General features: G+C 26.6%; 29 protein-coding genes across 29 annotated transcripts; 18 read left to right on the top strand and 11 right to left on the bottom strand.

Annotated features, from left to right (window-relative positions):
• Positions 1–3,267: 3,267 nt before the first annotated feature.
• On the top strand, positions 3,268–4,371 carry OCT59_020992 (uncharacterized protein; the record flags this gene model as incomplete). Its single annotated transcript, XM_066149546.1, has 3 exons — positions 3,268–3,871; positions 4,036–4,211; positions 4,339–4,371. The coding sequence occupies 3 exons, from the start codon at positions 3,268–3,270 to the stop codon at positions 4,369–4,371; spliced, it is 813 nt and encodes a 270-aa protein (XP_065990440.1).
• Positions 4,372–14,536: 10,165 nt separating this feature from the next.
• Positions 14,537–16,109, top strand: OCT59_020991 (uncharacterized protein; the record flags this gene model as incomplete). The annotated part of the gene is made up of 2 exons (XM_066149545.1): positions 14,537–14,790; positions 14,867–16,109. 2 exons carry the CDS (start codon positions 14,537–14,539, stop codon positions 16,107–16,109), a joined length of 1,497 nt encoding a protein of 498 aa, XP_065990439.1.
• Positions 16,110–23,666: 7,557 nt separating this feature from the next.
• Positions 23,667–24,889, bottom strand: OCT59_020990 (uncharacterized protein; the record flags this gene model as incomplete). The annotated part of the gene is made up of 2 exons (XM_025323075.2): positions 23,667–24,499; positions 24,574–24,889. 2 exons carry the CDS (start codon positions 24,887–24,889, stop codon positions 23,667–23,669), a joined length of 1,149 nt encoding a protein of 382 aa, XP_025164566.2.
• Positions 24,890–31,419: 6,530 nt separating this feature from the next.
• OCT59_020989 (uncharacterized protein) lies at positions 31,420–32,463 on the bottom strand (the record flags this gene model as incomplete). The annotated part of the gene is made up of 3 exons (XM_066149544.1): positions 31,420–31,774; positions 32,070–32,093; positions 32,189–32,463. The coding sequence occupies 3 exons, from the start codon at positions 32,461–32,463 to the stop codon at positions 31,420–31,422; spliced, it is 654 nt and encodes a 217-aa protein (XP_065990438.1).
• Positions 32,464–32,684: 221 nt separating this feature from the next.
• Positions 32,685–33,471, bottom strand: OCT59_020988 (uncharacterized protein; the record flags this gene model as incomplete). Its single annotated transcript, XM_066149543.1, has 2 exons — positions 32,685–33,132; positions 33,380–33,471. 2 exons carry the CDS (start codon positions 33,469–33,471, stop codon positions 32,685–32,687), a joined length of 540 nt encoding a protein of 179 aa, XP_065990437.1.
• Positions 33,472–36,122: 2,651 nt separating this feature from the next.
• OCT59_020987 (uncharacterized protein) lies at positions 36,123–38,159 on the bottom strand (the record flags this gene model as incomplete). The annotated part of the gene is made up of 5 exons (XM_066149541.1): positions 36,123–36,504; positions 36,581–36,895; positions 36,970–37,127; positions 37,201–37,944; positions 38,019–38,159. The coding sequence occupies 5 exons, from the start codon at positions 38,157–38,159 to the stop codon at positions 36,123–36,125; spliced, it is 1,740 nt and encodes a 579-aa protein (XP_065990436.1).
• Positions 38,160–46,750: 8,591 nt separating this feature from the next.
• Positions 46,751–47,627, bottom strand: OCT59_020986 (uncharacterized protein; the record flags this gene model as incomplete). Its single annotated transcript, XM_066149540.1, has 3 exons — positions 46,751–46,987; positions 47,060–47,323; positions 47,388–47,627. The coding sequence occupies 3 exons, from the start codon at positions 47,625–47,627 to the stop codon at positions 46,751–46,753; spliced, it is 741 nt and encodes a 246-aa protein (XP_065990435.1).
• A 57-nt stretch (positions 47,628–47,684) lies between these two features.
• OCT59_020985 (uncharacterized protein) lies at positions 47,685–48,401 on the bottom strand (the record flags this gene model as incomplete). Its single annotated transcript, XM_066149539.1, has 1 exon — positions 47,685–48,401. One exon carries the CDS (start codon positions 48,399–48,401, stop codon positions 47,685–47,687), a length of 717 nt encoding a protein of 238 aa, XP_065990434.1.
• A 2,137-nt stretch (positions 48,402–50,538) lies between these two features.
• OCT59_020984 (uncharacterized protein) lies at positions 50,539–52,109 on the top strand (the record flags this gene model as incomplete). The annotated part of the gene is made up of 2 exons (XM_025310645.2): positions 50,539–50,795; positions 50,903–52,109. The coding sequence occupies 2 exons, from the start codon at positions 50,539–50,541 to the stop codon at positions 52,107–52,109; spliced, it is 1,464 nt and encodes a 487-aa protein (XP_025180270.2).
• Positions 52,110–55,615: 3,506 nt separating this feature from the next.
• On the bottom strand, positions 55,616–56,113 carry OCT59_020983 (uncharacterized protein; the record flags this gene model as incomplete). Its single annotated transcript, XM_025310646.1, has 1 exon — positions 55,616–56,113. One exon carries the CDS (start codon positions 56,111–56,113, stop codon positions 55,616–55,618), a length of 498 nt encoding a protein of 165 aa, XP_025180271.1.
• A 158-nt stretch (positions 56,114–56,271) lies between these two features.
• OCT59_020982 (uncharacterized protein) lies at positions 56,272–56,814 on the bottom strand (the record flags this gene model as incomplete). Its single annotated transcript, XM_025309244.2, has 1 exon — positions 56,272–56,814. One exon carries the CDS (start codon positions 56,812–56,814, stop codon positions 56,272–56,274), a length of 543 nt encoding a protein of 180 aa, XP_025180272.2.
• A 2,095-nt stretch (positions 56,815–58,909) lies between these two features.
• On the bottom strand, positions 58,910–60,780 carry OCT59_020981 (uncharacterized protein; the record flags this gene model as incomplete). The annotated part of the gene is made up of 8 exons (XM_066149538.1): positions 58,910–58,953; positions 59,027–59,089; positions 59,163–59,196; positions 59,361–59,405; positions 59,472–59,513; positions 59,596–59,618; positions 60,088–60,403; positions 60,475–60,780. The coding sequence occupies 8 exons, from the start codon at positions 60,778–60,780 to the stop codon at positions 58,910–58,912; spliced, it is 873 nt and encodes a 290-aa protein (XP_065990433.1).
• A 2,476-nt stretch (positions 60,781–63,256) lies between these two features.
• On the top strand, positions 63,257–65,197 carry OCT59_020980 (uncharacterized protein; the record flags this gene model as incomplete). Its single annotated transcript, XM_025325617.2, has 2 exons — positions 63,257–63,516; positions 63,626–65,197. 2 exons carry the CDS (start codon positions 63,257–63,259, stop codon positions 64,914–64,916), a joined length of 1,551 nt encoding a protein of 516 aa, XP_025180273.1. The 3' UTR covers positions 64,917–65,197.
• A 1,085-nt stretch (positions 65,198–66,282) lies between these two features.
• On the bottom strand, positions 66,283–67,982 carry OCT59_020979 (uncharacterized protein; the record flags this gene model as incomplete). The annotated part of the gene is made up of 3 exons (XM_066149537.1): positions 66,283–66,494; positions 66,568–67,588; positions 67,779–67,982. The coding sequence occupies 3 exons, from the start codon at positions 67,980–67,982 to the stop codon at positions 66,283–66,285; spliced, it is 1,437 nt and encodes a 478-aa protein (XP_065990432.1).
• A 1,755-nt stretch (positions 67,983–69,737) lies between these two features.
• OCT59_020978 (uncharacterized protein) lies at positions 69,738–70,274 on the top strand (the record flags this gene model as incomplete). Its single annotated transcript, XM_025309745.2, has 1 exon — positions 69,738–70,274. One exon carries the CDS (start codon positions 69,738–69,740, stop codon positions 70,272–70,274), a length of 537 nt encoding a protein of 178 aa, XP_025189947.2.
• Positions 70,275–78,426: 8,152 nt separating this feature from the next.
• On the top strand, positions 78,427–79,989 carry OCT59_020977 (uncharacterized protein; the record flags this gene model as incomplete). Its single annotated transcript, XM_066149535.1, has 6 exons — positions 78,427–78,652; positions 78,725–79,063; positions 79,138–79,242; positions 79,319–79,425; positions 79,523–79,592; positions 79,661–79,989. 6 exons carry the CDS (start codon positions 78,427–78,429, stop codon positions 79,987–79,989), a joined length of 1,176 nt encoding a protein of 391 aa, XP_065990431.1.
• A 5,994-nt stretch (positions 79,990–85,983) lies between these two features.
• OCT59_020976 (uncharacterized protein) lies at positions 85,984–88,044 on the top strand (the record flags this gene model as incomplete). Its single annotated transcript, XM_066149534.1, has 7 exons — positions 85,984–86,469; positions 86,538–87,369; positions 87,442–87,483; positions 87,549–87,596; positions 87,716–87,760; positions 87,846–87,908; positions 87,986–88,044. The coding sequence occupies 7 exons, from the start codon at positions 85,984–85,986 to the stop codon at positions 88,042–88,044; spliced, it is 1,575 nt and encodes a 524-aa protein (XP_065990430.1).
• Positions 88,045–91,763: 3,719 nt separating this feature from the next.
• OCT59_020975 (uncharacterized protein) lies at positions 91,764–94,050 on the top strand (the record flags this gene model as incomplete). Its single annotated transcript, XM_066149533.1, has 2 exons — positions 91,764–93,642; positions 94,034–94,050. The coding sequence occupies 2 exons, from the start codon at positions 91,764–91,766 to the stop codon at positions 94,048–94,050; spliced, it is 1,896 nt and encodes a 631-aa protein (XP_065990429.1).
• Positions 94,051–101,702: 7,652 nt separating this feature from the next.
• On the top strand, positions 101,703–102,481 carry OCT59_020974 (uncharacterized protein; the record flags this gene model as incomplete). Its single annotated transcript, XM_066149532.1, has 7 exons — positions 101,703–101,734; positions 101,818–101,849; positions 101,910–101,978; positions 102,038–102,094; positions 102,181–102,237; positions 102,317–102,385; positions 102,471–102,481. The coding sequence occupies 7 exons, from the start codon at positions 101,703–101,705 to the stop codon at positions 102,479–102,481; spliced, it is 327 nt and encodes a 108-aa protein (XP_065990428.1).
• Positions 102,482–103,946: 1,465 nt separating this feature from the next.
• OCT59_020973 (uncharacterized protein) lies at positions 103,947–105,558 on the top strand (the record flags this gene model as incomplete). The annotated part of the gene is made up of 2 exons (XM_025331913.2): positions 103,947–104,203; positions 104,283–105,558. 2 exons carry the CDS (start codon positions 103,947–103,949, stop codon positions 105,556–105,558), a joined length of 1,533 nt encoding a protein of 510 aa, XP_025180280.1.
• Positions 105,559–112,243: 6,685 nt separating this feature from the next.
• OCT59_020972 (uncharacterized protein) lies at positions 112,244–113,914 on the top strand. Its single transcript, XM_066149531.1, has 2 exons — positions 112,244–112,554; positions 112,622–113,914. The coding sequence occupies exons 1-2, from the start codon at positions 112,298–112,300 to the stop codon at positions 113,772–113,774; spliced, it is 1,410 nt and encodes a 469-aa protein (XP_065990427.1). The 5' UTR covers positions 112,244–112,297; the 3' UTR covers positions 113,775–113,914.
• A 577-nt stretch (positions 113,915–114,491) lies between these two features.
• Positions 114,492–115,695, top strand: OCT59_020971 (uncharacterized protein; the record flags this gene model as incomplete). The annotated part of the gene is made up of 2 exons (XM_025323177.2): positions 114,492–114,748; positions 114,819–115,695. 2 exons carry the CDS (start codon positions 114,492–114,494, stop codon positions 115,693–115,695), a joined length of 1,134 nt encoding a protein of 377 aa, XP_025164243.2.
• A 2,304-nt stretch (positions 115,696–117,999) lies between these two features.
• On the top strand, positions 118,000–119,501 carry OCT59_020970 (uncharacterized protein; the record flags this gene model as incomplete). The annotated part of the gene is made up of 2 exons (XM_066149530.1): positions 118,000–118,256; positions 118,328–119,501. 2 exons carry the CDS (start codon positions 118,000–118,002, stop codon positions 119,499–119,501), a joined length of 1,431 nt encoding a protein of 476 aa, XP_065990426.1.
• Positions 119,502–120,260: 759 nt separating this feature from the next.
• On the top strand, positions 120,261–121,894 carry OCT59_020969 (uncharacterized protein). The gene is made up of 2 exons (XM_025312207.2): positions 120,261–120,547; positions 120,616–121,894. The coding sequence occupies exons 1-2, from the start codon at positions 120,291–120,293 to the stop codon at positions 121,787–121,789; spliced, it is 1,431 nt and encodes a 476-aa protein (XP_025164130.2). The 5' UTR covers positions 120,261–120,290; the 3' UTR covers positions 121,790–121,894.
• Positions 121,895–122,215: 321 nt separating this feature from the next.
• OCT59_020968 (uncharacterized protein) lies at positions 122,216–123,695 on the top strand (the record flags this gene model as incomplete). Its single annotated transcript, XM_025316524.2, has 2 exons — positions 122,216–122,472; positions 122,546–123,695. 2 exons carry the CDS (start codon positions 122,216–122,218, stop codon positions 123,693–123,695), a joined length of 1,407 nt encoding a protein of 468 aa, XP_025180283.2.
• Positions 123,696–124,668: 973 nt separating this feature from the next.
• On the bottom strand, positions 124,669–125,492 carry OCT59_020967 (uncharacterized protein; the record flags this gene model as incomplete). Its single annotated transcript, XM_066149529.1, has 3 exons — positions 124,669–125,046; positions 125,279–125,345; positions 125,440–125,492. 3 exons carry the CDS (start codon positions 125,490–125,492, stop codon positions 124,669–124,671), a joined length of 498 nt encoding a protein of 165 aa, XP_065990425.1.
• Positions 125,493–132,308: 6,816 nt separating this feature from the next.
• On the top strand, positions 132,309–133,791 carry OCT59_020966 (uncharacterized protein; the record flags this gene model as incomplete). Its single annotated transcript, XM_025316525.2, has 2 exons — positions 132,309–132,565; positions 132,645–133,791. 2 exons carry the CDS (start codon positions 132,309–132,311, stop codon positions 133,789–133,791), a joined length of 1,404 nt encoding a protein of 467 aa, XP_025180284.2.
• Positions 133,792–135,141: 1,350 nt separating this feature from the next.
• Positions 135,142–136,621, top strand: OCT59_020965 (uncharacterized protein; the record flags this gene model as incomplete). The annotated part of the gene is made up of 2 exons (XM_025316526.2): positions 135,142–135,398; positions 135,469–136,621. 2 exons carry the CDS (start codon positions 135,142–135,144, stop codon positions 136,619–136,621), a joined length of 1,410 nt encoding a protein of 469 aa, XP_025180285.2.
• Positions 136,622–138,224: 1,603 nt separating this feature from the next.
• On the top strand, positions 138,225–139,572 carry OCT59_020964 (uncharacterized protein; the record flags this gene model as incomplete). Its single annotated transcript, XM_025316527.2, has 3 exons — positions 138,225–138,355; positions 138,425–138,802; positions 138,894–139,572. 3 exons carry the CDS (start codon positions 138,225–138,227, stop codon positions 139,570–139,572), a joined length of 1,188 nt encoding a protein of 395 aa, XP_025180286.2.
• Between the last annotated feature and the right edge of the window lie 4,607 nt (positions 139,573–144,179).

The raw sequence follows: 144,179 nt of genomic DNA, 5'->3' as shown, positions 1-144,179 counted from the left end.
AATCTATTGCTACTAAAAAAAAAATCACCAAAAATTTTATCATATCTATTGTTATTTAAATAAATCCCAGAAAATTTTATATATTGTACTATACTAATTTGTCATAAAAAAATTCCAGAAACTGATCTATTATATTAATAAAAAATCTAAAAAATTTTTTATATCTCTCCATTATAATATAGTACTGATCTGTTGTTATCAAAAAAATTTTTTATATTGATTTATTGACTCTATTGTTAAAAAAAAATTCAGAAAATATATTTATATCAATCTATTATTAAAAAAAAAGTTAAAATTTTTTTATATCTATTCATTGTACTATACCAATCTATTGTTATTAAAAAAAGTCTCAGTAAATTTTTTGTATTGATCTATTGTTATTAAAAAAAATCTCCCAAAATTTTTTTTATATGTCATTAAATATAATCTATTTATAAAAAATCTTTTATTAACTCATTAAACTAACTATTAATACCTATTAGTAGTAGTATTACTGGAAAAAATCTTTAAAAAACAATTATTAATTGAACAAATTAATAATCAGTTGTCTATTACCAATCTATTGTTATTAAAAAAAATCACAAAAAAATTTATTAAATTAGTCCATTGTACTATACCTATCTATTGTTATTAAAATAATCCCAGAAAATTTTATATCTAGTAACTATTGTACTATACCAATCTAGTATTGTTATTAAAAAAAAAATCCTTAAAATTTTTTATTTCTATCCATTATACCATACTGATCTATTGTTATTAAAAAAAATCCAGAAAATTTTATACTGATATAATGACTTATTGCTAAAAAAAAATCACAGAAAATATATTCATATCAATCTATTATTAAAAAAAAGAATTCAGAAATATTTTTTTATATCTATACATTGTATTATACCAATCTGTTATTATTAAAATAGATCCCAGAAAATTTTATTATATCTATCTATTGTACTATACCATTCTATTATATCTCAAAAAATTTTTTTATTAACCTTATTAAATGTAATTAAAATCTTTTATTATCATTACTTATTAGTAATATTAGTGTTACTATGTTGAAGATAGGGCCGTCTGGCTAAGATAACGCATTACAAATGTTGTCTACCTACTGAGTCTAACGATCACTCGACAGTGCACACGTGGGGTACTATACGTATGACAAGTGGTTTGTAGTTTAATTATATTAGAGTAGCTTTTAGAATCATACTATGTATACATATTCTTTATTTTTCTACTTTAATAAAACTGCAAATGCGCTGCGATTAAAAAAAAAAAGTAATATTAGTGTTACTGTGAACTGTAAAAAAATTATTAACTTCCGTTAATAAGTTACCAATCTATTGTAATTAAAAAATAAATCACAGAAAATTTTTATTATATCTATCTATTGTGCTATACCAATATATTATTATTAAGGAAGAATTCCAAAAAAAATTTATTATATCATCTATTATATGATACCAATTTACTGTTATTAAAAAAAAATTCCAAAAAATTTATTACATCTATTTATTGTATAGTTAACCCTATTGTACTATTACTACTATGCTGATATATCGTTATTAAAAAAAAATTCTAGAAAATTTTTTATACAAAGCTATTCTTATTAAAAAAAATTTCATAAAATTTTTTCATAAATCTCACTAAACACAATCTATTGTTATAAAAACATCTTTTATTAATTTATTAGTAGTATTAGTATGCTTTTAAAATAAACTCACCCATTATATCCAAAAGTACACTAATATAATTAAAAAAAAATCATTTTTTTTTTAATTTTTAATAACAAAAACGTCAAGTCTGACGTTTTTAATTAAAAAAATATTTTTTTTTGATTTTTAATAACAAAAAACGTCAAGTCTGACGTTTTTAATTAAAAAAATATTTTTTTTGATTTTTAATAACAAAAAACGTCAAGTCTGACGTTTTTAATTAAAAAAATCACTTTTTTTTGATTTTTAATAACAAAAAACGTCAAGTCTGACGTTTTTAATTAAAAAAAATATTTTTTTTGATTTTTAATAACAAAAACCGTCAAGTCTGACGTTTTTAATTAAAAAAAATATTTTTTTTTGATTTTTAATAACAAAAAACGTCAAGTCTGACGTTTTTAATAAAAAAATCACTTTTTTTTGATTTTTAATAACAAAAAACGTCAAGTCTGACGTTTTTAATTAAAAAAATCACTTTTTTTTGATTTTTAATAACAAAAAACGTCAAGTCTGACGTTTTTAATTAAAAAAAATATTTTTTTTTGATTTTTAATAACAAAAAACGTCAAGTCTGACGTTTATAATTAAAAAAAATATTTTTTTTTGATTTTTAATAACAAAAAACGTCAAGTCTGACGTTTATAATTAAAAAAAATATTTTTTTTTGATTTTTAATAACAAAAAACGTCAAGTCTGACGTTTTTAATTAAAAAATATATTTTTTTTTTTGATTTTTAATAACAAAAAACGTCAAGTCTGACGTTTTTAATTAAAAAAAAATCATTTTTTTTGATTTTTAATAACAAAAAACGTCAAGTCTGACGTTTTTAATTAAAAAAAATATTTTTTTTTGATTTTTAATAACAAAAAACGTCAAGTCTGACGTTTTTAATTAAAAAAAAATCATTTTTTTTGATTTTAATAACAAAAAACGTCAAGTCTGACATTTTTGATTAATAAAATCATTTTTTTTTTGATTTTTAATAACAAAAAACGTCAAGTCTGACTTTTTTAATTAAAAAATTTAATTTTTTTTTGTTTTTTAATCAAGTTTTTGACATTTTTAATTAAAAAAAAAAAATTTTCACATTTTAATAAAAAATGATCAACATACTATTTCATGATCTGTCAAGTTAACATTCTTTTTGAGCAGCACAGTTAAACTCAGCGCAAAAAGTTTCCATAGTGAATGTTCACTTTCTCTGTACATGTACATGTACATGTTCATGTTCTTGCTCTTGTACTTGTACATGTACATGTACAGTACTGTACTAATATTTAAGATTAAACTGAGAGTTTTTTACGAAAAAGGCAATTTTTTTTGTATCCATGGCAACTATGCATGTGGATGATTTTCAAAAACGGAATAGAAAATTTTGGTGAAAATCTGACTGAAATGAAATGATCAACCAAAATTTTTGCCTTTTAAAGTAAAAAATCGCCTTAAAATCCTACTTGGGTGTTAACTTGGGTGTTAATTAAGAAAAAAAACTCTTTCTTACAAATTGTTAAAATCGCTTAAAATCCGCAGTAAATATCTAACAATTTATAGAAAATGTCTGGAAACGCTAAACGAGGTGGTAGAGGTGGTAGACAAACACGTAGCTCAAGCCGCAATTCCCAAGCAGGTGGAAGTAGGCCGACTAGTCCTGAAAACCAGTTCACCTTCAGTGCACCGAAGGAAACTGCTTCTCATCATGAGAGTATTTGGAATACCTATCGGAAAAAGCCGCAGCCAACTTCTGACAAAAAACTGACAGAAACCATGGAAGCTGAACGTGCTATGGACATGGAAAAAGAAATTGTTCAGGATACTTATGGTCCAAACTCCAAATCTTCTTCTGCTAACGACAAAGGGAAAGCTACTGAAAAGTCCAAGGTGGTCACGAAAGAACTGTCACGTGACCCTCCCTTACCTCCGCAGAATATTGTAAACAACGTGAATGGAACCAATAAGGTTCCAACTCTTAACAAAGAAATTATTTCAACTCCTCATAAGGATCAACAACAATCTGTTGTTTTGCCTAATCAGGATAAGATTAATCTGCAAGCCGATCAAGGGTCCCAGCCCATGGATGTTGATCCTAGTAATTCTAACAAAGACCCGTCGATCATTACTATAGAAAAAATAAAAGAATACATTGCACTTGTTCCATATGGTGAGCTTATTGGAGGAAAAAGTCTAAAAACTACCAAAATTAAAAAGGCGCTACAAACCTATAATATCCAGTATAACAAACAACTTCCAGTTACCCCGTTGGGAAAGCAAGGGCGAAGGTATCCTTTTTGGACAAAGAAAAATTTGACCAATTTCTTAAAATAGAACTTGTTATTCAGGAGCAAAAAGAAGGTGATTCGGGTGAAGTGTTTAATGTGAAACTTCAACCTACCCCATTAAAGCCTGAAAAGGTGGCTACTACAAATGACAAGGATAGTGATACGTCACAAAATTCCAATAATCGTACAATTCAAGTGATTGATATTCCTGCGTTTAGACAGGTACGCGAAATTCGTGAATCCTTTGAAGATCTTGGCGAAATTGAGAAGATTTATACGAGAGGTGCTGGTCTTTACCAAGTTGCTTTTATTACGTATAAGGATGCTACTTCTATTGATTACTTTAAAGAGCAATGGAGTTATCATATTAACAAAGACATAGTTAGAGTTTTACCATTGTTATTGAGCAAAGAGGAACGCGAGAAAAGGAAACAATTCTCGTTAAGATTATCTGGGTTACATTATCAAACTAGTGGTTATGATCTCAAGGAAGTTATGACACAATGTAAAGGGAAAACTTGTTTTATCCCAGCTGTTATGATTCGTGGTAAATATCAAAGATGTCGCTATGCTTACATTCATTTTTCTTCGCGAGATGATTTGGTGGCAGCCAGACAAATGAATATTGAATTCAAAAAGGGCAACGCTGGTACTCGACAATTATACTGGAGTAAAGAGGAAGATCGCATTTGTAATATTTGCGGTAATCCCACTCATATGGCCAAAGACTGTACTAACAAAGATATTAACAAATCTCATTCTAAACGGTTTGTTAGTGGCGCTGATAATTGGAAAAATCTAAAAAAGTCGTATGCAGATGCGGCTAAATCTAAACAAAAGCCCAGAAATAATTCTAAATCTAATAATAATATTCCCTCTGGATCACGTGATCAAGGAAGACCTCGCAGTAATCATGATAATAATGATGACGATAGTGATGACTTTAATAACCATCCGATGTTTTTAAAATTCAAGGAACAAATTATTAATACTATAAGGAAGGTTGAAGATAAATTGCTCAATATGGAGTCGCTTATTAGCGATACTGGCAAGCAAATTGGTGAAGTTGTTACAGCTCAACAAGCGCTTAAATGTGATAAAGCGCATCCAGTTCCAATTAGTAAGAAAAAGAAAAATCAACAATCTGATAATAATACAGAAGTTAAAGCGAAAAGACGCTGTAAAAGTGATTCTGAATCGAGTGAAGATGAAGATGAACTTGCGAATAAGTCCAATATTCAATCACAACAATTCCAAAAATCCGATCAAAACATTCAAAATATTGTTGCTCAACAGAAGCAAATACAACAAAATCACCAGGAAACTAAATCCTTACTTTCATCTCTTTACAACATGTTAGCTGGTGGCCCTTCAGCTTCATCATTATTGGGGGATAATGATGAAGTTTTTGACGATTCTGCCGTATAATTATTTTTATGATGAACAATAATATAATTTCTTCTTCTAGTTCGAACATTCAACAACATAAAAATTTCCCCCAAATAGAAAATAACAATCCAATTATTACAAAAGAATCTTTAAAACATTCTTCAATAACGAAAATAGCTACTACGAATATTCGTACCCTTAGTAAAGATAAATTAATTTTCACGTTAGACGTGATGAAAAACAATGATATTGACATATATGGATTAGCCGAGACTAATCTTTCTTATAGACAATCAAAAATTTGGCAACAACAATTTGGTTTCCATGGTTATTTTGATTATTCACAACAAGGGGGTAAAGGTCAAGGCGTAGGAATTATCGTTAGCGATAAATATGATATATTTGTTCATAAAGCGGTTGGTCATAAAGGCCGCGTTTTATATTTAGACTTAAATTTTAGTCAAAAGAAAAATGTTAGGTTAATTCAGGTGTACATTAACGCTAACAAAAAAGAAAGAACACAAATTGAGGAACTATATCAATATATCGAAAATGTTATCGATGATGCGAAAAATAAAAATATGGAAATAATCATTATGGGTGATTTCAACATTAATTATAGAAAATACTTGATGTCATTTGTTAATAATAGATGGTATTTCAAATTGTTCAAAATGCTAGAAAACAGACACCTTTTAGATACAATTCCGATATTTAACGAAGATGATGAAAATATATATACTTATATTCCGCCTAATGATTCTAACGAAAAATCAAGAATAGATTATATTTGGGCTTCATTACCAATACTTGGCCAAAGTTTGAATAGTACTGTAATAGAAAATGATCATTTTACAACTGATCATAATACTGTCACTTTATCGCTTGATACACAATTATTTATAGGAAAAACATTACCTAAGATTAACAAAAGTAAAAAGAAAATAACTCGTACTGTGTTTTTATATGATGAAATGGATCAGGAAGATGATGAATTTACATGGGATAATTTCCGTGCTGGTTTGGATCATGAAATCGAAAGAATCAAACTCAAGGATCGTTCGATCACAAAAAGAAAACATGTTGATCATGTGTGGGATTCTCTTAGACAACTTATCATGAAATCTGCTAATGAAAATATAAAAAACAAAAAAGTTATAAAACAGAAAATCAAATGTGCTCCTGAGAAAAAGTTGTCAGTTTACTTTGATTTAAGATATATCATTAACCGTATTCAAGAAATCCGCTCATGTATCACAGGATTAAGAAACCATCCAAATCAGGAAATGATCGACAAATGGATTAATTATCAAAACGCGATAATTAAGTTAAAAGACAAGTATGAGTTAGTTACTTCTGACAATAATTTTAATTTTTTAAATAATGATCAGTTCCATAGTTATCTTGAAGAACTTAATGAAATTAGAAAACAATTGAGAATTGTTTTTAAACTTGAACTTAACATTATGGAACAAGAACAAATTATCTCTAACATCAAAAAGCGATGTGATAATTATAAAGATGATCAAGGGAGAATGATTCAATCTATTACAGAAAAAGAAATGGTTTCTATTTCAATTGAAAAAATTTATAAGAAAGATCATAATGGTAATGAAGTTTTAATTACAGATGAGAATCAGGTGTTGGAAGAAACAAATCGTCATTTTCAAACAGTGGCGGGCTCTGTTAATAGAAAGAAACCAATACAAGGCAGATGGAAAGAACAATATAAACCACAGCCTCATATTAACGAAAATATATATTCTAGTATTATGGACGCTCCATCTTATGATGAATGGTTAGATATTATTCGACAACTATCTAATGGAAAAGCGACAGGACCTTCAGGCGTGTCAAATGAAATGTTGAAACATCTAAGTGATGATTGTAATCATATTTTATATTATTTAATTTGTAAAATTATAGAATTAGGATATTTACCAAAACAATGGAAAGATGCGACGGTCTTTCCTATTGCTAAACCTAAACCCTTTAATTGTGAATTATCAAACTCTCGCCCTATTACTCTTTTAGAAACCACTCGAAAAGCACTTATTTCCTTGCTAAATCGTCGTTTAGCAATCATTTTGAAAGATAATAATGTATTAAAGGCAAATCAATTCGCTGGTTTGCCTAAACAATCAACATTTGAACCGATAAGGATTATGAACGAAGTTATTCAAGATTCAATCGATAATAATAATGAATTATGGATACTCTCTCAGGATATGGGAAAGGCTTATGATCGTGTGAACATCTTCCAACTCAAAAAAGCGATGGATAGAATTAAAATTCCTAACGATTTTTCGTCTCTCATTTTAGAACTTTTTAAAGATAGAAAAAATCAAGTAATCACTGCTTATGGAAAAACTGCACCTTATGATGTTCTTACAGGAATCGATCAAGGAGAAGTTATTTCACCGTTACTTTGGTGTATTTATTACGATCCTCTTTTAGCAGAAATTGATAAACAACAATTGGGATATAATATTTCTTGTATATCAAAATCAGTTGTTCAAGAAGAAGGTGTACTCAATCAACAAAATGTTTCCATTATGGCGTATATGGATGATACTCAATGGATTACTGATGAAAAATCGAAATTGGAAAAGATGTTATATATTGCTGATACATTTTATCGTCTTAATGATATTCAAATCAACAAAGAAAAGTCTGAGCTTATGATGAGGACTACAACTGAGAAGCGTAAATATTCTCATAATTACAATGACAAAATTTCAATCAAGTTTGGTCGTGAAGAAATTAATATTAAAGCCAAACATCCACACGAACCTATGCGTATCCTGGGAGTGTATTTTAATATTGAACATGATGGAAATTATCTAATGTTCAAAATCAAGAATGAAATAGACCATTTAGTTAATCTTATGTATAAAAAGAAGATTACTGATAAACATATTTTATATATATTTAATAGAATTATCGTTCCTCGAGTTGAATACTGGTCACAAGTTATGGCTTTATCGAAAACACAAACAGAATCTTTAATTATTCCTTTTAGAAGGATGTTTAAAAACAAATTAAAATTCGCTCGTTCAGCGCCTAACGCTATACTTGATAATCCTTATATATATGGATATAGAGATTTTTACGACAATCAACTTCAAGCCAAAATTACTGATTTTTGTATTCAACTTAATGATAATGGTCTATTAGGAAAAGTTACTGAAATTCGTTTAAAATCCTTACAGGATCAATTATGGACATCACGCCCATTGATAGAAAAACTTCCTTATAATCGTGTTCCGCATACACGAAAAAATAATTATATTCTTAATATGCTTTTATTATGCTATGATAATAATATTTCGTTAGAAAATTTAGATGATAATACTTTTCCATCAATTAAAGGAGGTAAAATTCCTTTGGAAGACGTAGTAGATAATGCATATTATTCTAAACATAGGAAGAGACTTCGTGAAAAGAATATCTTATTTTTAGATCAAATTATTTCAGGTGATAAATCTCGTTTATTGTTATGGAAAGAAATACTTATTAAGGCTTATATTCCTGTTTTTTCACAACGGAAAGAAACTAAATGGTATTCAGATATTAGAAACTTAATTACTTCAGATGGTGTTCATCTGACTCTTAATATAACACAATTATTTGGCGCTCGTGTTGACAATGTGGAAGAGGCTCGATCATATGATATTGCTAAAAAAAATAGATCTTTAATAGCCGTTTATAATTCACAATTTAACTCCGTAGTTATTGGTAAAATTCAAGGAATAGATGATACACAACGACCTGTTATTAAACATTTTCATATTGATATGTCTAGATGTACCAATACACATACTTATATATATCAATGTATGGAATATGGATGTGCTGCTAATGCATCATTATCATTACGATCACCTTGTACGTTTTCTGCTGACTGGGAATGTTTAGTACCATTATTAACAGATTCTCAATTTGCACCTAGTCAACTTACAAACTTAATAGAATTTAATATTTTTGACATTTTTGATTTTGCAAAAAAGAAGTATGATATTATACATCAAGCGTTAACGCAAAATCACGTGATTTTATCACAAGTGCAAGATAATATAATTTTGGATTTATTAGATTCTTCAACTTCAAGAAATGATTTGTTAACTATACAACGCACATTAGCTCCTTTTGACAACAACAATTATTATATTTTTGAGTTTTACACCGATGGATCATTAATAGAATTAGGTACTGAACAATGTAGTATTAGTTGCGCTTTCGCTCAGATTAGTGATTTATTTGATATACCTCATGTAGAATTTTATTCTACTATTGATAAATGGCCTTCTGCATATAGAGGAGAATTATTAGCAGTCCTTTTAGCATTAAGCGTTGTTCCAAAAAATAGCAAAGTTAGAATTAATACAGATTCGCTTAACGTAATTACACAATTTGAAAAATTAAAGAACTCAAGATTTTCTCAAACTTCACGAGAATACTTTAAGGCTAATAATAATTTCTTATGGGCTATTTTATGTAGAATTATATTAACATTGAACTTGCATGTGGAAATGTTTAAAGTTGTTGCTCATGGTGATGATATGGGTAATAATTATGTAGATAATTTGGCGAAAATTGCACATACTGATCAGGATCGCTATATAGTTTTTCAACGGGATGCTTGTATGATGAAAGTTCTTCCTTGTTGGAATGGGATTATTATTGAAAATAAACTGCGTTCATTTTTGAAAAATATATGCAACTACAAAGGATTGGAAAAATTTATTAATTTAAACAGAAATTCTAAATATCGCACGTTAGAAGTTGACTGGACATCCACATTTAGTTGTTTAAATTGTGATATAAATAACAATGAAACTTCTGTTTCTTCTTCTAAAACGAAAGCTCAAAAAGTTCACTTGTTAATTGAAGAAATTCCTACAATTGAACAGATGAAGAAATCATTGCTTGACTTATATGATGGTTGGATGTGCCCTATATGTGGACTACAAGACGAAACTTTTAATCATGTCTGGACGTGTAGTGGTCATTATGATATTATTCACAACATTAGAGATAAGACTATTAATCATCTCTTGACCTGGATTTTGGAATATAACGATAATATACACGATTTTAATGCTCTTATGGCGCTTGATATATGGGATATATCTTATGATCCTAACGTATTTACTTTCATCGATCTTATTAAAGGATTTATACCTATGTCTCTTTCAGATTTGTTGAGTTCTTGGACTACAAAGAAAAACGTTGCTGATGTTTTAATTCAAATGAGGCAGTTTATTTTTAATGAGATATTTGAAGAGGTTTGGATTCCAAGGTGTTCGCATTTGAAGGAATTTGAACGTTCTTTAGGGTTGACTAAAAAGAAAAAATTAGAGTTTAAAAGCGTTCGTTCATTACCTAATAATAATAATAGTAATAATAATATTATTCATTATGATTCTTTAGATAGTGTTAGAAATTACATTTATTTTGGCAAAAATATAATAGAATTTTATACTAATCTTACTTCGTAGCGCCATCGTAGATTTTAGTAGTTGATTTATATAATTTTATAGGGTCAATTTTACTTTCTTCTGCAGGGCGGGCTTCAACTTACCAAGTTTCGGCTAGTGTATGGGAGGTAGTGGGTTAATTAAAGAAATGGTTTTTAGGTGTAGTTGGTTATATCTTTAATAGTTTCATGTTTAATTGCCCCACCGTCGAAGTAGATTCTTCTGATAGTTTAGTTCATTTTTTTATTTTACTTTTTCATTTTTGATATGTTTATAAAAATTGTATCCGCTAACTATTACTGTTAAATAAAAATAAAAATAAAAACTTGGGTGTTAATTTGCATTATAACATGTATGTCAACATATAAATATATATTATAAACCTTTTACAATATATTACATTAAACATAGTACGATTACATTTAACATCTAAACGTCACCCTAATTTGATTTTGTACCCAGCATCTCACTTGATGTATATATTTGTAAATTCAAAGAGATTGATATCCTCACAAATAAAAATGAGAGAAAATAAATGTTAAAAAATGAGGTTTTAACATCCCAATTAAACCCTAATAAGCCACTATATACCAGTTCATAAAGTCCACTTTTATCAAATTTTAAGAAACTGGCATTCCTAGCTATAAACAAAAAAAAAGTAAAGTAATACGAAAAACACTATCTGCTACATACTTATTAATTCACCATCCAGTTTTGTTAAATTTCAAAAACCAGCATTCCTACAATAGAAGTAAAGAAGAAATGGTTTATTAAAAATTTTTTAAGTAATAATTAAAAAATATATACTAAATGTTCATAGTAATCCATATTGTAACGTTCAAGAATGACGATGATACATCAGGTCGGTGTTGTAAAAATCAGTAGCGTCTTGTTGTTGGGAGTTTCTGTGCTGTTGTTTTCTCTTTTTTGTGTTTTAGGATAGATGATCTAAAGTACTAAGTGAGGCTGGAGTGGGATTAATCTGATAGCAAAAAGAATAATAAGCAATAAATTTTTTTACAATTTTTTCTTCGAGCTGATTTCTACAATGTTTATGGTAAAAGTCTCAGTTTTCAGCAATATTTACAGCAGTAACATCATCTTTAGAATACAATATACGTTTATTATTCATTTAAAATGTAAAATAATAATTCCGACGCGTCATGATATTTGTAAATTTAATAATGAACAAAGTTTAGGGAGTGAGTGTTTCATAACAACTTGAAAACAGATAGAACTTTGATTAAATTCTTTTAATCATAAATAATAAAAAATAGTCCATAATTTAATCATATCTGGCAATTGTACCTAAATCAATAAGTAAAATAACGTGCGTATAAATTTTTATTTACTTAAAAAAAAATTTAGAATTTTTTGATTTATTGATATACTATGAGCTTAGAAATATAATTTATTGGAAAGTTAATATGTAGCAAGTCAAAAAAAATCAGATCGAGAAGTACGTCAAGTGATCGACTAATGAAAAAACTTTTATAATAATATTGTATTACGTAATACTATTTGTTGCCTTGTAAAAGAAGTCGATCCGTTTTTTATATTCCATCTTTTTCCGTAAAAAGCTCATATTTCCGGAATTAATAACCTTATATTGCAGAATTATCGAATTATTTACATTTTCCGTGAATGGATCCGTGAAAGGCTCATTTTTAAGTTTTTACAGAAATAACGGATAAAATTTTTTATAGGGTTGTAAAAATATTTAATAAAACAAATTGCACGAACGACTGAAAATTTTTAAGTTGTGACTTTTCATAAATTTTTGTCCCGGAATAAAAAGTATTGGACATAAAATAAAAATATAAAATTGCATAATTTCAAACTTTAAATTCGAATATGCAAGAAATGCAAACTGCATAATCATACATAAAAGTTTTTTTTTTCTCTATTTGATTAAATTTATTTTTATTTGTAACTTAATGACTTTTACGTAAATAAAATCATTTGACTGTTAATATAGTCTTTCTTTATTTCTTATATTAGAAATAATATAAAAGTTTCATCGTTAAGTTGGACCTTAATTCTGGGAATTCATTAGTATTCCATCGCTCATATCATTCATTTCTTTAATTTTTTTCACGAGTCTAAAAGTATTTCTTATACATTCATAATTTGTGACGTAAAATTAGCTTTACAATGTTTCTTATTATTTATTGATTGTTCTATTATTTCTATTATTATTTCATATCAAAAAAAAAAAACTTATTCGCTTGCATCGTTCAAGAAATCTTTCTAATATATATTCGCTTGTAATAAAATTTAAGAAATAAGGAATTTTTATTATGAAGAAATCTAAAATTTATTCCTTGCAGAAGATCTTATTATAAGATACGGTAAATGTTTTCTTCAGAAGTTCATCTCGGAAGATTTTGAATGAAAATGAATTCATGGCGCAATTAAATCAATAATTCAGTTTTTTTGCTTTGTTAAAAACAGTTATTAGTGCCTATGCGACAACTCGTTCTTTTAATGAACTTTAATATTAGTCTCATTAATCACAAAATTATTTCCGGAATAGCTACTTTACTGTGTCGATTATTGGATCTAGGTATCAAAAATTTTTCCTTATGTTATTTTTCACACCTAAATAAGCAAATAGAATTTCTCATCTATTCAATCCAGCATCCTACATAATAAAATTTTCATTATTGTATTTAAAAAAAAAATGGTAGTCACGTGGATATTTACGTTGAAAATAACGTTTTTGCCTCGGAACTTATAATGGCTAGTTTTAATAATATACGCACGTATAATTGGAGTTTGTAAAATTATAATCAAATAATAAATAATTTATATAATCTTTGGTGTAAAATTAACAAATTTAATTTAGGAAATTATAAATTTATTATTATGAAAATTATTTTTTTGTATTATGTCGTGTTCGTAAGGTTATATTATTATTCTCCTCACTTTTGAAGAAATTTTGTCAACAAAATAAATAGGAAAATGATGAACTTGAGTATGTATTAAATTATCAAATATTTTACATAATAATAAGATTATTATTATATTATTTTAGATAATACATAATAATTATTTTTTTTAGATACTGTAAATTTATATACTGTAAATAGATTTAATTAAGAATTATTTAACTTTTCACACAATCTTTGATTGAAAATAATGAAAACCAGACGAAAAATTTTTAATTTCGATACATCAAACAATTTTCGAAATATTTTTTAAAAATATTAAATGCTACGGACAAGTTAACTGTTAACATTTTCTTATAATTTATATTATTATATTAATGCGTTATGGAGCCTGTGCTTACCAAATCTCAATTTGTATTCAATCAACCTTTTATTACAACAATTATTAAATTATTAAAGTGAAAGGAAGTGACAAAATTCTTGGAGATGATTTTGTAACATTACTATTTTAACCACTACAATATAAAATAATGTGCAACCTCGGTCTCATCATTTGAAAAAAAATATTTACAACCATAATACTATAATAGTATAACATTTCTTAAAAAAATGGAAAATTTATTAACCGTATTTAGTACAATCTGATATCCGTGATCCGCAGTTACATGTGCTAATTGTACTATTTACGCTTTCACGTCGCACAAAGATAAAATATAAATTCGACCAACAAATTAAATCATTTTCCCCTTTTTTCTTTTTCTTTAAAAAAAAAAAAATCAAGATAATAATGGATGATAATAAATTTTTACCAAAATTGTCACAAAATTTACTTGAACTTTTAAATGATGATGAATTTTATGACATTACAATTGAAGTTGGTAGTGATCCATACGTAAAAATATTTCGTGCTCATATGAATATATTAAATTATCGTTCTCCTTATTTTCGTAAAATTTTATCTGATAAAAATAAAAGTGATGGAACTTTGACACATATTAAATTACCAGATATTTCACATGAAATTTTTCAAATAATTTTAAGGTAATAATATTTAAAATAATAAAATTTAAATATTTAAAATTATAACAATTACTAAAAAAAAAAAATATTTTTTTAGGTATATTTATGGTGGAAAACTTTTTCCTGAACGATATGATTGTTCAGATTTCTTTAAAATCTTGGTTGCTGCTAGCGAATTTGATCTTCAAGAATTAGTAAATCATTTACAATCTTTTTTGATTCAAAAACATACATCCTGGATAATAAAAAATTTTAGCTTGATATATCAAACAAGTTTAGAAAATAATTCTTTATTAGAACTTCAAGATTATTGTAACGATCTTATATCAAATACACCAGATAAGATATTCCGTTCACCTAATCTTTCTTCAATTCCGGAAAATATTTTGATTTCTCTTATTCAGAATGATTATCTTAAAATTAATGAAATTCAAATTTGGAAACGTGTTCTTAAATGGGGGCTCGATCAAAATCCAGGACTTCCTTCTGATCCTGAGAGCTTTTCTGGTGATGATTTTAACGCGTTAAAAAATACTCTACAACAATGTATTCCTTTAATTAAATTCGATAGCTTTAGTTCAAAAGAATTTTTAGATAATGTGCTTCCTTATAGAGAAATACTACCCAAGAAATTATTTAATGATTTAATAAAACTTTTTTTGGATCACGATCATAAACCAACTGATCAACCAGAACCGAAGGAGACTAAAGAAATTGAACCCGAAGCTCAGACATTTGAAAAGATTGAAACTCAGTCGACAAGTACAAGTAATATTCCGAATATTAAACCACAGATATTTAGGTCAGCCAATATTACAAATATTAATTCAAGAATTATTACATTAGAACATGCTAGATTAATCTCAAAATGGATTAATGGATTAGACGTTAATGCTTCATATGAATTTAAATTAATTTTTCGTGGATCTCGTAATGGATTTACATCTAAAAAATTTCATAGTATCTGTGATAATAAATCTCATACTGTAACTATTATTAAAGTGAGGGACAGTAGCGAAATTCTTGGAGGGTATAATCCGATTGATTGGAAATCTGGTGGTTACTATACCGCCACTAACGATAGTTTTATATTCTCTTTTGATGAAAATCAAGATATAAACAATCATATTTTGAGTCGTGTAATGGATAGTGATGTTGCCATATCTAATCACACTCAACGCGGTCCATCATTTGGAGAGAAGGATCTTATTTTGCGTGGAGCTTCTTTGGATAATTGTGTTTGTAGTAAAACTTTTTATGATAAAGCGATCAGAAATAGTAGCAGTAAATTTTCTTTAGAAGATTATGAAATATTTCAAATTACGAAGAAAATTTTTTGATTATTTTTATAAATAATCAGTTTTATATTACCTTTATGAAATCAAGTAAACAATTGATTTTTTTTTTTTTGCGAATTTCAAATAAAATAAAAATAAAAAATAAAATTGTAAGGTAGAAAAGAAAAACAAGAATAAAGGTATATTACAATGTGTATAAGTTTTATGTATGAATTTTTCTACCGTGATCTTTTACATTTATTTTTAGGTATTGAAATTTATTTTTACTTTATCAGTAACATGATTATTGTTACGTAAAACTTTAAAAAGTCCGTAGTTTTAAATTTTTTGAATAAAAATAAATTCACACTTTTTTACAAGCAAAAAATAAATTAGTAATAAAAAAATAGCTAAACTTACGTAGCTGATGGTAATCATTTGTTAACTCCAAAAATGTTAACTATCATTTCTGAATAAAACTGACAGTACCAAAACCGATATAGAGGAAAAAAAAATAATCTAAATAAGTAATTTATAATATTTTTAATATTTTGTAACTTCCCAAATTCCAATAATTGATAGTTAATTGATATTTTTCGCTTATATAATCCTGTCACCACTATAAAGGTATATAAAAAATTTAAATTTGATCCCAATTTCCTATTGTAATTTTCCATTAAAGCATGAAGTATAAATATTCATTTGCATTAAATATTCTAAATTAAATATTAATACATAAAAATTTATTCATGGCTTGTTATTCCGATTATTGTTTTTGGGTCCAAAAATCTGACATGAACACTCTCAGTACTAGTTAATTTAACAAAATAGGGTATAAAGAATATTTATTATTTAATAATGAGTTTATCGCGTTTGATAGTTATATTATTTTTATATTCATTATTTTATTTTTATAATCTATTAATAAATAATTTATTTAGGAATAAAAATTCCCATTCTATAGCTATTTTGATTATGTGAAATATATTTAATTCTTGAGAAATTTTAGTAAAATAAAGAAGTTCTATGAAATATATCCACAGTAACTATATATATATATTTGTATTGAGTAATTTATATTGGTAATACGCTAGTATGATCTCTGCATACTCTCAGCATCCAAAAATCGAAAATTCTAGGTTATGGTAAATTTTTAAGAATCCAATAAGCGGTTTATTTTAAGGTATCTGTCAAAGCCTGCTTGCCCAATTTTAATTAAATATTCACTGATTAACTCAATGGGAAAGTGATTGTTAATCTTCAAAAGTGGGATCAACTCTTCCCACAAATTTTATTGTATCTCCATAAAGTAGGTATAGTAACTTCTTCTTCGGTTTTATTAATCATCTCTCTAACAATTTCATCCAAATAATAATTAGAATATTCTTTAACAATTTCCTGTAAAATCAAAAAATAAAACAGCGAGATTGAACGTTAAAATTCGTTATAAAATAATGACCAACCTTCATATCAGATCCACTACAATTTTTCCCTTTTCTACACGTTGCAATGGATTAGTTGCGAATTGCATCTTTGATATAAATACTTAGTAGTTGTGAAATTTTTTGTAAATTACAGAATAGTCGTATAAAATAAATGCACTGTTCTTCATTTTATATCCTCACTTGTAATACGTCTTATCCCTTGAAGAATAACTTTAATTAAGCTACTTAAAATGTGATACTTTAGTGATTTGCAAGTTTATATTGCAGAGTTAATAAAAGAAAGCGTGATTTAAAGTGAGATTTTGAAGGTAAAACTATAATTATAGATTCACTTATTTTATAATAAAGAATTAGTGAAACTCGACAATATTATTCTAAATACATTATTTTAGTCTCCTGAGTCCTGAATGTAAACGGTTAAACGATATTGATTACGAAAATCTATACAGTATAGTTTTTTCTATACAGTATAATTTTTATTTATACAGTATAGTTTTTATACAACATCAGAGGTATATATCATACTCAATAACTATATTATCGAATGTAAAAAAAAAATTTTATAATTTCCTGATGATCGACAGATGATCGATGATAATTTTGTAGTTAGGACTAGTGCCTCGACCCGTATCCGGATCAATCCGGATTGATCCGGATTTTTTTTTTTTCGGATATCCGGATTTTCACGGTTTTCATCCGGATTATAAACCGGATGAAAAATATCCGGTTTGACCCGGAATCCGGATGAAATTATTATTATTTTTTTTTATTAATAATAATTTTGCTGATCCATAAAGATCTATATCTAAATGATATTATGGCTAGTGCTTCGACCCGGATGAAAACCGTCATCCGGATTACACAAAAAAAAAATCCGGATTATATCTGGATTGACCCGGATTTTGAATCCGGATCAGATAATCCGGATAGAAACCGGAAACCGGATTGGATTTACAAATGATCGGCAATAATTCTGGCCAGAATTCATAACGCCGGCCAGAATTACAAATTGTGTAACATTAAATTTTCATGCCAGCCGATAAAAAATTTTTTGCCCGGTGGCTAAACTATTTTTCCGGTGTCACGTGATGTTAATTTCGGCCAGAATTACAAATTTGGCCAAAATTATCCAAGACCACGAAATTTACATAATTCCAATTTCATTAAATACTTTTATTTAAAACAATTTCATATTATTTCAGCATTGTCTCAGACTATTGTTTAACATTTCTTTGTAAATTAACTAATTATGAAATTTTAAACAAGATATTTTTATATACAGCTAAAGATTACTATAAATAGATGTGTTGGATTAGTAAGGCAATTTTTTAAGGATTTGTTTCTTCTTTCAAAAATTAAAGAATCATTTGAATCAAATTATATAACACTAGTTTTAATTTTTAAAAAAAGTTGTTATAATTATATAAATTTATAATATTGAACAATTTTTCATTTAAAACAATAATTATTATTTTGTTGTAACAAAAATAATATAAAGTTTTTTTTCTTTTGAATGTTTGAATGTGAAATCTAAAATTATTTGTTATTTGTTAATGTATAAATTTAAATAAACAAATCTGATACAAACTTCAATAAATAAATTATAACTGAAAAATCTTCTTAAACTTACTGTATTAAAAAGTTTAATATAACAAATATAAATTTAATAAATTTTAATAAAAAAATTGGTATTAGGCGCAAAAATAATTAGCCATAATATCATTTAGATATAGATCTTTATGGATCAGCAAAATTATTATTAATAAAAAAAAATAATAATAATTTCATCCGGATTCCGGGTCAAACCGGATATTTTTCATCCGGTTTATAATCCGGATGAAAACCGTGAAAATCCGGATATCCGAAAAAAAAAAAAATCCGGATCAATCCGGATTGATCCGGATACGGGTCGAGGCACTAATTATGGCTAATTATTTTTGCGCCTAATACCAATTTTTTTATTAAAATTTATTAAATTTATATTTGTTATATTAAACTTTTTAATACAGTAAGTTTAAGAAGATTTTTCAGTTATAATTTATTTATTGAAGTTTGTATCAGATTTGTTTATTTAAATTTATACATTAACAAATAACAAATAATTTTAGATTTCACATTCAAACATTCAAAAGAAAAAAAACTTTATATTATTTTTGTTACAATAAAATAATAATTATTGTTTTAAATGAAAAATTGTTCAATATTATAAATTTATATAATTATAACAACTTTTTTTAAAAATTAAAACTAGTGTTATATAATTTGATTCAAATGATTCTTTAATTTTTGAAAGAAGAAACAAATCCTTAAAAAATTGCCTTACTAATCCAACACATCTATTTATAGTAATCTTTAGCTGTATATAAAAATATCTTGTTTAAAATTTCATAATTAGTTAATTTACAAAGAAATGTTAAACAATAGTCTGAGACAATGCTGAAATAATATGAAATTGTTTTAAATAAAAGTATTTAATGAAATTGGAATTATGTAAATTTCGTGGTCTTGGATAATTTTGGCCAAATTTGTAATTCTGGCCGAAATTAACATCACGTGACACCGGAAAAATAGTTTAGCCACCGGGCAAAAAATTTTTTATCGGCTGGCATGAAAATTTAATGTTACACAATTTGTAATTCTGGCCGGCGTTATGAATTCTGGCCAGAATTATTGCCGATCATTTGTAAATCCAATCCGGTTTCCGGTTTCTATCCGGATTATCTGATCCGGATTCAAAATCCGGGTCAATCCGGATATAATCCGGATTTTTTTTTTGTGTAATCCGGATGACGGTTTTCATCCGGGTCGAAGCACTAGTTAGGACCACTAAACCAGTTTTAGTATTTCGAAACAAACGAAACAAACAGTGAATCATTTTGTCGATCTGTATTACACTTATGTTGTGCATGCATAAATTGAAAAAAATCCTTTTCACCGCAACATTTAGCTCTTATTTATCTACTGAGCTATGGATTATATATGTAAAGAATGTGAAAAAGAAAATGAATATGGATGGTGTAAAGCATGTAATGGAAAAAATTTTCAGCAAAATTTTAAAAATTGGACTAGTGGTAATAACGATATTGACAAATTTATTCAAGACACTCAATTATCGGCAACTAATTATCAGAAAGTTTTAGAGTGGATACCTTACAATAAATTATATGATATTGAATATATTGCAAAAGGCGGTTTTGGAAAAGTGTATAGAGCAAAATGGTTTGATGGATATATTAAAAGTTGGGATAATATAAATAAAAATTGGGAACGAAGTTTGTCCAATAAGTATGTAGCACTGAAAAGTTTAAATAATTCAGAAAATGTTACATCAGAATTTATCAATGAGGTATTACCTAATTTCTTAATTTAATGAAATTTTTAAATTGCGATTTTTACTTATGGATTTATAAAATGTATATCTAGATAACAATGCATTTTAAGACTAGAAAATACAAAACGATTTCTGTTATTAGAGTTTATGGAATTACACAAGACCCAGAAACAAAAAATTACATGATGGTTTTGCGATATGCGGAGAATGGAAGTTTAAGAGCTTATTTGGATAAAAATTATCATGAATTATCTTGGAATACTAAGCTAGAATATTTATGGAATATTACACTCGGTCTTCAAAGTATTCATGAAAAAGAACTAATTCATCGAGATTTACATATTGGTAATATACTTAGTTTTGGATCTCAAGTTACGGTAACTGATATGGGATTATGCAAACCTGCAGATTATAATGCATCGGAAAACCCAAAAATCAGTATATATGGTGTTTTACCTTATATTGCTCCTGAAGTTTTAAGAGGACAAAATTATAATAAAGCTGCTGATATTTATAGTTTTGGTATAATTATGTATGAGGTAATTTCTGGACTACCTCCATACCATGATGTAAGCCATGACAAAAATTTAGCAATAAAAATTTGTCAAGGACTTAGACCAAGATTTAGTAATATTAAAGTGCCCCAATTGATTGTGAATTTAGTCAAAAGATGCTTGGATGCAAATCCAATAAATCGACCGGAAGCAGTAGAAATTGAAAATATTTTATATAAATGGTGTTATGGAGATAAAGAAGAATTACAAAAACAAATTATAGAAGCAGAAAAAATCAATAATAGTCTACCAACTAGTAGCATGCCTTTGACAAGTTCATCATACGAAACACATTCCGAAGCTATTTATACAAGTAGATTACTTAGTTTTAATAATCTTCCGGAACCAAAAAATTCTGATGATTATTACAATGAACAAAATGATAACATAATTAGTGAAAAATTTTCAGGTAAATAATGTAATAATTTTGTAAATATGTAAATTATAAAAAATATTAATATATTTTATTAAATAGAATCTTTACAAATTGATATTTCTCGATTGAAAATTAATGAAATTTAATAAAGATGGCAAATTTAAACATACGTATATTAATTAAACCCTGATTTTTATTCTCTATTTTTAGGTTAAAATAGTAAATCTAACGGTTAAAAAATATATTTTGAGAGGTGATTTTCGATCAGACTATTTAGTTTGAAAGTAATATTTTGCGTGTTATTGTTATTGTGAGCAAATTTCATCGACTTTTTTTTCGTTTTAACAATTTTTTACAAATTACTATCTATTTATTATTATATTAAATTTTTTATTAAATAAAATTTCGATCATATATAATCATGTTATTAATTTAAAATGATTTAATATCAAGTAACGATATATAAAAATATTTACAATAATTCTTGATAATTTACTGATTTGGGTTTATTTAGAATAAATGACTGTTATTTTCAAACTATAAAATAATCTAAATTATAATGAATCATATACAACTTTTTTATTAATTTATAGAGAATGACAACGGATTATATCAGATATGCGATTACAGGGTCTTTTCCACTTGTAAATTTGAACATAATATTTTATATTTGTTTGAGACTTTAGAGTTACAATAATTATTGATATTGAATTCAATTACAATTTTATAAAAAGGAATAGCAAATAGGTTAAAGATAATTGCAATGTAATAAAACTTAAAAAAGATACTTTAATGTACATATGAAATCTATTGGATCAAAGATTTTATAAGGTAATATTATAATAGATGAAAATACATTTGGACGATATCAAAGTAGCCTGTGACCTGGATGGGCAGATACTACTGTACAGGATTTTACCTTTTTTATAGTAACTTTAATTGCTAATCAATTTTATTTGAAATTTTTATTTTTGTCTTTTAAACTCTGTCGCATGAAAAAACTGGAACTCACTGTTATGTCTAAGATTTCATGTATTTTATATCTCAAGAATTTATAATTATTAGCTCAATACAATTTAAAAGGTATATAAACAAATATTTTGGTAATTTTAAAATTAAACGTCATATTTAATTCGATAGTTTACTCTTATTTTAAATATTTACGATATAAAATAATCCGTCGACGTAATGTTGGAAAAAATTTTATTTTTTTATAAAAAATAAGGAAATTTTATTAATTAAGTACAAACTTTTCATAAATAATCTGACGGCATATCATTCAGTAGGTAATTACCGATTGTACGGTGCTACATCCTGCAATAATATTATTTCCCAGTATCGAGTTTAAGTTACAAATTTTACAAATACTCGCTGCTAATTTTGGACAAAATTTATATTTGAAAAAAGCACATATAATTTATTGAAATTAACAACATTTAATGAAAAATGTAACTTAAGTGTCAACATTTTTTAACCAAGGAAAACAAAGTTATATTTTGATTATACAATTTGATTTTTGAAAAGAAAAAACAGTTTTAGAAAAATATATCAAGATTCAAAAATTATTTATTTGGATAAGAAAAAAATTTTAATAATGTGAAAAGATCAGTTATATTTGCAAGAACCAATATACAGGAGGCATGCAAAAATTCCAATGAATAAAAATGTAGTTAGAATAGAAAGATAATTGCCACTTCAGTTTATAATATAAAAAATTAAAGAAAAAAAAAAGTTATGACATATATAAATGTTTAGATTTATTTATTTTAAAATGTCTCTTTATTCTTGATAATCCTAATAATAATAAATATAGTATTTGTTCTATCTATATATTTTATATAATTTATATGTACTTATATATCATGTATATGCATATGATTCTAAAATTCTAAAAATAATAATATTAATAGTTTTTTAATTCTTGAAAATTAAGTTATCTGCAAAACTATAAAAGTTTATCATAACGTTTATAACCTTTAAAATGTTGTCTCTAATAATAACGCCAAAAGGTCCAAGTGGTGTGGAAGTCATAAACGTGACATTTCTAGATTTTAATACATCAGCAGATGTTCGTTTTAACATTTCTTTTTCATATTCTTCAATAAAAGAAATATTATCATCACTATATTTAAGTAATGCTTGAGAAAGTTTGTCAGCATCTTGAATAGCATTATTTGCTCCTAATCCTAATATAGGACTCATAGAATGAGCAGCATCTCCTAATAATACAACTCGACTACTTGACCATGATTTGATAGACATTGGATCAATATCTCGCATCATTCTTCGTTGTATAGGATTATAAGTTTTAAATGGAAACTTTATTGGATCATTTGGAATTGTTTTAGGTGCCAAGTCCCATAATTCTAACAATAAATTAGTTAAAGTACAATCTGGTCTTAATGTTCGAATTAATCGTTTAACATGTTCGATGACTGATGAAGGATCATTATCATCAACTTTAACTTTTTCAGATTCAACATTATCCAATTCGGAGGGATAAGAATAAACTAATGTTGCTCTATAATGAGGTTCATTTTTTTCATCATTTTGTTCTTGTTTGATTGGTATTAAGCGTGTCATCATAAATGTTGAATCTCCTTTTGTTCCAAGAGTTTTACGGGCCAAAACATTTCCATGAATTTTATTTGCCTTATCCATAAGATGCTTAGGTATAGAAATATCTGCACCAACATGAGTTATTCCATAATTAACAATTTGTAATTCGGGTAATTTTTGTTTTCGTACTAATAAAAGAAAAAAAAAATGTTAGTAGATATTTTTATGTAATGTCCATAATTTTTTCAATTAAATGACAAACTTACTTGGAGAATTAATCCATCTGCACAAACTAAAATATTACAAAATTCTTGTGTACCATCTTCAAAAAATACCCAAATACCTTCTTGAGTTTCCACATATTTAATACATTTTTTATTCCATTTTACTGGTACACCTTCTAATAAAACATCTCGAAGTCTATCACGATAAGTGATCATTGATGATAGACCACGAGATATTTTTGCAAGTTCGTAAACATTTTTAAATGGTTTAGTTGGAGGAGCAAGTAGAACATTTCCTACCTGATCAGTGATAATTATTCCATGAGTTTCTACATCAGGAACTAGATTTGGCATTGCTTTTGGAAGGTTTGCAGCGATTGAGGATGGAATACAATTTAAAAGAGATTGAGCTCCATAATTGGATAATCCTATATGATATCCTTGCCATCAATCTAACACGTGAAGGTACGAATTAGTTAACGTTATTAACGTTAAAAAATTAGAAATTTAAAAAAATTATTATGATGTTTAAAAATTGTTTGAATAATTTTCTAATATATTTTAATGTTATCTTAAATTTGTTCTGAAAAAATCAAGAAACATTTTTCTAATGGATTTATTTATAAGAAAAAAAAATCATAGCCAAGAAAACAAACGAAACGTAAACTTTATGACTGAGTTAGATGGTGTTTTCGTAATTCGAGTAATTCGAATGGTCGATCAAGCATAATTTAACCATTGCCGATATTTATCCGATATTCTTCACGAACGGAATTCCGGGATACTTTAGGTACAAGGATGTAACGATTGCAACGTTCATTCATTCAACGTGTAACATAATTATTTTTCTAGAAATATTTTGAGTGCATTTAACTAAACATATTCGTTGAATTTTACCGAAAACTTTTATAATTTCGTCGGAAATTACTTACCGAAAAATTTTACCAAGAATTATTTGTTTTTTTACAAGAAATGTTATGTAACTTAATGTGATAATCATATGACAAACCGAAAATTTCTTGTACTTTATCATTGTAAATAATATGAACTTTATTATTATTTAATTTATTAATGTTCTTTACAATAAATAAATATTAGACATTTCTTCATACCGTTACTAGTTTTTATTCGTTATTAATTATATCTATATATAATTTTATTTATACTATATTTACAATTTCATGACCACAATAATATAAATTTACTAAACTGGTTAGAAAAAAATTTAAATCAAGGACTCTTAAACTTAAATTGACCAATCATTAATAATTTAAAGATATAGCGATATAATCATTAATGACAATATTAATAAACAACGAGACGTTATAACTAAAACTAATCGTAATGAAATTTTTCGGAAAACATCGAAATTTAAAAAGTTGTTTCATCTCATGTAAATATTTCGCTAATAATAATTTATTAAATTAACAATAAATATACAATATAAAGTTTTGAAATAATTAACCGTAACTATTATATTGAAGTTGTAGCCTTCTCTTTTGTATTATATTAATAAGATGGTCAATAAATGAATGAAATATGATTGAAGGAGACGAACTTTACATGTGAATAATACTTTGATTTAAATTTTTAAGAGAATTATACAATGGGATTTTAAAGAAAATTTTGAGGAATAAATTATTATATATAAAATTCTTCTTTTTGGTACTGATAGTAATATATTATTATTAGTCATAGTAAATAAAAATACCTTAAATTATTTGGGTGCGGACAAACATACCTTGCATGAAGAGATTGAAGAGAGTCCAACCGTAAATGTCCTCAGCTAAAGCTTCGGACAAATTATAATTGGTAGATTTAATTATTACTCAAAAAAATTTAAAATTTAAAGAATTTTATTATAGTTCAATGAGAGATGTATTTCCTTTTCTAATGACGAAACTTTCAAATACTTTAAATAAATTAAATATTCGTCGATATAATAGTATTCCATTATCATCTATCATAAAATTTTCAAATTTACAAGAACTTGAATTATCTTTGTATTATAAGAATAAATTTATAAAATTTTTCAATATTACAAATTTTAAAAGTTAGGTGTATTTCCAAAATGAGAAATTAATAAATTTCTTGAAACAAAGGAAAGAATTTATAACGAATTGGAAATATTTAAAATATTTCTTAATAATTGACTGTCAATATTTAGAAAGTATTAATAATTAAGCGAACTAATATTGTATCGTCTAATTTGTGCACGATCAAAATTACATAAATTATATCCAGATGAATTGGAGTACATTCTTACAATTTTGACAAATCGTGTACCAAAAAGCCACTCTCTTTGGTAACTTATAATGCAAAGGATGAAAATATAATGAAAATAATTAGTTTAAGGGTTATGAAGGAATTTAAAATTGTCAAATTATGATATAATATCAAATTATGATATAAACTAATTAACTAATCAACTATCGAAAATCCTGAAATAATCCTAAAAAAATAGTACTATAAAGAATTGACATGTGAAAATTTTAAATTTGATTTATAATAACAAATAAGCTGATGTTTATAAATTATTTAATGTATTGAGGGTATTAGTGCGGTAAGGTAAACAGTGACAACTCTAACTATTGCTATTATGGCTACTTCAGAGTACGTGTATTAAAGAAAATTGTATAATGTTTTTATACATAAATAGTGCATATAATATCTGAAGAATATTTATGACTAGACATACTTTCTCATCATTTATAATTTTATTTCGACTTACAGTTTACTTCCATACTGTAACTTAATACAATTTTAATCTAAATGATTTTTAGTTGAACTAGGAAAGAATCATTGAGATTAGAAGTTAATCACTAGTACTCAAAAGAATTCCGGAATTACTAACTATACTAACTACCTCGTAATCCGCAGTGCCGATCATTTTATAATGTTGCCACGATTTGTTCATGTAACATTGTAACAATGTAACATTCATTTGGGTTACACAAAATAAATAATTTATATAAGGATTTCGGAGTCGATAACCGACACCGACTCAGCCCTTTTGTTTCAAAATTCATATTTTTAAAAGAATTTTAAAGCTTTATAACATATTTTATTATGTCATTAGGTAAAAATAAATTAATTAATAATGCAATTAATAGAGCATATGCATTATTAGATTACAATGATCATAATGATATGCACAAACGACATGAATTTCAAAAACAAACACTTCTTGATGATGAATCACTTACAGAAAATGAAAAATCTGAAGCAATAAGAATAATAACTAAACTTTATGATGAAGAAAAGATTGTTTATAATGAAGGAACAAAAAGAATTTGTAAAAATTGTAACCAAAAATGTTTAGCTACAACATATTGTGAACTTTGTGTTCGAAATTATTTAAAAGCAAAATTTTCAAATTGGACATCTGGAAATGATATGATCAATAATTTAATACAAGAATGTCAAATGAAAACACTTGCACCACATCTAATACCAGAATGGATTCCATATAATAATTTTAAAAATATTAAATACCTAGCAAAAGGTGGATTTTCAGAAATTTATACAGGAAATTGGATTAATGGACATTTTATTGAATGGGATTCTAAAGAACAACAATTAAAAAGATATGGAGAACAAATAGTAGTACTTAAAAAATTAGAAAATGTTGAAAATGCAAGTCAAAATTGGTTTGAAGAGGTTTGAATTTAAAATATTTTAAATTTCATTAATAATATTTTAAATTTTAATTATATTTTTACTTATAGGCCAGATCACATTTAAAAATAAGCAATATATGGAATGAAATTGTTCAATGTTATGGATTAACACAAGATCCATCAAATGGAAATTATATGCTTGTAATGAATAAACTGGATACAGATTTAAGAAAGTATTTACAACAAAATCATAATCAACTTACATGGAAAGAAAGAATTCAAATTATTACTGATATAACACATTCACTTGGAAGAATTCATTTTGAAAATGCAATTCATAGAGATTTGCATTCTGGAAATATATTATTTATGAAGGATAACTTTGAAATAAGTGATCTTGGATTTTGTGGGCCTGCAGATAAACCATTAAAAAGTATATATGGAAATCTTCCTTATATAGCACCCGAGGTTATTATTGGAAAAGAACAGACTTTTAAATCTGATATTTATAGTATTGCAATACTTATGTGGGAAATTTCATCTGGACAACCACCATTTAATAATTATGAACATGATTATGATCTTGCAATGAATATTGTTAATGGCATAAGACCAAAAATTTTACCAGGAACTCCTTTAGAATATAAAAATTTAATGAAACAATGTTGGGATGCTGATCCATCAAAAAGACCTGACATTTTTACACTTGCGAATAAAATGAGAGAAATTAATTTATTTTATCAAAGTAAATCAAATGAATCATTAACTCGACCAGAAGAAAATAATAATTTTAAAATGGAAAATTATACAAGCAGTAGTAAACTATTTACAAGTAAACTTCATCAATTTGATAATCTTCCTAAACCAAAAAATGCAACAGAAGGTATTATATTAATCATTATTAATTGTTTAAAAAGACTATTAATTAATTATATTAAATTAATAATATATTATTTTTTTAATTTAAATAATAATAGAAGAACAAGCAGGTATAAATTAAGCAATTTCTTATATAATTGTAATCCATAAAAATTAATGATAATATTTATTTTTTTTTTAGAATTTCATAGTAACAAATCATATAATTTTCATATTCCTAATAATAGTAAGTGAAGTTACATTTGAATATTATATAACGAAGCATTATTTATTGATTTATTTGGCTTTTTTTAGTTAATGATCTTAATAAATCAAGTAGTAAGAAAATTAGTACTTCAGAAATAAATAGCATATTTAAAGGTAATTGTATTACATTTTATTTTAACATAAATCAAATGAATGAATAACTTATATTTAAGGTTTTTTAGTTAGCAGCAAAATGTTATCCAATATAATTAAAAGAAACTCAAAAAATGGCAAGTAAAATAATTTATACTATGTTGGAATTTTATTATAATTTTATTAATATTAGACATGATTTAATTTATTTAGGTATTCAAAATGATTTTAAGATTGAAACAATGCAACAGCAAATAAAGAAACTTCATATCAATGATGATGGTATGGTAAAACAATTATTTAAATTCTTAAAATTATTCTACAGTATTTTTTGATTTTTAATTTTAATTTATATCTGCTGATAGACGAAGATAAAGTTCATAACAATCCTAACCTTCATTCAGATGAACAAGACGAATTGGAACTTCCTGACAGTAAGAATTATTTTAAAATGTTTAAAGTTTACCATAAATTACTAAATTTAATGTAATATTTTTTTTTTCTTTTAGATATTTAGATACGGATGATTTATAGTATAAATTAGATAACATTATTACACCTGATTTTTTTTTCTTATAGTAAATTATTTAAACACTATGACTTGATGAGATTTTCTTCAAGATTTCTTAGTTTGTAATTTGAATAATTTATTTTTTTTATTTTTATTTTTTTATTTCTCATTACATTATTATATTAATAACGTAAACTGAACGCGTTTTTATTAAATAAATTTTAAAGTATATTTTTAAATTTAAACTAGCTGTCACCCGTTGCTTCGCACCGGGACCAATGAGTTTTTTTAAATAGAAAGATTTAGTATTATAATGTAATACTAAGTAAATTAAAGAAGTTTTTTGTTTATAATTAGGAATTTAATATGGTAATAATTACCGACTAACGTGGCTTTTGTAATCCGGTAGGGTGATATTACCTAGGGGATAGATAAATACGGAAACAACCACAAAGATAAGGTATAATTGCTGACGTAACAAAAAATATGTATTAAATTATATTTATAATATTAGAATGATATAAATAATAAATAATTTTTAGAATAATGTAGCGGATTAATTAGGAATTGTAATTTTTTAGAAGTGTTTTTGAAAAAACTTTAATATTATGAAAATACTACAAATATTTTATTAATTAATTAATTATTTCTTATTATTTTATATTACGTCAATTTTAAACTTATAATCAACTTAGGAAAAAAGAAATCTGTTTATTCCATTTATTATTATTCTTTTGATACTAATTTTATTCAATAAATTATTAATTTAACTAAACTTTTTGAATTAAAATTATTATTCAAAAATCTGGTGATTATTTAGAGAATTTCGGATATGGATTTGGTTATAATAATCTATTATTAAATCAACAATTTCTTTAATCAATTAATTATAAAATATTGTAAAAATATCAATTTTTTTGATTTTTATGAAAATCAAACTATTTATCCAGCGTTCAATTTAATTGAAAATCTTAATCATCTTTCTACATGTTATTATTGAAAAAATTGAAAGAAAAAAAAAAGGATAAAGAAAGAAATCGGTTAAATCTAAATGGTAAAAGAATGAGAAAAAACAAATTTTTCGGTTTGAAAAAAAAACTAAACCGAAAGAAGAAAGGAGAAAAAATTTTTTTTCAGTTTGAAAAAAAATGAATTAATAATCAAAAAAAAAAAAATTCCGATTAAGGATTATATTAGTTGATTGGAATGTACACGGATAAATAGATATAATTTTTTTTTTAAATAATTACTTTATAATAAAATATTCGCCACTCCGTCTCTTGTTAAATTTATAAATAATCTTTTTTTTTTCTTATTTTTTTAAGGGTTTAATGAATAAAAATAAGTACAATGCGACCAAATGCGTGATAAATGTTTATATCGTAATATATAATGTTTATATGAACTTTTTTTTTAATACAAAAAAAAAATGGAAAGAAATTAAAAAAAATATCTGCAACTAGAAAATAAAAATAAATAAATAAAATGTAAATAAAAACAAATGAAAAAATAATAAATTAGTTTGGTTATGATTATCATGTACTTCCTTCACTACTACTATTACTACTATTACTACTTCCAACACTACTATTTTCACTTGATTGTTCTTTTTTTTCTGACCATTTTTTTAATACTTTTTCCAACATTTTTAAACTAACAGGTTTGGTTAAAAATCCATCAACTTCACTTTCAAAAGCTAGATCTTTATCTTCTTCACTAGCTAATCCAGTTAAAGAATGAGAACGTTTAGTAATAGTATTGATAGTATTATTTTCAATAATAGGAAAACTTGGTGATGAAGGTATTGGTGATGGGATGGTAAAAAGGTGATGTTTTGAATTTTGTTGTTGATTTAGGTATTTTATCGATATTTTAGGTTTTAATAATAAACTTGTGATTGAAAATGAATTGTTTTGAGAATTGATCGATACTCTTCTTTGTAAAATTCTATTCTTTTGAGTAAATGGCTTTAAATGATTATTTGATTCTTAAGCTGGTAATGAAGGAGTCTCAGTTTTGTTAAATCATGATGAAGGAGGAAATTCAAAATTTATAATTGTAGGTGATGCAGCTGGATATTTAGTGAGTGTTGTATTTGTTGTGGTTATTGCTGTCGATGGTAATGAAAATTTCGGATTGTTGAATTCTTCTTCAATTTTAAGTATTTCTGCTGTTGCTACATTACCATTCATTACAGGCAATTGTATGTCTACAAATAAAAAAAAATTATTTAATATATATATATATATATTTTAATTAAATACACGTATACATAGATTTACTAAAAAAAGTATAAAAATTTACTTGCACATTAATACGATATCAAATCCTTTTCGATTAGGATATTCTCCATAATCATCTAATGCTTTTTTAAATTTTTCAACTCTAATAGCTCCATTTTCAGCTTCATCTAACCTAATCCCACGTTTTTTCAAAAATGTAACTAAAATCATTCTATTAACTGCATTATCTTCAACCACTAAAACTTTAGGTCCTAAATTACAACTCAATGAATTCGCTGATTTGGATTTTTTCAATTCATTTAAAGATGGAGGGTTAATATTTAGTGATTCTGACATACTGTATTTGGTAACGAAGTTGACATTGCGGTAGGCGTGCATAAGGTGAAGTGGAAGGGATAAGTAAAAAAGTTGATTTCGGAATAGGTAAAAATTTTGGTTCTTTATTTTCAGATGGTAAATGAAGATTTGGAAGTGTGGTGGAACGGTTAAAACAGGGTCGTAAGGGTAGTGCAACGGAAAGTAATGATGAATCACAATCAGATTTATTTGAAGGATCGTTAATTGTTAGATGATTTTTCTGAAGAATTATAACTAATATAAAGTTTTGAATTATCATCTTCTGAAATTGGTGGTGTCATAATTAATTTTGGAAAATATGAATTTTCCTCTTCTAATAATTTTTCATCATCTTGTTGACTTGAAAGTACAGAAACAATAGCTTTCTCTAATTTACGAGGTCCACATAGACGTGTAAGGATAACAACTTTTCTTCTTTTTCTTTGTGTAAGTTGAGTATCTTCAATTTCTTTCTGTAATTTTTCCACAAAATCTGCTATTTTACCATGTTTTGCTAAAGTAGTAGTAAATACTATAGGAGCTTGTTTAGTATCAACTTTAGAAATGATTTTTTTAAGTTGATCAATATTATCAACAATAAATATAATATCACAATCTAAATTACTATCAGTAACCTTTTCTTTATATTCACAAATAAGTTCTTTAACTCTAAGTCATCCTTTAAAATATCTTTCAAAAACTTCTTTTAATTTACCATCAACACATTTAACTACAATTCTTTTTTGTTTGACTTTTTAAAGAATAATTTTTCGTTATTTTTCTTCAAATCTTTAATTAAATTATCATTTTCATTATTAAACGAATCTAAAGAATTACTAAAATCTCCTAAATCATCATTTTTATTATCTGTTTTAATTTCATTAAATTTTGTATTCACTTTCAACATCTAATTTACCTCACATTTTTTCTACTAATAATTTTTACGATAGATAATCCTAATCCTGTACCAACTTGTAAAGAATTTTCTTGAGAAAATAGTTGAAACATATTTGTTGATAAAAATGATGGTGATATACTACATCCTTATCAGTTATTGTTATTAACGCGTGAATATTATTTGATGATGATGTATCCGTTGTTGTTGTATCTTGTACTCCAGCATGTTTCTTATATTGATCACTTAATAATGAATACGATAATGATGCTAATGAAATTAAGACATATCCTTTCTTCGTAAATTTCATGGAATTCCTATTTAAAAATATATATATATATATGAATAACTTTAAATTAAGACCGTTCCAATTTAACTATTTGCTTAGCGTCTCATTTTTTTTTCAAAAAAAAAAAAATTGGGAGATGATGTTACGCTCGCGCAAACAAGTGAAAAGGGAATAACTGATAAGTTAAAAGGGAATAAGTTAAAAGGGATAGACATTAAACAAACAACCAAGTTGGAACGGGATTGTCAATCTGTTATATCTGTTATTGTTACACTTACTTCGATATGTGCGCTCTAATAATCTAATTTTCGTGTAATTCGGGTAAAATCCAGAATTATACTTCGGCACAAACTTATCCTCATATTATTATAAGGTAAATAATAACTGATAAACTAAGGTTTTGACACAAATTTAAATAAAAATTAATAAATTTACCCGATAATCTAAATAATCAAATTATAAATTAGTTTAACAAGATTTTTTTTTCTTTTTTAAAAAGTAATGTTATATTTTTATAACTTACATTCATTAATAATTGTTTTAATGCATTATCTTCAATTTCTTGGATCAACATCATAAGTAAAACATAATCAGCTTGTTGATGATGAGATTGATTAGGATGTAATAAATCATATACACGTTTTTTCCTTGCTTGTGTTATATGATAGCAGTATTATTATTATTCTCCATTAATAAATTTTCTTCGTCATTGTTTTTATTCATAGAATTGGCTATTTTATTATTTTCATTATATATACCATCTGTTGACCTACGAAACAAGCTTCATCAGATACTTCCTCTAATAATTTAACGTTCCTTCTGTTCTTCTTCTTTTTATTATTTTTATTCACTATTTTATTATCATTTTCTTTTCATTTAATTTCTTTTGGCTAACTGGATCTTTGAAGAGGATTTCTTAGTTCATGAGATATTGAAGAAATGAATGCACCTTTTGCTCTATCAGCAATGATAACTCTTCTTTTTAATACTTCATTAACAATATTTACACCAAAATTACTCAAATAATCACGTTCTTCATCTTCAAATTGTCTTTGTGGATCTTTGTCATAGCGATTAAGAAATAAAAAGCATTCTGTGTATCATCATAAATCGGTACAACAATACCGGAATGTACATCATCAGGAAAGAGGGTCGATAATGGGTAAAGAATTTTGATAAATACACCCTTGTGAATGAGCTTGCATTAATAAGTAAAATAAGAAGTAATCATAGAAGCTTTTAAAACTTCAGGAGATAATTCAATTTCACCAGCAGAAGCTAGAGATCTTAAATAACTTGATGGTACATCGGGAGGATGAGCGTTTAAAATGAAATTATTTGAATCACGAGAAGTTATAGATAAAGGACGAGAGCCATCTCTAATAAATAAACTGAATCTACATTTAAAGTGTCTCTCATTAATTTAACAGCCCTATTAAAATATTGTTTCATAATAGGATCACCAATAGTAGATTTTACTATCTTATTTTCATCATTATTACTAGAATTATTAGCCAATTGAATTTCCAAACAAATTTACTAAAATCAACTATACTCTCTTGTATCTTATTTCTTACACGTAAATGTGAAGTATCGGTCCATAATTCTAATTCTCTCGTGAAAACTTTAGCAATTTCCTTTAAACTTTAACGACCATTTTTGAAAAACTATCCCTAGATTCACACATATAGTACTAATATTATGACCATCATCGGTTCGTAAAGGGGTATTAGTATAAAATCTTATAAAGGAGGCCAGTAACTAAAGGATTATTACGAAATCTCCAATCCTCAGTAGCAATAAATTTCTACAAATAGTTCATCATTTTCTTATAATACTACAAAAACTTATCCTACTAATAGTTTCACTACATCTCATACCATCTTCAGCTTTAAATCATTGATGAGTAGTATTGAGAAGTGATATCATTGATATTGATGTCTTCAAATGATGTTAATTTTACTCGTATTGTAGCATTATCAAAAGAACATTTAATGTATTAAGTATTTAAAATCTCCATAACGCTCTTCTACGTTCAACTTCATTAGGAGGTATGGGAGGGGGAAGGTAATGATTATCATCATCATCTTCTTCTCAGCAATTATTTTCGTAATTGCCGTCTACTTAATTTTCTTAGATAAACATTTATTTTTGTTTATAATCATCTTCAAGCTCAATTTTTAAGCTATTAATTGCCGATCCGTATATAATGGGTAGAAATTAACATAGTGAAACGTGGGGCTATTAATGTAGATCACCACTAATTTCATCATTTTGCACTAACCAAAAAATTTGACACATTCGTTACTAAAAGTAGTTATTAAATTACATCATTTATCACATGTCCGAAAAGCCACAAAAATAATAAAAAGTTTTTTTTTCGTTTTATTTTAAAAAGTTTTATATAAGGGAACGGCAGATTTCATAGTACTTTTCAACATATAATGAGATTCAAAAAATTCAAAATATTTAAATTTAGCCTCTTTTTTGCCGCTTGCTGGCTCTATTGTGAGTAGTATTCGTAATTAAACTACTTTCTTCAAGTGCACATTGCTCCAATGCTTTTTCGGACATTTCTTTTTTAGAGGAGGCACTATACCTTCCTATCCATCCCTTTATTGTTTTTACTTCCGGAATATCTTCAACGCTAAGTTCATTTTCATGTGCTAACTCTTTCAAACTTTCATGCATTTTTTCAGCAGTGTATCGGTCTTTTGGATTGAGATTACCTGCATGAAAATAAGCCTGCAAGTATTGTATAACTTTCTTGCTTATGCGTTTACCTCCTCCTTTATTACCCATTTTTTGATTTTCTTTTAATGCCCAGCCAGGTTTCAGTGGAAATTCTGTATCAACCCTATCAATATTTGAATTGTTAGTATTTTTATTTTTATTTATTTATTTTTTTATAAAATATAGAAATTCAAACTTACCCCATTTGATTTGATATTGGAGTTGGTGAATTTTGCGTTTCGTCACGTTCAAGTGATTTTTGCATACCTTTTTTCATTGACAATGATGTTAACCATGGTGTTTTTGGCTTTGTTGGTGTTGTATATTCAGGATTAGGACGATTTATTTCACCACAAAATGTATTTATGTCAGCGGGTGAAAATTCTGTCCATTTTCCAATATTTGGAAGCGATTTTGCTCTAACATATCCTGCAGCCTCCTCAGTTATTGGCCAATCCCACACAAACCATTTGGAGATGCCAGGTATGGTTTTAGTTTTTTTATAATTAGTGTTGCTATATTTGAGAAATAAAGAATAATGACGTGATTGTAAGGAATTCCAACAAATTTAGTAATATAATATTCATACCATGATTTTTCTAAAACCATATTTTCATTATTTTTATTCCGATTAGGTTCAATTTGAGCAACTGAAGTTCCACTCAATTCTTCTATTGCTCTTTCAATATCTTGACCTGATGTAAGTTCACAACCAATTCGAACATATCGTTTTATTGCATGAGCAATCTTTTTTATTTACAAAAATAAATATTTTGAATAAAAAAAAAAAATATGAAAAACCAAACAACAGCTAACATACCGTTGCATGGTGTGAATCTACAGTGGTTTTGGCTTCACCAGGTTCCAAAAATATCCACCCACGTACCTCAACTCCATACCAATCATACCAATGACTTACAATAGCCATGAGCTCAGAATTATGATAATGGCCACCATTATCAGAAATGATTTTAATCCAACGTGGACGAGGACTTATGGTATTAAATACAGCTTCAAAACAAGATGCCGTAAACCAGGCATCTTGTTTCGTATCACAAGACCAATGGTCATATGCTTGGACATCCATTTTTTCATTGTTTTTTTTTTGAAAAATAAGAGTTGTGTGAAGTGTCCAGCCTCTTTTGCCGAAAAATTCGCTTTTTGTTTCTCTTGCTGTTGCTGGAAGAATACACATTTTGTAATCAACTACTATGATAGCTCCATGATTATCTAATTCATCTAACACTGCATTGAACTGTGCACTCAAATATTTTTTTCGTGTTTGATGAGCCAGGTAGCAGGTGAGTTTTTCCTGATATTCTGAAAGTAATGTATTATATGAATGTCCTAATAAATGCGACAAAGTTGCAAAAACTTCAAAAAGTTTGTCACATGCTGCACAACGTGAAAAGTGTTGCTCTACACATTCGCCAAATGCATGCAGTAAACAGTGATTTATACAATCCACGTGTTTTGTTGTGCCATTATCGTGTACTAATAATTCGTTTTCATAATTTTTTTTTAAGTGACGGCGAAGCATTTCCAATTGAGTTATCAATTCATTCTAACAATAATACTGTTTATAATTAGAATTTTTATGAAACAAGTATAATATAAGGTAATTCAATGTTTTTTTACCTTCGTTTTCGTATTTGTAATATTATTTGATACTAATTTGATCAAATCTTCAAATGGTTGATAAGCATAATCATTACAAATAAGACAAAGTCCTCCCAAGCCATCACGATATTTGAATCTTCCATTTTGCAAACGAGCCATAAAGGAAGTTCGTTTCATTCCATCAGGATATATAGCTGAGAATCTTTCCCATAATGCACTTTTTTGATCTTTAAGATAGAGAACGGTGATAACGAAGATCATGGCGCAGTAAAAATCACGTGACTTAAAAATCAGATGATTAATTAGTAGATCAATCATTATGTAATCTAATAATTTTGTAGATCTGATTAACGTTACAATTATTATTTTTGTTATTTATATTATTTATGTTATTTTTATTATTTTTATTATTTCTTTTATTTATTATATTTATTTTATTTATTTTAGTTATATTATTCTCTTTATATTTTATTTTTGTATAAATATCTTTTGATTTTTCTTGAGTTAAGAGTGTGAGTGTGTCAGTGTGTCAAATAGATAGAAAATAGATAGTATAAGTTAGGGATTAACTTGTATTAACTATTTAATAAACTCTTATATTAAAAACGAACTGTGATTGTGTTATATTTTGCGTATTGTGTTTTTGCGTGTCTTGCTGATATAAACTACGTTATAGCTATTGACTCCCTAACGTTTAGTTATAGTTGACAGAGTCTGAGACGGACCTGTTAACAAAGTGGTGATTCCTGCCAGGTCATAAGAGATTTATGACCATACAAGATCATTTCGAACAACAATTACAATTAACTATTCGCCATACTGCTCAACATCTTTCAAATATAAATCCACCTACTACTGTAGATCATTCTTGTCGTATCTGTTATCCTCCACCTCTTGTTTTACCACCTGCCTTTCAAAATTTCTGGAATTGGATTAGTAACTACTTCTTTGCAGTTAGTTATACCTCCTACACTATAAGGGCTTTACCTATCTTCTGTCAAGCATTTCAATTAGATAACAATAGAATCAAAGGACTCCAAGTTTTAATCCTATCTAGTAAACTACTTTTTAGTATTAGATACCAGCAAAGACCTGATCCTATCAGAAATCTAGTATTTTTCTTCTTCAATCTTACTTATAGAACAAACTGTTTTAATAATCCTGTTACACCTCAATTAGTTGCTCAACTTAATACTGACATCCAAACTGAAAGAAATAATAACCCTAATAATTTTATAGATAACCCTTCTGTTTATAATCAAAATATGGCTGACGAAGCTGCTATCACCAATGCTTTGCAAACTGTTTTTGGTAATAATGCTGCCAATCTTTTGAGTAGAGGAAGTAATATTGCGAAAATTGAACCCTTCTCTGGAAAAGAAGATGAAGATCCTATCGAATGGTTAGCAATTTTTGAAAAGGCTGCTGCTACTAATGGTTGGACTACTCCTGAAAGAAAACTAGCAGTTGCAGCTTCTTATCTAAGAGGTGCTGCATCTGATTGGTATGATAATAGTTCTGCTACAATGGGTAACAACTGGGCAACTGGACAAAATACTGGCAATAACTTTACAGATCTTTTTACAGGATATTTTGCAAATGATACTCGCAAAAATAAATGGTATCAGGAATTACTCACCTTAAGACAAGGTAGTAATGAAACAGTAGATGATTATGCCACTAAATTCCAAAGGTTATTAAAGAGAGTTGATACTACCAATGCTATTCCTGATGCTCAGAAAATTAGAATGTTTCTTTTTGGATTAACTCCTACTATCACTCCTATGGTACATTTACAAAATGCTGATACTTTAGCCGCTGTCATTAGTAATGCAAGAAAAGTTGAAACTGGATTAAATTACGCACATTTAGGACCAAGTGTTACTGGAATTGCTACTAAAGTAGCTACTGTATCAACCACACCTGCAAAAACTGAAAGTCCTCAAATGGAAGCAATTGAAGCATTAACTCAACAAATGCAGAAACTTTCACTTAACTATGCAAATTTATCTAGTGCTTTATTAGCTCAAACTCAACCCATTCAACCACAACCTGTTAGAAGAATCCAACCTGCGAGATATACTCAACCAAATAATTTAACCCAAACTTTCAGACCTAATAGACCCAGAACTGATATAAGAGATATCGAATGTTACAGATGTGGAGAAAAAGGACATTACGCTAGAGATTGTATGTCAGAAAGAAATGCAAGAAGACCTCAAAGAAGAGATGCTCATTATTTGGAAACATATGAAGAAACTTATGATTCTTATGATAATTATTATGAAGATGAATATTATCAAGATTATTACGATGACAATTATGAGGAAGCTGAAGCCTATGTCACTACTCGTTCTAGATCTCAACCAACCACTAACTATAGGCCAAAACCTAAACAACCAAGAGCTGTAGAAAATATTATTTCATCTGAATCACAACAAGAACAGAGATTGAGAAGACCCCAACCAAGACAAAATATCAATATTCCAATGGATGAAGTTATTGAAACAACTGCTACTCCTGCTGTCCCACCAAAAAGAACTGTTAAAAGAACCCCAAGAATGCCCTCAATTATTGAACAGATGCCTCCTTATCGCATTTCAGATGACATATTAAATATGCCATCTTCAGCAAAGATTGGACAACTTTTGAAATATAACGACCAAAAGAAAGATTTTGCCAGAATTTTGAGAAGACCACCTAAGACTCAAGAAACTAACTATGTAGATAGAATCTCTGATTCAGAAGAAAGTGATACTAGAGACACCACTGCTGTGAAATGTGCAGTGAGAATTAAAGGAGATCCTGTTTATGCAATTTTAGATTCAGGAGCTGCTGTTTGTGTTATCACCAAATCTCTTGCTCGAAAGTTGAGATTGGAAATCACTAAACCCTCCAACACTATTGTAGTCACTGCGGATGGGACAAGAAACAGAGCCTTAGGACAAATAGAAAAAGTACCTATAGTAATTCAAACTCTCCTTATCCCTACCACTTTCCATGTTATTGACTCAAAGGATGAAACCCTACTCTTAGGAACTGACTGGTTTAGGCGTACCAGAGCTGTACTTGATTTCAATAATAAATCAGTTCAATTGACTTTCCTAGCTAAAACTATTCTTGCACCTATTTCAATTCATATTGGAGAAGTTCCCAGATATGTATCTTTCCAAGAAGAAGAAATTGACAATGAAATAGACGAAATTTTTGATGAATATGAGTATGAGGATGACCTAATTGAAAAAGAGATTCACCTTCTTAATAGTGAATCAAGTGAAGATGAAGAAATATGGGAACAATGGTATCAACAACCACTAAACTATAACCCTTGGGATGAAAAGGAGGAAAGTCCTGACCAATATAATTTATTAGAAGATATTTTAAATGATTACCTAACTGAAGATGATGAAGATAAAACTGATAATCCTGCACTATTCTTAGCTCAAGCAGAAAAAGGAAATGAGTGGAATATCCAAAAAGACCTACATGTCGGACCGCTTACAGATCATCAACAGACACAATTCCAACAAGTATTGAACAACAATGAAGATATTTGTGCAAAGAGCCAGACTGATATTGGGAGAACTGGATTAATTAAACATCAAATCCACACTGGAGACGCTGCACCTCAAGCAAGAAGTCCCTACAGAACTAACCCTAAGAAGAAAGAATTCCTTAGAGAAGAAATAAAGAAGTTGGAACAACAAGGAATGATAAAGAAATCCATGAGCCCATGGGCTGCACCAGTAGTAATAGTAGACAAGAAAGGAGGAGACCTGCGAATGTGTGTTGATTATAGACCGCTCAATAAAGTTACAAAACCTGACGCATATCCCTTACCTCGTATCGATGATTTGCTTGAATCCTTCAGAACTGCTAATTGGTTCTCTACATTAGACCTTGCTAGTGGCTTTTGGCAAGTGGAAATGGATCCTAAAGACAAGGAAAAAACAGCTTTTATAACAGATTTTGGATTATATGAATTCAACGTCATGCCTTTTGGATTGAGGAATGCTCCAGGAACCTTCCAAAGGTTAATGAACTATATATTACAAGAGTTTTTGGGAAAATTCGTGGCTGTTTATTTAGATGACATAATTATTTACTCAAAGACCTTTGAACAACATCTGGATAATATTACTCAAGTTTTCCAAGCGCTCAGAAATGCTAATTTAAAAATTAAGCTGAAGAAATGTTATTTTTGCCTTCCTAGTATTGCTTTCCTTGGACATATCGTAGGAAGAGATGGTATAAGAGTTGATCCTTCAAAAATAGAGAAGATTAGAAATTTTCCTGCACCCACCTCTGTTACTGAAATTAGATCGGCTTTAGGATTATTCTCCTATTACAGAAAATTTATCAAGGATTTTTCTAAAATTGCGAAGCCTATCTCTAAGTTATTACAAAAAGAAACTCCATTTCAATGGACAGAGAAGCAACAGAAAGCATTTGAACACCTGAAAGAAAGATTAATCTCAGCACCTATTTTGAGGTATCCCGACTTTGAACAACCTTTTATTTTATATACTGATGCTTCTGGAACAGGATTAGGAGCTGTACTCTCTCAAAAAGATAAAGAAGGAAAAGAATATGTAGTTGCTTATGCAAGTAGAAGTTTAAATAAACATGAACAAAACTATGCTGTAACAGACCTAGAATGTTTGGCTATTGTATGGGCAATTAATTATTTTCAGCATTATTTAGGATTATTACCTTTCTCAGTAGTTACTGACCATTCTGCCCTCAAATGGTTACAAACTTCAAAAATTCCAACTGGAAGGAGAGCGAGATGGATTATGCAACTACAGCAATATGATTTTACTATTCAGCATAGAGCTGGAAAAGCCAATGCCAATGCAGATGCTCTCTCAAGAATTAATCCAACAGAAGAACCTATTAATTCAGCTGAATGTTTTCTAGCAATTATTGGCGAAGAAAAGAATATTTATGAAGTACAAAATGATGGATATAGTAGACCACAAAGAATTCCTAAGAAATTCAACATTATTCAACCTGAATTTAAACCTGAATATTTAATTAATGAACCATTTTGGGAACACTCTCAAAGGAAATATCGATTTAATTTCTTTTCCCATCTTTATTAAATTTTCTTTTTTTTTTATTTTATTATTTATTATTATTATTTATTTATTATCTATACAATTATCCAATTCAATTATTAACCAATTAAAACAACAAAACCTTTAATAATAATCAATCAAAACAATATGGAACTACAACAATACCAAAACCTTTATCAATATTTACAATCACAACAACTACCACCAAATTTAACAACACAACAAAAGCGCAAATTTATTAATTTTTCTAAAAATTTTATCATCAAAAATAACTTTATCTACAAAATAGACAAAAGACAACAAAACAATTTACTCAGAGTAATCAGAAACTATGAAGCAGAACCTGTTCTTTTTATGATGCATAATGATCCAACAGCTAGACATTTTGCTACAGATATAATGTTTGAGAAAATACGTTCCAGGTATTACTGGCCTCAAATGTATGAAAATATAAGAGCGTATGTTCAAGCATGTGATCAATGTCAAAGAAGGGGAAAGTATAAAAGAACAGAACCATTACACCCAATACCTGCCTTTGAACCTTTTTATCAAATTGGAATAGATATAGTAGGACCTTTACCATGCTCTAAAAAAGGTAATAGATATATTGTAGTCGCAATAGATTATTTAACAAAATGGCCTGAAGCGAAAGCCTTATCAGAAGCTACAGCAGAAAATGTTGCTACCTTTATTTATGAAAATATTATTTGTCAACATGGATGTCCTTCAAGAATTTTATCAGATAGAGGATCTCATTTCAATAATAAAATGATCGACAGTCTTACCCAGCGATTTCAAATTAAACATCATTTTTCTACTCCTTATCATCCACAAACAAATGGATTAGTGGAACGATTTAATAGAACACTATGCGAAGCTTTAGCAAAAACTGCAACAGATACTGATGAATGGGATTTATTTATCGCACCAATTTTATTTGCATATAGAACCAGTAAAAATTCTTCAACAAAAATAGAACCTTTCTTTTTAGTATATGGACGATCAGCAAAATTACCAATAGATAATGATGATAATTTGTGTAATAATTCTGATACTTTATTAAAACGTGTCAAACATTTAATTGATGATGTACCACAAATCAGAGAAGAGGTACGTGTGCAGATCAATAAATCACAGCAGAAACAAAAGGATCGACATGACGCAAAATTAAAGAAAAATATTTCTTACCAAATAGGAGACAAAGTTCTTTATTTTAATGCAGCTAAAGAAAAACAATGGTCTGGAAAATTAGACCCTAAATGGAAAGGACCATTTTACATCCATCAAGTTTTATTAAATGGATCATACAAATTAAGAACTTTGGAAGGACGAGTTTTAATAACTCCAGTTAATGGAACGTTACTTAAATTATATCATGATCGACAAAATTGGCAACCTATGGTTGTTATAAATAATATAAAAAGACTAGACGTTCAGTAAATAAGAAATAATTTTCAAAATGACTCCAGTAGATATTTTCAACGATTTAATGGAAATTGAACCAATAGAAATAATTTTTCCTGTAGATCCTGTAAATGGCGAATCATCATCAGACCAAAAATTTATCCAATACTATCAATTATTACAAAGATATTCACGACTAAAAAGGAGACAATACACTTTATTTTATGCTTATAAACTTGGACAATTATTAGAAAATCAAATATTATCACGTGCTCAGAAAACTTTATTTAGATCTAGAATGACGACACACTTTTATCAAGGATGTATTAGAACCTATCATATTTTTCTTAATATAGGAGTAGAACAAATATTCAGAACAAAATCAGTAACTTTTATGATGTTGAAAAAGTTAAAGTCACAAGAATTTCGATTATTATGTGGAGCTGAATTTAGTTAATGATAATCCTTAAAATCGATAAATTAATCGTGAATGATTGACAAAATTAGAAATCAATGACGATCGACAAATCAAATTAGTTTTTATGTTGAACAAACTGATCAAAAATGATCAGCATGAATATGCGACTCAATGCCCCAGAAAATTTACAAAATTTTATAAAAAAAAAAAAAAAAAAAAATTTTTTTTATCATATATATATTATATTTATTATATAACAAAATAATAAAAGATGATTACATAATAGAAAAGAAAATTATATGGAAGAAGGAGGATTACGAGAATTATCTCTATTTCTAAGCAAAACTATCATCCCTTCAGCCCTATGGTGTGCAGCATTTCTTTCCCGACGCAACCTATTGCAATTTTCCTTCAAAGCTGAAATTTGCCGACGAAAAGCAAGATGTTCATTTACTCTCTCATTTTTAAGCCGTTGAATGAAATCGTCACGTTCCTGGATATCATTCAACATAATTTCATTCTCAGCGACCAGTTGATACTGTTCGGAATTAGTAAGAGGAAGAGAAGCTTGTTGTTGTTCAACTAATTCGTCACGTGACGAAGCTTCTTGGAGTTGCTCCTGGAGTGACGATAATTGTTGTTGCAGTTGTTGAACTTGTTGTTGAAGTTCTTGTCGCACCTGAGATTCTTGAGAAGATTTTATAATCGAAAAATCTTCCCGGACTTGTACTTCCTCCTGAAGTTCTTGAACTTCTTGACGTAGTTGAATTATTTCTTCACGAAGTTCCCTGTTTTGAAGAAAAAATTCAGAAGCCACTCGAACTGCCCTTTGTGATAATTTTTGCGTTTCCTTTCCTTCTTCCTTTTCTTTCTTAGACTTGCGAACAAAAAAATGCTTATTATGGTTTTTTTGAGAGACACATTTATTCTTCTTTTTAGTTAGTTTGATACGTTCTCTTGGTGTAGATTTCTGGTTATTGTATTTCTTGTATACCATGATGACGAGAAAAGAAAGGAGACGAGAAAAATCTTAATTAGGTCACCAGATTTTCAATATTTATAGAAAAGACTTACAACAATTTTCCGATGATTTACCAGCCCATCCCGATCCCATAATTCATGATTTTCTTTTAAATTGATGATGAATTTCTTCCCAGGATCGATGTCACCCGTGTCCTGATCATTTGATGGCCACATTTGAGAAGGCTAATACCTTAGCTTTACATGGACTTCGGTTCGTGTCCCTTTTAAGGGCTACTGTTTTGGTATTACATGGATGACCGGTTTTTTCATTTACTAGCGGGTTGGGAGTGAAGTGAAGTGAAACGAAAAAAAAAAAAAAAAAAATTTTGACTTTAATTATTTTTCGTGGGAACTCAAAATTTAGTGAGGGAGATTTGATAACGAAGATCATGGCGCAGTAAAAATCACGTGACTTAAAAATCAGATGATTAATTAGTAGATCAATCATTATGTAATCTAATAATTTTGTAGATCTGATTAACGTTACAATTATTATTTTTGTTATTTATATTATTTATGTTATTTTTATTATTTTTATTATTTCTTTTATTTATTATATTTATTTTATTTATTTTAGTTATATTATTCTCTTTATATTTTATTTTTGTATAAATATCTTTTGATTTTTCTTGAGTTAAGAGTGTGAGTGTGTCAGTGTGTCAAATAGATAGAAAATAGATAGTATAAGTTAGGGATTAACTTGTATTAACTATTTAATAAACTCTTATATTAAAAACGAACTGTGATTGTGTTATATTTTGCGTATTGTGTTTTTGCGTGTCTTGCTGATATAAACTACGTTATAGCTATTGACTCCCTAACGTTTAGTTATAGTTGACAGAGTCTGAGACGGACCTGTTAACAACGGGTAATTGTGTTTTTTTGTCAATATGATATGAACTCATATTCACGTTTGCTTTATCAGCAAAAAATAATTCAAATTCTCTTTCTTTAACTTCAGCCATTCGTTTACGAACAATAATAGGTTTATCAAGAGCCTTACAACCTGGACCATTTTTATGATGATGTTCACGAGCAGCGTGAACTGTTTTTGGCGAAACCTAAGTGAGATTTTGTATTTAGTCATATTTTTTATTTAGTATGTATTATTATACAATTATAATTTATCATACCTGTAAATTTTTCATCAATTCTTCATAAGTGAAATTCTCCGCAACTATTGATAAAATTCGAATTTTTCCACTTGAACCATTAGGATTGGCATCAAGACTTTCACATAATGAATACCAAAAAACATTTGCAGTGTCTTTACAATTTTCAAATTCGTCATTTCTAATTGTTGAATTTAGCGTAGTATTCAAAAATCCATTTGAAAACAAATTGGATATTGTTTCAATATCACCTTTAGGATCCTTAGCACGACTCCAAAATTCCATCTATAGGATATTTTGTAATTAGATAATAAATAAATAATGTAATATTTCTTATAATAATACTTACATCAGATACGTCCCTTTCAAATGGAGTAATATTTTTACATCCAATTGCTTCAAGCATTACTCTCCATGCCCGAAGCTCACGCATGTTAATTTCATGATTATCATTATAAAAATCATGAATAAAGCTTTTTATTTCAATAATAGTACTTTTTTGATTATACCAACGATTTAAAATACGATACCAAAGTTCATCATCTCCGGGTACATGTTTTTTTAGATATAATTTGAACATGTATTGCATAATTCTTTTATTATTCCAATCATCAAGAGTGCAAGTCTTAGAAAATAGTCTTTCATATCATTCTTTAAATTTAAACTGCACGAGTGGATGATTAATTCCAAAAAGATCGATCCCATCACAATTTCGTAATAATTGGGTTTGATTCCAAACTGAAGAAGCTGTTATGTCTTGAAATTGTTTTACCATTTCACCATTTTGAAAAATACTAATTGAAAATAATCCTCCCTCAATTTTCTGCCATATCACACTTTGTTTTTGTTTATATTTATACATAAAACTAGCTGCAAACCCTTCGTAATTATTATTATCTGGAATAGATGCTATAAAAATTGTAATATTATATAAACAAATTGTAAAAAAACGAAAATCCACATCATTGAGCATTTGTTGAATCATATAAGAATCATGAAAACCTAACATTGTTGCTCCTGGATATTTTGTTTTATTTTTATTACCAAATACGCGTCCATAAATGGTGTTTATAGCAGCAGAAGAACTAAAACAAACTCCACTATTAATTCCTTCTCCTTCACAAATAAAACCTGGTGTATTTGGATTTTCTAAGTTGTGAACTATTCTAATAATGAAGTGTTTTTGATTGAGTTTTAAAGCAACTTGAAAGCCGAGTCTTATTGGAATAGCATAGGTATTAGAATCTTGAATTTGGGAGTCAGAATAATACCACCAATCTCGTGAAAAAGGGCCATAATGAAGTTCTGGCACCAGGTTACCAATAGCAACAAGTTTTCCAGGAGTAAAGTGTCCTTTTGACATTTTTGAAAATGGGGAACGCGAGATTCAGAACGTATTCGTTTTTAATTATAAATCATAGCCCGCAATAGTTACACAAAATTTCTACCCATCACATGAGGATCAGCAATTAAACTAGGAAAACGGAAACCGTTGAAAGTCTGTAACAACTGAGACTAAGTTTATTTTATCTTTGGTTATGTTCATCCACGCCATGGTTAGATACACCTTGGCTTTGTTATGAAGAGATTCATTATTATTTTAGTATTGAATTTCAATGTATTAATGTTATGATTATTATGTATTATGATGCGTTATATTTACTAATAAAATAATTTAAAAATACGTTTAACAAAAAAAAAAAAAAAAAACAACTGAGACTAAGTTTGACTGAAAATTTTCAAATTTTAATTAAAAAAAATATTAAAATTTTTTTTAAAAAAAAAAATGAAAAAATAAAAAAATGATTATTATTCGTATTATTCGTTACAAAGACAAGGAAAGGACACGATTGTCAAAAAAGGAAACAGTGGTGATTTTTGTGGAATGACGTTTTGCCAACCAAATTATTAACCAGGGGATAACCAAAATTTACAATTTCATCTCCAGAGAAAGTCCTTCGCTTTGCTTCGATTCGATATAAAAAAGGAATTACTTACATTTTCCTCCTTCTAAGTATCAAAACATCATATTACATAATATTACTTCATATTTTTTCTGTAGGATTATGGTAAAATTATTTATTAAGTTCCATTACGAAAAAAATAGTAACATAATATTGAATTTCGTAATAGAATGAAAAAAAAAGAATGTAAAAAAGAATATAACTAAAATAATTTGTGTAACATGGAAACACATGATATTTCTGCGCCTGATCTATTGATCTATTGTAGATTTTCATAGTTCCATTATAAACGTTTATTAAGCCAAACGGGAATTTTTTCTTTTTTCAAATACTTTTTTCGGTTCTTATCAAACCGATAACTATATTTAAATAAAATTATTAATCGGATGAATAATTTCGGCTGATCGATTTTAAGAGATAGAAAAATGGCTTTTTCTAAAACTAAAAAAATATAATTTTTCTTTTGATAAAAAATTTCTTAGACAAATTTTTTTAAATCACACATAAAAAATTTAATAATCAATAAAACTTTTTTTAAAAAAAATATTTAAATAAATAGAATTAAAAAAATTGAAAAAATTGAAAAAATAAAATGATCAGTAGATAATTTAACGAATGATCTGACCGATAGTTTTAAGAGATGAAAAATGCATGTAAATTTCCCTTTTAAAAAATTTTTTTAATAAATCATGCATAAAAAATTATTTTATTATAATAATATTTGTATATATTAAGTCAAATAAATAATGTGATGCATTCTTCCTAAAGTTTGGATTAAAAAATTTTTTTCTGGATGACCTACAGTATATGATGTTAATTAAATCTTATATGTGCTGTATCATCAGTTTTATTAAAAATACTTTCATTTAAATTATTCTTTCATAGAATCAAATATTACTACGGTAGGACCCTGAAATATATATAAAATGGTCAGGTTTGAGTTTGCGTATTTTTGAACTAAAAAAATCATGAAAATCTCTCCTTTTTTAGATAATTTTTGATAATGCCAGTCAAAATTTAATTTCCTATTATAGTAACCGACTGACATTATCATAATTCCGGCCCTGAAAAAATGCGTACAGCTCATAGTAAAAAAATTTTTTGACCCCTATATATATATTTCTGGGTCCTACGGTAGTATATCCGTTGTTCACTTGTTCTACTGTAATTATTAATAAAAGTTTTTAATTACGAAAGAAGTTTTTTTTTAAAAAAAATTTTTTTTTTGTTTTTTGCATCTTTCAAACTTTCAGTTAAAATGCAATTTTACATGTTAAAGAAGATTCAACTCTAATATCTGAATAGAAACAAATCACGATCAAACCTAAACATATTTATAATTTGTATTATGAAATGGTTCTTTTTTCACCGTAATATAAAATCATTTGTCAAAATTTCTTGTCTTCAAAACTAAATCATTAAATTTTGATCTGCCACGAATGCCACGTCACTCAAAATAAATATAAATACGATTAATCAGTAAAAGTTTATTTTTCTTTTATTTTTCTTTTTTTTTAAAAAAAAAAGGTTATAATAATGGATGATGATAAATTTTTACCAAAGTTATCACAAAATTTACTTGAAATTTTAGATGATGATGAATTTTATGACATTACAATTGAAGTTGGTATTGACCCTTACGTAAAAATATTCCGCGCACATATGAATATATTAAATTATCGATCTCCTTATTTACGAAAAATTATATCAACTAATAAAAAAAAAAGTGACGGAACTTTAGCACATATTAAATTACAAAGTATTTTACCTGAAATTTTTCAGATAATATTAAGGTAAGAATTTTAATAAATTTAATTAATTTTACAAATTTATTATTTTAATTTTTTACTTATTTTTTTTTTAAAAAAAAAATATTATTCTTTTTTTATTTTTATTTTAGATATATTTATGGAGGAAGGGTATCTTTTGAAGGACATGATGAAGCAGATGTTATCAAAACTTTAGTTGCAGCTAGCGAACTTGATCTTCAAGAATTAGTTAATCATTTACAATCTTTTTTGATTGAAAAGCACTCAACTTGGATGGAACAAAATTTTAATATGATATATCAAACAAGTTTTGAAAATGATTCTTTATTGGAACTTCAAAATTATTGTAATGATCTTATATCAAAGAATCCAGATAAAATATTCAATTCACTTAATTTTTCTTCAATTCCGGAAAAAATTTTAATCTCACTTATTCAAAATGATAACCTTAAAATGAATGAAGTTCAAGTTTGGAAATATGTTCTTAAATGGGGACTCGATCAAAATCCGGGACTTCCTTCTGATCATAAAAGTTTTTCTGGAGATGATTTTAGTGTATTAAAAAATACCTTACAACAATATATTTCTTTAATTAAGTTTGATAATTTTAGTTCAAAAGAATTTTTAGATCATGTATTTCCTTATAGAGAAATTCTACCTGAGAAATTATTTATAGATTTGTTAATACTTTTTTTGGATTACGATAATAAGCCAACTGATCAATCCGAACCAGCTCAGACATTTGAAAAGATTGAAACTCAGTCGACAAGTACAAGTAATATTCCAAATATTGAACCACAGATATTTGAGTCAACCAATATTACAAATATTAATTCAAAAATTATTACATTAGAACATGCTAGATTAATCTCAGGATGGATTAATAGATCAAATGTTAATACTTCATATGAATTTAAGTTAATTTTTCGTGGTTCTATTAATGGATTTGCAGGTAAAATTTTTCGTAAAGACTGCGATAATCAAGCTCGCACCGTAGCTATTATTAAAGTGAAGGATAGTGACGAAATTCTTGGAGGGTATAATCCAGTCGAATGGAATACTGATAATAAATATGTCACTACCAACGATAGTTTTATATTTTCTTTTGATAAAAATCAAGGTATCGAGAATCATATTTTGAGTCGTGTACTGGATAAAAATTTTGCCATATCTAATCATGATAATCGCGGTCCATCATTTGGAGATGGTGATCTTATTTTGCGCGGAGGTTTGGGTTTAAATAATTGTTTGTGTAAAAAGGCTTCCTATGAAAAACCGATCAGAGAAAGTTGTGACAAATTTTCTGTAGAAGAATATGAATTATTTCAAATTGTATAAATTGTACAATAATTTAATTTTTAATTCCATGCAATGTATGCTTATTCGCTTGTAGCGCTCGGGAAATCTTAAAATGCAAAAATAAAAAAAGTTCCTGCATATATTTTATTGCAATGAAATTTAAAGAATAAGAATTTTTTTCCTTCAAGTGAAATTCTATAAATTCATTCTTTAAAGAAGCTCTTATAGTAAGATGCGGTAGATGATTTTTCAGAAGTCCATCTTGAAAGATTTTGAATGAATATTTTATCAAGGAATAAAAGGATTTTATTAAATGCGATGATCAACTTTTATATTCTTCTTTCGATAAGAATAAAAGTATCGATAATCATATTTTGAGTCGTGTAGGGAATACAAATTTTGACATATCTAATCGTCCATCATTTAGGGAGAGTGATCTTATTTTGTATATCTTTGATAATTGTTATTTATTGAAATTACTTCTATATAATAAACCGATCAGAAATAATAGTAATAAATTTTCTGTAGAAGAATACGAAATATTTCAAATTACGAAGAAACATTTTTAATCATTTTCTCATCGTTTACATTGTGAAATAAGGCGGGTTTCTGATTTCTGAATATGAACGGATTCTTTTAATTAAACGTATAATTATACTTTATGTTGATTTAAATTAAGAATTATAATTATCATTAAAAATGCTCTTAGATTTATTGAATAATGTCTAATTTGTTGTTAATATTTGTGTGAAGAATTCTTGTAAATTAAAAAAAAATTCGTGAAAGTTACCTACTTGTGCTTGTATGTTTGTATGTTCAACTTGACATACACATCTGTCTAAGTTTTGATCATTTATCTCCGATTTTAAGGCTAAAAAAAAAATTGTTTTTTTTTTCACTGATCCAAGACGGCACTGTCGTATTAAAAATCGGGGTGAAATTTCGGTCATTTAGACCTTACCTTTTTAATGCACCTGAAATAATTAGACAAATGATTGCAAAATTTTATTTATATTTCGTAAATAACATGTCATATGTAAATTAAAAAATACCTAAGAAAAAAGATAAACTAATAAAATTGCATGCTCACTATTGTAAAAAAGGAGTTTACATTGTACGCACTTCAGATGTGACCTTACTTTGCGTTTTTTGCATGGTTGGTAAGTGTTATGCAGTAAATTATAAGAAATTAAGCAAAAAAGTTGAGTTTACATTGTAATCATCATATTTCGCTATAGTGCTGGTTTTAAACGGATTACACGTATAATACACGCTTTTATCAGTTTGACCATTATTACAAAATAATAAACTTAAACTGTAGATTTTTTATAAATTCTACAATCTATAATCTATAATACTTTATATATATAATACTTTATACTTTTTTGAACTTTATATTTTTTTGAAATTAATAAACTAATTATAAGTACAACTGAAAATTAATTCATCTTACCACAAATTTTTGAAACATAACCAAAATACTATTATTGTTTCATTAGCTCATTAATATTACTTACTTTTTGCATAATGCAAAAGAATTATTTGATTCAACTGAATTAAAAAAAGGTATGTGTTTTTATATTTATTTTGCAAAGGTAGGTATCTCCCTAATACCCATCATGATAAATTACTGGTCTTACTCACCTGGTAACCACTCCAGGCTCTACCTTTTTTACTACTAAATAAAAAATTTAGCATACCATTAACAATCTGCTTTCATATAATAGGTAATAAAAAGATTTGCAAATATATTGGCAAGAAGTTATTAAAGAATATGAAAAAAGTCAGAAAATTACTACTGCTACATCTCTTTCAAAAGCTAATTAAACTTTCTAAAATAATCAAAAGTAAATACTTTTATTCCGTCACTTATAGTACTACCAATAAGGATCTAGATAATATTAAAACTTTTTACAAAAGCCAAATGCATTTGTAAGATCATAAGTGATTAGTGTTGCTACCTGAAACTCATCTAACGATAAAATTAAAAATTTGAAACTCAAAAACTTTATTTTTAATGAAAAAATTTGTAAATCCGAAACTTTCCTAAATTATAATTAAGTTTCAGAAAAGCATAAAAACAGTTTAGGCAATTAAGTTTTATTATAAAAATTAGTTCAGGTTGAATTTTGACTAAACTAAAATTTTGAAAAATAGTTTTGGTAAGCATCCTTATAAGTGATTATGGAAATTATTTTAAAACTTAATTGAGGTAAAATGGAAGAAGAAAACTATCCTATTCTGCTTTTATTATTATTGTTGAAATTTCTTATTAAGAATAGCAGTCAGTTGCCATTTTATCTTTAAATCTTTATTATATTAGTTATACTTGCAAATTTAAATAAATCAAATTATTTATATAATGATTTTATTTACTTTCAGGAATGTTATTCATCAAGGAATGAAAGTACGATTTATTATAAGTCTCCTTGTATAGGTGCCGTCGAAATTCCCTAATTACGGCATTTCGGCATTACGGCATATGTCGTAAATAATGCCGTAACCGTAATAAAATGCCGTAATTGATTATAATCACGTGACTTGAATAATACCAAATGATCGGCAAAAATATCTCCTTTTTTAGAAACTTGTGTAACCTTTCGTAACCCATTTCTTTGATTTATTGGGGACAAAATTTCCTTTTTTGGAAATTGGTGTAACGTCATGTGATATAACGCGATAAAAAAGTTGACCGGGCATTACGAACGGCTGAAATTAAGTTTAGTCTTATTTATTTACGGCATATTACACTACGGCATTACGGCGTCAAGTTAAATTACGGCATTACGGCATTATGGCAATTACGGTTTACGGTTTTTAATTACGGTGATTACGGCACGTGCCGTAACCGTAATAATAATTTCAGCGGCAACTATATCTCCTTGAGCAAAAGGAAATAAATTTTAAGATACAATTTTTAATTAAGGAAATTGGTATATTAACTGAAATTTTAACCTTATTATGTATTATTTGAAGTTGATATATTATACACCAAAAGATTTTACCTTCTGGTGATATCCTACTGATAATGGACAATTAAATATAGTAGAAGTAGAAGTAATTAAAGGATTTTAACTGAAGATTGTTTAGATTGATAGTCTGATAGCTAATTAAATATAAAAGTTTGATATTTATAAATTTCCCTATAATTGATCCTTAGTGTACTTGTAATAATTTATTATTATCTAAATTTTACTTTATATAGTAGTCATAACAAATAACAATGCGCAAATGGTATACAATATATATAGGTAAATAATTCCAAATATATATTATACAAATGGATATACAGTAAACAAAATTTTAATTTAGCCTACTGAAAATTGGTTTGAAATTTCTAATATTACTAATATTAACAACTAAGTAAATAATTGGATTGAAAATAAAGTAGTATATTTTAAAAATATTTTCAAAAAAAAAATATTTTATAAACTAATCTAATTATGATACAACTAAAATGTAATTATTGTATAATACTAGATACTTATTATTTACTATATCTTTATTCTGAAAGTATTAAACCTTGCAATTTTTTATATAAATACTTAAATTATATTATATGTATAATTAGATATTACTTCATCAACAGGTTTCCATAAAATACAATGAAAACCAATTACTAAAATGACAAATCCTTTTAATTTATTAGGATTTGATTTAACTATTTTGACACGTTCATCAAATATTCCTGAACTAGAATAATCAACAACTCTTCCCTTTGAAATTGTATTCATATATGATTCCAGTTGACTTATACCACTGTTTAATACTTCACCTATAGTTGTCTGGTTTGTTCTTTTATATTCTTTAGACCAATATGCATATGGTCTTTTTAGTAAATCTTCTTCATTTTCCTTTTCAAGGATTTTATCTAAGTTTTCTAACTCATTTGCACCATATTTAACTTTCTGATTTTTTATTAAACCAACTAATGGAATATATTTTAATTCTAAGCTAATATAGTAAATATCACCTATTCCTTTCAAAACAAAAATATCTGAATAACCAAAGCGACCTGATCCCTTTAACTTTTTACCATCCATTACTAATGAAAGCTCTGGAATACGATATTTTAATAAGATTCACTTGATCACCGTGAAGTTTGAAAACCCTAAAAATATTATAATAATAAATTTGTAATATTACAAAGTAATATTACAAACAAAGGGAAGTCAAAGCGATTGTAATTAATTTTATTAAATTAAAAATTTAACTTGTCGAAATGTTTAAAAAAATTCTGTTGAGTCTTTAATGGTAAAAGACTTTCAATAATTGCCTGAAGTATAGATTCATTTGCTAAAGATAAAGACATTCTTGATCTAGTTAATAGAAATGTCTTTAAAATTTCAATAAAAGGTATAAAATTATTACCTATAACAAGACTTTCATATGCTGAAGCAATAAGGAGCGCATTATTAATAACCTGTCTATATATTAAATTATTTTTATTATGTTCTAAAATTTGACATTGTTTCTTCCAGGATCTATCAGTATCATCAGTATCATCAGTATCAGTATCTCTTACTCTTTTCAGTTCTCTTGTTTGTCTATCATAAAGAATAATTTTTTCATTCCATTTTTCATTAAAAATAGATTCTAATATTTTACCTGAACAATATTCTTTACTTTTAATATCATTATATGTATAACAATTACAAAATATTAAATGAATATCTTTTTCAAATTCTTTTAAACTTGTATATTGATTATTTTCTAATTTTGAATTTATAGTAAATAGGTCCATTGGATATTCTATAACCTTATTTTTAACATCCTTTTCAGTATATTTATAAAATAAATTAGCATAAGATTCATTTTCAAGTTCATGAAAATTTAGATAAATCTAGTTGTGAAGTTTCAGAAAGATTTTTAACAGAACTTTTACCTGTTTTTTTTGAAAGTAAAGATATATCTGATTGTAAAGTTTTAGTTTCAAGTTCATGAAAATTTAGATAAATCTAGTTGTGAAGTTTCAGAAAGGTTACCTGTTTTTTTTGAAAGTAAAGATATATCTGATTGTAAAGTTTTAGAATGTGATTTAACAGTGGTAAAAAGATTTTTCTTTTGATTGTAAAGTTTCAGAAAATTTAATTGGCTTTTTTGGAAGAGGTGTAACAGTAGTAATCATATTTTCTTTTTCATATTCCTTAATAATTTTCTGACTTTCTTCATATTCTTTGATAACTTCTTGCCAATATATTTGCAAATCTTTTTTACGTTGATACTCTTCAATTACCTATTATAAGAAAGCAAATTGTTAATGTATGCTAAATTTTTATTTAGTAGTAAAGAAGGTACATAGCCAGTTCCTCCTCCAGAATTAGCAGACTTTACTAACAACAAAGTAGGGCGCCTGGAATGAGAGCCCGGAGTGGTTACCAGGCGAACGAGACCAGTAATTCTCAAAAAGTGACCACCATGGATATTAGAGAGTTACCCAACTTTGCAAAATAAAAATAAAACATACCTTTTTCTTTAATTCAGTAAAAGTATTTGAATCAAATAACTTTTTTGCATTATGCAAAAAGCGATTAATCCAAACTTTTCTAATGGAAAATTAGTTAATTGAGACAATGAAGCAATAATAGTATTTCAGTTAAGTTTCAAAAATCCATGGTAAGAAATTTTTCTTGGTTCATTTAAATAAAAAACAAGTTCTTCAAATCCAATATAATCAAATCCAATATAATTCTAATTCTAAAAAAAATATAAAGTATTTCTAATTCTAAAAAAAATATAAAGTATTATAAGTATTATATTATATATACTGTAGGTTATATAGATAAGATTGTAGATTGTAGAATTTGTTAATATTTACAAAAGCAAAAAGCAAAGAATTTATGAAAAGCAAAAATTGGAAGAAAAATTAGACATCTTAAATATGCAAAAAAATGATATGACTTGAACTGATAAATTATTTGTCAATTTGACTTATTCTTATAAAAAATGACAAACTAAAAAATCAGCTTATTATTTTTTGTAATAATGGATTAAAATGATAAAAGCTGATTCATTTTGTAATATTTATATTGTTATGTTTCATTGTAATACTTATTTTTTTTTTTAGTCATACAGTATCATTAGTTAATTATCCAAATATGGCTTACATTAAATATGATTAATAATAAATGAATCATATGACTCATAAATCATTAAATTTACATATAATGATTCATATGTTCTCATTAATCTTACTCATTATTACGACTTAGGTATATAATAGATGTAGTAACTTCTACAAATAAATTACCATTATATAAAGATAAACAATTTATGCATACTATGTCAAATCTAAAACTAATTTAAAATTAACACGGTTTTCAAAATAATCTTTTTTTCAAACATTTTTATGCAACATTTTTGGAATGCGCGTAAAGACAATATTTTGAGAATACCAATTATCTTTTTTTTTTTCTGTTTATTCCTAAACCTTTTGCTAATATCATTTCTTTTGGGCATTTAGTACTTATTGTTATTAAAAATTTTTTTTTCGATTAGGCCCAAACTTTGACAAATGATATCTCGATTCAAAACCAATTATTTACGGTGACCGTTCACGTACTACTATTCCTTTTTTTTATAAAAAATAAATGATAGTAAAATTATAATGTAATAAATGTATGATAAATTTCATCCCAAATTTATTTAATATTTTGGATAACAATTAAAATTGATAATAGTTCTTGCGTAAAAATACGTTGACTAATGAACAAATTAACATTTTCTTTGAAATGACATGAGTTTTTATTCTATGTATCATTTGAACATATGATATTTATTTCGCCATAATATTCGTATAACAAATAAAATAATACAAATAAATTTAAAATTTCATATATTCAAATATTATTTATATCAATATCAAATTCCTTTGTAACATATTCTATATTTTAAGTTTAAAAAATTTGAATTATTATTTGGAAAATAGTGGAAAGCAACATAACATATTTACTTACCGTTATTTTGAGGTTCATTTAAATTTTTATTAATGTCTAACTCTATTTCTTTTGCAAAATATTCTAATGAAGCATAAAAATCTAATTAAATTTATGAATTAACTAAAATATAAATAAGTGAGAGGTCGTCATTTACCAGAATTTTCATTTCCGAATAATTTTCTCCTGGTCTAGATAATTAATTATTTTCAAAAAAAAAAATAATTGTAAATGAAAAAAACTATTTTACTGTAGTAATTATAAAAATTTAAATTCGAATAAAATAGTTGAGTACAATAAAAGATGTGGTTCAACTTTTTATCGGCAAATTATACACAAAGTTTAATTTTCGTACCATTATCATTACCGTCTTCAATTGAATTGTTAAACTTCCTTTTATCTTTAAATAAATTATATTAATGATAGCACAAATAAAATATCAAATAATAATTAATTAATTAAATACCAATAAATGCTGCATTGTTTTTCTGATAATAATAAAATGGATCTAAGTAATTGTTTCAAAAGTAAATAAAAAAAATATTTTCTTACAACAAAATGTATGTAGTTAGCGCCATAAAATTGTTTACCAATCGATTGACTCCTTGAATTCCTTAAAGACATTGCAGAATTAATCATTCTACTTAAAGGTCTACTTTTATAAATTGCACCTGTATTATTTGTTATTACAGGTCCAATGTCTGATGATTCTATAATTTTAGTTTGAATTAGATTAATTTCATTAGCCCATATTTTATCGACTCCATAGAATATGTCTAAAGCTGTTGGTCTTTTATTTGGATCAGAATGCCAGCAACTTTTCATTAATTCAATATATCCTTCAGGTGCATTTGTAACAATTGGCGGCCGTAAACCATCACATATTTTGATTATAAGTTCTATATCATGATTTTCATTCCAAAAAGGTCTTCTGCCTGTCATAAACTCCCGCATAATCATCCCAAAACTATATATATCTAAAGCCTTAGTATATTTTTGTCCTTGAAAAATCTCTGGTGCCATATAAGGAATAATACCATATTTCTCATTATTATTATTTGTACATTCAGTTGCAGATTTACTTATTCCTAGATCACCTATATATGAAAGGTTGCCATCAAAAAAGATATTTCCACTATGTAAATCTCTGTGGGTAATTCCAGTGCCATGTATAAGACAAAATCCATTTGTTATATTCCATAATCCATATAATTTCGTTTCCCAACTAATATTATAGAAGTCATTATTCAAATAATGCATCAAATCTCCTAAAGCATAATATTCCATAATAAACACAATATCTTTAGTATTAGGTTCTTGAGTAATTCCAAAATATTCACTAAGGTGGCCTATATATAGGTTTTTAGTTGAAGAAGCAATCTGATAAAGTATCTTGAGCTAAAAAAAAATCATTGCCTTTCAATCATTACATTAAAGATATAAAAATATTGCGTGTACATGTACATTACCTCATTCAGTTCCTTGGATGTAATGTTTTTAGAATTGTTAAGCTTTTTGAGGACAACGGTATAATTATTGTTACGAGTAATATTCCAATCATTATGTTTAATCTCATCCCAATTATTAATCGGGCCATTAACCCAAATGGCTTTATAAATTTTACTAAATCCTCCTTCGGCAATAAATTCTATATTTTTAAATTGATCATAAGGAATAAACTCCATTTTACCACCTTCTATAATGGCATAATTACTTTGAGTATATCTGATAAAATCGTCAATAACTTGGTTTCCACTTTGTTTAGGCTTAAGCATTGTCTTTATTGTAACACACGTGACAAATCTCGTGACTTTTATCAAAAATTTTTCTTTTTCTATTACATTCATTACATTTCTTATATCTGTTTTGTGAGTTTCGTGTTGGTTGAGTTGAAGGCGTGTTGTCCGATATTAAAAAGTCAATTTTATGTTTATAATTTACTGGTTGTTCCATTGTTTCAATTCATTTAAAATAAAAATTTCATTCGTTTGTAACGTTAAGAAAACTTTCTAGTATATATATTTGTGGTAGAATTTAACACGGAATTCTTTTTACAAATTTCCATGAAAAATTCTATACATTCATTCCTCGCAGGTAAATAATCTAGAAGCTCATTTTGGAAGATTTTTGAATAAAATTTGACAAGAACCCCATCAAAGAATAAAAGAACCCCATCAAAGAATAAAAGAATTCTATCAAGGAATGATCAACTAGAAATTCACGTGGTAGGTTATGGCAAGCCGAGTTGGACTAAACTATCCGGGTGAAAAATCAAGCATGGATTGACAAAATGTTACACCGTGCCTGATGTTCATCTGTCCGTGCTTCAACTGCGATATTCATCTGTCATGTGCTGATATTTTATCTATCCGTCATGCTTGATATTTATCTATCACATGCTTGATGTTTTATCTGTCCGTGCTTGATATTTTAGCTGTTCGTGCTTGATGTCTTATCTGTTCATGCCTGATGTTTTACAGACGGACCAAATATCAAGCATAAACACATAAATGAACATCAAGCATGAACAGGTAAAATGTCTCTAACTCGGCTTGCCATAGTAGGTATAACAATAATATGACGCAGTTGCATTAATTTAGGTGTTTGTGTAGAAATAATATTTTTTATATTTATTTAAAATGAACCATTTGTCGGATAAGGTATTTATAACATATGATTTCCCATATCTATAGTCTATTTATTTTTTATAAAGCACATGTGATTCTCTTATCTAGCTACTGTATTTACTGATTATTACATATTTTACTATCAAAACATTTTATTATTAATAATTAATAATTAGGCATCGTTATTTTTTATTTAATTTTACAACAAATAATTGTATTTGAGAATAAATAAAGTACTCAAAGTATTTACAATTTGGATATAAAACTAATGACTAAACAAAATAAGCTCATAAATTAATTTAGTTTAACATGTTAACTATTAGCAAGCGCCTAAATTGATAAATTGATGATGTATGATATGGTTATTAAAAAACTGTAAAATATATATTTAGCACAAAATTTAAAAATTTAATTTGGAAACTTATAAATTTATTACGACGAGAACTATTTTTTTGTGTATTATACGAAAACTTTTCGTGTCCGTAAGGTTACTATTACACTGTTTTTTAGATGTGTGTTTTTAATATTTATGTTATAGGTACTGTAAATTTATGCAAATTGATTTTCATAACTCAATCCTCATGAATTATTTAGCTGAAAATAATGCAAACTGGACGAAAAATTTTTTAATATCGATAAATCAAACAAGTTTCGAAATATCTTTCTTGGAAATGAAAAAAAAAATATTGTACTGATTTAATATGAGTAAAACATTAAAATCACAATCTTGTTTATTCAAAATTATTATCCCAAATATTTAAAATTCAACCTTGACGAGAAAATTTTAAATGGAAATTCGCTCAACATCCCTGATCCTATTATAAGCTTTTTAAAAGATGATTTCAATTATTAAAAAAAATGCATGACAACAATATGTTCCTTTTATTGATAACTTTTAAAGAATTTTCTGAATGGTATTACTTTGCAAAACAATTTTATCGAATGAATCGTGCGAAAATGTTTATGATAATTATATTACAAAAATTATGAATAAAAATACCGAACGAATTTCAAAATGGGATGATAAATTAGTTGCTACGGACAAGTTAACATTTTCATATGATTCAAATAAATGAAATAATGCTTCGTGTGTTGACGCCTAGCAAATTTCACGTAATTTGTATTTAATCAGCATTCTATTTATAACAACTATGAAATTGTTAATAAATTAATGCAGGATATAATCCAGCTCTGACTTAATGTTATTATCAATGATAGTAGAATATTACGTTTATATAAATAATGTGCAATCTTCATTACGGTCCATCATTTAAAAAACAAATCAATTTCCAAATTCCAACCAAAGTAGTACAACTTTCCATAAAATGGTAGATGGATTCAAATTCGATTAATTAATTATTTACTTCATGTAGTATGATCAGCAACTCCAGAGCCGAAAAAATTCCATAATGGCCGGCATTAGATTAAGGATTGGCCTAAATATATAAATCCGCAATATCGATCATTTTCGGGTGTTACCGTCAATCTTAATATCCCGTGCGGCCGTATTATTACGTTTTCACGCCGCACAAACTAAATATAAATATGATTGACAAAATTAAAAATTAATTAAAATTTATTTTATTCTTTTTTTTTTTTTAAAAAAAAAAAAGAACCAGTTATAATGGATGATGATAAATTTTTACCAAAATTATCACAAAATTTACTTGAAATTTTAGATGATGGAGAATTTTATGATATTACAATTGAAGTTGGTAGTGACCCTTACGTAAAAATATTCCGTGCACATATGAATATATTAAATTATCGTTCTTCTCATTTACGAAATATTTTATCAACTAATAAAAATAAAAGTGATGATGGAACTTTAACACATATTAAATTACCAAATATTTTACCTGAAATTTTTCAAATAGTATTAAGGTAAGAATTTTAATTAATTAAAAAATTTATTTATTTTAATTTTTTTTTAAATTTTTCTTTTATTTATTTATTTATTTATTTAATATTAATTTTTTTATTATTATTCTAGATATATTTATGGAGGGAGATTATCTTTTGAAGGGTATGATGTAGCAGATATCATCAAAACTTTAGTTGCCGCTAGCGAACTTGATCTTCAAGAATTAGTTAATCATTTACAATCTTTTTTGATCAATAAGCACGCAACTTGGGTGGAAAAAAATTTTAACATTATTTATCAAACAAGTTTTGAAAATGATTCTTTGTTGGGTCTTCAAAATTATTGTAATGATCTTATATCCAAGAATCCAGATAAAATATTTAATTCACTTAATTTTTCTTCAATTCCAGAAAAAGTTTTAATCTTACTTATTCAAAATGATAACCTTAAAATGAGTGAAGTTCAAGTTTGGAAATATGTTCTTAAATGGGGACTCGATCAAAATCCGGGATTACCTTCTGAACCTGAAAGTTTTTCTGTAGATGATTTTAGTATATTAAAAAATACCTTACAACAATGTATCCCTTTAATTAAGTTTGATAATTTTAGTTCAAAAGAATTTTTAGAAAATGTATTTCCTTATAGAGAAATTCTACCTGAGAAATTATTTATAGAATTGTTAAAACTTTTTTTGGATCATGATCGTAAACCAGTTGATCAACCAGAACCAGAGGAGACTAAAGAACCGGAGGAGACTAAAGAGATTAAACCTAAAGCTAAAACACATGAAAAGATTCAAACTGAGTCGATAAATGCTGGAAATATTCCGACCATTAACCCAACTATTCCGATCGTTAACCCAACTACCCGACGGATGTCTAATGAAACCAGGCCAAAAAATACTAACAGGATTGATTCAAGAATTATCACATTAGAACATGCTAAATTAATCTCAGAATGGATTAATAGATTGAATGTTATTGCTTCATATGAATTCAGATTAATTTTCCGTGGATCTATTAATGGATTTACTGATAGGGACTTCCGTGCAGTCTGTGAAAATCAATCTCGTACTGTAACTGTTATTAAAGTAGAGGATAGTAGCGAAATTCTTGGAGGATATAATCCGATTGAATGGAAATTTGGTAGTAGCTATGACACCACCTTCGATAGTTTTATATTCTCTTTTGATAAAAATAAAAGTATCGAGAATCATGTTTTGAGTCGTGTATGGAAAAGAAAATTTGCCATATCTAATCACACTCAACGCGGCCCATCATTTGGAGAGAGTGATCTTATTTTGCGTGGAGGTTATGGTTTTAATAATAGTTTTTGTAAGCAATCATCCTATGATAAACCGATCAGAACAAGTATTGATAAATTTTCTGTAGAAGAATATGAAGTATTTCAAATTATATAATAGTACATGACAAAGTTTCACAACAAGTTATTTTTGCCTTTTATTGTTTAAAAAATCTTTCCAGTAATTTTATCTGTCTATTATAAGTTTTTAATCAAATTATAACTTTATAGTGATATACACCTTAATAGCTCTATTTTCATTTACAAGATTTACGAAATATTATCTTTTTCACACAATATAGCCGTTTTTTTTTTCTTTTCAAAAAAATATTCACGTTTAAATAATAATAGGAGGTAATATCATTGTGTGCGTTTTCAATAAAGTGTTCTATTAAAGCTATCATGAATTTGTCTATTCTATTGAATTTTAAATACTTTGAGATTTTTTAAGAAAATTCCCGGTCTGGTGGAGTTTGATGCCTAAAAAAAATCTGTCAATGTATTGTAATTTGCTTTTATTTTTTTTCATTAGGTATGAAATTTTGCCAAAATCACGATATACATTTTTACCGAAATTATCATAAATTTTAAAAGGCGACGAATGTTATGATGTTAACAATTGAAGTTGGCTGTTGGCAAAGATTTTGCTAGTTAAACTATTGGTTCGTCTAATTGACCTTTTTTTGAAATTTTATCCTTCTTATTTAATTTTTAAATATAAGTTCAACATAAAAAGAACTAGCTGAGCCTTGGACAATTTATAAGTTCTAAAGGCGGTTAAAAATAATCGTACCGACTATCGAAAAATTTTGACGGAATTTGAAAATACCTATTTTTTGGATAAATTAAGTTGTTTAAACCAAAGAAGATAAAGCTTTTCATAATTTAATCATATTCTTTTGTATCTCCCCACATTTGCATGCGTGTAGTTGTATTTTTTTATTTTTTATTTTTTATTTTTTTTTATTTGGACGATTTATAAAGGCCCTTTAAGTTTATTCAACTTGCCGATGTATATTTAAGCCTATAAGTAAAGAGTATTTACCATAGAAAAAAAATATCAGCTTAAAAGAATATCATATTACTTTAATGCATAGTGGCTAAATAAATATACATCTATTAATTGTCGAAGAAAATATAATTAAAAATCATGAACCTTCTATAAGCATTATAATCCTTATGCCTTACCTGAACTGATTATCATACTATACATTCGTACTAGTTAACTGTTAAGTAAAATAAACTAATTTAAATTAGAATAAAATCGTGTGATTTTATACGTTAACTTATTTTAATAATATTAGCAGACATATTAACTTTCTTTACATTTCTTCCCCAATTTTTTTCATAATAATTGTTACAATTTTTAAAATTGAGTTCCTTTAATAATATATTTTTCTAGAGATTTAGACTAATAAATAAATGTTTCATTTTATTTATTTATTTATTTATTTTTTACCTACATAACCAATCAAAATTTTCGTTTATTTATGTTTTATAATTTGAAATAATTCATATTCTTCTATAGCAAATTCACAAGTAAGTTTGAATACATGATTACTTGGATGATTATGAAAATTTGATTTAGGTTTACAATTTTGACATAAATCATAATCTGGGCAAGTTGTACACTTCCATCTCATTCCATGGATAATATCATCACAGCAATCACATAATAATTCAAGATAAGAGGGTTCTGCAAGATTTATAAAGAGTCTATAAATAATTTATAGAAAGTAAAATTATCTAATAATAAGGAAACTTCATACCTGAAGAGGTCGTATCATTTCTTCTGATTTGTCTTTCATAACTATCTTTTTTACAATAACAACCATCATACCGCAAAATAAGGTCTGTGCCACCAAATGAAGGACCATAAGTATGATGATTAAATATGGCAGACTTTTTATTTTTAACCCGACTTAAAATATGTTTATTAATATCATCACCACTATCAAACGAGAATATAAAACTATCTTTAGTAACGCCGTAACTATATTTAGATTTCCACTCGATTGGATTATATCCTCCAAGAATTTCGTTACTATTCTTCACTTTAACAACTGTTACAGTGCAAGATTGATTATCACAGGTTTCATGAAATTTATCAATAGAAAACTCTTCACGAGATCCACGAAAAATTAATTTGAATTCATATGAAGAAGTTAACTCATCTGTAATATCTAATTTATCAATCCATTTTGAGATTAATTCAGCATGTTGAAATTTAATAATTTTTGAATCGATTAAGTTATCAATTAACTTGCTATCGGGATGTAAATTTAAAATTTTTTTCAATAAATCTTTGTATAATTCTTTTGGTAAAACTTTCTTATATGGTAATACTTCACCAGAAAATTCTCTAGGAGTTAAATAATTAAACTTAATAAAAGGAATAATTTGTTGTAAAGTATTCTTCAATACGTTAAAATCTTCTTTTGAAAAGGTTGCAGGATCAATAGGAAGTTCAGGATTCTGAGCAAGTCCCCATTTAATCACATATTTCCAAACTTGAATTCCACTCATTTGAAGGTTAGTATTTTGAATAATTGAAATTAAAAGTTTTTCTGAAATCGAAGAAAAACTAATTGATTTAAGTACTTTATCTGGTCCTTTAGAAATTAAGTCAGTACAATATTTTTGTAGTTCCAAGAAATTAATATTTTCAAAACTTGTTTGATATATCAAATTAAAATTTTGTTCCATCCAATGAGTTTTATTTTTTATCAAAAAGGATTGTAAATAAACAACTAATTCTTGAAGATTAAGTTCACTAGCAGCAACCAAGATCTTAATAATATCTAAAGATCACATTTCTCCAAAGAAAGCCTTCCTCCATAAATATACCTAAAATAAAAAATATTTATACGAAAATAAAATATATGTAAAATTGTGTAAAACGACAAAATTATTTACTTTATCACCTACCTTAAAATATTTGAAAACTTTCTGGTAAAATATTTGGTAATTTAATATGTACCAAAGTATCATCATTCTTCTTTTTATTTGTTGACAAAATTCTTTGTAAATAAGTAGAACGGTAATTTAGGATGACCATATGAGCACGAAATATTTTAACATAAGGGTCATTACCAACTTCTATTGTAATATCATCATATTCTTCATCGTTCAAAATTTTGAGTAAATTTTGTGATAAATTTGGTAAGAATTTAATATCTTCCATTATGACTTTTTTTTTTAAAAAAAAAAATATATAAATAAAAAAAATAATTATCTGTTATATATCGTTTTTTTCAGCTGCTGTTACACGAGTAATTGTACACAAACAGATCAGCATACATGCGAAATTAGCATTCCCTTTTTACATGATTCTGGCCAGAATAAGTATAATTTAAGCCAAAATTCATAATTCTGGCCAGGGGTGATTCTTTTCGATTGAAATTCTGAATTTTTTTAATTCAAGCTTTCTATTCTTCTAAAAGTTCTTTCGCCAAAATTTTTTTTAAAGATTTCCTAACAAAGCTTTGTATTAGAAACATTATATTTAAATTTACAAGTTTTTACGTATTTTGTGAACAGAATAATATGTTTATGATTTCATTCAATGTTTCATAAACTTTAATTTAGTTCTATCACAGTATCATTATTCTCACTTCACAAGCAATAAAGAGTTCGATTAATATCTTATTTAATTAAACTATCTCAAATGATTCAGTAACTTCTGGGAAGTCGTCTCGTTTAAGTAAATCATGAAGAATAATTTTTTTTTTTTAAAGGAGAATTGTTTGATGATAGATTTTGATCTTAACAAATTCAATTCATGATTCTATTTCTCTTCAACTTGAAATCATCTGCATCATTAGAATTAAATAAAAATCAAAATGAAGTTTTGAAATCATTTTATTATTATAAAGTTTCTTTAAATAGTTTAATTTTTTATTGTATTGAATTTAAATCTTATAAATTAAATATGAAATAATAATTTTCATTCAAATAATAAAAAAAAAATGATAGAAATTAAAGAAACTTTATAATAATATTCGATCACGTATTCAACGTTTAATTGATCACATGTAGTGATTAATCAATAACTCAAGCGAATATAAATGATCAATCGTTATCGCCATGCGTGTTAAACTATATTTCTTTCTTCATGTCGATTTAGTTGGGCCATTTGTTGTAATATACCTTTCACATTTCAAAAAACGAGAAAATTCTAACCTAGTCAGTAAAAATCACTAGCACATCACTTTTCAACTCCATATTTCGTAAAAAATCACATATTCACTTTTATTTCTTTTATTTTGTGTATTCTGTGTCAATACAAAGACATAGTTTTGCCTCTTACTTCAGTGTTAAAAATTATATTCGTTTTCATTTCTTTAAGTTAAAGATTTATGTAAATTAACTCCAACATTCGGTTACCAGAAACCAAAAGACTTAAATTTGACAGAAGTAACTGCGCCACAATTAATATTAAGTTGAAATTTATATCAACTGTCTTTTTTTTACCCCAGAAAACAAAACTTACCATTAAATTTTCAACTCTATCATTTTTTGACGGTAATTATTATGACCATCGGGACCTCGAGATTCTTCCCGTGACTATCGGTTTCTGGAGGATTTCTTCGGTTTGTGCTGCGCGTTGGATAAATACATCAACAATGTATGCAATTATTACTTTGTTGGACTACAGTAGTGTATAACTTGCAGTAGTTTTGCAGTACCCTCCAGCAGTGATGTTCTTGCCTTCTTGGAAGCTTCCAATAACATTTTGTCAGAATTGGAAAATTTTGAAATTATTGAAAGATGCCGATCTTCCCAATCAAAATCTTTTTGAAATTGGACCACCCCAAATGATCATCAAAGGTTATAACCTTACGATTTATGTCACAAATGCATAGGTTATAACCTTATATGGGCGGCCCATGGGCCATAATTTAATGTCACGTGACCCGATTTTTAATTCTGGCCCAACATGCGCAATTTTGGCATGTTAATTTTGGAACACATTACATACGTTAATTACTGTACATGTTATCCAGATGTAACATGCGTTAATTCTGGTGCATGTTACTCATCCGTAATATGCGTTAATTCTGGCGCATGTTACTCATCCGTAACATGCGTTAATTCTGGCGCATGTTACTCATCCGTAACATGCGTTAATTTTGCCGCATGTTACGCTTCTGTAACATGCGTTAATTCTGGCGCATGTTACTCATTCGTAACATGCGCTAATTTGGGCGCATGTTACGCTTCTGTAATATGCGTTAATTCTGGTGCATGTTATTCATCCGTAACATGCGCTAATTTAGACGCATGTTACGCTTCTGTAACATGCGTTAATTCTGGTGCATGTTACTCATCCATAATATGCGTTAATTCTGGTGCATGTTACGCTTCTGTAATATGCGTTAATTCAGGCGCATGTTACTCATCCGTAATATGCGTTAATTCTGGTGCATGTTACTCATCCGTAATATGCGCTAATTTGGGCGCATGTTATGAATGAGTAACATGCATTAATTTTGCTGCATGTTATACTTCTGTAACATGCGTTAATTCTGGTGCATGTTACTCATTCGTAACATGCGCTAATTTGGGTGCATGTTACGCTTCTGTAATATACATTAATTCTGGCACATATTACTCATCCGTAATATGCACTAATTCTGGCGCATGTTTTCTAGTAGTAACTCTGATGCATATTCCTTACTACAATGATTCTGATTTCTAACACATGTTCTTATGTTTAAAACATCAAATATTTAAACTAAGTATTACCAGAATCACTGCATTATATTATAGAATATTGCATATTATACATCAGGAATATATGCAAGAATTGTTGTAAATACATTATAAATTTACATTGGAATATATGCTAAATTACTTCATATTTTATTAATAAATAATATACAGCATCTGGAATATGTGCCATGATTACTACATATTATAGTGGAAAATTCATATTAAATTGTTATATTTATTTGAAATAGTATTTTCAGCAAAAAAATAGCAAAACAATAAAAAATTAACAAAAAAAAAAATAAAATTAACAAAAAAAAATAAAACTAGCAAAAAAAATAAAAAATAAAATTATAAAAAAAAAATAAAATTAATAAAAAAAAAATAAAATTAACAAAAAAAAAATAAAAAAAAATAAAAAATGAAAAAGAAAAAATTAAATATATAGGAATAAGAAAAAACAAATGATTATTATATTTGCATCAGTAAAGTGATTTACATGATCATAAAATTAATTACTTATAAATTTTAAAATATACTATGATATATTATGCAAATCATTTGTTTTTTGTTATTTTTATTTTATTTTGTTTATTTTTTTTTTTGTTGTTTTTTTGTTTATTTTTATTTTTTTTTGTTTATTTTTATTTTTTTTTGTTTATTTTTTTTTTTTGTTTATTTTTTTTTTGTTTATTTTTTTTTTTGTTTATTTTTTTTTTTGTTTATTTTTTTTTTTGTTTATTTATTTTTTTTGTTTATTTTTTTTTTGTTATTTTTATTGTTTTATTATTTTTTTGATTTTAAAAAAATAGCCATCTTTAATAAAGTTATATATATTTCTAATGCATAATATGCAATATTCTATAATATAATATGCATTGATTTTGATAATACTCAGTATTAAATATTTGGTATTTTGGATATAAAAATATGTACTAAAATCACTGTATGTTACAGTAAGGAATATAAACTAGAGTTACTGCATGTTACTGTAGGGAACATGCGCCAATGCTGTCTACCAAATTAGCGCATGTTACGGATGAGTAACATGCGCCAGAATTAACGCATATTACGGATGAGTAACATGCGCCAGAATTAACGTATGTTACAGAAGCGTAACATGCACTAGAATTAACGCATGTTATGGATGAGTAACATGCGCCAGAATTAACGCATGTTACAGAAGCGTAACATGCGTCTAAATTAGCGCATGTTACAGATGAGTAACATGCACCAGAATTAACGCATATTACAGAAGCGTAACATGCGCCCAAATTAGCGCATGTTATGAATGAGTAACATGCGCCAGAATTAACGCATGTTACAGAAGCGTAACATGCGGCAAAATTAACGCATGTTACGGATGAGTAACATGTGCCAGAATTAACGCATGTTACGGATGAGTAACATGCGCCAGAATTAACGCATGTTACGGATGAGTAATATGCGCCAGAATTAACGCATATTACGGATGAGTAACATGCGCCAGAATTAACGCATGTTACAGAAGCGTAACATGCGCCCAAATTAGCGCATGTTATGAATGAGTAACATGCGCCAGAATTAACGCATATTACCCATCCGTAACATGCGTCTGAATCACTGCATGTTACAGATAGGTAACATGCGCCCAATTTATCGCATGTTACAGATGAATAACATGCATCTGAATTACCGCATGTTACATCTGGGTAATATGTACAGTAATTAGCGCATGTAACGTGTTCCAAAATTAACATGCCAAAATTGCGCATGTCAGGCCAGAATTAAAAATCGGGTCACGTGACATTAAATTATGGCCCATGGGCCGCCCATATAAGGTTATAACCTATGCATTTGTGACATAAATCGTAAGGTTATAACCTTTGATGATCACCCGAATGGGGTGAATTGGACATACTGTAGTTATTGGATCTTCCAATGGAAGCTTCCAATCGGTTTATTACCAAAATTGGCAATCGTATATGTGATTAAAATATTTATAGTTAAACGGTTAGATGTTTGATAACTGATTTACACTTTTGCGTCTTTAAAAAAAATGAAAAGATCTAGACTAACTCATCACCTTACTAAATATATAAAAACAAAATTCATGCAGCAATTGCAGCATGTATTGCATGTGTTGAAAAGCTAGAAAATAAGGAAAGTCAAAAATGTCAAAATAATAATAATTTTGGTGAGAATAATCATAAAAAAGATTTTGAAATATCTAAGATATATGTAGAAAGTTTTATTTAAAGTTAACAGAAGAAGCTTCGGTCAAATCATATTCTTCAATATCAAAATTATCTACGCGTAACCATCACTCAAAAAAAAAAAAATTCAATTGAAGGCGATCTTATTCGTAAACTGAGTAAAAAAGAAATACCAAAATTTGAACATCTTCTATTAAGAATGTCAGTAGCAAATGGCTTTCCATTTTAATGGGCTAATCATCCAGCAACTTTAGAATTTTTTGAATATTTAAGCCCATTTCTTGTTTTACCAAAAAAGAAAAGCTTTATCTAACCGCATATTAAACAGATAAACTAAAGATTTAAATACTTTTAGAGATGAAAAATTAATCAATGATCAAATTGGTGATATTAGCGTTTGATGGATGGAAAAATGTTTTAAATCAACATATTTTTGGATCATTGTTTATAACTTCTTCTAGCGAATTTTGATATGGGATGCTTCAGATATAAGCAATGAACGTGAACGGTTAATTGAAGTTATGCCAAAAAGATTCAAGAAATCAGTAGGTTAACTGAAATATTAAACTTAATGCAAATAGTATCTGATAGTGCATCAGCTTATGCAGCAGCTTGGTACTAAGTAAGTAGTTAAATATTTTAATCTAGTAATAAACAATACATTATTAAATTTTAATTTTAATTATATTTAACATTTAATTATACTGTAATAGGCAGCGTCTTCGATTAGAATTTCCAGAAATTGTATTTCTTCCTTGCTTTACGCACAATGTCAGTTAGCAATTAGTGCCATTTTTAAAGAATCTTCGGCTTTAAAAATTACCTCCAGTAATGATATTATAGTTGCGGCTTACTTTAAAAATGCAAACAATAGTTATTTTATTATTAAGTTGATCTAAACAAGCTTTACTAGTAAGTATACTCTTTTTATTTTTATATAATTACTTAATATAATTAATTTTTTTATTTTCATAGAATTTAGCAATTTGTCATGACGTCCACAAGTTGGTTCATCAAACACCGATAAACTTTGTCTGAGATCGATCGACTAGAAAAGAGATGGGATCAATGGGTGCAACTGTTATTACACTCTCTTTTATGCTTCATCCAAAATGTCTAGAATATTTTAATTCTGATCTTAATAATTTTTCATATACTTCTTTGGGATGGTATTAAACGTATTATTAAGACCAAAGCGATTGTTGTTGGAGTTCGAAGATTTTTGTAGAAAAGTTGAACCATTTAATGATGAAACTTTTGAACAATTCGGAGATGAAGTCTTTAAATTTTGATCTTTTATAGAAGGTACTTATAGCGAACTGGATGCAGTTGCTTTAAAAATTTTTGGAATATGTGTGAATGCAGCTTCAGTTGAGAGAATGTGGTCATCTATGGGTTTTTTACATACAGTTCGTCATAATCGATTAATGGTAAGTTAATATTTTATTTTTAATTATTTTTTAACCGTATTTTTATTATTTTAACTAACAAATTTTTTATTTTTATTATTTTTAACCTTTATTCTTACTTAATAAACGGAATTTGACGAACAAATGGAATTTTTTATTTTTAACGATTGAAATCAAGGAATGAAATTTTTATTGTTAAATTAATGAATGGTATCAATCGCAATGATCAGGATTTAATGATCGGGAATTTTTTTATCTTTAACGACTGGAAGTAATTTTTTTATCTTTTTAATAAATGGGATTAATAATCAACTTAATAAATGAGATTTTTATTGAATTTATTTATTAAATGGTTTTTAATAGAATAATAAAGTGTTGGGAATGAGTCAACTTCGTGCATTTATTAATTTTTCATTAAGAGAAAAGGAATTGAAGTTGAAGATCCTGAAGTGAATATTCTGAAATTCCTGAAGATATTGAAAATATTGAAGATAATACTAATATTGTTAATTCGGAGTATTGTGAGTAAGAATTGAATGAATGGGATGAGACTTTAATAGAAGAAGTAGTAGCACGAATGGAGGAGGAAGAGGCATCGAGAGAAAATTCAAATAGTAATTTGGAAGGTGATCTTTTAAGTGAATATACACATCCAGCAATAGATAAAAGAGCAAGATGGGAGCTCAGAGTTCATCTTTAAATGGGTTTTCGAATTAGCGTGATCAGATGATTTGTTAATCAATTATAACAAAAAACCGAAAATAACCGAATATAACCGAAACCCCCATACAAATTATATTCAAAAAGTTATTCCAAATAATTAATGGTCAATTATTTTTGTTCTGGTCACTTTTTAATATGGTAACCACTAATGTAATAATAAGAATTACATGAAATGAAATTGAAATCGATTATAGAAATCGATTATAGAAATCATAGGAATCGAAACTACCAAGTTATATATTGCTAGCGAAAATACGAAAAAAACGGCAAAAAATATTTTGAACAATGATACTTAGCATTGTGTAGATCTTATAGTTTATATGTCCACATGATCACTTTTTGTAATAATTCCGCAGCTGATATTTAAAACACTAAAAGATTTGTTGGTTGCCGATCGTACTAAAATAGAAAAGCTTGATTTGAAATGTATTTATATAATCAGCAAATCAATACCAAAGATGGGGGATCAGCATCTTAAAATGGAAATCACTCAAAAACTAATCTTATGTTAACGTTAAGTTAACGTTAACCTATCATGACATGTCAATCATTTCAAGTCATAACAATAACGTGACGCGCCACCCGCCCACCCATAGGGTGATATTGCACTTATATAGAATGATCTTTCTTGCTTAATAATTATGGGATAAAATTTTTAGCAAATCATGTGAAAACTGAATAATTTTTTTGTTAGCCAAAAATGATCAACAACCGGATGACAAATTTTAATATTATGTAAATAAACAATTTGTTTGTATTATTACTTATTTAAATATAGATACATTTTTTTTTTATTTTGAACAAAAAAATAAACAATAATCAAATGGTAAATTTTCATTATCGTCGTCATTACATTATCGTTATAATTAAAGTTGCCTGCCGAAATTAGGGAGTTTCGGCATGTCAAAATTGTCAAAACTATTTTGACATGTCAAAATTGTCGAAACCTAAAAATATTACATTTCACGTAATAACTCGGCGTCCAATGATCGTAGAAAGATGCACCATAGCTCGTTGGAATCGTCTCATAACGACGAGTCGAATGGTGGTTAAATCGTCTTTCTACGATCACTGGATGCCGAGATATTAAGCGAAATGTCAAAAATCGGCATTTTGTATTTTGCGATACTGCGCCATTTGACGTTTCACTTAATAACTCGGCATCCAATGATCGTAGAAAGATGCACCATAGCTCGTTGGAATCGTCTCATAACGACGAGTCGAATGGTGGTTAAATCATCTTTCTACGATCATTGGATGCCAAGATAATAGACGAAACGTCAAACGGCGCAGTAGCGCAAAATACAAAATGCCGATTTTTGACGTTTCGCTCAATATCTCGGCATCCAGTGATCGTAGAAAGACGATCTAACCACCATTCGACTCGTCGTTATGAGACGATTCCAACGAGCTATGGTGCATCTTTCTACGATCATTGGATGCCGAGTTATTAAGCGAAACGTCAAAAATCGGCATTTTGTATTTTGCGCTACTGCGCCGTTTGACGTTTCGTCTATTATCTCGGCGTCCAATGATCGTAGAAAGATGATTTAACCACCATTCGACTCGTCGTTATGAGACGATTCCAACGAGCTATGGTGCATCTTTCTACGATCATTGGATGCCGAGTTATTAAGTGAAACGTCAAATGGCGCAGTATCGCAAAATACAAAATGCTGATTTTTGACGTTTCGCTCAATATCTCGGCATCCAGTGATCGTATAAAGACGATCTAACCACCATTCGACTCGTCGTTATGAGACGATAACAACGAGCTATGGTGCATCTTTCTACGATCATTGGATGCCGAGTTATTACGTGAAACGTAATATTTTTAGGTTTCGACAATTTTGACATGTTGAAACTATTTTGGCATTTCGGCATTTCTACTGGTTTTAGTTTCGACATTTCGACAATAGCCTGTAGAGTTTTGGCAGGCAACTTTATGCTATCATGAAAATTTTTTCAGGGTAGTAATTCTAAAAATGATTAACAATCAGATAATAAAATTGTTGTTTTATTATAATGTTATCATAAAATTTTTTTTTTCTCAACAATTGGATGATAAAATTAAATAAATGTTATATCAAGTAATTTTTATTTTGAAACAAAACAATAAACAACAACTAAATGGTAAAATTTCATTATCATTGTCTTATTATTATGATATTCAGTTATCATAATTTTCCAGAACTAAAAATGATCAGCAATCGGATAGTAGAATTGTTTTATTACAATATAATCATGAAAAATTTTTTTCCAGAGCCGTAATTCCAAAAATGATGATAGTAAATATTAAATAAATGCTTTATCAAGTAATAAACAATCTTTCTGTATTGTTATTTAAAGTCAATCACATATTCTGATATATATATTTTTTTATTTTTAAACCAAAAAATAAACAACAATCAAGATAATTAACCTTAAAATGATTAACAAGTGAAATAACTAAGCCAAAAATGATTAACAAGCAAAATAAACCGAAAATGATCATCCTTACCAAATGAGAAAAAAAATTATGTTAATAGCTAGTTAAGAGTAATTTCTCATTTTTTTTTTATAGATATGTTAAATATAATCAAAAATTTTGCAAATAAAGTGAAAGTTATGGTTTGGCTAGAAAAGCCCGGCGAGCGAAGCGAGCCAAATGAAATTGCATCATCATAATAAATCACATGAATATTTAATACACAATCACATGATCTACCAGTAATTTTTCCACCAGTTAAAATTTAGAAATTCTCTTTAAATCTTAAAAACTATTTATCATAATTATGATACTGTATGGTAGTATAAACCAACTTAATTAAAAAAAAAGTCAGAATTATTACAGTTCTAATTATACTATGACTATAGCTCCCTGCCATGTTTAATGTTAACTTGTTATTTATTAAAAAAATTTGCCGATCACACTAATTCGAAAACCGCAATAATAAAATCTTTGTTTTTCGTATAATCAAATATTATTGGATAAAATATTTCACGTGATTAAGGTGCTTCTAAACTTTTCGATAAAAATCTATTGGAGCTGGAATAGGCGTTGGAATTGGAAGATGGAAAGTTCCAAAGTGCTTCCAATCTTCCAGTGAACTCCAGCGCCAGCTTGCACTACATGGTACAGATGGAATTACAAATTCTTGCCTTGTACATGTGAGAAGTTCTCTCATCTATTTAAAGAAAAATTAAGTATTACCTTTGTTAAGTTAACACTTTTGGAATTTCATTTAAACTTAGTATAATGTGCAACCTAAAAAATACGGCATGATGTTATATGATTCCATCCGTTTCTTGTATTTCAGCTAGTACTAAATAAGGTTAGGGGTTAATGATACACTAGATGACCGTCGTACAGTACACGAATTATCGATCCAATAGAATTTTTTAACTTTCCCAGATTTCTCAATTTTTTAATCTATTGGTTATTTGAATTTTGAATTCAGAATATTTTGAAAGCAATAAAGAAGCATACAAATAAGTAAACGACAATGAAATAGAAATAAATAAAACGAGTTCTATCCCATGTAAGAATTGCATCAATTTAATTATTGTATAATATCAAAAAAAATACTCAATTAAATTAAAAAAAAAAATGTTCAAGATAACACCACTCAACTTCTGTAGAGCGATTATTATCGCAATATTCGGCACTATCTTACTGACTGATTTAATCATTCTCTCAATTGGTGTACATAATGACTTGCCAACCGTTACAGATGGATACTCTGAAATGACTGAATTTCCTGCCCCGTTAGTGGGGTTTCAGCTTAAGAATAATTTTTCAGTTATGTGCCATTTCCAGCTGTTTGATTATTATGGTAAGATCATATATTATCATATACATGCTACCCTTTACTGTATATTCATTTTATTCATTAATCATTTAATAGATAGTAGCAACTGTTCGAAGTACTTAACTCAACCCACATTTAATGAAGAAAACGGTCAATGGACCGGAAAATTTTCGCCGATAAATAATTTGGCGTTTCCCAAGAACCAAACGTCATATCGGCTAAAAAGAATACTTTTTAAATTTAACGTCTCTAACGACGTTTATATAGATGGTGACATTCCTGCGTTCACAATCAACGTTTTTGACTCGACAAATCAAACATTAGCTCAAGATATGTACGAAGCACTAGTTAATAACAAGTATTATTCCGATTCATCGCCTCTTTCTGCGTCAGTCTACCGGACAAATAGATATTTTCTGGGGAGAAATTATGTAAGTAATATGGATAATGGTCTATTGATTTTTATAAAGTTATTTAATTATAATGAAAATTATATATATATTTTTCAGATTTACCATGTCCGAATGACAAGGAAAATCACCAGAACGATTGTAGAATCCATCAAGGATTTCCTCCAGAACGCGAAACGCTAACATATATTACAGCATTTGTTTGTAAGTTTAAATAAATTAAGTAAAAAAAGTCTATTATTGATAAGATGTGTCGTTGATAATTAATATGTTTTCTTAGATTTAACCACGAGAAACGACTCATGGTACGCGGATGCTGCGGCAGGTTTCATGCTCGACCCGAATAGCTTCTTACTTGAAGAACAAACTGAGCAACGGAATAAGAATGTAAGTAAATTTATTAATTAAAAAACAACATATGTAATTATCTGACCAAGCAAATCACTTTTATTAATACAGTAATATTTACTATTTTATTATTTAGGCATTGTCCGTTATTTCTAATGTTTTGTCTATTTTTGGAGCACTATTCACATTTTACGCCCTTCTATTTGGTAATTATATACTAATACATTATTGCAGAAGACATTTACTCATCATATAACACATTAATTGTTTTTAGGCGTTAGCTCTATTAAACCATGGGGATTTATGCATAAACGTGTTTTTAATAGCACAACAAAGAAAACTCTTAATGAAAAGTTGAAGCCGAAACCTACATTATTATTTTCAGCAAATCCTGAATATGACAATTTAGATCTTAAAGAAGAACTTATTGGTTTAAAGGAATTCCTTAAACTTTATGTCGTCAATATTAGTTGGTTAGAAGAAGACAACATAAAAACATCAAAAAAGGACGACAGAAAGACATCAGAAAAAGATGACAAAAAGACATCAAAAGAAGACGACAAAAAAACATCAGAAGAAGACGACAGAAAGACATCAGAATAAGACGACAGAAAGACGTCAGATGAACACGACAAAAAGACATCAGAGGAAGACGATAAAAGTAAATGACAAGGAGTTTACAATTGTTATTACTAAACTTAATTCTAAAATTTATATATAAAGGTTTTCCTGGATGTGGACGAGATGATTCGATTAAAAATTTGACCAGTGGGAAACTATATAAAGTGATGGAATTTATAAATAATAACAGATAATTAAATTATCATCTTATTCTTGAAGTTTGTTAAAATTATTACTATTTTAATAAATCTTCAATTTAAAAACAGAAATTCAATTGATACGTATAATAAATTTAGGGTATTACTAAATATCACTAGTTGTGACGGTCACCAGTGGTGAATTTATGATGTAATGCCGGCCAAGATTTTTAATTCTGGCCAAAAGTACATCATAATACTAGATCACCACTAGTGTACTTTAGTAATTCCAATATTATAATTCAAGTTTTTTTTCATTTTCGTTATCTTCCTCGTTTTCCATTCCTTTTTTAAACAATTCATTTAGAACAAAACATATATACAGTTAATATACAGTACATAGTTAATTTCCTGCGTTTAATATCGTGTGTTATGTATTACTTTTGTGATTTTGTCTGATACATTCGTTTTCCTTTTTAGAATACCCGCACATTTGATATTTAATTAGCCTTGCTATAATATAATTTATATACAGGGTAGTGCCATAATTTTACCATAATATAAAATGTAGTAGATAGGTCAGTAAATGTATAATTTGATATAATGATATTTTTTCAATGATCTCCCAACATGAAAAAGGTTGCTATTACGGATATTTGTTACTGCAATTAATATGAACTTGCAATACACTCGCACATGTAATTGAGAATAATTTTCATGACGTCAAAATGAAAAAAAAATAAATATTGTCATTGATGATGAATATATATAATGAGAGAACAATATTTTGCGAAAGAATATGAAATTTTTAAAACTGAAATAAATTTTATATAACTACCACTTTTTATTTATTACTTTCAAATTATTAATTGAACGATATCCATATACATTTAGAATGACAGAATATTTATTATCAAATTAGCAAGTATTGATTTGTTACTGTTTCGTATTTTTATATCACAATGATAACATATATGATGAGTTATTGAGCTATACAATAGGTCGAGATACAATATAATTTCTAAAAATTGTAACATATATGAAGTGTACCGTATATTGCTTTTAATATTTTATTAATTTATTTCCCCCTATAAAAAAATTGGATACGTTTTTTATAAAGTTTTTATACGATTTTTTTTCCTTAGAAATAACGTATCATAATAGGATACGGAAAATGCACAATTCCGTATCACTAAAAATATGGTTTGGATACGGAATTTGCACGGGATTTATATGGAATTTACATGATTTGATCACTGATTTTATCACGAAATTTATACGATTTGGTCACTGAATTTACTATTTGTATTACAGTTTACTATAATTGTATTTACATAAATCTAATTTTACTTTATTAAATTAAATAAAAAATAAAAAATAAACAAAGTACAGATACATTATGAAAATTCCCTCCTTATTAAAACCACCTATTGCAACCAAAATTATCTATAAGTTCAGGTTCATTTGGAGTCAAACAACCTAAAGGAACAAAAAAAAGATTGGAAACAAAACCCCCCCTCATATAGTATCTGCAACCGTTCAAGTCACCAAAGGTCAGCATTCCTACAAAAAAAGAAAAGAACTCCAGAATGTCTGACCTACATAAAAGAAAAGAATTATGAGGCGTCTAATGAAAAAGAAACCAAAACAACAAAATAAATCCAAAACTGACCTACAAAAAAAGAAGACTCCGAAGCAACAAAACTGAAACAACCTACAAAAAGAAAAGAATCTGAACCTAACTTACAAAAAAGCAAGAAAATTAGAACTGACCTAAAAAAAGAGAAAAATCCTGAATCATCCTACAAAAAAGAAAAGGACTCCCAAACCGATCTACAAAAAAGAAAAAAGAAACTGAATATTCTTACAAAAAAAAATCTGCTGGCCTATGAAATTAAATAAAAAAGAAAGGGGAATAAAGAATAAACCAAAAAAAATATTTTTTTAAAAAGAGGGGTAACGAAAGTTAGGAAAGTTAAAAAAAATTTTTTTTTAAAGGGAGGACGTCAAAGTTAGAAAAATAAAAAATTTTTTATAGAGGAAATAGAAATAGAAAGAAGAAATTTTTTTTTAAAAAAAAGAAGAGTGGGAATAAAAGAAAAAATTTTTTTTTTAAGGGAGTGACGAAAAAAAAATTTTTTTCAAAGGAGAGTGACGAAAAAAAAAATTATTTTTAAAAGGGGGTGACGAAGAAAGAAGAAAAATTTAGAAAAAATAACAAAAATAAGACAAGAGAAAGAGAAAGACAGAAAGGAAGATCGGAAGATCAAACTCATCAAGTAAGGGTTTATATAAAAACAAAAAACGTATCATAACAAAACAATAAACAATCATGTGATCTCGTGTTATGATACGGGATTTTTGTCTAAAAATATTAAGTTTAAAAATTCCGTATACATTCCGCATGATTAATTTTTTCCGTATACATTTCTTATACATTAGTTTTTTTAAAAAATGTTCAAAAATGAATTGCTTATTAAATATACGGAATTTGTATATGGAATCTATAGAAACGTACAAAAAATGTATACAAAACGTATCCTTTCCGTATACATATTTCTTATAGGGTCCGCGTTCACGCATTTTATTTCAATTTGACGTGTAATAATAATTTAATTTTAACTTTTCTTTTATAGAGTATGTTAAAGAACCTCATGAAAGAAAATAGCAGAATATTTTATTATACTACACGATTAATTTATAATGAAATTTTTAATCATTATCACAATGTTAATGTAATATTTCTTTTTACTATACGATAATGGATTTGAAGTATAGGACGTAAAATGATACAAGTCATACAACGGAACATGTACTTAGTTAACAAAGGTACTTTTGTGTAAAGAGCGAATTGTATAGTTCAATTTAAGCATCGTACCTCTATAATCACATCTCGGTATAAGCACCAAAGATGCGCGCTTAACTACAGTTATGCGGAAAAAGGGTTAATTGCAAGAAAGTTCTTATGAAAAAAATATCAATTAAATTTTTATAGAAAAGGTACTTTAAACCATAAAAGTTAGTTTGGCATAGATGATCGGTCAAATGATTCGTTCGAGATTGCTTCGCAGTTGCATGTGCCATTACATCATGTCTCACAAATAAATAACAAAATCGACTAACAAATTAGAATCATACTCCTATTTTTTTCTTTTCTTAAAAAAAAAAAGATATTATAATGGATATAATATTACAATTGAAATCGGTAGTGACCTTTACATAAAAATATTTCGTGCCCATAAAAATTTATTAAATTATCGTTACGAAAAACTTTTATCAAAAATGAAAGAGATAGAACTTTAATAAATATTAAATTACGCAATATTTTATCAAAATAATATTAAGGTAAGAAAAAAAAAACAATTATTTGTTTAGCAAAATTTTATTTATTTAATTTTATGGCTTTCTTTGAAAGAGATGATGTTACAGATATCATCAAAACTTTAGTTGTGCGACCTTCAAGAATTATTTAACAATCCTTTTTGATTTTGAAAATGATTCTTTATTAGAGTTTCAAAATTATTGTAATTATCTTATATCCAAGAAGCCAGATAAGAAATTCAATTTTTTTTCGATTCCGGAAAAAATATTGATCTCGTTTGTTAAAAAATAGTAACCTTAAATGAAGTTTGGAAATACGTTCTTAAATGGGGACTTGACTAAAATCCAAATAGTATTTCCTTATAGAGAAATTCTACCCGAGAATTTATTTATTGATTTGTCAAATATTTAATCTGTGTCGCAAACTACTAAAACTACTATTTTCTTTTGATATTATTCATCTTTATTTTAGTAAAATATTAAGCCTTCAAATTTACTATTTTACAATAGATATACGGAATAAGACGCAAACTGATATAGTCATATGCAAGAATTGTTAAAGAGGCAAAGGCGAAGTCTTTGATATTTAGTTGTAAGAAAATAATACTATAAGGTGAGTATTGCCATTAAGAGAATAAAATTTGATTTTTTATTTCCACATTTAATAAAATAAATTTTTTAAAATGCGGAAAAATTTTATTTAAACTGGTTTGTAAAAGTTCAACGATTTACAAACTGTCGGTAGCTTTGCGTCTTAACAGATATAGCGTTTAATTTAATAAAAATTTTAGTTTAGCATTTTTTTTTTATTTTGTTGGAAAATTCAACAATAATTTCTTAACATACCGTATATCAGCTCTACAAGTGACAAACATTTCTCTCAAGTAGATTATTACTCACTTTCAAATTGTTTCATTTTGTGTTTTAATCCCTATTTATCGAAATAAAGGCTTTAATTTTAAATAAATAATTTAGACGAATCATTATCATCCAATTGTATATTTCTTAATAGTGTAGTTACAAATAATATAATATAATAAATTGCAAATAATTTTATTAAAATGTAGAAGAATAGTAGGAAAATAATGATTTTTTTTTGTAAAAAAAAAATCAAAATCAATAAGTTCAAGAATAAAACTTTTTTTTGAATATTTTATATTTTGTCCAAAGTAGTATTATTAATTTTATGTCATCAATTTTATCTCATAATACTTTAATCGAGTGCTTTATTTATTCGCAAATACAGTAATGATTGTAAAGTTAAATAAAATAATAATGCTCTAACCATTAAATATTAATAATTAGTACTCATTAAACTAGATAAATTCGTTACTGTAGAAAGTTATTTATGCTTTATTGAAAAGAAAATTTTAAATTTTTAATGAAAGCCTAATTAATAGACTCTAAATATAAATATAGGTAATTAGGTGCTATATTACTTTATTACTGTAACATTGTTTTTTTTTAATCCGGTAAATGGTTTATTTTAAGATATCTATTAAGACTTTGCTTTTCTATTTTGTTCAATTTTAATTGAATATTTCACTCTTTATCATTAATAATTTTCGCAATTGGTTTGTCATTCCCATAGTTCTCTGGCAAAATCAAAGATTTAAATCTAAAATATTATATTCCTTTATCAATGACTTAATAAAAAAATTAGTTACGTTCTAATTATAATTCTTAAATTAAATGTAAATTTACGAAAGTTGACTTAAAATTCGTAAAAGCTTACCATAAAAATTAGGAATCTAATCTTATTGAACGAAATAATTTTTTTTTTTAGAAATTGTGTGCATTAAATTTATAATTCATTATGTTTGATATTTGCACAACGGAAAATCTCTGCGTAGTAATCATTATTTTTTTTATTGTTCCCCTACATTCTCGGACAACAAAGGCTTTTTACAAAGGCTTTATAGGTCATATAATTTATATATTAATTAATGAATAAAATGATTAAAGAAAGTAAAAAAAAAAAATTTTATTATTTTCACGCTAAGTTAATACAACTGCTCCATATTATTGGATACGTCCCCACGTGAATTTTCTGTCGGTTGATGCCGAGCAATACATAGAAAGGTAACCCAAATAAAGTGTAGATCCTTCCTTTCTTTGTTAATGGCAGGCGGCATTATGTAATTCTGGCCCTGAAGAGATACATAGAGCTAATAGTAAATGAGTGCCAATCTCTTGTTACCTATTTATATATTGCATAGTTCCGTACCTATAGAATTTATTTATTCTTTGATGGAATTCTTTTATTCTTTGATAGAACTCCTTTATTTTTTGACGGAATTCTTTTATTCTTTGATGGAATTCTTGTTAAATTTCATTCAAAAATTCTTCCAAAATAAGCTTCTAGATTATTCACTCGCAAGGAATGAATGCATAGAATTTTTCATGGAAATTTGGGAAAAGAATTCCGTGTTAAATTTTACTACAAATATATATACACTAGAAAGTTTTCTTGAACGTTACAAATAAATGAAATTTTTATTTTAGATAATTTGAAATAATGGAGCAACTAGTAAATTATAAACATAAAATTGACTTTTTAATATCGGACAACACGCCTTCAACTCAACCGACACGAAACTCACAAAACAGATATAAGAAATGTAATGAATGTAATAGAAAAAGAAAAATTTTTGATGAAAGTCACGAGATTTGTCACGTGTGTTACAATATAAAGACAATACTTAAGCCTAAACAAAGTGGAAACAAAGTTATTGACGATTTTATCAGATATACTCAAAGTAATTATGCCATTATAGAAGGCGGTAAAATGGAGTTTATTCCTTATGATCAATTCATCAATATAGAATTTATTGCTGAAGGAGGATTTAGTAAAATTTATAAAGCCACTTGGGTTGATGGACCTATCAATAATTGGGATAAGATTAGAAATAATCATTGGAATATTACTCGTGAAAAAAATTATACTGTTGTTCTCAAAAAGCTTAACAATTCTAAAAACATTACACCCAAGGAACTAAATGAGGTATGGCAAATTCTATATTTTTTAAATCTTCAATATGATGATGATAAATTAATGACTTTTTTATTTAGCTCCAGGTATTTTATCAGATTTATTCAGATAAGAATGTACGTTGTAGTAATTCCATTAGTTATATTAGTAATTATTTTGGAATTACTCAAGATCCTATTACCAAAGATGTTATAATTATTATGCCATATTATAGTTTAGGTGATTTGACACATTATATAAGTAATGACTTTTATAATATTAGTTGGGGGACAAAGTTGTATAATTTATGGAATATAGCATTTGGACTTAGTAATATACACAAAGCAAAAATTGTTCACAGAGATTTACATAGTGGAAATATCTTTTTTAATATATATAGCTTTAGTGTAACTAGTTATCCACAAATAGGTGATCTGGGAATAAGTAAATCTGCAACTGAACGTACAGCTAATAGCAATGAAAATTATGGTATTATTCCTTATATGGCACCAGAGATTTTTCAAGGGCAAAAATATACAGAAGCTTCGGATATATATAGTTATGGGATGATTATGTGGGAGTTTATGACAGGTAGAAGACCTTTTTGGAATGAAATTCATGATATTGAACTTATAATCAAAATATGTGATGGTTTACGACCACCAACCGTTACAAATGTTCCTGAAGGTTATGTTGAATTAATGAAAGAATGCTGGCATTCTGATCCAAATGAAAGACCAACAGCTACTTATTTAAAAGACAAAATTTGGAAATTGTATAACAAAGAGGAGGAAAGTCCAACTGAAATTATAGAATCATCAGATATTGGGCCTGTAACAACGAATAATCTAGGTGCCATTTATAAGAGTAGACCTTTAAGCCACATGATTCAATCTGCAATGTCTTTAAGGAGTTCAAGAAGTCAATCTATCGGTAAATAATTTTATTATGCTGAAAGCTGCTTCGTTGTAAGGAAAATTCTAACTTTTTTTAATAATTGCTTAGATCCATTTTATTATTATCGGAAAAATAGCAAGGCATCTGCTGGTAATTACTCAGTTTACGTTTAATGTGACGCTTGTATTATTATTAATAATAATATTATTTTAAAGATAAAAGAAAGGTTGATAAAGATTCGGTTGAAGATAGTAATATCAACGGTATGATAAAGTTAGATTCCATGCATAATTATCTAAAAATTGATAACCCTATATATTTTATTGTGTTCTCAATTATTTTAATTTTCATTTACGGATTTTTTTTAAAAAATATAATTTAGATCAAAGTACTAAAAGGAGAAAATTATTTGAGAATGAAAATTATGGTAAACAAAATTTTATTTTTAGATAAATAACATTTTTATTATTATGTAAATTTTTAAATTTAAATAGATTTAAATGCTTCTTTAGATTATTTTACGAAAGAAATTGAATTGGATATTAACGCAAATATGAATCAACAACAACACAACGGTAAGTAAATATTCTATGTTTTTCTTTTTATAAATATATAAATAATAGTTTTAATTTTTTTTAATTTATAAAAATAGAATATGTTACCAAGGAATTTGATATAGATATTAATAATATTGATGAGTCAAATTTATAGTATTAATTTTTATATTAACATGTAGTTATAGTGTAGTAACTTACATTATAAAAGTTTGGATTAATTTTTCTTTTCTCCATTTTTTTTTTAATTCGTAAACAAACCTAATTTTTTTTCACAATGACATGAATTTTACGTTAGATACTCACGCCACTTTAAAGGTTTGGTTTAAATATATTTTTTATTGGCTCAATGTTAGACAAAATAATTTGTCTTTATTTATTGTATCAAGATTTCAAGTAAATTTTTAATAATTTTCGCGAATTTATTTTGAATCGTAAAACGTAAACTTTTATAATTATTTATTTATAATATGATTTTTTTGTGCAATAAAAGTTTGATAATTCACTAATAAGAAAATATGTTATTCGATGGTCATTACTAACTTCAAACGTAATATATTTTTTTAATGTTAAAAATCAACCTAACTATATTATATAATTACAAGGTTGGTAGCGTATGTGTCTATTATGTATTGCAGTGAAAAAAAAACAAGTTGACTCCTAACTTTCTAACATAAAAATATTAAGTATTAAATTGACATTCATATTATTATTTTGATAACCGTACCTAGTTGTTCTACCCAATGCACATGTGATTAATAATAATTTTCATGATGTCAAATGAATATAAAGAATAACAAGAATCGGTTTTTTTTTAAAAAAAAAATAAATAAAATAAAAGAAAATAAAAGAAAATTATCTTTATACGATGATATTTAAAGAATGATGAATTTTATGATATTAAATTGAAGTTTATAATAGCTTTACGTAAAGATATTTCTCTCATATGAATATATTAAAAATTTTCGTTCTCCTTATTTCCGAAAAATTTTATCAATAGTGATGGAGCTTTAGCACATATTAAACTACCAAATATTTTACCAGAAATTCATTAAAATAAATATTTTAAGTCATAACGGTAAATTTTTACAATAAAAAATAAAACTAATTTTTAGATAAATTTATGTTTTTTGGGGTATTATATCTAGTTTTAATTAAAACCTTGGTTGCAACCAACGAATTTAATCTTTCAAGAGTTAGATAAGTTGGATAAGTAAATATTTTAACTTGATATTCCAAACAGTTTTAAATTGATTCTTTATCTAGACTTCAAATTATTGTAACGATCTCATATTAACTCCGAATAAAGATGTTCAATTCACTTTATTTTTCTTCAAATTCAGAAAAAATTTTAATCTTGCTTATCAAATTGATATCCTTAAACGAATGAAGTACAAGCTGTTTTTAAACAATGACCCAATCAAAATTCAGGACTTCCTTCTGATCCTGTTAATATACTAAAAAAATACTTTACAATTATGTAATATGTATTCGTTATTTTAATTTCTAAAGAATTTTTGGATAATGTATTTCCATATGGAGATTTATGAGAAATTATTTATCTATTTGTTAAACCTTTTTTGAATCACAATCACAAACCAGTTGACCGTGGCGCTAAACAAGTTTAATTGTTTAGGTGGTTTTCAATGATTTTTATAGTACTTATTCATTACTTATGGGCAGTGATCATACGGTCTATGAAAACAAATCATGCACTGTAAATACTATTATTAAAGTGAAGAACAGTAGTAAAGTTTTAGAAAGATATAATCCAATTGAATGAAAGTCTGGTAGTAACTATGCCGCTTACCTACGATAGTTTATATTCTCTTTTGATGAATTGATAATGAAATTTTCTGTCGTGTATAGAATAAAATTTCTGCCATATCTAATCGCACAACCCAGGTCATCAGGTCGATCAATCTGCTAAATTTAGCTTAGTTAGTAGTTTATATGTAATGTCTAGGATACGTACATAAAATCCTGGTGAGCATAAAATATTGAAAAAAGGATCAAAACATGTCTTATTCAGTTTTATATATTATTAATCATGTGTTTAAAGTTTGTAGTAAAAAAATTTGCTGGTATTTTACCATTATTTCACATTGAAAAATAAATTTAATATTGTCTGATTTATTTCTTTAAGTTTGAACGATAATTTGGCCGAGCATTGTACAAATGATCAACACTCAACCCGTACAGAGCGTAACGCATCAATTATTTTTTTAGAGTTTAAGTCTTAATAAATTCATTAATAAGACACACTACTAATCAATAATCATACAAATTACTTAGGAAAATTTAATATCAGTTATGATAAAATTATTAGATTGGTTTTTTTATTTCCGTAAAAAAAAATCTTTTATCTTTTTAATACTGGTAAACATAACAAAGGAAATAAGATGAAAAAGCTCCCATGATTTTTCGATAACAATTAGCAAACTTAAAAAGAGTGTCAAGCTTCAATATGATAATGCCCTATATAAATTTTGAAGACGCTGTAGGATCTTAGAACTTTGGATGTGAAGAATTTTTCGACCTTCGAAAAGGCTGCGGTGGTGGTGCGGTAAAAAAATGAAATACTCTCACGTGAAACCGGCCATCAAGGGATTTATGACGTATCTTGCAGATCAGCATGCGCGGAAGGAACTTTTACACGTATAGGCGGTATGGTTTTGTTTTATAGTTTGATAAGCGTAGCATTTGCGTAGCTTATCCGATCAATAAAGTGATATATTTTTTTAAAAAAAAGAAAAGAAAAAGGAAAGAAAATCATGTTTTACCTAAAATTAGAAATTCAATTAATTATTATTTTCGGGGCTATATTTTTTCGGGGCTATATTTTTTCGATTTTTTTTTGATATTTTTTGATATTGTACTGCTATTGCGCATTATTTTAATATTACTAATATTTCATATTATATATAATTTCTCTTCTATCTCCTCCAGTCATCATCTCTTTCATCTCTTACACCTCTAATACATGTTTAATAAGTTAAATATTACAATTTTATAAATTATTAGTTGAAATAACAGTTATATAATTTAAAGAAATAATATAGAGTTATTAGAGGAACAATTTTAATATAATTTCCATAATTTTTATTAAATAAAATGGTTTAAACCATCTACATATCAGTCTAAATTTAAGCTTGCCCAATTAGTCCAACAATATGAATACTATTTATAAAAATAGCTATTTTTAAACTTCTTTTTGTAATTTAAACTTATTATTATTATCTCTTATTAATTTGCTAAATTAAGAAAACAAAATAAACAAATCAATCACGCATTAACCCAAAAAGTGAAAAATCTCAATGAAATCAACCGGTAAAATCCCGTGATCGTTGCAGATCCTGCGGATGAATTTACGCCGCCCGCAGCTATCTTCGAAGGTAAAGAATTTCTTCTTTACAAAAGCTTTCAAGTTTTCTAAACGTCTTCTTAATAAAAATTTGGATAGAGCAAAACTGTTCTGACGCTTACCATACTTGCTGAACTTGTTATCGAAAAAACTTATAACTCCAAAAATTTCACTTTGGTTGTAAAACGTCTTTGTTCTTATCTCATAAAAAAAAAATTTCCAAAAAAAAATGATTATATTATGAACTAAAACAGTTGGATTCAATAAAGAGTGAGTAAAATTTCTAAATTAACAACCTTTCATATAACCTTTCTGACTTTTCCCACTCTGGTCAAGTGATCGACACATTATACAGTGAATCGGAAAAAATATGGCCCGAAAAATTTTTTTTTCGTTGTAACTTCTACTTTTTCCTTTTTAGTAGAACAATTATTAAAAATATTTTTTTGTCGAAAATACTTCGTTTAAAAAAATTTTTTTTTTTCCAGTAAAATAAATTTCTAAAATAATAAATGGCAACTGAATTTAACATTTCAGATAAAGATACTAATACGATAAACACCAAAAATTGTTCGTATTGCAATAAATCTTTTGCTGAAAAATTATGGTGTAAAGAATGTATTAATTTTTTAGAAAAATTAGCAGAAAATGGCGATAAAGAAGCAATGTTTAATTTAGCTAACTGTTATAAAAATGGAGAAGGAACAGAAAAGAATTTAGAAAAAGCCTTTTATTGGTATCAAAAAGCAGCAGAAAATGGTAATGAAAAAGCAATGAATAATTTAGCCAACTGTTATGAAAATGGAAAAGGAACAGAAAAGGATTTAGTAAAAGCATTTCATTTGTATCAGAAAACAGCAGAAAATGGTGTTAAAGAAGCAATGTTTATTATAGCAGTATCTTATGAAAATGGAGAAGGAACAGAAAAAAATTTAGAAAAAGCCTTGCATTGGTATCAAAAAGCAGCTGAAAATGGTAATGAAATTGCAATGAATAATTTAGCAAGTCATTATTATATTAGAGAAGGAACAGAAAAGAGTTTAGAAAAAGCCTTTTATTGGTATCAGAAAGCAGCTGAAAAAAACTATGTTACAGCAATGTATAATTTAGCCATATGTTATGAAGATGGAAAAGGAACAGATAAAAATTTAGAAAAAACATTGCATTGGTATCAAAAAGCAGCAGAAAATGACAATGTAAAAGCAATGAATAATTTAGCAAGTCATTATTGTATTAGAGAAGAAACAGAAAAAGCCTTTTATTGGTATCAGAAAGCAGCTGAAAAAAACAATGTTACAGCAATGTATAATTTAGCCATATGTTATAAAAATGGAGAAGGAACGGAAAAGAGTTCAGAAAAAGCATTTCATTTGTATCAAAAAGCAGCAGAAAATGGTGATGTAAAAGCAATGAATAATTTGGCCCTATGTTATAAAAATGGAGAAGGAATAGAAAAGAATTTAGAAAAAGCTTTTTATTTGTATCAAAAAGCAGCAGAAAGTGGTGTTAAAGAAGCAATGAATAATTTGGCTAATAGTTATATAAGTGGAGAAGGAACAGAAGGGAATTTGGAAAAAGCCTTTCATTGGTATCAAAAAGCAGCAGAAGAAGACTATGTTACAGCAATGTGTAATTTAGCTGCATGTTATTATAATGGGCAAGGAATAGAAAAGGATCTAGAAAAAAGTTTTCATTGGTATCAAAAAGCAGCAGAAAATGGTGATGAAATTGCAATGTATAGTTTAGCCAAACATTATGAAGATGGAGAAGGAATAGAAAAAAATTTAAAAGAAGCTTTTTATTTATATCAAAAAGCAGCAGAAAAAGATTATAACAGTGCAATGTTTAATATAGCCTTATGTTATAAAAATGCAAAAGGAACAGAAAAGAATTTAGAAAAGGCTTTTCATTGGTATCAAAAAGCAGCAGAAAAAGATCATGTTACAGCAATGTATAATTTAGCCATATGTTATGATAATGGAGAAGGAACAGAACAGAATTTAGAAAAAGCTTTTCATTGGTATCAAAAAGCAGCAGAAAATAGTTATACCAATGCGATGTTTGTTCTAGCCATATATTATGAAAATGGAGAAGGAACAGAAAAAAATTTAGAAAAATCTTTCCATTGGTATCAAGAAGCAGCAGAAAATGGTCACGTAAAAGCAATGAATAATTTAGCCACATGTTATGAAAATGGAGAAGGGACAGAAAAAAATTTAAGAGAAGCTTTTTACTGGCACCAAAAAGTACTAGCAGAAAACAATAAAGTAAGTTCTAAATATAAAGTTGAATTATGTAATAAATGCAATAAACCACATATTGATTACCCATGGTGCCATCAATGTGATGAATGTAAACAACCATACATTGATTACCAGTGGTGCCAACAATGTAATGTTAAACGATTTCAACAAGATTTTACAAAGTGGACTAGTGAAAATGAATTTATTGATAAATTTATTCAAGAGGCACAACTAAATGCTAAAAATAGTTATGAAATTTTAGAGTGGATACCTTATAATAAATTGACAAATATTGATTATTATGATAAAGGAGGATTTAGTGAAATTCATAAAGCTATCTGGTTAGATGGACCTATTTTTAGTTGGAATAATGACAAGCAACAATGGAATAGACAGATGAATTATGAAGTTATTCTTAAAATACTTAGTAGTTCATCAAGTTTAAATAATAAATTCCTGAATGAGGTATAGTGCTTATGTTTAATAGAAAATTTTATTTTCTTTTGCAAAAATTTAATATCCTTTTATTATTTATATAGTGGAAATATCATTATAATTGTCAGAGAAAATCATTTTCAAAATTTATTCAATTCTATGGTTTTACCCAAGATCCAAATAATTTAAATTATATGATAGTAATGAGTTATGCAAAAAAAGGAAGTTTGAGAAAGTGTTTATCTAATATAATTAAATTTAAGTGGCAAGACAAGTTACAATTATTGAAAAAAATTATATTAGGACTTCAAGTAATTCATGAATCCAATTTGACTCATGGTGATTTTCATGATGGTAATATTTTAGTGTCAGATGATTACAATGAATTATTTATTATTGATTTAGGATTATGTAAACCTGTAAGTGATTTACAAGATTCTGGTAATAATAATAATGAAATTTATGGAGTTTTACCTTATATGGCACCTGAAATATTAAGAAGAAACCCCTATACTCCAGAAAGTGATATTTATAGTTTCTCAATGATAATGTGGGAATTTACATCAGGCATCCCTCCATTTAACCATGAATCACATGATCATGACCTTATCTTAAGTATTTGTAAAGGAGAACGACCTGAAATTATAAAAAATACTCCAAAATGTTATATAGATTTAATGAAAAAATGTTGGGATTCAGATCCTTCTAATAGACCAACTATAACAATGCTTGAAAACATTATATCTGAATGGATTAAATGTATTAATGAATATTATAAAATAAACAGTGATAGAAATTTTGTCTATGAAATACCTAATATTAATAATCAATTAAAAAATGATATGTTTGAATTTGTAAAGGCAAATGAAGCTTTAGTACAAGCAAATACTTCTATTATACAATCTCATTCACAAGCATATTATACAAGTCGAAAACTTACTGAAATATTAGTTCAAAAAAAGTCTGAATGTTTGGAATGTATAATTAAAGATTAATAATTCTGTTATTTATTTTTTATTTGTAGAACTATCTATCATCAGTTATCATAAGGAAAATATTTATATTTATACCTTTACAGTTTTTATAATAAAGTAAAAATAATTAAGCATTATTAAACACAAGTATGATAATTATTGAAATAATGTAAGTTTGCAACTTGTTTAGAAAATTCGAGTTTAATGTTCAAATATATATACTTCTTAGAATAGTATTATAATCATTATTTCTTATCCCATAATATTGTGTATACACTGATGTCAATTACTTCACCAGTATAGAATAAGTATTTTTAAAAAAAAATTTTTTTTTTTATCCCCTTTTTAGGCTTTTATTAGGATTTTTAAAATTCTTTTATTTTATATTTTATTCTATTTTTTTGTCTTATAGGTTGAATATATTTTTTTTATCGATTTATTCAGTCAGTTCTTCTTCATGGGTCAGTTCTTTTAACGTGAGTCAATTTTTTTTATGTAGATCAATTCTTTTTACGTGGGTTGTTTCATTTTCGTGGGTTGTTTCTTTTTTTTGTGGGTTGTTCTTTTCGTGGATCAATTCTTTTTCGTGTGTTAATTTTTTTTCATGGATTGTTTCTTTTTGTAGATTGTTTCTTTTTTGTAGAATGCTTCAGGATTTTTTTTCTTTTTTGTAGGTCTTTCTGTTACAAGACTCCAAACTTTAGAAATGCCAATTCTTAGAGACTTGGATGATTACAGGGGAAGTTTAACATCCTTATGTTTTTTTTTTTTTTTTTTTTAAGTTGTTAGATTCTAGAAAACTTGGATGAATCTAGACTTATAAGTGGATAAGAGAAGTGGGTTTAACTACTAGGAAATTCAAAGTTTCTTTTTGTTTTAGTTAACAATAGTTAGGAAAGAACTTTTCATAATACATTTGTATTTTATTTATATTTATTTAATAAATATTATTTTTTTAAATTAATTTTTATAATATAACAAGTAGTTTAAGTGTTAGGTTTCGTGACCAATTACATTACAAATTCAGTGTCCTAATCATGTGAATTCCGTGTGAGTTCCATGCAAATTCCGTATCCGAATTATATTTTTAATGATACAGAATTGTGCATTTTCTGATTTTTCTGTATCCTTTCAACGGACTATTATAATACGTTATTTCTAAGGAAAAAAAAATCGTATAAAAACATTATTAAAAACGTATCCAGTTTTTTTATAGGGCAAGAAGGCCTCAAAAATTCCATACGTGCAGAGTACCAGCCAGCATCGCTTGAGAATGATGGAGCTGTACTCACATTCGTGCATGATAGGGAAAGATACTCGCCTAGGGACGATTCTTCATTCCTATGATGGATGATGTATTATTTTTACCGAAATTATCTTAAATTTACTTAAAATTTTGGAAGATGACGAATTTTATGATATTATTGAAGTTGGCTATGATCCTACCATGAAAATATTTCGTGCTCATATGAATATCTTAAATTATCGTTCCTTTTATTTATGAAGAATGTTTTCAAACTAATAAAAAGAAAGAAAAGTGATGGAATTTTGGTACATATTACTGTAAATTACCAAATATTTTACCTGAAATTTTTCAAATAATCTTAAGGTATGAAAAAATAAATAAATATTTGTTTTTACAAAAAAACTTTTTTTCATATTTATTTATTTATTTTTATACTAGATATGTTTATGGAAAAAGAATTTCTTTGAAGTAATATGATGTTGAAAATATCATTAAAACCTTGGTTGCCACAAGTGAACTTGATCTTCAAGAGTTAGTTAATAATTTACAATCTTTTTTGATTAAAAAGCAACAAAATTTAGAAGAAACAAAATTTTACCTTGATATATTAGACAAAGCTTTGAAAATAATTTTTCCTTTTCGGAATTGTAATGATCTTATATCCAAGAAATCAGATATGATATTCAATTCACTTAATTTTTCTTCAATTCCAGAAAATACTTATCTAAAATGATAATCTTAAAATGAATGAAGTTCAAGTTTGGGAAAAAAGTTCTTATTGGGAATCGATCAAAATCCAAGACTTTTTTCTGATCCTGAAAACTTTACTGAGAATGACTTTAGTGCATTAAAAATACTTTACAACAATGTATTCTTTTAATCAAGTTCAATAATTTTAGTTATAAAGAATTTTTGGATAATGTATTTCCTTATAGAAAAATTTTACCGAAAATTATTTATAGTTTGTTATAACTTTTTGATAATAAACTAATTAATCAATCAGAACCGGATGAGACTAAAGAGATTGAACCCGAAGCTCACATTTGAAAAGATTGAAACTGAGTCGACAAGTACAAGAAATATTCCGAATATTGAACCACAGATATCAATCTTACAAATATAAATTCAACAATTATTACATTAGAACATTCTAGATTAATAAATGGATTAATGGATTATTAAATATTACTAATGTTTCATATGAATTCAAAATTAATTCTCTGTGGAACTCGTAATGGGTTTAAAAATAGGATATTTCATGAAATCTGTGATAATAAGCCCCGCACACTAACTATTATTAAAGTAAATGGCAGTAGCGAAATTCTTGGATGATATAATCCACTTGAGTGGAAATCTGATAATAAATATGCTATGCCGCAACCAATGATAGTTTTATATTCTCTTTTGAAAAATAATTATAGTATCAATAATCATATTTTGAGTCGTGTAAAGTATCGAAATTTTGCCATATCTAATCACCCTGATCGCAGTCCAGCATTTGGCGAGACTGATCTTGTTTTGCGCGGTAAAACTAAGAGATATAATGGTATTTGTAAAATAAATTCTTATGAAAAACAATTAGAAATGATAGTAGTAAATTTTCTGTAGAAGTATATGAAGTGTTTCAAATTACAGAAAAATCATTTTATGATAATATTTTTTTATATTTTAAAAATTTTATTTATTTTTTTTTTATTGCATCATAAATATTTATTTACGAGATTGGAAATATATTATATTATAGGATTGTTAATGATGTAAATGAAATGTCAACGTTAATAAATAAATTTTTCTTTTTATTATGCGAGTATGAAAGAATGAAATATTCTTAATTTACAATTCATTGAATAATTTCGTAATTTGTCTGTCGTGTAGTGTGCTCCCCTCTAGTCTAAAATTCTGATATACTGTACATTAAATTGTTAGCCTGGCTATTACTACTAACTATTACGGAATATTGACATCATTATAATGTTTAAAGCTTAAAAAAAATGATCAATATTTTGCATGATCGGCATCGATTGAAAAATTAAAAGTGCTAAAGCACCCTAAAGATAAGATGCAAAAATGAAAAAAAAAATTAACAAGATTATAATAATCCGAAAATCAATTAGTTTTACATCAAAATGGAAATTCATTGATAATTTCATGTGATTACCAATATGATTTGTATTTCTTTTAAAACAGATTAACTATAAAATATTGTATATATAAATACATTATCTAAAGTAAACTGAATTTACAATTTTTATAATATTAAATAATACCTATTTAAAACTATATGAAATATGTTTGAATTTTAAATAAAAAATCTGCATAGACATATTTTACATATTTACATAAAATCCATGTTGGGTCCTTAAAATTATACAAAATAGTATATGTAAATTTTATATAGAACTTTTCATATAATTTACATAAAAAACATCTCTTTCACTGTTGCATAAAAAGTAACAATTCTGAAGGTATGATAAAATTAAGATACTAAAAATTTGCATAATTAATTCAATTGTAGTTAAAAAATATTTATTATAAATTCGAATGTCATGATTTTATTAGAAATGAACAAGTTCAAAATAAATCACATTCATATATTTTACATTTTATAGTCCTAATTCTTTCTTTATCAGTTGTACGTGAATTATAAAGTATTGCAATTTTCTATATTTTGGTTTTTTGTTATTGGTGAGTATATAATAGAAAGTGAGTAGGTTTATTTATAGGCCGTTTTTCTTTCAATATGAATACTGTACTGTACGTCGTTTTTTGTGACGGGCATGTGAATTGAAATTATTATTATGGTTCCATTGTGTTTTATCTTATGCTTATTATGTAATTTTATTGTAACGGTTCCGAGGTAATTTATACTTTTAATTATTTTTTTATAACCTTTCCTTTCCTTTTTTTAACTTAGACTCGCAAGTATATGATGATTGAGTAACAATTTAAGAGTGACATTTTGGATAATTGCGTAATACATTGGTGCCTACTAATTAAATAATTAGTAAATAGGAAATAATAATGATATTTGTTAATAAACAATTTTAATTATATTTTCTCGTCAGTATTGATAATATCTCAATATTGTATTATTTATAAATTATAAAAAAGGAAAAACAATTGATTGTTTCAGTTTATCTAAAAAGATAAATTACCCTTTCGTCTAATTTAATAAAAATATCTTCGAATGGAATAGGGAATTGAGAAATATTTATTGAGGTTGTTCCTGAATAATAATAATTTACATCATTAATTTGAAGTGTGGTACAAAAATAGTCTTTCGCGTTACCTTTGCATGAGTAAGCATCAGTCAAATTTTTTTTTTCTTTCACATGAGTTTTTTCAGCAATCCTGAATAACACTTTCCCCAGCGTCACTATAAAAAATTAAATACTTTAAATAAATAGCCTGCTAAAAATTTACTATTTAATAATCATAATTTTATTGACTAACTATGGCGTTAGAAATTTCAAATAAATTTATTAGTATTATAGAAAAATTTTTCATTTTAAATAATATATAAGAATTATGTTATTCTTTAATATATACTTTTTTTTGGTTTACTGATTTTACAAGAAAAATTTCGGTTTGTAAAAAGTAAATCATAGTCACGAAGTAACAATATTATAATCACTACTATCTTCAATATTTTTCATTCTTTTAAATTCTTTCGTCAAATTAAAAGAAATTATTTTTATAACTTTACGCTTAATAAACTCCTGATGTATTTTTATTTTTAGTTAATAGTATTTATTTATAGAAAAATTAAAAATATTTATTATAACGATAAGCATGTCTAAAAATAGTTTATTGTGTTTATTTTAAACTTGTTTGTGTAATTGTTACATAACATTCAGATCATATTAAAATTCAAATTTATGTTACACTATAAACTTTGTTTCGGAATTTCGAATTTAAATTTTTTTTTTAAAAAAAAAATTTCAATTTATAATTGTATTTATTTTAATAATAAAATAAAAAAAAAGTTTTCATTTTAAACCTTTATAATAAAAATTGCATTATGTCTACTATTCGATGGGAATTAATTAATGCAACAGCTAGTAGAGCATATTCGTTAATTGATTATAATATTCACACTGACATGCACAAACAACATGAATTTCGAAAACAATTTATTCTTGCTGATAAACTTCTTACAGATGATGAAAAAACTGAAGCAATAAATTACATAACTGAAACTTATGACCAAAATAAAGTTCTTAAAAATTCAGGAACAAAAAGAATTTGTGAAAATTGCAAACAAGAATGTTTAGCTACATTATATTGTGAATATTGTGTTCGAAATTATTTAAAAGCAAATTTTAAAAATTGGATATCCGGAAATAATGATATTGATAATTTAATACAGAAATGTCAATTGGAAACACCTATGCCAAATCAAGTAGTTGAATGGATTCCATATAATAATCTAAAAAATATTAAATATCTAACAAAAGGTGGATTTTCTGATATTTATACTGCAGATTGGATTAATGGAGAATATGAAAAATGGAATTCTAAGGAACAGCAATTAAAAAGGTCTGAAACTTTTACAGTAATACTTAAAGTATTAGAAAAGGTTGAAAATGCAAATCAAAGTTGGTTTGAAGAGGTATATATGTATATGATTATATTTTAAATTTTTTTATGAAATTTAAAGTTTTTTGTATTAACATATTAACAATGGCATGTTATCATTTAGGCTAAATCACATTTAACTATAGGCAATAAACGTACTACCGTTGTCACATGCTATGGTTTAACACAAGATTTATCAAGTGGAAATTACATGCTTGTAATGGATAAATTGGATATGGATTTAAGAGAATATTTACAACAAAATTATAATCAACTTACATGGAAAGAAAAAATTAGAATTGCTTTTGAAATAATTAATGCATTTTATTTTATTCATCTTGAAAAAGCAATTCATAGAGATTTGCACTCTGGAAACATATTATATTCACAATATAATGATAGATGGTTTATTAGCGATTTTGGATTTTGTGGACCTGCTGACAAATCATCAAAAAGTATATATGGAAATCTTCCTTACATAGCACCCGAAGTTATTAATGGAAAAGGATATACTTTTGCATCTGATATTTATAGTATTGCAATACTTATGTGGGAAATTTCATCTGGATATTCACCATTTATTGATTATAAGCATGATGATATTAATCTTGCAATGGATATAATTAATGGTATGAGACCAGAAATTATGTCAGATATTCCTTTAGAATATAAAAATTTAATGGTACAATGTTGGGATGTTGATCCATTAAAAAGACCTGATATTATTGCTCTTGATAAGCAAATAACAAAAATTCATCTATCATATCAAAATATGCCAGATGAATTTTTCCAGTCAAAAGTAGTGAATAATTTTGAAATAAAAACTAGCACAAATTATATAAGCAGCAGATTACTTACGAGCAAAGTTCATCAATTTGAAAATTTACCCGAACCAAAAAATGCAACAGAAGGTATTATTTTTTGATTATTGGTTAAGATATGATGGCGTTACTAATTTTTTTTTTAATTTAAATGATGATTATATCACATTATAGAAGAACAAGAAGGTTAGCTTTTTATCGTTATTTTATTAACTATTATAATAATTTATAACCTATTTTTCTTATTTTTTTAAAATAGCATTTCATAGTAAAACATATGATTTTAATATTCCTGATAATAGTAGGTATTTATTAAAGTTTTCATTTGATGAAATATTTATTAATCAAATTTTCGTTTTAGTTGAAGATTTTAATAATTCAAACGATCAGAAGATTAATAAAACATCAAAAATAAATAGTATTTTTAAAGGTAATTTATTGATATATTCAAATTTTTGAAATAATGATACAAATTTATCTCAATTTTAGGTGGTAGTAAAAGATTATCTAAAGTATTTAAAAGTTTACAAATAAGTTCAAATAATGGTAAGTAATATTATTCTAAATTTTAATTGTTTATTAAACAATGTTTATTATTTATTATAATCTTATTTATTTATATAAAAATTTAGACATTCCAATTGATCATAAGAAAAAAACAATGCAACAAATGAAAGGATCAGTTAATGGTAAGTAAAATTTTTTGTTATAAATTTTCATTTTATTTTTTTGCAATTGTTTAAATTAAAAACTTTTGTCCTTTTATAGATGATGACGAAATACATAATAATCCAAACCTTCATTCAGAAGATCAAGATGAATTTGAGATTCCTGATGGTTAGTTTCTTTAATATTTTTCTTAATATTGTATAAATAGTATCTTAATTACTAATTTATATCATTTGTATATATTCTTTTTTAGATGGATTTTAAAATTATATTTACTAAACAAACAATATTGATAATTTTTATTGGATTATTTAAACACTAAGGCTAGAGTAGTAAAACATTTTACACATTTCTTAGTTTGTAATTTAAATAATTTTTTTTTATTTATTATATATTATCAATAAAATCATTATTTTTTTATTTATTAAATCAAAAAACGCAAAGAAAAAAATAATCTGTGAAAACAATATTGTGAAGATTAAGATTATTCAATCCGAGTATTCAATTATAATAATTACAAAATTTAAATTCCTTAGTTTTAAAGAATTTCAAATTCTTTTTAACCTCTAGACATTTATTATTATTCAAATAATTTGTACAGTACTTCGCCTTGTAATAATGTAAGGCACTTTTCCGCATCACAATTTCTTCCTTTGTGAGTTTCTTTATTATAATTTATCATTTCCAATTCCTTGTTATTATATATAATGTTTGCAAAAATTTGATGAGAGAACCGGGAACAGATTTTCTTTAGAAGAATAAGAAATTTTTAAAACTGCAAAAAACTTTGAAAATACTACAAAAATTTCTATTTTATGTGTCCAATAATAAATTTCTTTTGACTGGTAAATGCTAAATTGAAATTTATAATACGATTTTATTATTTATTACCTTCAATTATTTATTGAAGAATATTCATAAACATCTAGAATTACAGAATACTTGCTATCAAATTCGCAAGTATCGATTTTCTACTACAACGATTTACATATTTTTAAATCGTGATGTACAGTACAGTATATATGATGAGCAAATTGAGCTAGACTTGGGAAACTAAAAAATTGTAATATTTAAAGTATACCGTATATCGAAATTCAAAATTTATTTTTGCGTTCGTGAAAAATAATTGTAGCTCTAACTTTCTTTTATAGAGTATGTTAAATAACCTCATAATATAAAATAATGGTATATTTTATTATTGAAATAAATTATTTCGCAATTATATTAATTTAAAAATTCATAAAATTGACATTCTAAATCACTTTCAAAATATTGATATAATATTTTTCATTCTTACTTTATTGACAATAGATTTGCAGTATAAGACATAAAATGATAAAGCAGGAAATGTACCGTGATTAAGTGCACTTTTGTAAATGGTTGTACATAGTATTATTTAAGAAAATTCAAAAGTAGATACATATTATAATTCAAGTTGTAATAATGTACGTCCTTCTTTGCGGATCATTATTCGAGCATCGTACCTCTATGGTCACATTTTAACCAAAGGTGTGCGCTCAATTAGGTTGTAATAACTTCATCATGCAGGAAAAGAGTTATTGCAAGAAAAGTCCTTATTAAAAAAAAACATAGATGATCGGACATTTGATGGCTCCGCAGTTACATGTGCAATTACATCATGTCACACAATTGAAATATAATACGACTAACAAATTAGAAAAAATTTTCTTACACTTTTTTTTTTTAAAAAAAAAAAAAATTTGTTTTAATGGATGATAATAAGTTTTTGCCAAAATTATCACAAAATTTACTTGAAATTTTAGAAGATGATGAATATTACGATGTTACAATTGAAGTTGGTAGTGACCCTTGCGTAAAAATATTTTGTGCTCATAGAAATATATTAAATTATCGTTCACCTTATTTACGAAACATTTTATCAATGAATAAAAAAGAAAAAGATGGAACCTTAACACATATTAAATTACCAAATATTTTACCGGATATTTTTCAAATAATATTAAGGTAAGAAAAAAATTTAAATTATAAATTATCATATTTTTAATTTTTTATGATTAAAAAAATATATTTTTTTTTTTCTTAGGTATATTTATGGAGGGAGGCTTTCTTTTGAAGGATATGATGTTACAGATGTCATTAAAACTCTGGTTGCCGCTAGCGAACTTGACCTTCAAGAATTAGTTAATCATTTACAATTTTTTTTGATTAAAAATAATTCAACCTGGATGAAAAATAATTTTAATATGATTTATAAAACAAGCTTTGAAAATGATTCTTTGTTAGAACTTCAAAATTATTGTAATTATCTTATTACCGAGAAACCAGATAAGATATTCAAATCAATTGATTTTTCTTCAATTCCGGAAAAAATTTTGATCTCGCTTATTCAAAATGATAACCTAAAAATAAATGAAGTTCAGATTTGGAAACATGTTCTTAAATGGGGACTCGATCAAAATCCAGGACTTCCCTCAGATTCTTCAAGCTTTTCTTCAGATGATTTTAGCGTATTAAAAAATACTTTGCAACAATGTATTCCTTTTATTAGGTTCTATAATTTAACTTCAAAAGAATTTTTAGAAAATGTATTTCCCTATAGAAAAATTATGCCCGAGAAATTATTTATGGATTTGTTAAAACTTTTTTTGGATCATGATTATAAGCCAACCGATCAGTCAGAGCCAGAGGAAACTAAGGAGATTAAACCCGAAGCTCAGACATCTGAAAAGATTGAAACCGAGTCAACAAATGCTAGAACCATTCCAAGTATTAAACCACAGATATTTAATGAAACCAGGCCAACAAGTATTAGAGTCAATGAGGCCAGTTCAACCAATACTATACATATTAATTCGAACATTATTACAATAGAACATGCAAGATTAATCTCGAAATGGATTAATAGATTAGCTGTTAACGCTTCGTATGAATTCAAATTGATCCATCGTGGGTCTCGTGATGGATTTGATCGTAATATATTTCATAACATTTGTGATTATCAGTCTAGCACCGTAACTGTTATTAAAGTGAAGGACAGTAGCGAAATTCTTGGAGGGTATAATCCACTTGAATGGAAATCTAATAGTAGTTATGGCCATACTTCTGATAGTTTTATATTCTCTTTTGAAAATAATCATAGTATCAAAAATTATATATTAAGTCGTGTTAGGAAAGGGAATTATGCCATATCTAATGACTCTAATCGCGGCCCGTCATTTGGCAAAAGTGACCTTGTGATGCGTGGAAACTTTTATAGTAATTGTTGTTGTATAATATCTTCTTATGAAAGACCGATCAGGAAGGTTATGGAAAAATTTTCCGTAGATGAATATGAAGTATTTCAAGTTACAAGAATTTAATTTTTTTTCTCGCTAAAAATTTTTTTTTTTATTTTTGATTCATATATTTTTTAGAGTTTAAATGGATTATTATTTATTTAAATAAAAACTTGATTTTCAATATTCATACTGTAATCTGATATACGTTTTTTTTAATTCATATATACTTTTCACACCATTTTGATATGGTAATAATACATTATTAACGCAGTATAAAGAACAAATATTGATGCAGTTTGGCGTCGACTTAACTGATTGGTTTTAACAGAATTGTAATAAAGTAAATAACCAACGTATCTGAATAGTTTTAATTTGATAGATCTGAGTTATTTTTATTAATAAAAAACATGAAATGTAATGAATCTAATGTAGCCGTAAAATTTCTGAAAATCTGAATATAAATGTAAACCAACTTGATGATCTATAAAATCAAAAACTACTCGTCAAAAAAAATTACTCGTGCAAATTACATAATCTTAATGTGAGTTTTGTCATGAGTATATGTCTCTGTTCTACCTTCTAAGTCTTCCTTTATTTTTTGATTAAATAATCAATCTTGAATATTGAATAATTCTTTGATAAGTAACTCATTAGGTGAAACTAGTAAACCAAAAATACCTTCACTCGATATGCCTCTCTCTTTCTTTAGGTCTTCTTATTAGGTCTTCTCTTCGGTTCCTTTTTTTACATTTTCTTTTAGGTATGTAGGTTGAGAGTGTAGGTTTGTGTATGGGTTGGTGGGTGGGTGTATTTGTGTATTCCCTTGCTCTTGTTTATCCTCCTTCCTTTCCCTTTTCCTTATTCCCTCTCTATTTCCCTTCTCCCCTCTCTCTTTCCTTTTTCCTTTTTTTTTCTTTCCCATCTCGCTTTCCTCTTTCCCTTTCCCTTATTCCTCATTCTTTCCCTTTCCCTCTTTCTCTTTCCTTTTCCTCTTCTCCTTCCCCTTCCTCTTTTCCCTCTCTCATCCGCCTTTCCCTCCCTCCTTCCCTTTTCCTTCCCATTCCCTCGTCCTTTACCCTCTCGCTCTTCCTTCTCTTCCCTCCCTGATGAAAGCTGTTGTCCCTCAACGTTGGTGACGAGGTAACAACAAGTTTTTAAAAGACTTGGCTAAGTCAGCAACAAATACTAACGATTTTTTCATTTTTGCTAAATATAATTATAGATTAAAATAAATTTTATTTAATTTCTCATCTTATATGGTTATTCAATTTTTAATATTCGCAAATGTTTTAATAACATGATCAAAGAATAATAAAAATTTATCAAGATTTCTTTTGATTAAATTCAAATGAGACAAATCGTAATTGTATAAAAAAATTAATGTTAACTTCAATTAAATAAAGTTCATTTAAACCTTTTAATAATTGTAACAAATAGCTAAAACTAATATAATAAATGTTGAAAAAATTTTTAACATTTGATTTCAGTCAAGTCAACACCAACTAATTGTTTGGTCACATTATTGATGTTTAATTAAAAACAAAAAATACGTCAGTTGTATTAAAAATCTACTTGAAATTTGGATTATAAATCTCTCAATGAGTTTACATTAATAAATTTCATGAAATCTATCATTGTATCGCAACAATTATGGGTATATTCTAATGAATATGTTGAGAAAATATTTAAATCACGTCAAAAATGAAAAGTATTACCATATTTAACATCAGTAATTATGAACCATCACTTGGCTGGCCTTATTTTTTCCGATAAAAATCTTTATTAAAACTGTTTATAAAAGAAATTATTAATTCGTTTCTATAATTCTTATATTCTGGTTCTTTCAAGATAAACAGTCTAAACTTATTTTATTCTCATTTTATATACTAAATCATTAATTAATAAGTCTCTCATTGAATAATGCATTAAAATTTTCTAATTATAATATTTGCTCCCTTGTTACTATACTGTATTCTAATGAAATACTGCACACGAAATATAAGGTCGTTGTTATTCGTTATTAACAATACATTAATTTTTGCGACTTATACAGTAGCCCTAAGCTTTTTTTTACTATAGAACGACTAGAATAAAAGTATATTAATAGATTAGTAATACGGTGTCTCTAATTATCAATTTCAAGAATTATATCAGTAATATCGATAAATATTTACGCAAATTGCTTAAAAGAATAATATCTATTAAATAAGTAATTTGAGTTTTTTTAACAAGAATCATATTCCGCAGTAATTTTGTTTATATTTTTACACGCAACAGTCACAACACTAGTTAAACTGTTTAACATAATATAATTAAGAATGGTCCGCCAAGAGATTTGTGTTACATTAAAAAATGAAATTTTATATATTTTTTATCATCTTTATTCTTTAATGTAATAAACAAATAAACAATTTCCTTTTTCCAAAAAAAATCACCTTTTTAGAAATTTGTGCGACCTAAATGACCATTCATTATTATATTCAGATTCAGATTCTGATACTGATACTGAAGAGGCCTGTATTTTTTTTTACGAATTAAAGAGATGGCAGATCACCTGGTGACTAATGGGATTTGGAAAAATTTGTAGATCAGCATATTTACCGATGACTAATTTTATAATATTTATGCAAAATTCATCAAAATAAATTTGGAAATTGAAATGTCAATCTATATAAATCTGGAATTTAATTATGCTGATCATTTTTGGTTCCAGATTCTTGGGTAAATTTTTTAAAAAATGATCGTCCGAGGTTACCTTGTTCATTATCAGATTATGGGTAAGATTTTCATCAAATTTTCTTCCGGAAGAATTATATTAATTATTATATTTAATTTAAATATATATTTAAGTTTAGTTTATATTAATATTAATATTAAAGAAACTGAATATGAATTGAATAGTGTAATCATTAGAGTAAAATTGCGATTTGGGCTTTTCTGTGGCAATTTCATTGTGTATTAATTTGAGCCATCAAATAGTAGGTTTTTTAAAAAAAATTACTTTTGCTGATCAATAAAATTTTTGAACTTTTACGGTCAACGAACATAATAGAGATCATCACGTGACATTTTTTTAAAAAAATAATTTCTAAATTTTCTCTATTTAATTAAAAATTTGTTTTTAGTTAAGGTTCCGCAAGGCCCCCAAATAATACTGATATAGCTCACAAATGGGTTTGCATAGAGTTTATATAAGATTACTTTTTAAACCCATAAATTGAGTTTGCGTAGATCGGTCAATTTGGGGATAACTCACATATATTTTAATAAATAAAATGGAGAGTTTCGCACCATTTTAACAAATAAATGGTGAGTTTTGCACCATTTTATTAATAATTTAATAGGAAAAAGTGCGAAACGCACCATTTTAATAAATAAATGGTGAGTTTCGCACCATTTAATTAATATTTTAATAGAAAAAAGTGCGAAACGTACTATTTTAATATAAAATGGAGAGTTTCGCACCATTTTATTAACATTTTAGTAGAAAAAATTGCGAAACGCACCATTTAACAAAAAATGGAGAGTTTCGCATCATTTTATTAATACTTTAATAGAAAAAAGTGCGAAACGAACAATTTTAATAAATAAATGGTGAGTTTCGCACCATTTAATTAATACTTCAATAGGAAAAAGTGCGAACACCATTTTAACAAATAAATGGTGAGTTTCGCACAATTTAATTAATATTTTAATAGAAAAAAGTGTGAAACGAACAATTTTAATAAATAAATGGTGAGTTTCGCACAATTTAATTAATATTTTAATAGGAAAAAGTGCGAACACCATTTTAACAAATAAATGGTGAGTTTCGCACCATTTTATCAACATTTTAATAGAAAAAAGTGCGAAACAAACAATTTTAATAAATAAAGGTGAGTTTCGCACCATTTTATTAATACTTTAATAGAAAAAAGTGCGAAACGAACAATTTTAATAAATAAATGGTGAGTTTCGCACCATTTAATTAATATTTTAATAGAAAAAAGTGCGAAGCGCACTATTTTAATATAAAATGGAGATTTTTTTTTAACAATAGATCATTTAATTATTTTTTAATAGATCATTTAGTAACTTTTTTTTTATTTTTAATAGATAAATCGTTAGTTAATTTTTTATTTTTTTTTTTAACAACAGAATCGTTTAGTAATTTTCATTTATTATTTTTTTTTAATGATAGACCGTTTAGAAATTTTTTTAGGATTTTTTTTTTTGAAATTTTTTTAACAACAGATCAGATTTTTTTTTTCATTAGAAATTTTTTTATTTTTTTAGTTTTTTTTCAACAATAGATCGGACTTTGCCCTTTCTTTATGTTCGGTAACTGACATTTATTAATATTAATTAGTAATAGTTAGTTCCCAGTTATAAAAAAAAAATACTTTTTTTGCTTCCTGGTAAAAAATAAATATAACTAACTCATTTGACCTTGCTATTTTGAGCTGGTATAATTTAGTTTTTCTGAAATTTGATTATATTATTAATAAATAACAATAATTAGAAAAAAAATATAGTAAATCTACAGTTATGTAAACAACCTTTATTTGTAAAGTAAAAATTTTATTTCTCTCCTAAATCTTAATTTATTAATAATTATATGTATAAGTAAAATATATTATAATTAATTTAATAACAATAACATTTAAAAAAATACAATTTTGCCGTAACATGTCAATCTGGCTGTTCATTTTTTTGATTGCAAAATAAATAATTTACACCCATTAATAATAAATTAATATTTAAATATTTAAATAGTGTTTTAATTAAAAATACTTTTTTTTTTAATCATATTAAATAAAAAAAATAGTAAAAAACATTAATATTAATTTAATTTAATAATTAATAATTGTACCATAGCATATTAATCGTTTATTTATTACAAACAAAACATTTATTATTTTATTTAAATAAAACTGCAGTATATCACTAGAATTTTCACCATCCAATTTAGCTTAATTTCTCAAAATTGGTAAATCAATATTTACGGAAACACATTTGTTTATTTATTTTTATTAAATAATAATGAATTATGAACATATAATTTTTGTTTTATTTTTTTATACATAATATATTACTAATAATTTATTAATAATCATAATTAATTAAATAATACCTCTTCATCTTTCCATCACTCCTTTTCGTCTCCTATCATTCCTTTTCGTATCCCATCACTCCTCTACATCTTTCCATCACTTCTCTTCATCTTCCCATTACTCCTCTTCATCTTCTCATCACTCCTTTTCGTTTCCTATCACTCCTCTTCATCTATCATACCATATTTCTCCTTTTTGTTTCCTATCACTTCTCACTACTCTTTTTTACTCCCTTTCATCTTCTATTACTTTCCATTACTCCATTATTATTTCATTTTTTATTAGCATCTTTCTTCTTGATCATTGTAATTTACTTATCTTTTTATTTATTACTATTGTTTCTTTTATTTGTATCACTTCATTAAAAATACAGTGATTTTTTTCTTTAAAATCGTAAATGTGTGACTTAAATTTTAATACTTGCAAATAAAATTTCATTAGATTAGATTATTTTGAATACATATATTTGCAAATTTTTTTTAAAAAAATATCTTTCGTGATAAAATTTTAAGTTTAGCCGATCAAAAATTAGCTAAGAAAAAAATCCGATTAATCCATATATTGTACATCATGTGACATATTTGGAAAAAGACCCCAGGCAATGTTTAGCAATCCCCTCAAATTTTTACTATTTTACTATTTTAACTTATAACAAGACATTTCTCTATACTTAATTTACTCATTATAAATGGAAAACATCATTTGTTTATTCATTTTATTTAAGAAAAAGCTAGATTTAAAAAATTTATTTATTTTAACGAAGCTTATTTATAAAGGAGAGCTGCATATTTATAAAACGAAGTCATTTTTTTTTTAAAGCATGTCAAACTCCCCCATGAAAGTGACCTCTTGTTTATATTAAACAATTTTTTTTAATTTTATTTTAAACTATAATAGTATTAGTTTACTGATCTAAATAAACTATATTAAATTGAAAAATGATTTACCATTTTAGGTTTGATCTTGTGACTTTATTGGTAAATAACATTTGACAATCATCCGTCTAACAATATTATTTTTTTCTTTGAATATTATTAATCAAGCCACTTCTTTTTCTACCATTTTAGGTTTATTCTTGTGGCTTTGAAATGAAAGAAACTGACTGAAATAGAACAATACTAATAGATCACATTGGCAATTTAGTAAATATCTTGGTAAATGATAAAAATTTTTGTTAAATTAATTATTAATTATTTATTACAAATCACTAATGAAATATTCGCTCTTTTTTTTACTAACTAAAAACAATTCATCTTTGGGAATAAAATGATTTTTATTCGATTGAATAGTATGATAGTTCAAATAAACTATATTCATTAATCATTACTGACTAATAGCAACTTTTTCCAATTTTAATAATCAGTTTTAACCAGATTTTGGCAAATTTTTTTATAAAAAATCTAATCAGTAATAACTTTTATAATTTTAATATTCCTTTATATTTGCGAAAATTTTTATCAATTTGCTATTATTTATTTCAAAACTTTTTTTATAGTTTTTGGAATTACAATTTTTTTTTTATAGTAAATAAAATAATCATTGGACAAAGGTCTAATCACATAATTTTCAATAATCTATCTGCAGAATTAAACAATGATTTGTAACGATTTATAATCCTTGTTTTCCAAATTTAGAAACAAATATATAAGGTTGATCCAATCATAAATTCTTTTGAAAATTTCTTTTTCTAAAACGATAAAAAAAAAAAGAAAATATAATTAATTATAATGGGTTATAATAAATTTTTATCAGAATTATCCCAAAATTTACTTGAAATTTTGAATGATGAAGAATATTATGATATTACAATTGAAGTTGGTAATGATCCTAACGTGAAAATATTTCGAGCTCATATGGTTATTTTAAACTATCGTTCTTCTTATTTACGAAGAATTTTATCAACAAATAAAAAGAAAAATAATGAAGCTTTAATACATATTAAATTACCAAATATTTCACCGGAAATTTTTCAATCAATTTTAAGGTTAGAAATTGTTAAATTATTATCTTATTTTAATTAATTTGATTATTAAAAAAATTTTTTTATTTAGGTATATTTATGGAGGAAAATTTCTTTTTGAAGAATATGGTACTTTAGATATTATTAAAATCTTAGTTGCTGCCAATGAACTTAATCTTCAAGAATTAGTTAAATATTTACAAAACTCTTTGATTGAAAATAATGCGAGCTGGATAGAACAAAATTTTAATTTTATTCATCAAACGAGTTTCAAAAATAATTTTTTGGAACTTCAAAAATATTGCACTGATTTAATATCCAAAGAACCGGACAAGATTTTCAAATCATTAAATTTCTCATCAATTTCAGAAAAAGTTTTGATTACTCTTATTCAAAGTGACAATCTTCAAATGAGTGAAATTCAACTTTGGAAAAATGTTCTTAAATGGGGACATGCTCAAAATCCTGAAATCTCTTCTGATCCTGCAAATTTGTCAAAAGATGATTTCAGTGTATTAAAGAATACTTTGCAACATTGTATTCCTTTTATTAGATTTTATAATTTAACTTCTAAAGAAATTTCAGATATAGTGATACCTTACAGGGAAATTTTACCCGAAGAATTATATGTGGATTTATTAAGAACCTTTTTAAATTTACAACCTGATAGCGTATCTTTTGTTAAATCACAACCTCGTAAAATAAAAAATGTCGATTCAAATATCATTACGTTTCAACATGCTGAATTAATCTCGAAATGGATTGAAAAATTAAATATTACAGATAAGCTGAATACTTCATATAAATTTAAATTAATACTTCGTGGATCTCGTGATGGATTTGTATCTAATAAATTCCATGAGATCTGTGATGGTCAATCTCGCACTGTAACAGTTATTAAAGTGAAGAATAGTAACGAAATTCTTGGAGGATATAATCCAATTGAATGGAAACATGACGAACGTATTTATGGCATTACCAAGGATAGCTTTATATTTTCTTTTAATATTGAAAACCATATTTTAAGTCGTGTAAAAGATGAACGATCTGCTATATTTTATGTACCTAATTGTGGTCCATTATTTGGTGAAGATGGTGATGACCTTGCTATATGGGGAGATAATTTTTATGATAAGAGCTTTTGTAGAAAACGTTCTTATAAAAAACGAATAAGAAAAACTGAAGATATGTTTTCTGTAGAGGAATATGAAGTTTTTCAAATTATAAAAGAAATAGGTTCTTAACAATCCTCAAGAATTTGTCATAAATTTATCGGATTTCAATTGTATTTTTTTATGGATCATTGAATTTATAAACAAAATAGCGTTTAGAAAAATAAAAAAAAACATACCATGACATCTTTTTACATGATTTCAATATTAAATTTTTTTTTATGAATATAATCATTGAGAGGCGGGTGAAAAATACAGTATACGATAATATAGTAAATGAATTAAATCATTTGATTCTTTTAATTTTAAAAATAAATTCACAATAAGTAAAAAGACCCGTAATAAATCTAAGGAGTTAAATCAGTATGTATAAAATTCTTTTTTGGGCGAGACAATTTTTATGGTCATTATCGATCTTAATTTCTTTAACGAACGTTATACTAACGTGTGTTTTTTTCTTTCAGGTCAATGTATCGAATACGTGTAAAATTATAATTTAAATGTAAAGTATCAATAAATGACGACATTATTGCTTTTCTGATATTGTGTTTCCAGCTTGTTGTTTAATCATCCAATTGTATGATATCGCAATGAATATTAATGAATATGAAATCATCGTACGTAACTATTAAAATCACACTAATTTTTTTTTTCCAACTATAGTAATTTAATATTTCCGACCAGAGCTAATATTATAATTCTTGATTTCCCGATTCAGAAACAAATAATCCAATCACATAATTAGCTTATGTAAAGTTTTTTTTTCATAGAAAGAAAAAATTAATTAAAATGATTGATAATAAATTTTTATCGAAATTATCGCAAAATTTACTTGAAATTTTGAACGATGATGAATATTATGATATTACAATTGAAGTTGGTAATGACCCAGACGTAAAAATATTTCGAGCTCATATGGTTATTTTGAATTATCGTTCTTCTCATTTGCGAAGAATTTTATCAACAAATAAAAAGAAGAATGATGGAACTTTAGCACATATTAAATTACCAAATATTTTACCGGAAATTTTTCAAGCAATCTTAAGGTAGGAAGCAAGAATTAAATTATTATTTTATTATAATAAATACTATTTGATTTTTTATAATTTATTTCAGATATATTTACGGAGGAAGTCTTTCGATAGGAAAATATGATACTTCAGATATAATTAAAATCTTGATTGCCGCCAATGAACTTAGTCTTCAAGAATTAGTTGAATATTTACAATTATCTTTGATTGAAAATAATGCAAATTGGATGGAGCAGAATTTTAATCTTATTTATCAAACGAGTTTCATAAATGATTCTTTCTTGGAACTTCGAAAATATTGTATTGATTTAATATCCAAAGAACCAGGCAAGATATTTATTTCGCCAAATTACTCTTTAATTTCAGAAAAAATTTTGATTTCGCTCATTCAAAATAAAAATCTTCAAATGAGTGAAGTTCAAGTTTGGAAAAATGTTCTTAAATGGGGACATGCTCAAAATCCTGAACTTTCTTCTGATCCTGCAAGTTTGTCAAAAGATGATTTCAATGTACTAAAGAATACTTTACAACATTGTATTCCTTTTATTAGATTCTATAATTTAACTTCTAAGGAAATTTCAGACACAGTAATTCCTTATAGGGATATATTACCTGAAGAATTGTATGTGGATGTATTAAGAACCTTACTAAATTTACATCCTGATAGCATGTCAATTATTAAATCAAAACCTCGTAAATCAATAAATGTTGATTCAAATATCATTACATTTAAACATGCTGAATTAATCTCGAGATGGATTGACAAATTAAGTATTACAGATAAGTTGACATCTTCATATGAATTCAAATTAATACTTCGTGGAACACGTGATGGTTTTGCACCTAGTAAATTTCATGAGATCTGTGATGGCAAATCTTGCACTGTATCGATCATTAAAGTGAAGAATAGTAACGAAATTCTTGGAGGTTATAATCCAATCGAGTGGTTATGGCGTCACTAATGATAGTTTTATTTTCTCTTTTGAGAGTGTTGATAGTATCGAAAAACATATTTTGAGTCATGTGAAGAATGAACAATTTGCTGTATTTAATTTACGTGATTGTGGTCCATTATTTGGTGAATATGGTGATGACCTTACTATAAAGGGTCTCGATAAGAGTTATAGTAACAAACGTTCTTACAAAAAGCGAATCAGAAAAATTGAAGATAGGTTCTTTGCAAAAGAATATGAAGTCTTTCAAATTATGAAAAAAGGTTAATATTCATCAATATTTGTAGCAAATTTATTTTCATTTTTTTACATCTTTAAATTTTAGTTTCAAAAATTGTGTATAATTAATTATGTACTTATTTATTAATTCTTTGTTTTCAAAGATAAAAATTTATAGAGACAATTCAACCAAATTGAAATCTGATCGTTAGCTACTATGACGTTACCAATAGTAATGGTTTATATTCTCTTTAATTTAAATAGTCATAGATAAGAATTTTCCGTTTTATTGTTTTTTTTTTTGAAATCATGTTAGGCATAAGCCGTCGCGTTGCGCCGGAGATGATACTTGCCCATCAAGTAAGAGAGTAATAATAAGTTAATAACACACTGATATTTTATTTGCCATGCAGTGTGAATAGGTCTAGTTTTTTATTATTATAATAATGGCATTAGTAGGAAATAAATGTAATAAATTACACAATTTATATGATTATACAAATAATAATGAATTGCGTGCAAGTGTTATACAATACTATATGAAATATTATTATTAAATGAAAATTTTATTTATCACACGAAACAAATGTTGTAGTACTGTGAAATTTATAAATTCATTACAAAATCAATTTTGTATAAGTACTAGTTTATTGTTACATTGTTACAAAAAAAAATCCTTTTTTTTTTATCTTAAAAAATTTAAAAAAAATTACATCCTCTGTTGAAAAAATATACATATATATTGTTACCATATCTCATAGAAATTCATTATAGCAATCTATTGTTATAAAAAAGAAAATATCTCACTAATTAATATGAAAAAAAAAATTCCTAGAAAAATTAATATAACAATCTATTGTTATGAAAAAAAAAATTCCCAGAAAAATTAATTATAACGATCTATTGTTACAAAAAATAAATAAATAAGTACTAATTATGTTAGTCTATTATTGAGCTTGATACAAAATAATATTATTATTAATAATAAGAATCGGGAAAAAAGGCAATTTCCGTGGCGCCGCAACATCGATCCAAACCTAAATGGTGAAAGAATGTATTTGGGAAAAAAAAAATTCGGTTTGAAAGAAAAAAAGTCAAACCGAAAGAGGAAAAGGGGAAAAAAAATTTCGGATTGGAAAAAAAGCCAACCGGAGAAAAAAAAAATTCAAAAGAAAAAGAAAAAAAAATTTGGGGGAAAGAAAAAGGATAACGAAAGAAATCGGTTTTTTTTAAAAAAAAAGGGTCCAAAAAGACCGAAAAAAAAATTCAAAAAAAATAATAATAATTATGGTCTAGAAAAAAAAGACTGAAAAAAAATAATATAAGTCTTAAAAGATTATTTAATAAAAAAAAAATAATAATAATTTTTCGGTTTTGGAAAAAAAACAAAATCTAAATGGGTAAAAGAATGAAAAAAAAACAAAAAAAGAAAGAGGGAAAAAAATGAAAAATTTTTTAAAAAAAGAAAAAAAAGGAAGTGTTTCGAAAGAGAAAAGAGAAATTTGAAAAAAAAGAAAGAACCATTTGTAAAAGATCGGTTCAAGAAAAAAAAATGAAAATTAAAAAAAAAGGGGAACCGAAAAAATTTAGATCGGTTAAAATTTCATTAACCGGAATTGGATTAGATGGTACAACATGACTTGCCGATCAAGCGGGTCTTAATTATAAAGAATCTGGATCAGTAATTCTCACACAAACATTTTTTTAATTAGATAGATTCTTCAAAATTTCAGCGAAATAAAAGTTTTAAAATTTCAATAAACTCATACTTCAGAAAAATGTGAGTTTTAGCATTTTACAATGTAAGTTATTCAACAAGTACAATACATGTCAATTTTTATATGCTTATTACTAAAAATATTACGATAGTATTTTATTGAATTGCAACCACAAATTGTAGCTGATTATAATAATTCTTAATTCTCCTTTACTAATTATAGTAATTTAATGTTACTGACTAGAATTAAACAAAAATGATTTGTAACGATTTGTAATCCTTGTTTTCCAAATTTAGAAACAAATATTTAAGGTGATCCAATCATAAATTCTTTTGAAAATTTCTTTTTCTTAAAAAAATTAATTATATTAATTATAATGGGTGACAATAAATTTTTATCAGAATTATCCCAAAATTTACTCGAAATTTTGAACGATGAAGAATATTATGATATTACAATTGAAGTTGGTAATGACCCAGATGTAAAAATATTTCGAGCTCATATGGTTATTTTAAACTATCGTTCTTCTTATCTGCGAAGAATTTTATCAACAAATAAAAAGAAAAATGATGAAGCTTTAATACATATTAAATTACCAAATATTTCACCGGAAATTTTTCAAGCAATTTTAAGGTTAGTAATTGTTCAATTATTATTATCTTATTTTAATTAATTTGATTATTAAAAAAAAAAATTTTATTTAGGTATATTTATGGAGGAAAATTTCTTTTTGGAGAATATGATACTTCAGATATTATTAAAATCTTAGTTGCTGCCAATGAGCTTAACCTTCAAGAATTAGTTAAATATTTACAAACTTCTTTGATTGAAAATAATTCAGACTGGATAGAGAAAAATTTTAATTTTATTTATCAAACAAGCTTTGAAAATAATGAAAATAATTCTTTCTTGGAACTTCAAAAATATTGTACCGATTTAATATCCAAAGAGCCAGACAAAATTTTCAAATCATTAAATTTTTCATCAATTTCAGAAAAAATTTTGATTTCTCTTATTCAAAGTGATAATCTTCAAATGAATGAAATTCAAGTTTGGGAAAATGTTCTTAAATGGGGACATGCTCAACACCCTGAACTTTCTTCTGATCCTACAAGATTGTCAAAAGATGATATTAGTGTATTGAAGAATACTTTACAACATTGCATTCCTTTTATTAGATTTTATAATTTAACTTCAAAAGAAATTTTAGATTCGGTAATACCTTATAGGGAAATTCTACCGGAGGAATTATTTGTGGATTTATTTAGAACTTATTTAAGTTTACATCCTGACAGCAAGCCAATCGATAAATTGAAACCTCGTAATTTTCACAAACAAAAAAATGTTGATTCAAAAGTCATTACGTTTCAACATGCTGAATTAATCTCGAAATGGGTTGACAAATTAAGTACTACAGATAAGTTGACTTCTTCGTATGAATTCAAATTAATACTTCGTGGTTCTCGTGATGGGTTTTCACCTAGTAAATTCCATGAGATTTGTGATGACCAATCTCGCACTGTATCGGTCATTAAAGTGAAGAATAGTAACGAAATTCTTGGAGGCTATAATCCAATTGAATGGAAACATGACGAACGTGTTTATGGCGTTACTAATAATAGTTTTATATTCTCTTTTGAGAGTGTTGATAGCGTCGAAAAACATATATTAAGTCGTGTGAAGAATGAACAATATGCTATATTTAATGTACGTAATTGCGGTCCATTATTTGGTGAATATGGTGAAGACCTTGCCATATATGGTGATGATTTTTATGAAAAGAGTTATTGTAGAAAACGTTCTTATGAACCAATAAGAAAAACCGAAAATCGGTTTTCTGTGGAGGAATATGAAGTTTTTCAAATTATTAAAAAATAGACGGTTAACATTCTTCCAAGAGTTTGTCACAAATTACCAGATTGGAAATATTCATTTGTAATATAGAAATTGTAAAAATAAATTAAAGATATATTTATAATGACCTAAAAAATGAACTTATTTAATAATATATTGTACTGTAAATCGGCATTATTTGTTCAATTTTAAATTAGTTGGGTATTATTCTTCGATCTCATGATCGTTCGAAATTTGTGATCATCAAAAGCAGAATTTTCGGAAGATATTTTTCAATATAAAAATTTGGTTACAATGGTAGTTTCATATTCTCTCTAATATAACCAGAGATAAAAGAATTTGCCGTTATATATTGTGTAATTTTTATAAAAATGATCAAATAATTAAAAATCAAATTATTCGCCATCGAATTATATTACATTTTTTTATTTGGGATCTTCGACAAAATCAAATAACGTAGTAAGCTTTATTACTTTACTATTTTAATATTACAAGTATAACACGTGCTTACCTAAATGGGAATAAATCATATTAAGTTTGCGATATGTAAAGAAATGTGTCGAATACATGCAAAATTATAATTTATAAATAGGCTATCACTCTTAAATTATTTTTACTGCAATGAATTATGAATGTTGGCCGCAAAGGTGACTAATTTCTTTTTCCAATTATAGTAATTTAGTATTACCGACCAGAATTAACAAATAATGATTTGCCAATTCTTGATTTCCCGATTCAGAAAACAAATATTTAAAGTTTACCAATCACATGATTAGCACTTTTAGAATTTTTTTTATAAAAAAAAATTTTACAATGAGCGATAATAAATTTTTATCAGAATTATCCCAAAATTTACTTGAAATTTTGAACGATGAAGAATATTATGATATTACAATTGAAGTTGGTAGTGATCCTAACGTGAAAATATTTCGAGCTCATATGGTTATTTTAAACTATCGTTCTTCTTATTTACGAAGAATTTTATCAAAAAATGAAAGGAAAAATGATGGAACTTTATCACATATTAAATTACCAACTATTTCACCAGAAATTTTTCAATCAATTTTAAGGTTAGAAACTTAAATTATTATTATCTTGCTTTTATTAATTTGATTATTAAAAAAATTTTTTTATTTAGGTATATTTATGGAGGAAAATTTCTTTTTGAAGAATATGATACTTTAGATGGTATTATTAAAATCTTAGTTGCTGCCAATGAGCTTAATCTTCAAGAATTAGTTAAATATTTACAAACCTCTTTGATTGAAAATAATTCGGACTGGATAGAGCAAAATTTTAATTTTATTTATCAAACAAGTTTTGAAAATAATTCTTTCCTGGATCTTCAAAAATATTGTACCGATTTAATATCCAAAGAACCGGACAAAATTTTCAAATCATTAAATTTCTCATCAATTTCAGAAAAAGTTTTGATTTCTCTTATTCAAAGTGATGAACTCCAAATGAGCGAAGTTCAAGTTTGGGAAAATGTTCTTAATTGGGGACATGCTCAAAATCTTGAACTTTCATCTGATCCTGCAAAATTATCAAAAGATGATTTCAGTATATTAAAGAATACTTTACAACATTGCATTCCTTTTATTAGATTTTATAATTTAACTTCAAAAGAAATTTTAGATTCGGTAATACCTTATAGGGAAATTCTACCGGAGGAATTATTTGTGGATTTATTTAAAACTTTTTTAAGTCTATTACATCCTGATAGCATGCCAATCGCTAAATTAAAACCTCGAAAATTAAAAAATGTCGATTCAAATATCATTACATTTAAACACGCGGAAATAATCTCGAAGTGGATTGACAAGTTAAGTACTACAGATAAGTTAACATCTTCATATAAATTCAAATTAATACTTCGTGGGTCTCGTGATGGGTTTTCACCTAGTAAATTCCATGAGATCTGTGATGGCCAGTCTTGTACAGTATCGGTCATTAAAGTGAAGAATAGTAACGAAATTCTTGGGGGTTATAATCCAATTGAATGGAAGCATGACGAACGTGTTTATGGCGTTACTAATAATAGTTTTATATTCTCTTTTGAGAGTGTTGATAGCGTCGAAAAACATATTTTAAGTTGTGTGAAGAATGAACAACATGCTATATTTAATGCACGTAATTGCGGTCCATTATTTGGTAATCATGGTTATGATCTTGCTATATTTGGTGATAATTTTTATGAAAAGAGTTATTGTAGAAAAAATTCTTATAAAAAACGAATAAGAAAAACCGAAAATACGTTTTCCGTAGAGGAATATGAAGTTTTTCAAATTATTAAAGAAATGGACGGTTAACAAACTTTAAGAATTTGTCACAAATTTATCAGATTCCATGGAGTTATTATTTGTTTTTTTCCTGCATCATTAAAATTGTAATCAAAATAAAAATTAGAAAAATAAAAAATATAAAAAATATGCCATGACATCTTTTACATAATATAGTAAATGAATTACATCATATCTTTAAAAATAAATTCGGGAAAAGTGAAAGCTGAAAGGAATGTGTCGAATACGAAAAATTATAATTTACAAGTATCACTAATATTATTAAATTATTATATCGATAGATCACTGTACACATTAACCAAAATTATACTAGCAATGTAACGATTGTAATTCTTGATTTCCCGATTCAGAAATCAAATATTTAAGGTTAATCCAATTACAAAATTAGCTTATGTAAAGTTTCTTTTTTCATAGAAAGAAAAAAAATTAATTAAAATGAGTGATAATAAATTTTTATCGAAATTATCACAAAATTTACTTGAAATCTTGAACGATGAAGAATATTATGATATTACAATTGAAGTTGGTAATGACCCTAGCGTAAAAATATTTCGAGCTCATATGGTTATTTTAAATTATCGTTCTCCTTATTTGCGAAGAATTTTGTCAACAAATAAAAAGAAGAATGATGGAATTTTAACACATATTAAATTACCAAATATTTTACCTGAAATTTTTCAAGCAATCTTAAGGTAAGAAAAGAAGCAAGAATTAAATTATTATTTTATTATAATAAATACTATATAATTTTATAATTTGATTCAGATATATTTACGGAGGAAGTCTTTCGATAGGAAAATATGATACTTCAGATATCATTAAAATCTTGATTGCCGCCAATGAACTTAATCTTCAAGAATTAGTTGAATATTTACAATTAACTTTGATTAAAAATAATGCCAATTGGATGGAGCAGAATTTTAATTTTATTTATCAAACGAGTTTCGTAAATGATTCTTTCTTGGAACTTCAAAAATATTGTACTGATTTAATTTCCAAAGAGCCAGAAAAGATATTTAATTCATCAAATTATTCTTTAATTTCAGAAAAAATTTTGATTTCGCTCATTCAAAATGAAAATCTTCAAATGAGTGAAGTTCAAGTTTGGGAAAATGTTCTTAAATGGGGACATGCTCAAAATCCTGAACTTTCCTCTGATCCTGCAAGTTTGTCAAAAGACGATTTCAATGTATTAAAGAATACTTTACAACATTGTATTCCTTTTATTAGATTCTATAATTTAACTTCTAAGGAAATTTCAGACACAGTAATTCCTTATAGGGATATATTGCCTAAAGAATTATATGTGGATTTATTAAGTACCTTACTAAACTTACATCCTGATAGCATGTCAATTATTAAATCAAAACCTCGTAAATCAATAAATGTTGATTCAAATATCATTACATTTAAACATGCTGAATTAATCTTGAAATGGATTGATAAATTAAGTATTACAGATAAGTTGACATCTTCATATGAATTCAAATTAATACTTCGTGGAACTCGTGATGGCTTTGCACCAAGTAAATTCCATGAGATCTGTGATGGCCAATCTCGCACTGTATCGGTCATTAAAGTGAATGACAGCAACGAAATTCTTGGAGGTTATAATCCAATTGAGTGGAAATCTGAATGTAGTTATAGCGTTACTAAGGATAGTTTTATATTCTCTTTTGAGAGTGTTGATAGTATCGAAAAACATATTTTAAGTCGTGTGAAGGATGAACAATCTGCTATATTTAATGCACGTAATTGCGGTCCATTATTTGGCAAACAAGGTGATGACCTTACTATAAGGGATCGCGATAAGAGTTATAGTAAAAAATGTTCTTACAAAAAGCGAATCAGAAAAATTGAAGATAGGTTCTTTGCGGAGGAATATGAAGTCTTTCAAATTATAAAAAAAAGTTAATTTAATATTTTTCAAATTTGAAGCAAATTTATCAAGGTACTGTAATTTCATTTTATTAAATTTTAAGGTTATATTTATTGTGTAAAATTAAATATCTGTTATCGTGGCTATAACATTACCAATTGATTTATATTCTCTTTAATCTAAAATAGTCATAAATAAGAGTTTTCTGTTTGATTATTCTTTTTTTTGTAATCATATTAAAAAGATCAAGGAAATTAAAAGCTAATTTGTCATCAGATTATGAAGCAATTTATTTTTTGTCATCGATCCTTCAAAATTGTATTGTAAAATAAGAAGATTTAAAATTTCAATAAAACCCTTGCATCCAACAAAATGCAAGCTTTAGCATTTTACATTGTATGATATTCAACAAGTACAATTTAAGTACAGAACATGTTGAAAAGCTAAAATAAAAGAGAGGTAACAATGTAAATTAATTAGATAAAATACATCACCTTGAAAACGTAAAGCGAATATGTAACACCCGTTTTTTTTTACTATGATCGATATATTATAATTGAGGCATTAAACACGAACTAGTGTATATGTGTAGATAAATGATTTTAAAATTAACGATCCATGAATATAATTCCGGTCAAAATTTTCTTAATTCTAGCCAAACTAGTAATGCCGCCTAAAATCGGTCATAATTGAAAATTTCAGGTCAAATGAAACACCTCATTTGTACAAAATAATTCTTAAACTAAATACTTATTGTTAAACTCGAAGTATTATTACAAAATTTTTTCAAATACTCTGTTTTTTAAGTTAGATGGCGTTTTTTTGTTTTTTTTTATATTAAAAATAAAAAATGATGTGAATACTTGAAATTTGTTGAATCTATTGAGCAATGTGAGTCTTTAAATTAAAAAAATATATATTTTATAAATTAAAGTGTATAAATTCAAGTAAATTTTCAGCAAATACAATTCAGTTTCATTAAAAAAAAAAATCATTTTTTTTATTTATTTCAACTACAGAAAAAATTTCGCATGTTTCTTGCGGTCCTAATTCTCATTTTAATGACACTCGGAGAGACATCATTTAGCTTCTTTTTAATCTCCCTGCTAAAAATGTTACGTGAACTTTTGGTTTGATGTATTTTCTTTAATTCCTCGAGCCTCGTAGACATAACTTCACGTCCTTTGTTTTTTGAGTAAGCTTCAGCTCGATCTATTTTCTTATTCAAGATGCGATACTTGGATGCATCTGAGCTCTGTTCACGAAGTGAATTTGTGATACAATCCGTCTCCACGTCTTCTTCTATTTCCGTTAACTCAAGATTTGGACCTTTACTCTCCAACTGATTCAAAAACGCTTTCACTTTCAACGGTAGGCCCTCCGAAGACTAATTTTTTTGTCAGCTTCATCTGAAATTGTACTGGACTCTTGTATGCTACAGTGATCCACAATAAACATTCTTATATCTTCTCTGCAATTAGGAAATGGACAAAACGAACCCTTCAGAGTATATGTACAAATAGTATGATGGGTGTGTCCGCTGAGCGTTTTGCCGCTCAACCACGTTCATTGACATGAGTATAGTTTATTATTATACAGGCGTGGTTGAGCGGCAAGACGGTCATATTGGACCGTTGCATATATAACATGGATCTGGTCTTTGATCTTTGACTCGATTTAGGTCTTCTGTTTGAAATTGATTAATAATATGCATTGTCAGTTTTGCAAGGAATTCTATAGTTGAGTAAAGTGGAAAAAGATACAAATATGTAAGCGTTACCTTTTTATATTCTTCGAAAAGGCGTTCTTATTAATTAGTATGAATGCCGACATGGCAATTTTCACATAACCATAATTGAATAAGATAATCCCATAATGCTCCTTATGCTATTTCATGAAAAAATAGGCCAGTTTCATTGAAGCTATTCCTTGAATATCAAAAGTATGTTGAAGAGAAGACAGTAAAGACAATAAATTAGTACGAAGTTAAAGACAATAAACTATTGAGAGACAATAAAAAAGATTATTTACTAGCAGACATAACTATCATAACAATCAAAGAATATGATACCATCGTTAAAAAATAATAAACGCAATTTACCGACGTTCTCCTGATTATCATGTCAATCGTGTCACTGCTAGGACGCAATACGGCAATAGACAACCATGGAGCATTAATATCAAATCTCCGGTTTCAATTTAACCTATTTTAACCTGAAACTGATAAAACGAAAATAGACAAGTGGTCAGTTTTTTTTTCGATTTTACCTATGTCATACCTTTATGTTGAACGTCTATCATTTTATATTTGTCTAAATTAACAAGCGCTGATCACCTCCATAATTTTCAGAAAATGAGCGTTTGACATGATTGATAACACTAAATATTCAAAATAATAATCACAAATCACTTTTGCCAAGAAAAATTTTTTATTAATACACGCAAAGATAAATTCAAAGTTCAGGACATAGCCCGTGATAAATGATGGAGTTTCTACCAATGATTAATCCTACAGTCTAACTAACCATCTGACATTTACGTGACTGGGAAATTTGTTCCGTGCCCTTTACGAAATGCCTATAAATACATGTTTATTAATGATAAGAAACTAGGATTACGAGAAATCGCAGTACAAGATTGTGAAATAATAAATTCTTACGCATTATATCTATCTAGCAAGTTAGAATATTTGAGCCGTTCCTCCTCAAAAAGCTTTCCCTTCTTTTTTGTGTCCGCCCGACTTGCTATCCAGGAGTCAATCTCGCCATTATCGTTAATTAGGATGTTTTCCTCCCGAATGTCATTGTGAAGGATGCCATTCTCTGTTCACTTCCTCGAAAAAATCCCTCCATAGAAGCACTCTTGTTGGTGGGTCACCATTGACCTATGTAGTGGTCTTTGATGTAGTGCATTTCGGAGAATATGTTATGGGTGGTGGAATACACGACAACGCCTCTTCCAAACTGAGAACTCGAAAATGTGTTAGGGCAAATGACGAAAAATTACGAACTGTAACAGACACTTACGTGGCAATTTTACGATAACATGAATACATTCTTCAGCCAGTGAGTCAGGGAAGTACTTCGAAATCTCTTTTGTTGCAAGTAGTTCGGGTTGGTTTTGTAATGTGAGATTGCTCAAGAGATCTTCGCGATCGTCAGGAATTTCTACCTTCCATAGCTTAAGCTTTTCTGTAGGAAAATTGTCGAACTCTGGTGCCTTTTCCGCCTTGATAACTTTTTTTGAGTTCGTCCCTACTAATTTTAACTGAGAAAACATTTGCAGTCGTGTTTCCTTTGACGAGACAGAGTAACGTAATAGACATTTTCGGTTTAAATAGAATTTTTTGTGAAATTTTATTGGCTAAACTAACGTACGTGAGGACAAGAGTGAAAAAATTTTATTTGCGGAAAAAAAAAATACCAAAGTGGTACTATATGTGAGGAAATCAATTGTTACACTGTTCCTGCACCGTGTTGCAAAAATATTCCGAGCTGTTGATCGCTACTCCGGATTTAAATTGGATCGGAGCAATAGAGAATGATAGGATATCACGTGAGTGAGAAACTTGGCTTTGATCGCGTCCTCTATAGCCTTACTAATGTCATTATCGATAACTCGTAGTATAATTTGTATAAATTTTCAACACTCTTGAGAAGGGTTTTTTTATTAGTATACCATTTTCTGTATCTAATGTTATATGCATCCTCATTTAGAAATAACATCACGGCGGTATTTCTTACATATTCATCTGGATTCTCTTCTTGTCGTAACCTGCTTACATAACTGGCATATTCTCTTATGAACTTACTGTCCTTCTTGTAACGTGCACGGTACGTAAACCCTTACCTTCTATATAATATGATCGCACGTTGAAATAATTTTCTAATTCGTTTATAGACCCAAACCTTCTAGTATCTCTTTAGGTATATTATCCCCCATATTTCTCCATTGTTATTTTAATAAACAAATAAATTAATCTCATTGTTTGTCTTTAATAGGACGTTTTACTAAAAAGGGTAGGGATTGTAAATTAACAAAAAAAAATAAAAAAAAAATATCATAACGCCCATCTCCATTATTAATATAACACGGAAGATCTGAGTTTTGATCCGATGACATGTTTAAATGCTAAATATTTTAAATATTATTTATGTCAAACTCGTATTCTTTTGAGATATATACTAAAAATAATGATTCTAAATTTCATTATTAACGAAGTACTTTTTACGGGTTGTCTAAATTAGTGCCTCGACCCGTATCCGGATCAATCCGGATTGATCCGGATTTTTTTTTTTCGGATATCCGGATTTTCACGGTTTTCATCCGGATTATAAACCGGATGAAAAATATCCGGTTTGACCCGGAATCCGGATGAAATTTTTATTATTTTTTTTTATTAATAATAATAATTTTGCTGATCCATAAAGATCTATATCTAAATGATATTATGGCTAATTATTTTTGCGCCTAATACCAATTTTTTTATTAAAATTTATTAAATTTATATTTGTTATATTAAACTTTTTAATACAGTAAGTTTAAGAAGATTTTTCAATTATAATTTATTTATTGAAGTTTGTATCAGATTTGTTTATTCAAATTTATACATTAACAAATAACAAATAATTTTAGATTTCACATTCAAATGTTCAAAAGAAAAAAAAACTTTATATTATTTTTGTTATAACAAAATAATAATTATTATTTTAAATGAAAAATTGTTCAATATTATAAATTTATATAATTATAACAACTTTTTTTAAAAATTAAAACTAGTGTTATATAATTTGATTCAAATGATTCTTTAATTTTTGAAAGAAGAAACAAATCCTTAAAAAATTGCCTTACTAACCCAACACATCTATTTATAGTAATCTTTAGCTGTATATAAAAATATCTTGTTTAAAATTTCATAATTAGTTAATTTACAAAGAAATGTTAAACAATAGTCTGAGACAATGCTGAAATAATATGAAATTGTTTTAAAGAAAAGTATTTAATGAAATTGGAATTATGTAAATTTCGTGGTCTTGGATAATTTTGGCCAAATTTGTAATTCTGGCCGAAATTAACATCACGTGACACCGGGAAAATAGTTTAGCCACCGGGCAAAAAATTTTTTATCGGCTAAGCATAGTGGCATGAAAATTTAATGTTACACAATTTGTAATTCTGGCCGGCGTTATGAATTCTGGCCAGAATTATTGCCGATCATTTGTAAATCCAATCCGGTTTCCGGTTTCTATCCGGATTATCTGATCCGGATTCAAAATCCGGGTCAATCCGGATATAATCCGGATTTTTTTTTTGTGTAATCCGGATGACGGTTTTCATCCGGGTCGAAGCACTAGTCTAAATCTCCGATCTTTCACTTTCCAGATGATTCAGTTTCTAACAATGTATTTCTGCTGTGTAAATTAAATAACTATACTGTATTTTGCAAAATTGTATATTTACCCAGCTGAACTGCCATAGATAAAAAGTTTTTTATTCCAAGTAACGAAATTTTTTGTAAATAATCATGTAAATCACCACCTGATGCTTCTTCGTTTCAGGATCTCCTGTAATACCATAATATCTAATTATATGATTGAATTTATTATAACATTAATAAAGTGGTTTTAACTAAAAAAAACGTATCAGGTATACTAAGATCAATAAAAACATGTAATATTATCAAAGTAAAGGAAAAGTGATAACTTTATTTACCTCACTTAAAAAATATTTGCTTATGTTTTGTGAGTTTAATTATAGCCACGGTTTTATTTTTTTCTCTAATGCTTAGAAAATCATCATATTAAGAGTTAACATCTAAACAAATTGCTTTATAAATAATACCAAACCCCCTTAACCAACGGATTACAATTTTCATAATCTTTGTTAATATTACTTAGTTATACAAATAAGTACAAATAACAAAAGTGAAGCGATTAAAAATGTGGAACTTAGTACGTCAAATATACAAAAATGGTATTTTAAACAAATAATTCCATCAAAATATTCTTTACTACGTACGATACCTCCAATAGTAAGATGATCGCGAAAAAAACTGTAATTTATGGCGGAAAATTTATGATAATTTCGAAATATAATATTAAACTTACGTTATGTTCTTGTTTTTTAATATCTTCTGGATGGATAGAATCAGTGTTGACTAAAGTACCCATTCCAATTCTTTATCACACACGATACAGTCGATACATCTTTCAGCAGCATCCCACCATAGTAAATAAAGTGTTAGAATTTAAACCCGATTGTCAAAGATGGGGTTTACATTGTTATATAAATTACACAAGATGTAGATATTGTTTAACAACAAATATTATTTTCAGGATTACACATCAATCTCAGCGCAGGAAATGTGAAAGAATAACATACATACCTATTGATACGTCAAGTAGTAATTATATATAGAAGCATTTCTTGTTTCCACAAGATTAAATAATAATAATACCGATATAAACTTTTTATAATATTTTTCAGAATATTTGAAATTACATATATTTTCATTATTAAATGGGATAAAAAAAATAGATACGGGACTAGATTTTAATCATCAAATGATTTATTGATTTCATCTTTTTTTTAAAAAAAAACCAAATAAATAAAGGAAACAAGATATTTTGAGTTACACAAAAATTTAATGTTGATATATAAGTATCGTAAAGTCCCGAGTCCCGACGACCCGGCCTGAATGATAATGATTTGGCCAGATTCATTTTTAATTATAAAGAACCATTACGGAGCTACAGTTTGTAATATTTTTTTTTTAAAGGAGATATTATAGTTTTTTTTTGGCTAAAATAGGCTTAAGCTAATTTTTAGTTGAAGAATCGATTTTTGACATCTATTTTGCTCTAGCTGCTCTGATTAAAAGGTCAAATTTTTATTTTTTACGTTAAAAATTAATATTTATAAAAAAAATACTTTAAAATAAAATTGTTTAATGAAAATAACTGATTTGTATTAATTTTTAAGCGGTTGGTCACTTTTGGCAACCCACTGTACGTTAAGAACGTCTCATTTGTTTACTATTTACCATCATATTTGTGAAATAAACGCTCGCTCTTTCTTACGCTACTCTTTCATTTGGCCTTTTCTTTTATACTCTTTTTTTTACACATTTTTTTTATATTAAATATTTTTTATTACCATTATTTTCTTAATAACGTATAATAGTACAATAAAAAAAAAAACTTTTTTAAAATATGACAAATACAAAGTGTTTTGTCTCTAGCAATTATGCTTTAACACTTGTTTATTCTTGTTTCTTTGAGTTTTGGACTAAATTATTATGTATTGTTTAAAACTTATTCAACTAAAGTTTGTGATTTTAAGAACAAGTAACGATTATAGCGTGTTTTTTGCAGATATTCATGGTATAATTTTAGTTTTTTTTATATAAAAATCCATTTCCCAATTACTCATTGAAAAAATTTTATTTTTCTCAGTATATAAATTGTTTAAAATACAGTGCATTTATTTTATTGCGAGGTTTTTTGTTTTAAGGCTACTTATCATTTTTGGGATTTTCAATATAGAGTCATCGCTTTTCTTTTAATTTGCTCTGAGACTCTGAGACAGAAAATTAGAAATTTTTAGCATTTATTATTAAAAGGTTTAGTTACAAAATTTTGTTTATTAAAGAAACAGATATGAAATTTCCTTTGAAATATTATTATTAGGTAAAATATTAATATTCCAATCCGTTTACCTTTCATCCAGTTTTTTTTATGGATATCTGGATACCGTGGAGAATGGATACTAACAAATTGGATGGCGGCTATTACATTTTATAACAAAAACAACAATTTTAAAGATTCTAGGAATGGATGGAAATTTAATAGGTTAATATGTATTAATGTCTTCATTTTGAAATATATATCATGGAAAAAAAAATGCAATTTAGAATTAAGAACTACTAGCTATATTTTTCTTATTAATTAAAGAGAGCAAAGAGAGCGAGAATACTGTGTAATGTAATACATGCATGATTGTTAACGGTAAATAAATATTAATTATATCAATGACAGTAGAATTTGATCCCTTTTCTCGGTTATATTAATTCATTATTATTTTTTATTACTTTTATTTTAGATTTATCAAAATGAATTAATTCACTTTCAAATCGGATAAAATTAGTTTCATGGATTTCGCGGAGCAGATAGATTAATAAACAAAGCTCTTTTCTTAACAATGAATGTATCGATTGTATCGTGCTTTTATTAACAATCACCGGATCAAAGAATTATATTAATTTCTCTTCGCCAACTATAGTAATTTAATATGATTGTCGACCAGAATTATAACTAGGAGAACGGAAACCGTTGGAATGTCCGAAGCGCTGATGGATCGTAAGTAGTACAGACAACAAAGCAAATTTAAACGTACACGGAGCGAACGAAAAAAGGAGTAAAACGTGTTAGCACGACAATAAAAATGATTGGTGGATTACGCGTGCGGACAGACATACCTTGCATGAAGAGAGTCTAACCGTAAATGTCCTCAGAAAATGATTTATAATTCTTGTTTTCCCGATTCAGAAATAAATATTTAAAGGTTACCAATCACAAGATTATCTCTGTGTGAATTTTTTTTTTCTCATAAAAAAAAAGAAAAAGAAAAAAATTAAAAAAATTAGTTATAATGGGTGATAATAAATTTTTGTCAAAATTATCACAAAATTTACTTGAAATTTTGAACGATGAAGAATATTATGATATTACAATTGAAGTTGGTAATGATCCTAATGTAAGAACATTTCGAGCTCATATGGTTATTTTAAACTATCGTTCTCCTTATTTGCGAAGAATTTTGTCAACAAATAAAAAGAAGAGTGATGGAACTTTGGTACATATTAAATTGCCAAATATTTCACCGGATACTTTTCAAGAAATCTTAAGGTAGGAATCAAGAATTTAATTATTATTATTATTATTTTATTTTATAAATACTTTAATACTTTATAATTTATAATTTCAGATATATTTACGGAGGAAGTCTTTCTATAGAAAAATATGATACTTCAGATATCATTAAAATCTTGTTTGCCGCTAATGAACTTAATCTTCAAGAATTAGTTGAAACTTTGCAGCTATCTGTGATTGAAAATAATGCAAACTGGATTGAGCAAAATTTTGATTTTATTTATCAAACGAGTATTGAAAATAATTCTTTCTTGGAACTTCAAAAATATTGTACCGATTTAATGTCCAAAGAACCAGAAAAGATATTTAACTCTTCAATTTCAGAAAAAATTTTGATTTCTCTCATTCAAAATGACAATCTTCAAATGAGCGAAGTTCAAGTTTGGGAAAATGTTCTTAAATGGGGACATACGCAAAATCCCGAACTTTCTTCAGATCCTGCAAGTTTATCAAAGGATGATTTCAATGTATTAAAAAGTACTTTACAACATTATATTCCTTTTATTAGATTCTATAATCTAACTTCTAAAGAAATTTCAGATACAGTGATACCTTATAGGGAAATTTTACCCGAGGAATTATATGTGGATTTATTGAAAACATTTTTAAACTTACATCCTGACAGCAAGCCTATTGATAAGTCGAAACCTCGTAATTTTCATAAACAAAAAAATGTTGATTCAAAAATCATTACATCTCAACATGCTGATTTAATCTCGAAATGGATTGATGAATTAGATATTACAGATAATTTGAATACATCATATAAATTTAAATTAATATTTCGTGGATCTCGTGATGGGTTTGATCCTAATAAATTCCATGAGATTTGTGATAATCAGTCTCGTACCGTGACAGTAATTAAAGTGAAAAATAGTAACGAAATTCTTGGAGGGTATAATCCTATTGATTGGTATGATGATTATTATCTTACCAAGAGTACCAAGGATAGTTTTATATTCTCTTTTGAAAATGTTGATAATATTGAAAAACATATTTTAAGTCGTGTAAAGAATGAAGATGGAGCTATATGTTATGCAAGTGATTGCGGTGCGTACTTTGATAACGACCTTGTTATGTATGGATGTAATTTTTATGATGATAGTTATTGTCAAAAAAGTTCTTATGAAAAACAAATCAGAAACACTGAAAAAAAATTTTCTGTAGAAGAATTTGAAGTCTTTCAAATCAAAAAATGGTAATTATTCTAACTGTTATGTTTTGCAAATATAATAAATAAAATGTTACTTTTTTCAAATATATTACTAAAGTTATATATGAATGATTGTAAAGAAATATTGACGGCTGTGTAAATAAAAAAATGGGTTTAAAAATTATATCATATATCGGATAAGCATGTACAGAGTACAATAGCTTATCAAAAAAACGTACGATCAAGACCATCAATCCTATAGGAAATATGTTTAAATTTAATAACCTTTTCTTTTGTTTTTTCACACAAATTTTCTTTAAGTTTATATTAAAGGGAATAGATACGTTAGGATCAAGTGATGGAAATGGACCATTACGCTAGTAGATGAAATCTCTCATACGAAGAACTTGTAATTCATTTTTTGGATTTTCTTTTTTTTTAAAAAAAAAAAATGTTGATGATTTTACTACGTAATCGATTTACATGATCAAGTTGTTTGTTACTGGTTTTTTTCGAAAAATGTGAATGTTCGTATTCATATGTATGATTGTAATTAAAATAATTTTCTTCTTGCGAAAATTAATTAATTAATTGATTGATTAATATATTTATTAGATACATTTTTAATCAAAATTAGTTATTCATCTCACCAAAATTTTTTAGAAGTAGATTTATGATTATATCATCTACCATGAAAACAGAGTGACGTATAAATTTGTGACGGATTATCTACGGCTATCCGGATCGCATCTCTACGCTACAATCATAATAAATTATGACTACATAATTATGATTAAGCAGTAACAACTTAACCAGTTCTTATACGGAAAATGGGTACTAACGGATTGGACGACGGCCATGATGGATATCCGAGGATAATCCGTTATTCGGATAATCGGAATGACCGGATCGGAAGATTCTAGGAATGGATGGATTAAATACGAATTAATATTTTCCTAGTTAAATATTTGTAGGTAATAAATGCAATTTTAAAATTACTCAAGAACTTTTAGCTATATTTTCATTAATTAAGAGAGATCTTTTCTCGATTATATTAATTCATTATTATTTTTTTTTTAACTTTGGTTTGAGATTTATCAGGAGGAATTGATTCACCTCCAAATTGGATAAAATTAATTTCATGGATTTTGTGGAGTGGATAGATTAACAAATAAAGCTCTTTAATAATGTATCGATTGTTTATTGACAATCACCAGACCAAAGAATTATATTAATTTCTCTTTGCCAACTATAGTAATATAATTGTCGACCAGAATTATAATTTACAATTCTTGTTTTCCCGATTCAGAAATAAATATTTAAGGGTTGCCAATCACGAGATTAGCTCCTTGTGAACTTTTTTTTTTTTTTCATAAAAAAAAAGAAAAAATTAATTATAATGGGTGAAAATAAATTTTTGTCAAAATTATCACAAAATTTACTTGAAATTTTAAACGATGAAGAATATTATGATATTACAATTGAAGTTGGTAATGACCCTAATGTAAAAATATTTCGAGCTCATATGGTTATTTTAAACTATCGTTCTCCTTATTTGCGAAGAATTTTATCAACAAATAAAAAGAAGAATGATGGAATTTTAGTACATATTAAATTGCCAAATATTTCACCGGATATTTTTCAAGCAATCTTAAGGTAGGAAATAAGAATTTAATTATTATTTTATCTTATAAATACTTAAATACTTTATAATTTATAATTTCAGATATATTTATGGAGGAAGTCTTTCTATAGGAAACTATGATACTTCAGATATCATTAAAATCTTGTTTGCCGCTAATGAACTTAATCTTCAAGAATTAGTTGAAACTTTGCAGCTATCTTTGATTGAAAATAATGCAAACTGGATTGAGCAAAATTTTGATTTTATTTATCAAATGAGTTTTGAAAATAATTCTTTCTTGGAACTTCAAAAATATTGTACCGATTTAATATCCAAAGAACCGGAAAAGATATTTAACTCATCAAATTACTCTTCAATTTCAGAAAAAATTTTGATTTCTCTCATTCAAAATGACAATCTTCAAATGAGCGAGGCTCAAGTTTGGGAAAATGTTCTTAAATGGGGACATACTCAAAATCCGGAACTTTCTTCAGATCCTGCAAGTTTATCAAAGGATGATTTCAATGTATTAAAAAGTACTTTACAACATTGTATCCCTTTTATTAGATTCTATAATCTAACTTCTAAAGAAATTTCAGATACAGTGATACCTTATAGGGAAATTCTACCTGAGGAATTATATGTGGATTTATTGAAAACATTTTTAAACTTACATCCTGAAAGCAAGCCTATTGATAAGTCGAAACCTCGTAATTTTCATAAACAAAAAAATGTTGATTCAAAAATCATCACATTTCAACATGCTGAACTAATCTCGAAATGGATTGATAAATTAGACATTACAGATAAACTGAATGCTTCATATGAATTCAAATTAATACTTCGTGGATCTCGTGATGGGTTTACACCTAGTAAATTCCATGAGATTTGTGATAAACAGTCTCGTACTGTGACAGTGATTAAAGTGAACAATAGTAACGAAATTCTGGGAGGATATAATCCGATTGAATGGAAGTCCAATAATAATTTTGGTGTTACTAAGGATAGTTTTATATTCTCTTTTGAAAATGGTGATAATATTGAAAAACATATTTTAAGTCGTGTAAAGAATGAAAGTAAAGCCATATGTAGTGCGAGTGATTGTGGTGCGTACTTTTATGACGACCTTGTTATGTGGGGATATAATTTTTATAATAGTAGTCATTGTCAAAAAAGGTCTTATGAAAAGCAAATCAGAAACACTGAAAATACATTTTCTGTAGAAGAATTTGAAGTCTTTCAAATTATAAAGTGATAATTATTTTATGTGTTTTTTTTTAATTTTACGTAATAAATAAAATGTTACCTTTTCAAATATATTACTAAAGTTATATATGAATGATTGTAAAAGAAATCTTGACGGCTGTGTAAATAAAATAATGGGTTTAAAAATTATATAATATATCGAATAAGCATGTACAGAGTACAATAGCTTATCAAAAAACGTGCAATCAAGACTACCAATCTTATAGGAATTATGTTTAAACTTAATAACCTTTTCTTTTGTTGTTTCACACAATTTTTAAGTTGAAAATTGCTAAAGCTCACCGGCGGTTATGGTCACAGTACCAGCATTAGCAATACTCTTTTAAGTTTATATTAAGGGAATAGATGCGTTAGGAACAAGTGATGGAAATGGACCATTACGCTAGTAGATGAAATCTCCCATACTAATAACTTGTAATTCATTTTGGATTTTTTATTTTTTTTAAAAAAAAAATATCGATGATTTTACAAAAGTAAATTACGTAATCGATTTACATAATCAAAGTTTGTTTGTTTTCGAAAAATGTGAATGATCTTATTCATTGATACAATTTGGTCTAAATAGTTTAAGCCAATTGTCATTTAGTATTCGACATCATCTTATCGTAAATTTATTTTATAGTCACAAGTAATGAATTTTTGCCGTATTTCTTTCTGGCTCAGTAGCCAAGCGCCCAAGCGCCCAAGCCAACGAACCTAAAGACTTGAATAAAGAATCTAAATGCATGCTCGATTAAAGTCAACATTATTTTTAATTATAACTGCTTTTTTCTGCGAAAATTAATTGATTGATTGATTTAAATAATATATTATTAGATACATTTTTAATCAAAATTAGAAGTAGATTTATGACAACTTCTCATTATGTCATCTACTATGATAACGGAGTGACGTATAAATTTGTTTTCAATCCGTGACAGATTATCTAGATTATCTACGGCTATCCGGAACGCTATAATCATAGTATAATTTGAATTTTTTTGTATTATAATTTGACTACATAATTATGATTAAGCGGTAACGTCTTACCGGTTCTTAGGAAAATGGGTACTAACGGATTTGACGACGGTCATGATGGATACGGATAATCTGTTATTCGGATAATAATCAGTTCGGAATGACCGGATCGGATAAACAGACTAGACACTAGTCAAGTGTAAAGAATATAAAATTAATTTCATGGATTTTGTGGAACGGATAAATTAATAAATAAAGCTCTTTAACAATGTATCGATTGTATCGTTCTTTTATTGACAATTACCGGGGAGAGAATTATATTAATTTCTTTTTGCCAAATATAGTAATTTAATATTGTCGACCAGAATTAATAATAAAATTGATTTGCGACAATTATAATTCTTGTTTTCCCAATTCAGAAACAAATATTTAAAGTTTACCAATCACAAGATTAGCTCTTTGTGAATTTTTTTTTTTTTCATAAAAAAAAAGAAAAAGAAAAAGAAAAAAATAATTATAATGGGTAATAATAAATTTTTATCAAAATTATCCCAAAATTTACTTGAAATCTTGAATATTATGATATTACAATTGAAGTTGGTAATGACCCTAACGTAAAAATATTTCGAGCTCATATGGTTATTTTAAATTATCGTTCTTCTTACTTGCGAAGAATTTTATCAACAAATGAAAGGAAAAATGATGGAACTTTATCACATATTAAATTACCAAATATTTTACCTGAAATTTTTCAAGCAATCTTAAGGTAAAAAGCAAGAATTAAACTGTTTTTATATTTTTATAAATACTTTATAATTTTTATAATTTATTTCAGTTATATTTACGGAGGAAGACTTTCTAGTATAGGAGAATATGATGCTTCAGATATCATTAAAATCTTATTTGCCGCCAATGAACTTAGTCTTCAAGAATTAGTTGAATATTTGCAATTATCTTTAATTGAAAATAATTCGAATTGGATGGAGCAGAATTTTAATTTTATTTACCAAACGAGTTTTGAGAATAATTCTTTCTTGGAACTTCAAAAATATTGTACCGATTTAATATCCAAGAAACCAGAAAAGATATTCGAATCACCAAATTACTCTTCAATTTCAGAAAAAATTTTGATTTCTCTCATTCAAAATGATAACCTTCAAGTTAGTGAAAGTTCAAGTTTGGAAAAATGTTCTCAAATGGGGACATGCTCAAAGTCCTGAACTTTCTTCTGATCCCGCAAATTTATCAAAGGATGATTTCAATGTATTAAAAGGTACTTTACAACATTGCATTTTTTTCATTAGATTCTATGATTTCACTTCAAAAGAAATTTCAGATGCTGTAATACCCTATAGAGAAATTCTACCTGAGGAATTATATGTGGATTTATTACAAACTTTTTTAAGTTTACATCCTAACAGCAAGCCAATTAAGAAATCTCGTAATTCTCATAAATCAAAAAATGTTGATTCAAAAATCATTACATTTCAACATGCTAATTTAATCTCAAAATGGATTGATAAATTAGATATTACAGATAATTTGAATACCTCATATGAATTTAAATTAATACTTCGTGGATCTCGTGATGGGTTTGCACCTAGTAAATTCCATGAGATTTGTGATAATCGGGTTCGCACTGTGACAGTAATTAAAGTGAAAAATAGTAACGAAATTCTTGGAGGATATAATCCGATTGAATGGAAGTCCAATAATAATTTTGGTGTTACTAAGGATAGTTTTATATTCTCTTTTGAAAATATTGATAATATTGAAAAACATATTTTAAGTCATGTAGTGGATGAAAGTAAAGCCATAACCAATGGTGCCTCTTACGGCGCATGCTTTTTCTCGGACCTTGCTATGTATGGAAAAAATTTTTATAATAGTTGTTGTAGAAAATCTTCATATGAAAAGCATATCAGAAATACTACAAATTATTTTTCTATAGAAGAATTTGAAGTCTTTCAAATTATAAAGTGATAATTATTCTTTATTTACATATCAATTAAATGCAACTTTAAATAGATTGTAACAAAAAAGAAAATAAATAAAAAAAAGTGAATTATTTGAAATATTTTATTTAAAAAATTTGATTTACTTATAACAATTTACCGGGATACGCCATATTTTATTTATCAAAATTTTTTTTAATAACGATCTTTATTTAATGGTGCAATCGTACGGTATAAAATTTAGGTTACTAGTGGAAAATGAGTTTTCAGAGTTTATTTTTTTTTTGTAATTTTTTATTAATTTTTCAAATATATTACTATAGGACCCAGAAATATATATTAAAGGGGTTAGAGTTTGAACTAAAAAAATCATGAAAATCTTTCCTTTTTTAGATAATTTTCGATAATTCCAGTCAGAATTTTATTTCCTATTATAGTAACAGACTGACATTATCATAATTCCGGCCCTGAAAAAATGCGTACAGCTCATAGTAAAAAATTTTTATCATCACCTGACCCCTATATATATATTTCTGGGTCCTATTACTATCTTGACGGTTGTATAAATGAAAAATGGGTTTAAAAATTATATTATATATTGGATAAACATGTACAGAGTACAATAGCTTATCAAAAAAAAAAACGTACGACCAAAGACTATCCACTCTTATAGATAATATGTTTAAATTTAATAACCGTTTCCTTTGTTGTTTCACTCAATTTTTCTCTTTTTAATATTAAATGTTAGGATCAAGTGTTGAAAATGAACCATTACGTCAGTAGACGAAATCTTTCATACGAAGAATTTTTTTTTAAAAAAAATATTTATGACTGAAGGTTACGTAATTGATTTAGATTGAATAGACCATTCTAATGGCTTTTTGAGTGATTTAGTTTGTTAATTATTATTTGTTTTCAATAATTTAATTTAATAAACTATTTATTTTATTTTATTTTTTTGATCATAACTTAGTTGTAAATTTAATATGTGATTTGTTTTTTCGAAAAATATGAGGCGTGATTATAATTCGATCCGTATGATACAATTCCAAATAATTTTAAGCCAATTGTCACTTATTTGATATCATCTTAATTGGTACCACGATTACATTTTTAATTACATAATACTTTAATACTATATTTAGTTAAACATTTTATTTACAGTTTACTTTATTTATTTATTTTGTCATTTAATCTTACCTATTATGTAGAACAAATAAAATACTGTTCTTTTGTTTGTAAATAATACTACCGAAAGATAAGTTATTATAAACCATACTTAATTATTAATTTTTTTTTTCGAAAATCTTAAAAAACTATTTGAAATTTTGACGAATATTATAGTGATCCTTTCACGTGGTTTATCTTAAATCGTCGATCTTAAAATAAAAGGTTATCGGTTTATAAATATTTATTTTGATTTTTTTTCTTTAGGTATATTTATGATAAGAAGTTATTTATTGAAAATCATTATGAATTAGATTACTTTCCAGTGAGATATGTCTACAAAAATTTGTTATCGATTTTTAACCTTTGACTAAAAACAAAGCAAACTATTTGATTATTTTGATTATTTACAATTTCAGAAATAGATTCCTCTTTAAGGTATCTCATTAATTTAATGTCTAAAATTTCGGAGAGCCTTTATTCCGAATAAAATTTTGTTCTTTCTTGCCAAAATGACAATCTTTAAAATGAAATATAAAGTTTAGGAAAGTGTTTTTAAATGGGGATTTAAAAGTATTACGTATTTCAATTTTTCATGTAGAATTAATCAATTCTTCGCGAGTTTAAAATTTACTATATCAATATTATATCGCAACGTTTCTTGAAGAGTATTATCAAATTGACGATTTTTTTTATGAAATTACAAAGAATAGTTTAAATATTGAGAATTATATTAAGTCACGTAATAATTTAGTATGAACTCGTTAAGAGTTTATCATATAAAGAGCTAATATTATGAAAACTGATTAGAGAAACCAAAGATTAATTTTGTATGTCAGTAAATGAAATATTTCATATTATTAAAGAAATTATCTCATCAATGGAAATGTGATTATTTTCTGGTTCTTTCAAAAATAAGTTACCATTTATATAATTAAATTCTTTAACATATGAATAATTTATTCTTTAATCACTCTCCAAAAAGTGAATAATTTATAATTAGATTTAAAGTTTATTCTTTAGCTAATAAACAGTTATTGTTAAATGTCTTTTTTAGACTTTTCAATAAATTCTCATGAATATAAAACAAAAATTCTTAATAGTAATGATATTTACATCCAGTTTAATATAACTCCCTAATTTTGCTTTATTATTTCATTTAGTCTTATCATTAAAGAATTTACTAAAAAGTAAAATATGACCTCAATGATGAAATTCATGTGATCGTATTCTTTTTGTGTATCTATTTAAAATCAAATATAGTACATACTACATAGCCACTTTTGTATGAATTTACTGACAATAATGGAAAAGACTTAATTGTAATAAATAATAAAGCAATTGTTATTCAATAAAAGTAACTAACAACTTTTACTTAGTAATTTATATTACAATATTTTTAATAATATAATTTTGTAATACAATTTGATAATTTTCGTACCATACAAACATGTTCAAAGCCTCTTCATAGAGTATTTCGTTCTTATTTCAGTATGTGGCTGAGTTATATACAGTATTTGATTATTTTAAATTTTTTAAGTAAATAAGTAGAAATTAAAATTATTAAAAAGCTATATTTATGGCTTATTGTGTAGTTGAACTAATTTTTGAAGAAGATAATTTCAACATTTGATTTCACATGAATAAAAAGCCTCATTTAATACTAAATAGGGCTTTTAAGTATTAGTTATTTACTAATCTAGTAGTATATAAATGGGTTATCATCCGAAGGATGATGGCCCATTTATATACTAAACTAGATCAGTAAATAACTTTTTTCATCCTAGATATACTAATTGGTCCGCCAGTTTATAACTGGCGGAAAAAATCCTAAATACCAATTAGTAGCCAGGTGATAATTATATTTACAAATAAATACAGATATAAAAAATTTTTTTTCAATGATTCCCCCTTTTCCTAAATATTTAAATATTCAACTTTTGAGATTTAATAAATTATTAAAAAAAATTTATTTTGAAAAATTATTCATGAAAAAAATACTTCAAACAAGCGAGATATGCTATATGGATGCATCAGATCATTCAAATTCTTTTACCAATTATGTATTCTCTCTATTCACTTAAGAATAAAATTTTATATTGTTAATTCTTCTATTCTTCTAACAAACATTAATACAATTTATTCTATCATATTTCCTAAACATACTAATATCATTATTTATTGCATACATAACATTTATATCATTTTTAAACTTTTATAATAACTCTAGAATTGTTCATAGAAATTACCATGATACATACAATTTGATAATATTTGGTTCAATTATTATGATTTGAAATGTATTCAAGACAATTGTAGAAATCCAAGAACATTCATTTGCAAAAAATGTAAATAAATATCATTGATATTTGATATTGTAATAAGGTTGGTAGTTTATACCTAATATATTGAGTGGAATGTGCATTTCATAATGTTGCAATTTTTACATACACTTGAAGCTATCAACAATTACATCAAGTTAATTTCTGTGTTGGAGAAATTTTTAAGGAATCAACCAAATTAAAAAGAAATAATTTTACAACCTATACATGTACATTTGCTTTATTCCCGCACAAGTCATCATTCCCAAAATATGGAAACAAATGCTTAAACTACTAGATCACTATTAAAAATTATTGATATACAACTTTTCTCATAATTACAATCTATAATAATGTTATCTTATAAAGATTGAAATTGGCTTGTGACTGGTATAAACACAGTCTGGTCAATTAGTATAGTATATAACTTATTAAATTTATTACCAATGGAAGATGTAGTACATTTACTTTGGGGAACAAGTTAAATTTAAAGAAAAAAAAATGAATCATATTTGAAAGTATCTTTTGTAACCCAAATAATGTTTCATAGTATTTTACCTATACAAGAGATACACAGTATTATTACTCAATTCCTTTAAAATTAATAGAACTTTTATTATAGAATAAATTTCTTATGGAAATAATAGCTGTTACAATGATATTGTACAATGTGAAAAGATAGTTTTTACGCATAGTTAAGATATTTCAATCACGATTTAAAAAATACTTGCATGAGACTCCATTTGAAGAAATCTTATCTGATAAAATGGAATTAGTGTATCAGACAAAGTATTTAAATAATAAACCTTCCTATTGCCAACTCAAAGAAAAATCAATTTGCACCCTTAATCTTACTTAATTACATTAATTTTAATAAACTTTGTGGTTATTAAGTTTCTGAACAACCCAGAATAGTTATTCATGAAAAAAAAAAATGATTTTAAATTAAGAAGAAATACAGTAAAAATGAAATATAAATATTATAGTATTCCAAATGTTATTAAAGAAGGACCAAGGCTTTTGAACTTCATCAAAGAAATTAAACATGGGAGGTCATATTTCTGGGCTGACTTATGTGTTCTAAGTCTCTTATAACTTCAAATCTGTAGGACAACAGGAGGATATCAATGCCAAGAATGACTCCAAT

This window comes from Rhizophagus irregularis, chromosome 3 (genome assembly GCF_026210795.1).
Source record: "Rhizophagus irregularis chromosome 3, complete sequence".
NCBI classification, from domain to species: domain Eukaryota; kingdom Fungi; phylum Glomeromycota; class Glomeromycetes; order Glomerales; family Glomeraceae; genus Rhizophagus; species Rhizophagus irregularis.
This window is presented reverse-complemented; position numbering and strand designations above follow the sequence as displayed.

What these genes read in the sequence shown, in the direction of transcription:
- OCT59_020972 (XM_066149531.1), top strand. Translation starts at nt 112,298, where the DNA reads ATGGGTTATAATAAATTTTTATCAGAATTATCCCAAAATTTACTTGAA. An exon ending in ATTTTTCAATCAATTTTAAG is followed by an intron (nt 112,555 to 112,621) that starts GTTAGAAATTGT and finishes TTTTTTATTTAG; the next exon opens with GTATATTTATGGAGGAAAAT.
- OCT59_020969 (XM_025312207.2), top strand. Translation starts at nt 120,291, where the DNA reads ATGAGCGATAATAAATTTTTATCAGAATTATCCCAAAATTTACTTGAA. An exon ending in ATTTTTCAATCAATTTTAAG is followed by an intron (nt 120,548 to 120,615) that starts GTTAGAAACTTA and finishes TTTTTTATTTAG; the next exon opens with GTATATTTATGGAGGAAAAT.